Genomic DNA, 106,685 nt, shown 5'->3' on the forward strand with positions numbered 1-106,685 from the left:
ATAGGAAGAAACACTCACGATCATTAGCCATTAACCAAACAACAATGAGATATACTCTCACTGCAGCAATAATACCAAAGTTCAACAGGACAGAAAACAACAAACGCTGGCGAGGGTGTGGAGAGATTGGACCTCTCATACATGGTGGTGGGACTGTAAAATGGTACAACCGCTGTGGAAAATGGTATGGTGCTTCCTTAAAAAGTTGGAAATGGAAATATCATTTGATCCAGCAATCCCATTAGCAGGAATATATCCTAAAGAAGTGAGACCTGTGGCATGAATAGATATATGCACACCCATGTTCATTGCAGAGCTATTCACAATAGCAAAGAGATGGAAACACTCTAAATCCTATCAACAGATGAATGGATAACTAAACTATGGTATATGCACACAATCGAATACTATGCAGCATTAAAGAATAATGAAGAATCAGTGAATCACCTCATAATGCAGAGAACATTATGCTGAGTGAAATAAGTCAATCACAGAAGGACAAATCATTGTATAAGTCCATTTTGATAAAAAGTCAAGGAAAGGAAATTTTCTTTGCTGGTTACTAGGGATAGAAGGGGTGGGGAGGGGAGGGAAAATAGATGGATAATTAAAAGTCAGGTTTGATACGAGTGAAAGGATTTAAAAAAAAATCCATTGGCCATAGATGTATGGATATGATAACCATCTTTTTTGTTTTAATTTTTCTTGTGATATGAGTGAAAATTTACAGACCAAATTCATTTTCCATACAGCAATTTATACACATTTTGTTTTATGACACTGACTGCAATTCCCCACAATGTAACAGCTCTTCCCACTTCCTCCCTGTAGTTACCTCTTCCCTGTGCCCTTCTTTCCTATGCATCCCTGCCCCTGAGCTCTCTCCTTGTGCAAATACTGCCCTTCTGTTCTCCCATGATTGATCGCTCCAAGGAATGTATCTACCTGATGTAAATGTTCACCCCATATGCCTGTCTGTTGTTTGGCTGGAAGTCACAGGAATGAGTTCAATTTCAGACCTGAAGGATAACTAGGGGCAATAGTCTCAGGGGTCTCACAAGGTTCTATGAGACCAGTAAACCTGGTCTTTTTCTTTTTTATGGTTTTGAGTTTTGTTCCACATTTTTTCTCCCACTCTATCCAGAATCTCCTGCAGATAACCATCTTTTGTAAGTGATGTATAATTATTTAAAAATACATTAAAAGATATTAACTCATTGGTTGTCATATGTATGCAAACATTTCCTCCAATGCCATTTGCCTTTTAATTTGATTTATGGTGATTTTTAATTTTTTGTGGGCCAGTAATTTTTTCTTCCCATTGTGATGTTCTCATTGCCTTCTATCACTTTCCTTTTCAGAGCTAAGGTAAAATATTCACTCATAATTTCTTTTGGATATCTTATGGGGCAATCTACTTCCGTAGTGATACTGCCTCGGAAACCCAAGGAGGGGTTGCTATGAGTCGGGTCCGACTCGATGGCACATAACAACAACAACAACAACAATGGTTTCATTAAGAAGCTCTGGTGGCATAGTGCCTAAGGCGTTTGACTGCTAACCAGAGGCTGGTGGTTAGAACCCACCAGCCACTCCACGGAAGGAAGACTGGAAAACCTACTTCTGTAAAGATTTCCTGCCTCAGAAACCCAACGGGGGTTGCTATGAGTCAGAATTGACTCGATGGCAGTAAGTGAGTGAGTGTGAGATGGTTTAATTAAAAATAATTCTTCAATCCTTCTACTATTTGTTTAGTTGTAAGAGGTCAGTTAATTATTTGGGCTCTCAATAATTTATCAAGTGTTTCAGCATCATTTATTGAGTCACAGTTCCTAAGACCACAAGTTTTGCTGCCACTCTTAGCCTGTATCAGAGTTTTATGAGTGTCTGGGCTGGTTTCTGAGCTCTCTCTCTCTTCCACTGCTCTGTGTATTTAATGTTTGTATCATTGTGAGGTCTGGTAGCATAGTGCCTAAGGCACTTGACTGCTCACCAGAAGGCTGGCGGTTCAAACCCACCAGCCACTCCTCGGAAGGAAGGTTGGCAATCCTACTTCCGTAGTGATACTGCCTCGGAAACCCAAGGAGGGGTCGCTATGAGTCGGGGCTGACTCCAACGGCAAACAACAACAACATCATTGTGACATACCATGCTTGAATGTGATTGGCTAAGCCTCTCTTAATCTTGTTTTATTTAAAATGGTCTTGATTGTTTTTGCTCATTTTCTAGTTAAATGGAACTTGTTCTGTTATTCATAAGCTTGCTATGCATCAGAGCTGACCTGACAGCACCTAACAGCAGCAGCAAAAATATGATTTATTACCCCCCTAGTCTTCCTATTCATTTCCCAATGCCCAACTGAATAACTTTAGAATGCAAGAAGACCTGGGTTCTTGTCCTAGCCCCATCACTTTCTAGCTGTGTGACCTTTTGACAGTTACCGAACGTCTCTCTGACACTTCTCTTCTCTGTAAAATGGTGAGAGTCATACATATCCCATAAGCTTGTTGTGAGGTTCAAATGGAATAATATATGCCAAGACACTTGATAAACAATAGAGCAAGGCTCAGAGGAGCATCAGGACCTACCTAAGGTTGCTACCAAGTTAATATATGAATGTGTGCAGAAGAAAAACCTTGGCCTGTGTCCCAAGGCCCTTCCACTGGGCTCTGTTACTTCCAGTCCTGGATGCTTTCCGACGAGCCTGCGTGATGGTCTTGGTGTAAGCATTCTTCTGTATTGTCTCCTATAGGTCGTTGATGGCCAGACCATTTCCCTGACTCCCCCCAGGCTTTTGATTACCTGGAGGGGCCATCAGGAGAGTGTGGCAGACATCCTGTATGTGGACAGCCTCCAGCTGGTTATCAGTGCTGGCAGGGACTGGAACGTCAAGGCATGGAAACTCTATGGTGATGCTGTTGGTATGGGTCCCACTGAAGCTCAGCCATGCCCCGTGGCCTTTCCTGGCTCTGCCCCTGTTAAAACATAAAATAGCATAAATTTTATACCTTGTGGGGAGGGGAATTCAGACCATGGCAGCTGTCATTACTCAAAAAGTATTACAGGATGTAAGTCTATCTAGTTGTTCATTCAGCAGCCTGCCCATTCATCCATTCAGCTATCCATTACCCTTTCACCCATCCACCTAACATCATTTGCCGTTGTATATTTGCAAATCATAGATCTGATAAGATATATTCTTTACTATTTTTTTTAAGAAATATAATTGTTGCAGTGTAACATACTTAAAGAAAAGTACATAAATCAGAAGTGTACATATAGCTTGGTGAATTTTCAGAAAGTAAGCATAGACCCATACAGCCACCATCCATGTCAAGACATGATCTTACCAGTAGGGGCTCCCCTCATGTTCTCCCTCCATCACTGCCTACCCCTCTGCAAAAGTACCATTATCTTCACTTCCGAACACACAGATTGGTTTTGTCTGTTTTTGAACTTTGAAGAGATGGAATCATACAACAGGTTCTTGTTTGTGTTTGTCTTTTTCTCAACACTGCTGCCCACCATTATGCTTGCGAAATCCATCCATTTGTTGAGTGAAGTAGTTCATTCATTCTCTTTGCTGAATTGTATTCTATTATGTGATATACCATCATTTATTTATTTATGCTACTACTGTTGGTGGGCATTGGGATTGTTTGTGGTTTGGGGCTATAAAAAATAACACTATGAACATTGTTATACATATCTTTTAGTAAAAAAGAAAAGCATTAATTTCTTTTAGGTATGTATCTAGGAATTGCATATGAATCGTAGCATATGATATGTTTCATCTCAGTAGATATTGCCAAACAATATTTCAAAGTGGCTGCCATTTTGCACTCTTTTACTGGTAGTATACAAGAGCTCCTATTGTCCCATAATTTTGCCTACACTTGGTGTTGTCAGTGTTGTTAATTTTAACCTATACCTATTTATCTGTTAACGCCAGTGCCTGAATCATCCGCGGATCTGCTTTTAATGCCTATTTCTTTTCTTTTCTTTTTTCTTTTATTGTGATTTGGGTGAAGATTTACAGAGCAAATTCACTTTCCATACAGCTGTTCACATATACTTTGTCTCATGTCATTGACCACAGTTTACCACAATGCAACAGCTCCCCTCCCACTTCCTCCCCATAGTTACCACTTCCCAGTGTCCATCCCTCCATACTCTCCTGCCCCCTGAGCTGTCTCCCTGTGCATAAGCAGCCCTTCCTTCTCCCATGATTGTTCTCTCCAGGGCATGTGTCTATTTGAGGTAAATGTTTAACTCACATGCCTGTACTTTGTTTGGCTGGAAACCACAGGTGTGGGTTCAATTCCAGCCCTGAAGGGCAACTAGGGGCCATAGTCTCAGTGGTTCCACCAGGCTCTATTGGACCAGCAAACCTGGTCCCAACCATCTTTTTTTTTTTTTTCCCTCCAAATGATTTTGAGTTTTGTTCCCCATTGTTCTCCCTCTCTATCCAGGATCTCCTACATCCCTTCCAAGTGGATGACAGTGGTAGCCGGGCACCATCTAGTTCTTCTGGTCTTAATGCCTATTTCTTCTGTTATTGGTTCCATTTCCTTGCCTTTTCACATATCTGATACTTAAAAAAGGAGTCTCTGGGTGGAACAAATGGTTAAATGCTTGGCTACTGACTGAAAGGCTGAAGGTTCAAATCCCCCTAGAGGCACCTTGGAAGAAAGTTCTCGTGACCTGCTTCTGAAAAGTGACAGCCTTAAAAACCCTGTGGAGTGCAGTTCTCCTCTGCAGCACATAGAGTCGCCGTGAGTCAGAATCAACATGAACGCAACTGGTTTGATTTTTTCATACTTAATTTTTTTTTTCTTCAGACTTTGTATATAAAAGATTTATAGAGATGGAAGTTGATGGATGCTATTTCTCCTTAGAGCATTTTCTCTTTCCTCTGTATACCTCACTACAATCAGGACTTGAATTGGGTCAGGGCTGGATTGCAGCTTTAGGTGGAGTCAGTTCACCTCTTTCTTGAGATGTTGCAGGGTAAAATCTCATGTTTGTTGCAGGCTTCTCCCTCTAATGGGACTCTGTCTCCCAGTGACCTCACTCTGCCTTTCCAGTCCAACCCCCAGCCTCCCAGTCTCCTCTCTGCGTTCAGAACTCCATGAGATTGAATCCATCATGGCAGACAGCATGGATGTCAGAGGCTCTGCTGGTTTCTCTTCCTTCCAGTGGATTCCTTCTCCCTAAGCCAAGCCTGATTCTCACTCAGCCTGTGCTGAGGTTCAGGAAATTACCCCTGTGAAGAAAACACCTCCCAATCTCAGCCCATCTTGGAAGGACTCTTCCCTCTCTAATTTTGGTTCACCTAGTTCTCCTTGCTTCTACAGCTCTCCATTGACTTAAAAATTTTGATTTTGTAGCGTATCTTTTTCTTTTTTTAAAATAAATTAGCAGCAGGAACATAGCCTACCGCTACTCACTACACCCTGCCTGGAAGTAGGACTCCTGTTTTTCTATTCTCACTACCTACCTTCTACTCCAGCAACCTCCCTATAACACAAAACAAATCAAAAAACCTCACATCTAATGGATGTCAGGTCATTTCATGCCATTGTCATTTTATACAGGAGCTATGAGTTGGGTCCGACTTGATGGCAAATAACAACAACAACTTAAAGTTTAACAGGGGGTCATTCGGATGCCACCATAGTTACTCTCCCCATATGATCCTGCACTCAAGGCAGGATGCTTTAGGCCTATGCTCCAAGTATCTCCTGGGCGTGGTGTCTGATTCCTCTCGATATTTATTGAGTACCCAGTGTAATGCCTGGCATATGGTGGACATTCAATATTTGGATGGATATGGGGGCTGGGGCTGGGGCTGGTTGTAAGAGGTCCCTGGCTGACTCATGTGCTTGGAGGAGGGGCAGAAGGCAGAGGAGGGGGTATGCCAGTTCTTTTTACTAAGCATGTTCTGGTTAAATCTCAGGGACGTTTGGTCTGAGTATTTGGAACAGACTGCAGGATGCTCAGCTGGATGGTGACAGTAAGCAGGAGGAGAGGGCTGACTCTCTGGATGCCACTCCAAAGGTCTTCCAGGAAGAGTTTCGGTGAGTTATCACAGCTTACCTGGTCTCCTCTGGCCTGAAGAGGAGGATGCTGAGAGTTTTGCCAGATCCCAGGAAGCCTGCACCTGGGTTGAGTAGTCCTGAACATGGTGGATGAAGGCCCTCAAAAGGCCAGAGACTTGGGGCTTGTGGGTAACTTTAACTCACAGATGGCATCTATGGCCTGAGGCCCTGAGGCCTGATACTACCCCAGCTCAATTGAAAGATGGAGCAGCAAAAGGGAGGAAAATAAAAAAACTCAAGTTCTTATATTGGGTCCTGCTTCAGAGCCAGACTCAGATTCACCAGGGAAGGCTTCCCTGCAGAGACCATTTCTGAGTAGCCAGAGGCCCCTTCCGATGCTCCAGTTCCAAGCAAATACTCATGCTATTTCCCTGATCATGCAGAAGGGGAGGCTGCTTGCTACTTGCTCCTTCCCCTACAAGTTCCTCCCCAACCTACACACCACCCTCATTCCTGACCAAGTCTCAAATAAACTTGGTTCATTCAAAAATATTTATTCAGGTCCTGCTGATTGCCAGACCCTGTGCTAGGTTCTAGAGATCTAATATAATCCATACACTGGTCCTGCCTCAGAGAGCTCACAGTCCACTTGGAGAGACAGATTTCCAAACTCATGACTGCAGTTCTGTGTGATAAGTGATGAGAGTATTAAGAACATGGATAACTCAGACGACAATCTACCAGATTGGGTGTATCAAGTAAGGAAGGCTTCATAGAAGAAGAGATTATTCTGGGTTTTGATGTATAAGTAGAAGTTTCCTAGGCACCCATAGAATCTTTGTGGCTTCTGTGGCCCTGATATCAAGGGATATCCCTTGACAGTTGTGTGGAGGGATAACAAACAGGTTGGAGGTAGGGTTTCATAGGAGGGAGAGGGTGTTGAAATATTCCACAAGATAAGGTCCAGGTAAGGCCAAAATGGTGTGGGCAGATGGAAGGGGTGTCGGGCCTTCATGAAGGAGAGCTCAGGGTACAGTGGGAGTGGTTGCAGGACTTGCTGGGGGCTAGCTTAATGGGGCCTTTGCTAACAGTAGTTGAATACTTGCTCTATGATGGACCTTGGGCAGTATGGCCTTGAGGGAAGGATGAAAAGGTTGGAAAGAATCAGGCTTAGGAGAGGGAGACCTTCTTGGGGTTCCTTTGAGGGCCACCTGCCTCCCCAGGGGAAGGATATCTTGTGAAGGAAACTCTCTCATAGCAGGGAGGAGCAGGATCTTGCTGAGGCCCTGGCCTACCAGCGGCAGGAGCAGGTGTTACTGATGGACTTCCTCCATGGGAAAGAGGAAACAGAGGCTGAGGCTTGGGCCAAGCTGCAGAAGATGGCCCCGATGTCACCATGGGCTGGAGAATACTCCCCAGAAGACATCGAGAGCAGCTGGCGTAACTGGGAGTCTAAGGATAAGCAGGTTAGGCTGGGTGGGAGATGGGGGGGCATGGATTGAGGGCCCCAAATTTCAACCCCGAGTCTTCACTCTGGCCTGTGACTCCTGCAGGTGAGCAAGGTCTTGGGAGCAGCATATAAACCCAAGGAACGGTCACGGACTCCGGAACTTCTCTTCACTGATGTGCAGTATGGCTGCATGAAGCAGCAGGTGAGGTGGGGTAGTGGCTCCCCAAGATGCTGGGGTTGTAGCCATCTCCACCAATGGCCACCCTCGTGACCACGTGGTCCCTGAATAGGACCTATCCTTTAACAGGATTCTGGGCTATAGGTAGTTCTGCCATATAGCTGGTCTGGCTGGCTGATTTGACAAGGCCCTCATTTAGGGCACAAAGATAGGTTTTGTTTTTAAGGATAAATCTCATTGGGCCTATGGGAGTAGGTCCTCTTAATCATAGTCTGTGGCTGTTCATTTGCTTATTCTAGTATTATTCTAATAGTCTGTGGCTATTCGTTTGTATTAACTGCTCATGTTCCCACTACTGTGGGCTACTCAAGAGCAGACACAGGGTCTGCTGGTGCCAGGCACACAACAAGTAAATGATGAGTGGTTGGAAGAAGGGTGGTTCTCCTTGGGGTCTGAAAGAGGGAACAGGGGGCTTTGGAAGGACCAATTTGGAGTCCCACCTTGACTCTTGCTTGGGCAGATCCCAACTTCTCCTAGTCCTGTTTTCTTCATGTTTCAATGAGGGGATTATGGGAGCACCCCATACTCCTCTAGTGATGAGTACTAGAAATAATTGAGATAATGCCAAAGGCCACTTCCTCTTAGGACTCTCAGTCTGGGCATGGAGGGGGTGGTAGAGAGAGGTTGCTCGCTGAGCATCCCTTCCCCTTTCCTGGAGGTGGGCCTCAAGCCCAGCTTGGCAATGTTCATAGAGAGGAAGGAGGATGTTGGGGAACTCCGTGTCCCTTAGCCCCGCTCAGAGTCTCAGAGTCCAGCTTGAGGCCTTGTTCTAAGATGAGAACCATCCTGGTGCTGACCTCATGGGTTTTGTGAGCACCAGATGATCATGTGAGAGAAGGGGCTGAGGGTGGGCCAGGCACGAGTGGGCTGGCAGGTCCTGCAGGCTGCTTTGTTAGCAGTAACCTGGTATCTGGAGATGACTTCTTTTGCTTGGAGAGACCTCAGGGTCTTGTTGAAGAGAAAGGACTTGCCTTGGGCCCTCCACCCTGTGAACCTCTGGTCCTGGGTGCCCTCAGTTCTGATAGGCCACCCCCACCCCATATTACCCTGCTCTGTCCCCCACAGATCTCACCTCCAATCTACCAAAATCTTCACTTCAATGACCTGATGCCCACCAAGCAGCCTGACTTCTCCACAGTATTTAAGGTTGGAGACCAGCCAGGCCAGCGCATCTTTACAATGCCCTACCACCTTGAGAAGAGCCTGGAGCCTGACAGGGAGCAGACTGAGCCCAACCCCAGCACCAGGATGCCTGCGGCCACCTCACCCGCCTCTGTGTCACTCTTCCCTTCAGCCTCGTCCAGCTTCCTAAGGCTCCAGTCGTCCGGTTCCTCACCGAGGCCCTGGTCAGCCTCCACGGCCCAGTCCACTTCCTCAAACCTGACCCAGGAGTCAGAGTCCATGTTGCAAAGGTCTGCCTCTGGTCTCCAGTATCACTCAGAGCCTCTGAGGGCCAGCCTTGTGTTGCCCATGAAGAGGGGCTTCCACGTGAGGTTCTGAGGTTCCCCCTTCTCTCCAGTCCTGAAGCAGGATGACCAGGTCCACGGGATCCTGCTTTCGCTGGGACACCCTGCCAGGCCCAGGAGGGGGTGGGACTTCCCTCACTGTCCCTCTCCACCTCTCTATGATGCTGACCTATCCTCTTTCTGGCTCCTTGCCAGAATCCAAGAAAAAAAATAATAAATTTTCTCAGATGTTGGAGTCCCATAGGCTATGAAATTTGGTTGTGTATCCCGGTCAGAGAGCCCACATCTCAGAGACCAGGCCACATTCTCCAGGCAAGGCCTTGGGCAGAGAGAACAGTCCCTCCTCCAGAAAATCTTGGTGAACCATTTGCAAGAGACATCTGCAGCTCTAGGGCAGGGGCTTCGGAGTCCCATGCTGATGTGGGAGGTGGGCCGTGCTGCTTGGTTTGGTCTTGAAGCAATCATGAAGCCTAACAGCTGTTCAGTACTGGTGCTGTTTGTTTCTTGCTCTTGGTATCTGTCTGTGTTACGTTGCTGTCAGGCATCCTGTGTGTACACACTGTTCTGGTCCTTGTGCAAAGGAGTCCTGGATCCATGGTCAAGAACTCATCCTCTCTGGGCTCATGGCTCCCCCCCTGGCCCAGAGCTACCCTGCCCAGCCCTCTGTTAGCCACCAGCCCTCTCAGCACCTCAACATCCTGTTTCTGAGAATGGCAGCTTTGCAATGGTGGGGTCTGTCAGTTTTGGTGGTCTCTTCCTTGGCAGAGGTATCAAAGCCAGATGGCAGAGCCATGACCCACACAGCCCAATCCTCAGGCCATTGTTCAGTCACAACTATTGGAGGCAGTCACGTAAAGAAGACCCTCTGCCATGCCCCCATTAGGCCTGCCATTGGGAAGGGGCTTCTGCCTTTGGGAGTCCCAGGATGAGCACTAGGAGGGCCCCAGGGTTCAGCTCCTCTAACTGGCTTATGTGTTTGTTTTTTTAATGGGAAGCTAAGGCTCAGAGAGGGTCCTCATGTGGTCACACAGCAAATTAGTGACAGATATGGGACTTGAGCCAAGTCTTAGAAGCCTAAGATACTATCCCCCCTCCCTCTAGCTCAATAGTATAATTATCAGTAGGTCCTACTTGCCAAGGGCTTGGAGACATTGACTGCCATTCAGGGTTGCAGGGCGTGGGGTGTCTCTGCCAGAGCCTCATTGGCTGCCTCCAGGAAGTTGCCTCATTTAACTGGGGTGCTCAATAGGCAGTGCCTAAGGCATTTGACTGCTAACCAGAAAGTTGGTGGTTCAAATCCACCAGCTGCTCCATGGGAGGAAGATGGGGACAGACTACTTCCATAAAGATTTACTGCCTTGGACTCATCTCTAGAATTTATAGAGCACTCCAACACCTCAATAACAAAAAGACAAACAATCCAATTAAAAAATGGGCAGAAGACGTGAGTAGACACTTCACCAAGGAGGATATTCAGGCAGCCAGCAAACATAAGAAGAAATGCTCATGATCGTTAGCTATTACAGAGATGAAAATCAAAACAACAAGATACCATCTTGCTCCAGCACTAGCAGCAAAGTTCAACAAGACAGAAAATAACAAATGCTTGCTAGGATGTGGAGAGATTGGGACTCTCATACACTGCTGGTGGGACTATAAAATGGTACAACCACTGTGGAAAGCAGTATGGCGATTCCTTCAAAAGTTGGAATTTGAAATACCATTAGACCGAGCCATTCCATTACTAGGTATATATCCTAAAGAAGTGAGAGCCATGATAAGAACAGACTTATGCACACCCATGTTCATTGCAGCACTATTTATAATAGCCAAAAGAGGAAACAACCTATCAACTGAGGAATGGATAACTAAACTATGGTATATACACACAATGGAATACTATGCAACACTAAAGAATAGTGTAGAATCTGCAACACACTGCATAATGTGGATGAACTTGGAGGACACTATGCTGAGTGAAATAAGTCAATCACAAAAGGACAAATACTGTATTAGTCCATTATTGCAAAACTCAAGGAAAGGTTTATCTATGGAAGGAAATTTTCTTTGTTGGTTACCAGGGGTGGGAGGGTAGGGTAGGGAACACTGTTAGATAGGTAGAGATAGGTATTGATTTTGGGGAAGAGAAGGGCAATGTACCAAATGTGAGTGATCAATATGGTGGCATTGAGGAAGAGAAAGACATAGAGAGGTACATGGGAGGTACAGATAACAAAGATGAACCCTTTTGCACATACAGTACTGCATTGTCAGTAAAGGCAAACATGGGTATATAGGTGGATAGATGGGTGGACAGACTGAACTAGTAGGTATGTCTATGAAGCAGAGAGTGTACCCAAGACCATGTATAGGGTTGGCAGACAATGGTCCTATAAGTTTATTTGTATGATCTGAATTCCCAGGTGTATAGGAGAGCCGACAATGGGCAAGGTTGTAGTCACTTCTTGGTCACAGCCAGCTATCCAGAGGGACCGAGTAGTTGAACCTGTGGGCTTGGGACCATAGTCGCAGGGGACATCAAGCTCAATTGGCATAACATACTACACAAAACATTGTTCCACCTCCTACTTTGGCGAGTAGCGACTGGGATCTTAAAAGCTTGCAAGCAGCCATCTAGATGCAACAATGGGTCTCTCCTTGTCCAGAGCAAAGAAGAATGAAGAAAACCAAAAATTCATGGAAACAATTAATCCTAGCAGCTGGTACAGCATCCGATCTGCAGCCATACAACTATGGGACCAGAAGAACTAGATGGTGCCTGGCTACCACTGTCAACCACTTGGAAGGGGATCTGTGTAGGAGATCCTTGATAGAGAGGGAGAACAATGTAGAACAAAACTCAAATTCATTTGGAGAAAAAAAAAAGGTGGTGGGGGACCAGGTTTGCTGGTCTGGTAGAGCCTGGTGGAACCACTGAGATTGTGGCCCCTAGCTGCCCTACAGGGCTCGAATTGAACCCACGCCTGTGGCTTCCAGTCAACAATAGGCAGGTATATGAGTTGAACATTTACCTGAGGTAGATACACTCCTAGAATAATCATGGGAGATAGAAGGGTTATTTATGCACAGGGAGACAGCTCAGGGGGCAGGAGGGCATGGAGGGATAGACACAGGGAAGAGGTAACTATTGGGAGGAAGTAGGAGGGTAGCTGCTCCATTGTGGTAAATTGTGGTCAAGGTCATGAGACAAAATGTATATGAACTGCTGTATGGAAAGTGAATTTGCTCTTTAAAATTTAACCCAAATCACAATAATAATAATAATAAAAAAGATTTACTGCCTTAGAAACCCAATTGGATTTGCTATGAATTGAATCAACTTGATGGCAGTGGGTTTGGTTTGGTTTTTAGAGTTAAAGGAGCCTTGGTGGTGTCATGATTAATGTTCTAAGCTGCTAACTGAAAGGTCAGCAGTTCAAACCCACAGGGCGCTCCACGGGAGAAAGATGTGGCTGTCTGCTTCTGTAAGATTTACAGCCTGGGAAACTCCATAGGGGCAGTTCTACTCGTTCTATAGGGTTGCTGTGAGTCAGAATTGAATCCAGGGCAATCGATTTGGTTTTTGGTTAGAGATTTAGAGGAGCCCTGGTGGCACAGTGGTTAAGAGCTTGGCTGCTGACCCAAAGGTTGGCAGTTCGAACCCACTAGCTGCTCTGCTCTGCGGAAGAAAGATGTGGCAGTCTGCTTCAGTAATGACTTACAGCTTTGGGGACTCTATGCAGCAGCTCTGCTCTGTTCTACAAGGTCACTATGAGTTGGAATAGACCCGACGGCAGTGGGTTTGCTTTTGATTTCAGAGAGGCAGGTCCTGCTTAGGTGCCATCTGGCTGGACATGGAACAGGGCAACCTTGGAGAAGCTTCCGCCTGACTTTGAGACGCTGTGAACCCTCGTTCCTTGAGCCAGCCCCAGCTACCAATACCTCTACTGACATTTGTCCACACACCTTAGATTTTGGCACCTTGTAAGCGCTTAAGTGCGGCAACAGGATTGGAGGAAGACTCATTAACAACCTGTGATATGCAGATGACCAACCTTGCTTGCTGAAAGTGAAGATGACTTGAAGCATTTACTGATGAAGATTAAAGACTACGGTCTATAGTATGGATTACACCTAAGCGTAAAGAAAACAAAAATCCTCACAACTGGACCAATAAGCTGCATGATGATAAGTGGAGAAAAGACTGAAGTTGTCAAAGATTTCATATTACTTGTTTCCACAATCAACACCCATGGAAGGAGCAGTCACGAAATCAGATGATGTATCACAGTGGGCAAATCTGCTGCAAAAGACCTCTTTAAAGTGCTGAAGAGCAAAGATGTCTCTTGGAAGACTAAGGTGTGCCTAACCCAAGCCATGGTGTTTTCAATCACTTCATATGCATGTAGGAGCTGGACAATGAATAAGGAAGACCAAAGAAGAGTTGATGCTTTTGAGTTGTGGTGTTGGCAAAGAATACTGAAGGTACCATGGACTGCTAAAGAACCAACAAATCTGTCCTGGAAGAAGTGTAGCTGGAAGCAAGAATGGCCAGACTTCGTCTTACCTACTTTGGTCATATCAGAAGGAACCATTTCCTGGAGAAGGATATCATGCTTGATAAAGTGGAGAGTTAATGAAAAAGGGGAAGGCCCTCAACAAGATGGATTGACACAGTGGCTGCAATGATGAGCTCAGGTGTAGCAGGGATTGTGAGGCTGGTGCAGGACTGGGCAGTGTTTCATTTGCTATGGTGTAGTGCCTAAGGCACTTGACTGCTAACCAGAAGACTGGCAGTTCAAACCCACCAGGCACTCCTCGGAAGGAAGGTTGGGTAATCTAATTCTGTAGTGATACTGCCTTGGAAACCCAAGGAGGTGTCGCTGTGAGTTGGATGTGACTCGACAGCAGTGAGTTAATTTCTTTTTCTTTTTTTTTTTTAACAACAGCCTAACAAGCACTTAATAAAATAGTAACTAATGAGAAGCTGTTTCCATAATGGTGACCAGAGCTCACAGGTGGCCCCTCCATGCAGCAGGAACCCATGATGCAACTAATTTACAGTTGGGGCAATCCCAGGATCCCTACAAAAGATGAGATGAGCTCAGCCAGCAGTAATGGAGGGACCCTCTGTGTAACCTGCTGCCCATGACCAGCCCCTCCTGGCCCAGACCCCACCTAGATCATCAGGCAGATAATTCCAGAGTGTCAGGGGAAGAAGGTGCTTAGAACACAGACCGAGGGAAATTGAGGCCAGTGTCCCACATGGAGTCAGTATGTGAGAGAGAGGGGTTGGAGTCCATGGTCCATAATCTTCCCCGGGGCCCCCAGCCCCACATTCCCTGCTTTGAGCCCCCATTCTCTCCTCTCCTAGACCCTGTCTTCTCCTCTCCATCTGTTCTCTGACTTTCACACCAAACGCAAAACCAAATCCACTGCCTTCGAGTTGATTCCAATTCATAGCGACCCCCATAGGGTTTCCAAGGCTGTAAATCTTTATGGAAGTGATTGGCTTTCTCTTCCTCCTGGAGAGAAGCTGGTGGGTTTGAACCACTGACCTGGTTAGCAGCCAAATGTCTTACCCACTGTGCCACCAGAGCACCTTCCTTTTGTACTGGTGGCCTTAAAAAACTGTGTAGATTTAGCTCTTTTCTGATTCCAAAGCACAGGTTGGGTGTAGAAAATTAGGAAAACACAGAAAAGCATAAAAACCAATGAAACACACCTGATTTGATCACCCAGAGATCAGTTTGGCACATTTTCTCCCAGACACTTTTCTGTGGCCTTATGTGAGCTTGTGCATGGGCACATACACTCATTCTCGCTCATATCTTCACAGATACACACATTATCTCGCATCCACACACATGCACTCATGCACTCATACACGTTCATGCACTCACACCCTTGCCCTCATACCCACATACTCACTCATATACTTACACACACACACACTCACCTTGAATAGCTGCACTCAGCCTCTCCCTGGGTCATCTTCTCCAGGATCTAGAGCTGCTGCCAAGTGGCTATTAAAAGGAGCAGGAAGATGCCTGCCTCCTGTTTGCCCCTAACAATGTACTGCGGACAGTCAGATAAAGGAGCAAACAGCCATTTATCTCCAGTGGAGCAGAAACACTTTCCTGGACTGGGTTGGGCTGAGAGGTCATGACCCCCGGCTGGCAGACCGAGGGTGGATGTCCCTCCACCAGGAGATAGGGCATGAGGGCACCACGGGGCGTATGGGGACAGCTCTGTCCTCAGAAGCCATCATTGGCCTCATTTAGCACTGATTCCCAAATTGTGCATTTGTTCAACATTTACTGAGCGCCTGCTGTATGTCTGGCACCATCTGGCACTGGGGACACTGCAGTGAAGAAGATCGAGCCCTTTCCTGTTGGGGAAATGAATCATTCCTCTAGAGTGTGGAAACATCTTCACGTTAGTTTACTGAACAGATTACCTTTTTTGGGTCTATACTCTGGGCCAAGCTTTGGACATCCGGGAGTGAGGCAGGCAGGTCTCACGGGAGAGTATGAAGATGCAGTGGGGACCAGGAGAAACAATCTGGACGGCTTCCTGGACGAGGGGGCCTTTAAGCCCAGAGTGAGCCAGGACCTTTGTGTTGGCTGGTTGCTTAGCCTGAAAAGGTTTTCCCCTACATCGAATGGCCTCTCCTTCATGCTCTGCTCAAATATCCCCTTAAATAGCTGGTCACCCCTACACCTTCTAGCCATTTGCCCTGCTTTCTTCTTACTTATTTGCCTATCTGTTTACCATTAGGAGCTCTGGTGGTGTAGTGGATAAGGTATTTGGCTGCTAACCAGAAGATCAGCCGTTCAAACCCACCAGCCACTCCACAGAAGGGGTGATCTATTTCTGTAAAGATTTATAGCCTTGGAACCCCAGTGGGGGTCGCTATGAGTTGGAATCAACTCCATGACAGTGAGTTTGGTCTTTTTTTGAGTATCGTTAGTGCCTTCCTCCCCCAACATGTCAGCTCCCTGAGGACAGGACCAAGTCCATCTGGTTCAGTGTTCATATGTCTGGCACAGTGCTTGGCACATAGCAGGTACTGATAACTGTCCATGATGACTGTTAGCTCAGATCTTCTGAGACCCATTCCACCTGGTTTGAGTCAGCTTGAGTCTTCCCTCTGAGCCTGTGTGTCCTCTTGTCACTGGCCCTGGCTAGATTTTGTATTTGTCCCTCCCCAGTGGGCAGGGGTTGAGGGGCACAGACTGTGTCTCTAAGCTCTGTGTCTGATGGGGCTGAGGGATAAGGGACAGCAGACTGAGGTCACCTGTGGCTCTGGGTATCTAGGCTTCTTTCCAGATTTTGTGCTAGGTGGGTCCTGAGCTGGGCTCTGGAAGGGTGATTGGATTGGCAGGTGACAAGGAATGAGGGACACACAGGTAAGAAGGGTTCACAGCATCCCAGAGTTGAGTAGAAGCTTCTCCAAGGTTGCCCTGTTCCGTGTCCTGCCACATGGCACCTAAGCAGGACCTGCCTCTCTGAAACCAAAACCAAACCCACTGCCATTGGGTCTATTACAACTCATAGTGGCTCTTTGGGACAGAGCAGAACTGCTGCATAGGGTCCCCAAGGCTGTAAGTCTTTACAGAAGCAGACTGCCACAGCCTGCTTCCAGGCAAGAAGGACTGAAGGTACAAGGGCCTGGGTGTGAGACAGTGGGGAAGGCCAAGAAGGCGATATCCCCTGGGTGTCTCTGCCCCTAGCTGGTCTTTGGTCTGGAAGTCAGCTTGGGGCTCGTTATTTCTCTGAGGGCCTGACTGGCAAGCAGGGCTCCTGAAAGGAGCTGTGGAGCCCAAAAGGTGGCAGTGGCGGCTGGGTGTTCTGTGTGGCTGTGGCCCGCTGAGCCTCATTAGAACCAGGCAGAGATCCAGAATGGTGAGTGCCCTTCCTCCCGCCCCCAGGACACGCCCACATCCCCCTTCTTGGCTGTCATTTCCCTTGGGCCCCTGAAGCCGCAGCCCTGGGCTCAGAGAGGGTAGTTGGCTGCCAATGGTCACTAGACCCCCTTTGGTATGACCAGTGGTGCATGGGCTTTGTGACAACTGTTTCTAGACTATTGGTGGTAAGTCTTAGGGGGCAGTAGGGAGGAGACCACCTGGGAGGGGGAACAGCCAGAGCAGAAGCCCCCAAGGTGGAAATGTGCTTGGTGTTTGTTTGGAGAACAGTGCAGAGGTCTGTGTGGCTCAGCAGAGTGAACAGAGGGAGGGAGGGGAGATAGTCTGAGATGTCCCGAGGGGCGGGGTCCTGCGGGGCTTTCACTGTGAGCCTCTTTGCTGAGAACAGTGGGAAGCCAGTGGGCATTTTAATAAAAGGTGCAATCTCATTGGCATCTTGGAAAACTGTGCCTCTGGTTGCTGATGGGGGTGGATTATGGAGGCAGGAGTGTCCTGGGAGACCTGGAGGAGGCCGCTTGGGTGGCTAGGGCCTGAGGGCAGTGGGGCCCTGATGGCTGGGGGATGGCGTGGTGGTCTCTGAGCTGCACAGGAGAGAGGCTTAGGGCCTACAATGGATTCCTCTTCCTCTAATTATTATTATTATTTTTAAAATTTCAAGAATTAAGTGTGGGTTTGGACTGCATATATATAATCCAAACCAAACTCACAGCCATCAAGTCAATTCTAACTCTTAGTGACCCCAAGGCTATAAGTCTTTATGGAAGCAAATTGCCCCATCTTTCTTCTGCGAAGTGGCTGGTGAGTTCGAACCACTGACCTTCCGGTTAGCAACCAAATGTCTTAACCACAACCCCACCAGCGCTATGTATATCCATCGTCATACCTACATCTATATCATATAATCTATATCTGTATAGCTCTCTATAACCAAGAAAACCAAATTCATTGCTGTCAAGTCGATTCTGACTCAGCGACCCCCTTTGGGTTTCTGAGGTGGTAAAGCTTTACAGAAGTAGATTGCCCAGTCTTTGTGCAGAGTGGCTGGTGGGTTTGAACTGCCAACCTTCTGGTTAGCAGTCAGATATCTTAGGCACTATGCCACCAGAGCTCCTTATCTCTAGCTCTGTGTCTGTCTATATGTCTCTACTCTATCTGTATCTCTATCATCTAATTTCCTCAATTCCAAGATATATATTTTGCAAAGTTTTTTTTTTTTTTAAAGGCTTAGGAAATTGGGCCTCTCACAATTGATGTGCACATTCAATTCAATGGAACCGTCCCCCCCCCCCCATACTTTTGTTGTGCTGAGTCAGAGCCAACTCGTCAGCACGTAACAACAGCCCTTACTTCCTAGAATGGAAACAAGGTAGGTAGGGGGATCCGGCTGGGGCACAGCAACCCCTCGTGGAAGGAGGCTCCGTCACAGTCCCAGGTCTCCTTCAAAGAGGTGGAAGAGGGTATTCCTTCCCTGGAATAGGAGGTGGGCTTGCAGGGGTGTAGTGCAGTCTGTCACTGGTTGGGCTGCTCCTGGGGTGATGAGTCCTGCCACATGGTGGCACAGTTGGGCAATGCACGCGTTGGTGGCCAGAGAAAGGCCCCAGGCAGGAAAGCAATGAGCACTGCAGTTGAGAGAATGGACGGATGCAGTGGTACCACAGGCAGGCAGCCTCCCTTCAGTGGGCTTTGTGATGGCTCCTCCTAGTCCCCGGAGACCTCTGCTTCTGACCATGGGCCTCTATCAGCGTGGAGATGCCAGGAATCTTGCTCTAAATGGACCTCTACTGCCTTAAGGTCTTTAAAACGAAGGGTCTGTTCCAGGTTGGGGGGCAGCATCCCAGGGACCCCTGTCCCTCCTCCTCCAGCCCACTGTCCCTTGGCCCTGAGTATTCACCGGGGGCATGTGAGACTCCCCCCTCCCCTGCCCTGCCCCTGGGGTGAGTGACTCAGGTGGGTAGTGGGCCTCTTGGTCACCAAGGTCTTAGTGCTCCATCCTGAGGTACTCAGCCTGGCTCTCCCTTCCCAGTCAGCAGGGACCGGATGGTGGAGAGCAGGGCCCTGGAGAGGCAGCTGAAAGGTGTGCACCTGCCCCACATGGGCAAGATGGCGGAGTCCTTGGAGAACCTGATTCCCATCACCCACTGAATTGCCCCTATGCCCTGGGGCCAGGTTGGTCTTCCTGGGTTCAGCCCTAACAGCCCAGGCTCTAGGACCTGGAGTGGCCAGCCTAAGGCCACCCTGCTGGACTAGTGCCAGGATTTACACTTAGTCTTTTGCCCTCAGCCCCTCCCTTGCTTTCTTCGCATCACATCTCCCACTCCAGTGGCTTCCCCTCAGGGGCTGGCTTGTTTCCTACCTCCTCCAGGAAGCCTTCCTTGACCATCTGGGTCCCCAGTCCTGGCCACCCAGGCTCCTCCCTTGCAAGCTCCTTCTGATGTCCTATAGAACTTGTCCTGCTTCCACCCACCCCCACCCTAGCCCCAGCCAGGATCTGTCTACTCCTACTTTGTCCCCTACCCACCCTGGGCCTAGACACTGTCATGAGATGCTCACTTGGTAATATTTGTCACTTTTATTATTTTTTTTAAATTAAAATAACTTTTATTTCTTTATAACAAAATCATTTAATGCTTAGTCTAAAAAAATTAGGATCTCAATAAACGAAAGCATGACAGTAAAAATGGCCACAATCTCATCATTGTTCATTGAGGGCTGCTGTATACCAGGAGCTCTGGCTGCTAATCAAAAGGTCAGTTGTTCAAACTCACCTGAACCCACCAGCTGATCTGTGGAAGAAGGATGAGACAGTCTGCTTCCATAAAGATATATAGCCTTGGAAACCCAATGGGGTCACTAGGAATTGGAATTGACTTGACAACAACGATGACAGTGATGGCGGGGAGTTTGGGTTTTGGATTTTTTTTTTTTTCATGTGCCAGGTACTGCCTCTACTGGATTGCATTTGCTCCACAGCCTACAGGGTGGGTCCAGCTGATCATGGCCCTTTTAGTGAAACACACTAGGCCCAGAGAGGCCCAGAGAGGGATGTGGTTTTCCCACTGTCACACAGCAAAAATTCAAAACAGCTCCTGCCTTTGCTCCTTATTTAGTGCTCTGTCTTCTGCTTCTGGATGGTGTGGTGAATGGGTGGGTGAGGAGGAGGAGGAATATAGAGAATCAAATTGTAGCCGGCTTTGAACACCACACTGGGAAGTGCCCTAAGGGCCGTGGCAGCTGGCTCCAGGCCAACCCCCAGAAGGACCTCTTGCACCAGGAGGGAGGGCTTGAGCATGGGCAGCCCTTTCTTTGCAGCCGATGGTGACTGGGCTGCTGTCTCATTGCAGCCCTAGATCTTCCACCCAACCTTCACAGCCAGCCACCCGCAAACACCCCACCCGTTAGGACTCAGCCTTGCTGCAGCCCCAGCCTTCTAGACTTGGGCTTGGGTTATGGAGTCAATCAGCATGGCCTTTGAGTCCCCCAAGATTTTTCAGGCATGACTTAGGGGGAGACATGTTTCAAGTCTTCACTCGGTGATAATTTGCTTAAACTTTCCACGGAGTTCTACCCATCTTGGATATGGATTTTCCAAACTCAAGAGCACATTAGGCTGGTGCCATAATATAGCTGTTAAGGAGCATGGACTCACAGGGCCTGAGTTTGAATTCTGACTCTCCCCGTGGGCAAGCTATTTCTCCAAGTCTTAGTTTCCTCATCTGTAAAATGGGTTCAATAACACTACCTACCTCATGATGTGCTATGAGGATTCAATGAGCTCTTCCTAGTGACTGGCATGGAAAAGTCATGCTTTTTATTGAGTAGTAATTCTGTACCAGGAATGACCATATTCAGTCCTAATAATCATAGGGCTCAGAGAGGTTAGTTAACTCATCTGAGGTCACACAGCCAGCCTCCTGACCAGCCCTGCAGCTCGGTGGGCGAAGGGATTAACAGATCCTTCATGTGGCTAGAGGAACTACATCCTTCTTGGAAAGAATTTCATCAAGATAGAACAAACAGATGCTTGGTACCCATGAATGCAGGAAATTGATGTGGGGGACATAGCCATGAAGTAGTGTCTGCCGATGCCCCTTCAACTTCTACTTGAGAACTTGGTGCCTCTTCATACAGCCCAGGGAGTGACGTGGGTTAAAGGTGCCAGGCTGAGCAGCTGTCTTTTGCAGGCAAGACCCAACTGTGCTTACTTACAGGAGCCCCATGCCTCCTGCTTCGTCCTCCCTGGGGAGCCACAGCTGCAGGTCTCCATTTCTACCAGCTCTTCCTTTCCTAGAATCCCCACCAGCAGCAACCCCAGAACTAGACAGGCTGGCTTAAAGTTCCAGCTCTGGGAGCTGTGTGGCCACATGCAGGCTACCTCCTCTTCTGAGCCACATGTCCCCTGGTTGTACCTCCCTGGCAGGGCTGCTGGAAGGAGTGGACATAGGGATGCACGGTGGTGAAGGATGCTTGTGATGTGTTATTTTTAGTACTCACCCCCTTTGTACGGACCAGGCTCTAAGTGCCTCTGGGACGATGCTGGGTGGGTCTGGGAGAGTTGAGAAGGGTGTTAGAAGTGAGGGGCTGCTGGGATCTCTGCTTTCTAAGCCCTGAAGGGTGGATGGGGCCCCCTCCCCCTCCTTCTCACTGCAGCTCCCTGTCAAGCTTGACTGTTCAGTGGCCTCAAGGCAGTGTGGGGAGCAGAGGCAGCCCAGGCCTCGCCTTCCCCAGGTCACTCCCTTCCTGGAGCCCCAGTCCCAGGGAACTGTCCTAGAGTGAGTGTCTGAGAGTTTAACAGAGAAGGAGGTTATTTACTGGCCACTGGGGGGCGGGGCAGGTGCAGCCCTAGTGGGGAACACCCTGAGGTCCCAGCATCTGGGCCAGTTTCCAGGCCACCTGGAGCTTCCCATAAGCCCCTGGGCCCCACGGTCAAGAGATGGTGTGGATGGGGGTCCTCAAGCCTGGGTTCCCCAACTGGGACCATGACAGAGAAGTGACTAGCAGCCTCAGCCCTCCTCAGCATTGAATCATCCCCAGATCTCTGGGCAGGGGACAGAGACCTGGAAAATGACTGCTGTGGGAACTGCCGGTTGGCCTGGGTGCATGGGGGCCTGGAGTCAGATTTGATTTAGAGAAATAAAGAACATGACACTTCCCTCGTCTTGTGTGAAAAGCAGTTCATAATATTATCTCAGTCAACAAGGCCTTCCGATGGGGTGTTGGTCCTGAGGCCCAATGGCTCTCTCAAGTTCCACAGGGAGGGAGCACCTGGCCTTCATGGCCCTCACTGTGGGGCCTGACTGCTGCTGTTTGTTCATGGGTCTCTGGGCCTGGAGCCCAGAGCAATGAAGGCCCTGACTGACCATCCCAACTGGGGCCGGCTTAGAGTCTGGGGATTTAGGGAGATTAGGATTTGAGCTGGGTTTATCAGAGGCGCCACTCTGGGGCCCTTGGGGGTGGTTTGGCACTGGGTACCTCCGGCTATGTTCTGGTCACCTCAGAGAGCTGACTCTAGTCCTGGCTGGCTGCCCACTCCTCTGCTCAGTCCAGTGGGTGGTCTGAGGGGTTGGCAGGCAGTCAGCCTTGTGCATTTTGGACCTGGAACAGGGTGGGAGGGAGCAAGGACCAGGGGCAACCTTTGTTCTCCTGCAGATGCTGCCCCAGAAATGAGTTTCTCCTTGGCCAGAGCAAGCCTTGCTGATGCTGGGTGGAGCCAGCATTCTGTTGTGGGACTTGAGTAAGACACATGAACTGTAATGCTCAAACCACTGACCTTGGAGGATAGGAGTGTGTGTGGAGGTGCAGGTAGGAGGAGGAGGAGGAGAAAATGATGGTGAGGAAAGGGGAATTGGGTGGGTTGGGCAGGAGGCTGAGCTTCAGATAAGGATGCTCTTTACGTGAATAGCAAGTTTCCATTGTTTGGGTGCCTAGTAGGCTCTGGAGTGGGGGCTGTTCATGGGGTAGCTGGGTTAGAACCCAGGCATCCTGCACCTGCACTCAGTTGCACATAATCAATCCATCCAGACCCCTATTAGAATCCGAATGACTGAGAAAGTGTGGAGTGGAAAGAACAAGGGCTTTGGGGACTGGTGGGCTCTTGGCTCCACCATGACTCCCTGTGTGACCTTGGGAAGTCACTCCACCTATCTGGGCCTCAGTTTCCTCCAGTCTGTGGGGACACTTTGTCCCTGTTGGGAGGATGAGATGAGGTGATGGGTGTGAATACACCTGTGGATTCAGTAACACTGCAGATGATGTGAATGTTCACCTAGAATATCCGGGAGAATTATTAGCCTGAACCTTCAAGTTGATGGGATCACAGAAGGGTGAGTGTCACACGGCAGGAATTTCCTCCATGGCAGCCCAAAGAAATGCAATGAAGAGGGAAAGATGCCATTTATAGTAGCCTGAAAACCAGGAAAATATCCAGGATTAAATGTGACAAGAAAAGGATATGAAGAAAGCAATGGAGCTGTACTAAAGGATATGGAAAGAAAACCTGAAGACATGGAGAGAAGATTCCTGTCCTAGGAAGAGAAGAGCTGATGTGGCTAAGAAGCCAAGTCTCTGAACAGAAATCCATAAAACTAGTGCAAGTCCAGCAGTGTTTTAAAAATGCACTTGACAAGCAGATTGTAAAGTGAAAAAGAAACTATGTGAGAACAGCCAAGATTTTGAAACAGAGAACTAAAGAAGGAATACTCCCCGTAGTGCAAACCAAAACCAAAGCTACAGTAACTGGAAGAGTGTGATGCCAATGCAGGAGAAGACAGAGGGCTCAGTGAAATGGAAAAGAGACTGGAAACTGCGTCAAGAGTGTTTCCAAGCTACAGGGAAGAGTATTTCCAAGCTATTTGGGTAGTAATCTAGCAAAAAAGAAATTAGATCCCTACCTCACACCATGCAAAACAAAAAAAGAAACAAACAAAAAAACACTGGGATTCATTCAAGAGCTTATATACATCTAGATCTTTTGTGCATGTATACATTAAACAAAAAACCCAAACCAAACCGGTTGCCATTGAGTCAGTGTTGACTCATAGCAACCTCATGTGTTTCAGGGTAGAACTATGTTCTGTGAGGTTTGCAGCGGCTGTAGGGCTCTGGAATTAGATCTCCAGGTCTTCCTTCTGGATCATAGTTAAGCACCTGGCTATTAACCCAAAGGTTGGTGGTTCAACACACACACAAGATCTAGAATTGGTTCAACTCCACCAATTCCACCAATTGGGTTAATAGCTTGAACTGTTTGTGGTGCCCAGGGAGTCCACATGTATGCATTAAAGAGTATATATGTTTAGTGTGTGTATAGAAAACCAAACTCACTGCCATTGAGTTGATTCCAACTCATAGTGACCCCCACTGGGTTTCCAAGGAGGTAAGTCTTTATGGAAGTAGATTGCTCCATCTTCCTTCCATGGAGTGGCTGGTGGGTTTGAACTGGCAATCTTCTGGTTAGCAGTCAAATGCCTTAGGCACTGCACCGCCAGAGCTCCGTGTGTGTATGTATATATAGGTAGTTCATTGAGTTGATTCTGACTCATGGGGATCCCATGTGTGTCAGAGAAAAACTGTGCTCCATGTTACTTAATCCAATGGCTGATTTTTCACAAGTAGATTGCCAGGCATTTCTTCTAAGGTAACGCTGGGTAGACTTGAACCCCCACCTTTCAATGTGCAACTAAGTGAGTTAAGTATTCGTACCATCCAGGGGCTCTGTTTAATGTGTAGGCATCTGTATTATAAAAGCAGTGGAAGAAAATATAGGAGTATGTTCTAGATACTTGGGACCAGGGATGTCCTTCCTGGACAATGCATAAAACTTCAAAGCTTTAAGGGAGGAGATTGGTTTGACTACATAAAATTTTCAAAATATCTGTTGCACAGAAGACAATTGTAACAAAGTTGAAAGACCAGTGCCTGGGAGAAAATGCCTGCAACATATATTACAGTTAGAGTGAGACTGAGAGGGGGCTTTGGGAAAAGAGGCAGGGTGTCCGTGGGTTTGCTTTTCAACAAATAACCACCTCAGTATTGTTTGGCATTTTAATAACAAGTATGGTTCACAAAAGGAGCCCTGATTCAAAACTACCAGCACCTCTGCAGGAGGAAAGACCTGACTATCTGCTCCTGTGAGGATTACAGCCTAGGGAACCTATGGGACAATTCTCTCTGTTGTATATGGTTGCCGTGAGTTGGAATCAACTCAGTAGCACAGAACAACAACGTCGTTTACATAAAAGTTTGGAAATAACACCAGACTGGGCATGTGTGGTCCAGGGCCACTGACTGCTGGGAGGGAGCAGAAGTGTGAGGTGATTGTGGAGACCATGTTAGAGCAGGCCCTGGCGCTGGCTGATGGAGGAACCCTGAGGCTGGCATGGAGGCCTGGCAGATGGCCAGAAGGGCAGGTTCTGCATTAACAGGGGTACATGCCTGGCCAGCCCTCCTGGAAGACTAGTGGATTTCTGATTTATCCGCCCTTCTAATGCTCAGCTGACCCTTGTCAATGTCTCCACCTCCCTGCTGTTTCCTAGGAGTTCCCTCCCCTGCAGGCTCCAGGCCCTGTGCCCATTCCACCTTGGCTAGTCCTGCCTCACCCTGGGGCCTCCCATCGCCTGCCTGGGCTCCGCAGTTGACAGTAAGCTCAGCGATCATTTCCCAACACCTCCCACATGCCTCTCAGTTTCGTGCTGCGGGATTGGTAGCCTTGTTTTACGGAAAGTCCCTGCAGATGCTGGCATATCTATAGCAACCTGCAGGCTCTCGGGTAAATGCTGGACTCGGCTCTGGCAAAGATCAGCCTGACGAAATAAGGATGTGAAACTTCGGGGTACGGAAACTTTGACATCTGAAAAATGCCGAGGTTCAGAGAGGGCACGTGTCTTGTCTAATATCATACAATAAGCTGTCTTTATGATGTTGAAGGACCTCTGGTAGCCTAGTGCCTAAAGGCACTTGACTGCTAACTTCAAACTCACCAGCCACTCCTCAGAAGGAAGATGGGGCCGTAGAGATACTGCCTCGGAAACCCAAGGAGGGGTCGCTATGAGTCAGGTCCAACTCGACGGCCCATGACAACAACAACAACATGATGTTGAAACATTGCAATGGGCAGAGGTGGGACTTCTCATCCACCACCTCATCTGATGTTCATTGCAGCCACAGTCCAGTCCCCATTGCACAGACGGGAATACTGAGGCCCCAAGAAGGCAGGTCTTGCCCAAGAGCACATGGGCATCAGGGGCAGAGCCCAACTTGAAGCCAGGGAGACATCCTGCATGCAGTCAGTCAGCCTGGTTTGAATCCTGGCTCCATGAGCTCTGGCCAATTTTGTCACTAAGAGTCTTCACTGTGAAGTGCAGCCTTGTGGGGTTGTGGTGCCTAACCAAAGGACACTCGGCTGGGGGTGAAGAATAAACTTTAATCTCTCTGGGATAAGGGCTCTAGCTGGGCTCATCTCTGGGTGGGGCCACAGAGCCGTGGATGCGCACACGGTACAGGCATGTGAAGCGTGGGCTCCCCCAGTTGCTTGAGATCTTCACCTTGACCGCACCAAAGGGTCGGGCGGGCTGGTTCTGCAAGGGAGAGTTGCAGACATGGGCACAACTGGCCAGAGGGGTGTTTGTGAGTGGAAGGGGCTCTCCTATTTCACAGGGGCCCAGAGAGGGGAATGGACTGTTCAAGGTCACAGAGCATGTTGATACTCAGTGACTGGAACGGGAGATGCCAAGGTGGGGAGAACAGGTGCCCTGTGGTTGGGAATATGTCCCAGCCTTAAGGGCCTGCCATGCACGTGCTGTGAGTTTGTGGCCAAACCATTACCCTTCTCTGGGCCTCAGTTTTCCTTTCTATGAGATGGGAATAGTAGTATCTACTTTCCGGGGTAGTAGTGAGCATGAGACGAGCTCTTGGTCTAGGTGACCTACCGGCACGTGTCGCAGAATCGAGGCTCTGCATGCAGCCGCTCCCCTTTCTGCCCCTTGGGAGGAGGCTGAGCCTGTGTTTCCTACACAGCCCCTGGGCTGTGAGATCTTACTGAATGTTCTAACCTCCCAGGGAACTACAGAAGGGAAAACTAAGGCCCCAAGAAGAAAGGGATGGCCCAAGATCACACAGAATTTGCGGTTGGGCTGGAATTGGTTGGCCTGATTTCCAACCCTGGAATTCACCCTGTCAAGCTGCCCGGGGCCATTCCAGAGCCTCCCCTCTGATCCCACTTCTCTCCCTTCCCTCCAAACCTCATTTTCCCACATGTCATTGCAGTTGGATTAGGTACTGATTCTGAAGCATCCCAGGACTGAGACTGTTTGGAGCCACAGCCCCAACTCCAAGGGACCCCTCCTGTTCATCATCTGCTGTCCCTAGGAGGGGACGCAATGAGGGGGCTCCTGGGCAGAGCAGGGAAAATGGGGGGCCGCCAGAGGCTGGATAGCTCTCTCTGAGTCCATGTCTCTGAGCCTCAATTTCTTTGTCAGATGAGTTAGTAACCATTGTGCCCCTCCCGGCACTATTAGGGGGTGAAGTGAGGACCCTGGGTAAAGGCCAGAATAGACTGTGCATTCAGTGGGTGCTCAGTATGGGAGACTTTTCCCAGGTACCTGGAGAGGGAACATCTGAATGGTATTTTCTGGCTGGAACTGGAATGCACCCAGGAACACCTCCTCCCTGGGGTTGCCCTCCATGCCCTGTGGAGTGAGACCAAGGAGAAGGGGTCAGATGCAGGCAGGGCCTTCAGAGACTGTCTCCCCTTTGCAGTCAAGACTTGCACACCTCCCAGGATGAGGTGCTTCCTACCTATTTGGGTTCTGTTTCACTGAGGCACCGAGTGTTGTTGTTATGTGCCGTCGAGTCGGATCTGACTCATAGCGACCCCTCGTTGGGTTTCCGAGGCAGTATCATTACAGAAGTAGACTGCCCCATCTTCCTTCCGAGTGGCTGGTGGGTTTGAACTGCCAGCCTTCTGGTTAGCAGTCAAGTGCCTTAGGCACTATGCTACCAGAGCAACAGTAGTAGGTAAGAAAGAGCATGGGACTGAGAATTAGAAGGCTGAGGACCTATTTCTAACTTTACCATTGACTTGTGGGATTTGGGTGTTTCCCTGACCTGTCTCTGGACCTTAGCTTTCTTATCAGTAAAATGGGGGCTTAATGGTTAGGAGCTCCCGTGGTATAGTGCCTAAGGCATCTGACTGCTAACCAGAAGGTTGGTGGGTTCCACCAACCACTCTGTGGAAGGAAGATGGGGAAATCCACTTCTGTAAAGATTTATTGCCTTGGAAACCCAATGGGGGTCCCTATGAGTCAGAATGACTCAATGGTAGTGAGGTTTTTTTTTTTTTTTATTTTTTTTTAATGGCCTCTGAAGACTCTTACGCTGATAAAGCTTGGGTTGAAGCAGAGTAGCTGTTTGTTCCCTATCCTTAGAGGCTGAAATCTGGCCCCAACCCTGGCCATTCCCAGCCTTCACAAAGCCTCAGCCACCTCCTCTAGGCTGCGTGAGCTGTGCAGATACTGCTCAGCCCCCTCCCTCTGCCTAGAATGCCACCATGATGAGGCTGTGCCTTTAGTGCAAAATTACACCCTGCTGGGCATGCTCACATAGACGACGAAGTCCTTGGGGGCCGTGTCCAGGCTGCCCGACAAGGAGATGGTCTTGGGGATATGCTGCAGTGTGAGGTTGGACAGGTAGATCTTCTGTGCCAGGCGAATGGTTACTTGGCCGCGGTCACCTGAGAAGGCCCAGCAGTTGCCAGGTGTCACGTTGGGCTGGAAGGGCAGGGGCAGTGAGGGCCATGCTGGGTGGGTGAGGGAGTGTCATTCACCCACCCTGGCTCCCCTACACCTCCCTGGGTCTCCTGGTTGAGCTGGAGACAAAACTTAGCTTGAGCGACAGCTCCTCTAAGAGATTTCTCTGTCTGCGGCAAGGATGAGTCTTCCCCCAGGCCAGTGCAGTGAGGCTGGGGCCTGCTTCGGCCTTCTAGTCTCCAGCCTCTCCCCATTGGTCCCTATTCATTCATTCATATATTCATTCATCCCTCCTATCATTCGTTCTTTAGATGGTCTCACAATCACCCTGAAGTATAGGCACCATTGTACCACCATTTTACAGATGAGGAAACTGAGAAACGGTAGGGTAGTGACTTATCCAGAGCTGTGCGGAGCTGGGAGTGTGACCCAGGCAATCTGACCCCAAGCTGCCTATGAATCACCGTAATCTCCTGCCCTGAAAAGGGGAAACGGAGGTGCAGAGAGGGGAAGAGGTTTGGCTGAAACCACAGCAAGCGTGTTCATTCAGCAGGTTCTGAGCACCTCGGAGCATAGATGGTCCTCATCTAGAATAGAAGGTGCTAGATGAGGAGCCCAGGGGCCTGGGGCATCAGAGAGGGGCCAAGACCAAGAGAGAGGAGGGGTCAGCTGGGAAGGCAGGACAGGGAAGGGTATTCCAAACAGGGAACAGCATGTTTAAGACCCAACGCTGAGTTGGGCCTGATGATATGGGAGCTGAAGGGAACTTGATCAGGCTGGAGGGTGGAGATAGGCTAAGGGACAGAGTCCTGCTGGGCTGGCCCTCCTCTCAGCTCCAAACCTGACCAAAGCCAGCACTCTGCTCCCAGTCCTGGCCCCACCCCTGGCCTGGCTCTACTCCCAGCACACCCATTGCCATGCCACTCAACCTTCACCCGCTGTTCCTGTGCCCAGCAGAGGCCCCTCCTCCCTGTCTGTAACTCCTGCTGTCTTTGGCCACCTCCACCAGGAAACTTTCTTTGTCCAGCTGGACAATGCTGCTCTAGCCTCTGACCTCGAGTGCTGGGCTCTTGGTGCTCCCAGAGGGTGGGGCCCACAGACAAGTCGCTTGTAGCCTCGGTGTTGTCCAGGATGGGTCATTAAGTCACTCAGTGGTGTTTGCTGAATGAAGGTCCTCATTCTATGACCAGGACAAACCCCTTACTCTCTCTGGGTCTCACTTTCCTCATCTGTGAGGCAGGATTCCAAAGGAATGAAGAGCTCAGGTTTGAATCCTGGCTCTGTCACTACCTGTGACCAGCTGCAGACAAGCGTAGCAAGGGCAGGGCATGCTTGTGCCTTGCAGCTTTCAGTCTTCCCCCCCTGACCCCCTCTTTGGTCCTCAGTCTCCTCTGTAAAATGGGGACATCAGGGCTCATCCTCCAGGGTGATTCTGAGAGTTCTCCAACCCTTAAGTCTCAGGAGTTGGGAAATGGGGCCCCTTCCCGTGCATACTTCAGGCTGCCCCTCAATCCACCCTCTCCCCTTACAACAGCATCTGTCCTCTGTTCCCACCTCCTGCCTCCGCCCTGATCCTGGAGCCCTGCCCTTGCCTCCTGACTTCTCCCTGCCCCCACCTTGTCAATTGCCCCCTCCTTTTGCCCCCTGCCCGTGGTCCATCTCTGTCTCCTTGCTCTTACCCCACCCCACCTCATCCCATCCCACCCCTCTCCAGGTCCCTGGCCACCTGTCCCAACCTCTGCTTTCAGTTCCTGTCCCCAGACTGCGCCTGACCACATCCTCACCCCGTCCCAGCCTCCTGCCCCTCTCCCCTTGGCCCCTGCCACTGCCCCTGCCTCGAGGATCACGTCTGGGGGCTGTGCATAGTTCCATAGTCGGATCCAGTTCCAGTAGGAGCGAGCCTTGTCGTGGTTGTATGTGGCTGACGTGTGCTCAAAGTCGATGGTGGCCCCTGCGTGGGAGATGTTGGGGGTGGGTGAGGGTGGTCCTCAGTGAGCAGCTCCCATCCTCAGTTCTCCTCCAGCTTCTGCCCAGTGGAGGAGAGCCTCATTGATGGAACGCTCCCAATGTTCCAGGCAAGGGATGAATCTCTGACCCTCTCTGGGCCTCAGTGTTCTCCTCTGGGAAATATTTACAACAATAAAAGTGATGATAGCATCCACTTCAGAGGGCAGTTGTGACGCTGAACAGAGTAGATACAACAAAACGCTCTTCCAGCAGAGCCTGACACAGAGTAAGCACTCGCTGTATGTCAGTCTCATTCCTGCCATGGTTGTGATTATGCCCATTTTACAGAGGAGGAAACTACAGCCCTGAAGGGTTAAGTGAGGCCCAAGGTTACTCAGGAGTTGGGCTGATGCCCTCTGACCCCACATATCAGGGAGCCGGTGGGTGCTCGGGTTAATGGTGCCAGCTGGCTGGGGTGCCCCTCTCTCCAGCCTGGTCAACCCACTTCACCCTCTCTCATGCCTCCCCTCCAGTGCTCTTGTGGTGCCTCACACAGGTCTCTTTACCATCTACTCCTTCTGTGTGGAGTGCTTTTCCCTCCTCAGCCATCAAGTCTCATCCCAAATGTCTCCTACCGGGAAGCTTCTCTCTCCTCAGGGCCTGTCTACCTCAGCCACCTGCTTTAATTTTCCCGACAGTGATTCCTAGCGTAATTTGGCCTGTGTTGATTTGGTTATTTGATCAGCCTCCTCTGTCCCTAAGGGCAGGAACGGCTCTGTTCTGCTCACTTCTGTGTCCCCAGCACCCACCACAAAGTGCCTGGCTAGGTTTGGAGAAAGAGTGCATCGGTGAAGGGCTGGGCAGAGAGGCAAGGGCAGTGTTGAGGGCGTGGTAACTGGTGCTTCCTTGTCCCCCTTCCCCAAGCCCCATCGTAGAAAACAGAAAACTGGCAAGAAAGCCAGATGGGCAGAAGAGGTTACCTCTGAGGATGCACTTCTCAGCAAAAGTGGGAGTCTGTGAGAGGCACCAGACCAGAACTGAAATACACCTTCTAAAGAGTTTCTGAGAAAAATTTGAGGTGGGCGGACAGGGGTCACTTACCTATAGACTTCAGGGCAAAGTCCGGCTTTTCAGTGTAATCTCCTTGTATCATCTTCATAATTTTCTGGGCCATTCTTTGCTGAGAAGGCAGAAAACATAAGTTGTGCACTGCTGTGTTCTTATACATCACAACCCATATGTGTATGTTCATACTAGATGATAGGTGGATGACAAGACAACCTCTCCTCTCTAACTTCTTACCCCGGCCTGTGGAAGCCCATGGGCTGGCTCACACAGGAGACTACCCAGTAGCCATACTGTGAGGAAGCCTAGGCCACGCAGAGCCATTGACTGTTCTACTCCATAACCAGCAGGTTTATGTGGTGGGCTTTTACCTCCACCATCAAATGGTGTCATGGGCTCTGGAGTCCACAGACCTTTACTGCTATGGGGCCTTGGGCAAGTTATTGCTCTCTCTGAGTCTTGGTTTTCTTGTCTGTAAAATGAGGGTGATAATGTCTACCTCCCAGGGCTCTTGTGAAGATGAGCACTAAGTCTTTTAAAACCTGTATTATGTGCCAGGATTGTGATCAGATTCACATATGTGTACTTTTATTCCCTCACAGCAATCCTAGGAGGTGTTGTTATTGTTGTTATGTGCCGTTGAGTTGGCCTGACTCACAGCACCCCCTCCTTGGGTTTCCAAGGCGGTATGTCTTTGGAAGTAGATTGTCCAATCTTTCTTCCAAGGAGTGGCTGGTGGGTCTGAACCACCAGCCTTCTGGTTAGCAGTCAAATGACTTAGGCACTATGCTATCAGAGTACTATTATTATCTTTATTTAAAAGGTAAGAATACTGAGGCACAAACAGGTAACTTGTCCAGGGTGACACAGCTGGTAAGAGATAGAGCCAGACAGTTTGGTTCCAGAGTTTAGGCTCTTAAACACTACACCCTACTACCAGATAAAGACTACAAAGTCCTTAGCACTGTGTCTATAAGTAGTAGGCACTCAATAAATACTATACCTGTTACTTTTTGCCATTAAATTGATTCCAATGCATAGTGACCCTATGTAGAGTCGAACTGCCCCTAGGGTTTCCAAGGCTATACTCTTTATGGAAAAAAAGAGCTTCTTATGCATATCAGGGGGAGTTCTGGTGGCACAGTGCCTAAGGCACTTGACTGCTCACCAGAAGGCTGGTGGTTCAAATCCACCAGGCACTCCTCGGAAGGAAGTTTAGGCAATCTACTTCTGTAGGGATACTGCCTTGGAAACCCAAGGAGGGGTTGCTATGAGTTGGGTCCGACTCAATGGCAGTAAGGTTTTTTGTTGTTGTTGTTGTTGGTTTATGCATATCAGGAGCCTTGGTGGCACAGTGGTTAAGCTCTCAGCTGCTAACCAAAAGGTGGACAGCTGTGAACCCACCAGCTGCTCCACAAGAGAAAGGTGAGACAATCTGCTTCTGTAAAGATTTACAGCTTTGGAAACCCTGCAGGGAAGTTCTACTCTGTCCTAGAGTGCTGCTGTGAGTTGAAATCATCTTGGTGAAAGTGGGCTTGGTTTTGGTTTTTAATCTTATGGAAGCAATAAATGCTAGATGTTTTTATTAGACTTTTCACAGCTGTGACAAGATTTCAGCCAACCCAAGATGGCTAAAACAAGATCTTCCATTCCTCATACTCTTCTTTCAATGTGATGTTGACATTCTTTCCCCAAAGTGGTGAGATTCTAAGTTCCTGCCCTCTAAACCTGGTTGGACCTATGACTGTTATGGACGTGATGCTATGTGAAGTCTGAGGCTAAGTCATAAAAAGTGATCCAGCACTGCCAGGTTCTCCCGGGGTACTCACTGTTGGAACTCAGCTGCTATATTGTGAGGAAACTCAGGCCACATGGAGAGGCCACATATAGGTGCTGTGGTCAATAGCCCTAACTGATCTACTTCAAAAGGAAACACTGAAAAATTACTAGACGTGAAGAAGAAGATCATATGATTCATAACTAAGTGAAAAAACTGACAATAGAAAAAGACCATGGATGATCCAGATATTGGAGTTGTTAGACAGGGATTTTAAGCTAACTATGATTAATGTGTTAAATAAAATAAATAAAATGATTGACAAAAAAATGAAATGATGGAGAATTTTATCATAGAATTGAAATCTATGAATAAGAATCAAATGCATATCCTAGAACTAAACAATGCAATATCTGAAATTAGGAACTAAATGGATGAGTTTAGCAGTAGATTGGACAGTGAAGAATACAGGCTTATGAGTGAAACTGAAGAAAGGTCAATAGAAAACATAAAAACTTAAGCACATACAGAAAAAACTCAAACAATAGCATAGAAATCATGTGGAGCACAAGCAAAAGCTCTAATATACGTATAATTGGGGTTCCAGAGGGGGAGGAGAGAGATAATGGGAAAGAAGCAATATTTTAAGAGATAATAGTTGTGAAATGTCCCAAACTATTGAAAGACATCAACCCACAGATTCAGTAAGCATTATACCTCCAGACAGGTTAAGAATGGAACAGTGGAGATAAAAAGAATTTTCTACAAGCTTCCAAAGGTTAAAATAACAGATCACACTCAAAGAATTAATAAGAGTGGCATTAGAATTCTAAATAGCAACAGCAGAAACTTGAATATGATGTGCACTTCCCTAAAAAGTCTGAGAGAAAACTATTTCCTACCTAGAATTCTATGCCCAGGCAAAATATCAATCAAGTGCAAGGGTAAAATAAAGATATTTTCAAACATACACTTTTAAAAAATATACATACATACCATCTCTTTAACTCTTTTCCAGGAAGTGATTGGGGGATGTTCTCCATCAAAATGAGGGAAGAAACCAAGAAAAAGATGACTTTGGGTTTTAGAAACAGAGAATCAAACAAAAGGAGAAGTTAGGTGCTTGGGCCATCATCTCACCTCATCTGACATGGCTTCCATCTCCTGGAGTTTGGCAATGAGCTGGTTCATGCTACCTCGGAGGTCCTGGATTTCTCCAGTGTGATGTCGCACCTTCTCCTGATATATCCTTCTCCGGAAGGAGTGAGAACATGGACTGAATGAGTTGTGTTACTATTATTATCACCCTCAGTTTTGCCATTTGCCAGTCAGCTCTCAAAGAACTAGCATTATATTTTTCCACTCTCTTGGGCTCATCCTTGGACCCACCCAGCAGATTTTTTTCTCCAAAACATTATTCATTTTCTTTCTTGCACCTCATATATCTTTAAGCCCAGCTCATTACTTCCAAATTTTCACATTTTGTCTGCAATTAAGGATGCTTCCACCAAGTGGTGTCTTATTGATTGAAATTTCTCTCCAGCTATCATTTTCTGAGCACTGACTATGCAGCAAGAACTTTTCAAACATTTTGCATCTTCTTTAAAGCCTGTAATTACCCAGAGCAAAGTGAATGTAATGCCCCATCTAATAAATGAGTCTAAGGCCCAGAGAGGTGAAGTGACTTGCATAAAGTCAGTCAGGTAGAAATGAACTGGGGAATGAGCTGGGAAATGAATCAGGTTGGACTGGCCCTAGAGCCTACATTCTTAGCCAATACATCTCAGATCCTTACTCTAGCTCCAGTTTTTACTCTACCTCTAGTAACAGGACCACTCAGCAGATTCCTCTTACCTCAAGTTTTGCAGTGGACCATTTATATTTTCATCCTGGTGGGGTGTTGAGAAAAGCAAGGAAACTCCTTCAGATGGCCTAATCTGGGCCCAGTAAAGCTTCCTCCATCTATAAATCCTTCTATCCACTCACCTTATCATGTGCTCTCTTATCCATCCATCCATTCATCCATCCATGTAGCCTTGCATCCATCCATCCAGCAATCCATCACCGATCCATCCATCCATTTATCCTATCATCCATTCATTCTCATTCATCTATTCATCCTCCATCCACTCATCCATCTATCATTCATCCACATACACACCCTCCCCCATCCATTTACCCTACTATGTATTCATTCTTCCCCATCCATCCATTCTCTCATCCAATCATCTACCCTCTCATTAATTCACTTCCTCATGCATCCACACTCCTATTCATTCATCCATCAATCAATTTTCCATCCATTTCCTCTGTCCCTCTATCCATCACATCCCCTCTCCCATTCCAACCATCCACCCACCCATCCATCCTCCCTACATTCACAGTTTTATCTGGCCATAGTCATTCACCATGGGTCAATGAAAACTCTGTGCCTGGCCCTCAGCTGGACATTCCTGGGACAAATTAGATTTGGTGCCTACTTTCAAGGAACTGCCAGACTAGTTGGGGACAGTCATTATTACAGAAAATTGCATTCATGATTAGAAGAAGTTGTGGGAGGAGTGAGGGGGATGTGACCACCTCTTCCTGGGTGCTTTTGGAAAAATGACATTTTAGCTGGCTTTGAAGGATGTAAAGGAATTCATCAGTAGAGAAAAGGAGAGGAGGGACAGGTCCTCCAGATTGTCTTTCCCTATAATCTCCCAAGACTTTTTGCTGTTCTCAGACAGGGAACTCTGGCCACTGAGTTTCTCCTCCTTTCTTTCCAGAAATCACAATGCCTATGGTTTCATATTATTTGAAATATGTTCCTTGTCCTCATCATCCTAATTAGGTGAGGAACTTGGGAAAGGAGAAATGGGTCAGCTCCGGGGGTGGGGGACAGAAAAGGCATCTAGTCCTTAACATTTATTTATTTATTTATTTTCACAGAAGCGATGAGCCTCTAGGGTGGGTGACTTGGCCAAAGTGGAGGTTTGGAGCAGGGGTCAGATGTGAGAATGAGGAGAGCCATAGAGGTGACATTGACTGTTTGGGTTGGAACCAGTCAGCAATGGGGCCTGAACAAGACATACACTCACCTGCCAGATTTCCATTTTTGTTGGTAAATGTATAGAAAACACCCAGAATCCTGTGAGATCATGAGAATGAGAATGAGCTATTTAATGTGGAAAGTTAAGGCATTTGAGTTCAAATCCCAGCTTTGCCACTTACTTGAATTGTGCAAATTTGGGGAATTTATTTAATTCTCTACACCTCAGTTTCCACCTCTGTAAAATGGTAATAACAGTAGTATCCACTTCATTATTTAATGAGGCCTTATATAATAAACATCTCACATAAACCAAACTAAGAAGATCTCCCTTCTACTCACCTATGCTATCCTAATCATCTCCTTGCATTTCACGTGCAGGAGCTCTGATGACGCCAAGCCTGAGGCATTTGACTACTAACTAGAAGGTTGGTGGTTCAAACCCACCAGCTGCTCTGCAGAAGGGACTTGCGGTAATCTACTTCTGTAAAGATTTAACACCTTAGAAACCCAATGGGGGTCACTGTGAATTGGAATTGACTCGATGGCAGTGGGTTTGGTTTTGATGCGTGGTAGCTGAAATTCCTCTATTCAAATCACTGTTTAACAACTTCTAAAACTTATTTTTTGTTTGTGATAAAAACAGTAAACAAACTAGAAATAGAAGGGAACTTCTTCAACCTGATAAAGGTCATCTACCAAAAAACCCACAACCCACATCATACTTAAGCATTCAGTGAATGCTTTCTCCAAAGACCAGGAACAAGACAAGGCTTTGTTCTTTACCATTTTCTATTTAATATTGTACTGAAGGTCTTGGTTTTGTTATTAGGTTCTGTCAAGTTCAGTTTTGACTCATAGCACCTCTATGTGACAGAGTAAAGTTGCCCCATAAGGTTTTCAAGGCCGTAATCTTTATAGGAATAGATCACCAAGTCTTTCTCCTAGGGAGGCGCTGAATGGATTTGAACCACTAACCTCACATCAGCTGAACTCTTAACCTTTGCATCACCATGGTGCCTTCTGGAGGTCCTAGCCAGATTGGGTTGCATTTGTTGGCTTAAAGCAGAAATAAATGCATTCAGATTGGACAGGAAGGAATGAAACCATTTCTATTTGCAGATTATATGATCTTGTATTTATAATCCAAAGATGTCTATACACACATGCACACACATACACACTCAGAAACTAAACATTAGACTGATAATTAAGTTCAGCAAGATTGTAGCATATACGATCAATATGCAATAAACAACTGTGTTTCTATATGCTAGCAATAATCAATCTGAAAATGAAATAAAAAAAAATTCCATTTACCATAGCATAAAAAAAAATACTTAGGAACAAATTCAACAAAATAAGTAAAAAGCTTTTACTCTGAAAACTACAAAATCTTTGAAAGAAATTAATGAAGACATACAGAGAGTTATAAATAAAGGAAACACATCCATGTTTAGGAACTGGAAGACTTAATATTGTTTAGATGACAATGCTCTCTTACTTGCCCTACAGATTCAATGCAATCTCTATAAAAAATCCTAGCTGTTCTCTTTGCAGAAACTGACAGCAAAACTTATAGGGAAATACAAGGGACCTACTATAGCCAAAACAATCTTGGAAAAGAATAAATTTGGAAGACTTACACTTTTCAGTTCCAAAATTGCTGCAAAGCTACTGTTTTGTAATCAAAACAGTAGTTTCAGCATAAAATTTGACAGGTAGATGAATGGAATAGGACAAATTCCAGAAATAAACCAAAATATCTATCAACTGATTTTTGACAACAATTCAATTGGGGAAATAATAGTCTTTCCAACAAATAGTGGTGGGACAACTGGATAGCCACATGCAAAAGAATGAACTTGAGCCCTACCTCACATCATTCATGAAAACTTACTCACAATGGATCATAAACCTAAACATAAAAGCCAAAACTATAAAGCTCTAGAAGAAGGCATAAGGCTAAATCTTTGTGACCTTAGACTAGGCAATGATTTCTTGGATAAGTGTGTGCGCATGTGCATGTGCGTGCACACACGCAAACATAGATAAAGTGGATTTCACCAACATTAAAAACTTTTGTGCTTCAAAGGACACCTCAAGAAAGTGAAAAGATAACCCATAGAATGGGAGAAAATATTAGCAAATTGTATCTCTGATAAGGAATTTGCGTCCCAAATAAGAACTCTTACAACTCAGCAGTAATAAATAAAATAGTAACAAAAAGACATATATCTCAATCAAAAATGGACAAATGATCTGAATAGAGCTTTCTCCAAAGATATACAAATGAGCATTAAGCATACGAAAAGATGCTCAGCATCACTAATCACTAGGGAAATGCAAATCAAAATCACAATAAGATACTCTTTCATACCTGTGAGAATGGCTATAATAAAAAGGATAATGACAAGTGTTGGTGAGGTTGTGGAGAAACTAGAACCCTCCTGCATTGCTGGTAGGACTGTAAAAATGGTGCAGCCACTTTGAAAAAGTTTGGCAAGTCCTCAACTAGTGAAACCCAGAATTACCATATGACCCAGAGATTTTACTCCTAGTTATGTATCCATGAGAATTGAAAATGTTTGTCCACATAAAAAAACATACACAGGAGTTTCATAGCAGCATTATTCATAATAGCTAAAAAGTGGACATGCTCAAATATCTATCAATTGATAAACAGATAACAAAACGTGGCACAGCCATAAAATGGAATGCTTTTGCTACAAAAATTAATGAAGGACTGATACAAGCTATGGCATGGACGAACTTTGAAAACATTATGCTAAGTAAAAGAGGCCAAGAACAAAAGACTACATTGTTTTGTTCCATTTTTTAAAAAATGTTCAGAATAGGCACATCTATAGCTCTGGGGGCATAATGCCTAAGGCACTTGACTGCTAACCAGAAGGCTGACAGTTCAAACCCACCAGCCACTCCTCAGAAGGAAGACTGGGCGATCCAGTTCCGTAGAGACATGGCCTCAGAAGCCCAAGGAGGAGTCATTATGAGTTGGATTCGACTCAATGGTAGTGAGTTGTTTTTTTTTGTTGTTGTTGTTGGGTCAAAGCATAAAAGTTTGCTGGACTCATTGTTCATTATCCTATGTGGAGCAGATCTGTCTCCCCCCACCCTCAGGCCAGGATACTTGAATGGAGGTGGAAGGAGATTCCTTTGCTTGAGAGAGAAAAGCTGTGAGGTGGGAGGTGGTAATGGTATTTAGAAAGAGGCCACGGGAAACTCAGAAAGTGAGGGTGATAATTATCATAACGTGGCGTGGGGAGAGCTTTACAGTTTCCAAAGCACTTTTTCGTTTTCAGGAAATGTTCTTGGTCATCATCACATTTAATCTGCAAAGCAACACCCATTAGACAGATGGGGAAACTGAGGCTCATAGAGGGGCAGTGTCTTGCAGAGTGTCACATAACTAGCCAGTGCTAGGGCTCTTGCCCTCCTTGCACTGGGCTTGAACCCAAGGGTACCTTCCTCAGTCATTGACTTGGGAATGGGCAGGCCCTGGGTACTCACCGAACACGCAGAGGAACAGAATGCCTGTCTTCTCCATGAGCTTCTGGAAGACAAGCTTGCACCTGGAAAACAAAGAAACTGCAGTCAAGAGGAGGCAGGGTTTTACATAGGCTGGCAAGACTTGGCCTGGTCCTTGCCCCTTTCTCAGACTGGGGGACAGGTCCCTATTTGGGCAGCCACACCCTCTCCAAGATGCTGACCACATTCCATGGCTCCCTAGTGCCCCAGAGGAAAGAAAGCTCATACTCCAGCATTTTAAGCCATCACAGCTGAACTCGCGATGTTTGCTCTCTTCTTCACACCCTTTCTCCATCTATGTGCTACTTGTCTCCTTCCCTTCTTCTCTCTGTGAAATCATCTTTTAGGGTTCAGTTCTACTGCCCTTCCTCCTAGCACTGTGAGTTTTGGCATCTCCTCTCCCACCCAACTGGGAGGTCATGAGTAGTGGGGGCCATGGCTGGGCCCAAGGCAGGCATTCAGGAAACAGTTAAATTTTAAACTTTAAGAATGAATGAAGTGGACAACTCTGCAGGAATTCAGAAGGATTTACATGGGCAGGAAGGATAAAGAGAAGGGATGGAATGGGCATTCTGGGGAGGAAGAATGTGTGCAAAGGTGTGGGCAGTGGGATGGTGTATCCAGTGGGTCCACCCAAGGGTAGGAGGGGAAGAGTGGGGCACAGAAAGCTGCAAGCTAAGGAGCTGGAGCAATGGGAGCTGAGTTGGTGGAACCTGATGAAAGGCAACAAAACAAAACAAAACCCACTGCCATCAAGTCTACTGTGACTCAGAGAGATGAAAGCCAAGGGGAGGTCTAAAGCAATGGGAGCCGCCATGTCCCTACTGTCTGTTCCCAGCCCCCATCACCCTCCTTCACCTGCCCTTACTTACCTGCAGGTGTTGAACAGCACGCGGTAGGCCCGAGTCCTCAGGAAACAGGCCAGGCAGGTGATCCAGGCTGCTGAGGAGACAGGAGAGCAGTGAGCAGGCACCTTCTCATCCTTATCCCTGTACAAGAACTCACTAACTGTCCTGGGCCGGGGGGATATCCTAGAGTTGGGAGACCCTCTGCACTTGCTGGTTGAGCCTGGGACAGTCCTTAGCTCTGCTTATGGGTAGGTGCCAGTGTGGAATGAGAACAGGTCCTGTAGATGAGCAATGTTTCCAGTTCACAGTTAATAGGTAATTAATAATGACTCAGGAGCATGAAAGTCTGGGCTGTACAATGCCCATTCCCTCAGATACTAGGAGCTTCTCAAGGGTGGGATCCTTATCTGATTCATCCTTGGGTGCACAGAATTGCTCAGCACGGGGCCAGACAAAGATAAGCATTCAGAATTATTTGTTGAAAGTATGAATAGATGAAAGAAAGATTGGCTGTAGGAATGGATAGGGTGTGGATGGATGGATGGGTAGGTGAGAGAATGCATGGATGGATGGCAGAATGGATGAGAGAATGGCTGGATGGCTGATTTGGAAGATGGATGAATAGGAGAATGAATGAAGGGATGGGAGAATGAGAGGATGGATGGGTGGATAAAGGAAAGGTTGAGTTGATGCCTGGATGGATTAACAAATAAATGTATGAGTGAATTGATGGATGACTCCATGGATGGATGGGTGAGCAAACGGGATACATGGACATTACTACAAAAGGAGAGTTGGATAAATGACTGAGTGGATGAGTAAGTGAATGGGTGGGAAGTGAGTGTGTAAGTAGTTGAACAGATCTCTGAAGTGAGGATGAGTTGCATCCAACCATCCCCATGACTTCACCTTTGCATGCTGTCCCAATGGCCAGGATGGAGGCACAGTAGGGAGGGCTGGCAATGAACTCCTCCTTTAATCAGCCAATCTCCCTCCTATTCCCTCTGTCCAACTGCCAAAGAGATCCTAGCTGGAATGGCACTTCTGATGGGGAGACCCTCAGAGGCCAACTGTCTCTACTACTACCCCAGCATAGACCTTACCCCCTGGGTCAGCTGGCCTGAGGCTGGACCCTCCCCACAGGCCCAAGTGGGTGACCAAGGTGGCTCTTCAGAATATACGTACACATAAATCCTAGCATGCATTGAGACAGGCCTGGAGCACTGATGTGGGCAGGTAACAGGAAGGATTCAGGATCTGTGGAGATCACAGGGGCTTTCATGTCACTGCTCTGTGGAGACCACAGGGGCTTTCATGTTACTATAAGCTTCTGGGACTTGGTGCTTGGTGCCCAGATCTTGGTGTGCACCCCTTCCCCTCTGCTCCCCCTTTGTTGGGTGGCCTCAGGTTGCCTGTTTGAATCTCTGAGCCCCAGCCTCTTAGCTGCCCATGAAGACCCCAGGGCTCCCCTCCCCCTCCCTGCTTACTCATGCTTGGCAAGGGCTCTTCTGTCATCCTGCAGGGATTCCGACCTCGTTGGTTGGTCCTGGGGGTGATAAGATGTGCAATCACATTTTACAAGTTATAAGGAAAGTGGGTTGGTGTCCCCACATTTCAGATGGAAAGACTGACTTGCAGAGGGATTTGTCTAAGACCACTAGTTTGTGGGTGGTCAGAACCAGAGAGAGACTCAGGTCTGGTTGACCTTAAATCCATGTCTCTTTTGAAGAAAGAGCACAGTCATCTGACTCAGTTTACTGTGACAGTCGCAGGTGGTTGTCACCCCAAATGCCACCATCTCCTCTTGCTGGCAGAAGCCTGATTCTGTTGCCTTGTCCAATCCTACCCAATGTGATTCTAGACAATCATGACTGGTCTAAGTTTACTGTAGTACTCCAAAAGATGGAACATGGGGAAAAGTTTTCTCATTGTTAAAAAGACATGTATGAGAAGTAACGTCCACTCTCCTTCCACTCTATGCAGTCATGTTTCAATATGGCACCTGAGTCTGCGGTAGCCCGCTTGTGACCATGAGAGGAGGCATAATAAAAAGAGCAAGAGAATGGCAGGAAACGGGTCATGGATGGCATTGAAGAACAATAGAAACCACATGCTCTGGAGCCAAATACATCTTGGGACCTCTTGGTATGTGGGATAACTTTTCTTGATTTCTCCACTTTTTATAATACCTCACTGCCGTAGAGTCAAAACCGATTCATAGCAACCCTGTAGGACAGAGTAGACCTGCCTCATAGTGTTTTCCAAGACTGTAATATTTATGGAAGTTGACTGCCACATCTTCCTCCTGAGGAATGGCTAGTGGGTTCAAACCACCGACTTTTTGTTAGCAACTGAGTGCCCTGACCACTGTGCCACTAGGGCTTATTACTTTTTATTATGCCCTCAATGTATTTATGTTTATTTTAAAGAATTATATATGCCCCATTGTGATAATATATCATTTACCCTTCTCTAATGTATAAATTTATTTGTACATTCCCAAGAAATATACATTAAAAAAGAGGATGAGCTAGAAAGATATACATTGAATTTCTAATAATGTTTTCCCTTGTCCCAGTGTATTGTTTTGTACACTCCTTGGGATATACACCTTCTTTTTGGGGCCCAGAGGTAGGCATCAATTTAAATTAGAATCTCTGTCACTTGCAACCAGAGACCTTCTGACAGATACCGATGGCAATTGAGTGTCTGTCTCCCTCACTAGAGTGTGAGCTCCATGAGTTCCATGAGCATGTCCATGTACTCTGAGCACGGCCTGGCACATAGTAGGTGCTCAACAAACACATGCTGGAAGCATGACTACTCTGCTGCTTTTTAGCTGGGAGACTTTGAGACAGTTACTGCCAGACCTCTGTGACCTCAGTTGCTGCATCTGTAAAATGCAATTGATGGTGCCAGCTCACCTCCAAGGAGAGGACAGAGAGGCAGCATTATTGTAGACTGTAAAGCATTGGGAAAATGGAGGGGCTGCTGTCCTCACCTCCTGGGCCTGGCATCCCTGGCACCGTGGGTGAGGTCTTCGGGTAAGGCACCCGAGTCCCTGGGATTCCTTGGGGACCGTGGCATTGATTTCCTTCTCTAGGATTGAGGAATGGAGGTGGAGGTTCTCTGGGAGTAGGCAAGGAGGAAGTGGCTGCTGCTGCCGCCTCCAAGGCTTCTCTGGAAGATGCCATGGGGCGTCTGCCTGGGGTGTGTGGTGCTGCCAGCACTGTGACCTCACAGAGCAGGTGGGTGGGGACCACAGACCAGCCTCCAGCTTGGCCAGAACCTTTCCTTGGAAAAAGCCTTTGTGACAATATAAAATCTGCCAATTTGACATTTAGTATACCCCGCATCCAGTAAACAGTCACTCCCCATTCCCCCTCTCCCCCGCCCCTATCCAGTGCCAGGAAGTTGATTCTGACTCATGTGACCCCATGTGTGTCATGGTAGAACTGTGCTCCGTAGGGTTTTTGGATTTTTCACAAGGAGATAGATCACCAGGCCTGTCTTCTGAGGTATTTCTGGGTGGGCTTGAACCAGCAACCTCCTGCTAGCAGAGTGTATATTAACTGTTTGCAACACTCAGGGACTCCATTAGTCATTAAAGCAAGCAGTTTGCAATGGGCTGCTTCCTAGAAGTTGGCAGATCGAGCCCACCTAGCAGCTCTATGGGAGAAAGGTCTGCTGAACTGCTTCCATAAGGAACACAGTCAAGAAAGCCCTATGGCAGGTCTACTCATGTTGTATTTGCCGTGAGTCAAAATCTGCACGACAGCAGTGGGCTGGTCTTTTTAGGTTGCACGTGAACTCATTTTGGGATGCAGAGCTGCTGCTGCTTTTTTTTTTTTTTTTCTTCCAATTTTCTTTTATTGTGGCGCAAATACATGAGAAGGAGCATACACTGTCTCAATAATTTCTATGTGGACAATTCAGTCACCTTGAATAATCCTTCAAGTTATGCAGCCATTCTGGTTGTCCTTTTCCAAACTCTTCCACCACCATTAATGTACAATCAACGTCCTCTAAGATGCTGAGCTTCTTATAAACTGGTGCCCTGTTTTGCATAAAATGGAATAATGTTCACACATTGTTGTTTGAATCAAGAGTTTTACTTTTTTGCCTAGGAAAAATAAAAGCAGAAACAGAGTGGAAATGTCCAGCTAAGTTTTTTTTTCTGTTAGCCTTACTTTGTTATTTGGATTGTGAAGCTAAAACAGTCACTTTTGTCTCCTGGTGGCAGTTGTCCAAATTGCAGGCTAAGTACCTGTGTTGTTGTTGTTGTTGTTAGGTGCTGTTGAGTCGTTTCCGACTCATAACGACCCCATGCACAGCAGAATGAAACACCGCCTGATCCTGCATCCTGTGGCAGGCAGAGTAATGGCCTCCTAAAGAGGTCCACGTACTAACCCCTGGAACATGTGACTATGTTAGGTTACATGGCAAGGGGAAATAAAGATTGCAGATGGAACTAAGGCTGATAATCAGCTCACCTTAAAATAGGGAGATTGTTCTATTGGATACATACATTGGGTGGGCCCAATGTAATCACAAAGCTCCTTATAAGTGGAAAAGGGGGGCAGAAGACAGAATGTCAGAGAGATGGCAGCATGAAAAGGATTTGGCCAAATGTTGCTGGCTTTGAAGACGGAGGAGTGAGGCCACAAGGTAAGGAATGTGAGCGGCCACTAAGAGCTAGAAGAGTCAAGGAAATGAATTCTCCCTTAGAGCCTCCAGGAAGGAATGCAACTCTATGACACCTGGATTTTAATCCACTGAGAACCTTTTCAGACGTCTGAGCCCCAAAATTGTAAGATAATAAGTTGCTGTTGGTGGTAAGTGTGTGGTAATTTGTTACAGCAGCAATAGAAAACTAATGTAGTATTTTAGTACCTGAAATGCTGCTGCTGTGATTGTTACAAGGGCCTTTCAATTGTGCATTTATTCGCTCAACAAATATTTATTAGGCACCTGATATTTCCAGGCCACCAATTGTCTGTCTGTCATACGGTGCTGGCTTGCGTGCTGTTGTGATGCTGAAAGCTATGCTGCCAGTATTTAGAATTCCAGCAGGGTCACCCATGATGGACAGCTCTCAGCAGAGCTTCCAGACCAAAACAGGGTAGAAAGAAGACCTGGTGACTACCTCTGAAAAATTGGCCAGTGAAAATCTTACAAGTGGCAGTGGAACATTGATCAAACACGCAATCAAGATGCATTGTGTCCATCCCACTAATGTCCTTCCCAAAGAAAGGAGAATCCAGAGATTATTGAATAATATCATTAACATCACATACAAGTGAGTTTTGCTGAAGGTAATTCAAAAATGGTTGCAGCAATGTATTGACAGAGAACTGCCAGGAATTCAAGTCAGATTCAGAAGAGGATGTGGAATGAGGGATATCATTGCAGATGTTAGCTGGATCTTGGCTGAGAATACCAGAAAGATGTTGTTTACCTTTGCTTTATTGACCATGCAAAGGTGTTTGTGTGGATCTAATAAGTTACATGTGACATTGAGAAGAATGAGAATTCCAGAGCACTTCACTGTGCTCATGAGGAACTGTACATAGACAAAGAGGCAGTTGTTTGAACAAAACAGGGAGATACAGTGTGGTTTAAAATAAGGAAAGTGTGCATAAGAGTTGTATCTTTTCACCATGCTTATTCAATCTGTATGCTGGGCAAATACTCAGAGAAGCTGGAGGAAGATTCATTAACAACCTGCGATATGCAGATGACACAGCCTTGCTTGCTGAAAGTGAAGAGGACTTGAAGTACTTACCGATGAAGATAAAGACTACAGCCTTCAGTATAGACTACACCTCAACATAAAGAAAACAAAAGTCCTCTCAGCTGGACCAACAAGCAACATCATGATAAATGGAGAAAAGATTGAAGTTATCAAGGATTTCGTCTTACTTGGATCCATAGTCAACACCCATGGAAGCAGCAGTCAAGAAATCAAACAACATAGTGCATTGGGCAAATCTGCTCTTTAAAGTGTTAAAAAGCAAAGATGTCACTTTGAGAACTAAGGTGCATCTGACCCAAGCTATGGTATTTTCCAGGGCTTTACACTAGCTCTGGTGGTGTAGTGCCTAAGGCATTTGACTGCTAACCAGAAGGCTGGCAGTTCAAACCCACCAGCCACTCCTAGGAAGGAAGTTTGGGCAATCTATTTCCGTAATGATACCCAAGGAGGGATCACTGTGAGTCGAACATGACTCAACAGCAGTGAGTTTTACACTAGTTTGGGTTTGGGTTTTATACTAGTTTTAACCAGGTCAATCATGGCCAACGAAAAAAAATCAGAACAGGCTCGTTTTTAAAATTTGAGTTCTGATAGCCAGAATGTGAAAAATTATAGGGTGAAGCCCTGGAATGGGAGACGCAGAGGAGGCATAGTGAGGCCTTTAAGAGCCTAACGTGGGAGGCTTTATTATTGACAGGGTTTGGAGAGTGTAACACATTCAAAGCAGTGCAGTTAACCACCATCTTTGAGAGGACACCATTTCTTCCAACTCTGTTGGTCAAGAGACTTGGTTGCTATGCGATCTGCACATTGCCTTTGTTTTCTAACAGAGAGATTAAGTTTCTAAGAGGGCATCAACCCATAATTTTTGCTTTTCCAGTATTGTTCTGATTCACCTACATTTTACAAATTTGCTTCCATTCTGATTTCACTTCATCAGCCATGACTGAACCAGGAAGAACCAATTTGAAGCATTGGTATTTTCAATTGTCTCATATGTATACAAAAGCTGGACAATGAATAAGGAAGACTGAAGAAGAATTGATGCATTTGTATTACAGTGTTGGCAAAGAATATTGCTTATACCATGGACTGGCAGAAGAACAAAAAAGTCTGTCTTGGAAGAAATACAGTCAGTGTGCTCCTTAGAAGTGAGGATGGTGAGACTTCGTCTCATGTACTTTGGACATGTTATTAGGAAAGATCAGTCCCTGGACAAAGACATCATGCGTGGTAAAGCAGCTGTAGAGCAAAAAAGAGGAAGACCTTCAACAAAACAGGTTGACACATTGGCTGTGACAATGAACTCAAACATAGCAATGATTGTGAGGACCAGGCAGTGTTTCAGTCTGTTATACATACAGGGTCACTGTGAGTTGGAACCAATGTGATGGCACCTAGCAACAGGTTTTGAATACAGGGGTGAGCAGAGCCATCACCCTCTCTTGGGGATGGGGTCAAGTGGCTGGCAGAGTGTCTCACATAGAACAGGGCCTTGTCAAATGATTTTTGATGTCACTGTAGAGAGGTTGCTGAGCTCTGGGAACCAGCTGGCGAGAATCTCCCTGCTTTGTGACTATTGGCTGTGCTGGTAACTTGGAGGAAGAGAAAGTGATCATACCACTAGCAAGCACTGTGTGCGACTTTGTTCAATATTTGCAACTCTCTCCACTGAGTCTGCTGTTTGCCTCAGCTATGGTGAAAAGGCAGGAAGGCCTGGTCTTATGTGTTGATGGACAAACCGAGGCTGAAACTAGAATGGATAGGGATGCACAGCTGGTCTTTCTCATTCCTTTTTGCTGTAGAATAAGGGGCAGGGAAGCCCTGACTGGGAAGCAGGGCTGGTCCAGGTGAGTGTTTGATGGGGTCTTTAATCCCTACCAGCTCTGTGGGCACTAATGGGGACCCATCAGAAGATTGACTAAGGGTCTGGGGCTGGTATTTGGGCTGGTGTGGAGTCAGTGGGAGCCACATAGGGCTCTGGAGTGGGGGAAGACCCCTGTATCCCAGGCCAGTCATGAAAAGGAATGGAGTAGATTTTCTCCTGGCTATTCTATCACTCCTTGTGTGTGTGTGTATATATATATATATATATATATATATATATATATATACACTCACAAACATGTACACACACACTAATATCCAGGAAACAGCACATTATACCCACATATATATATTCACCTAACACCATGCACACACAGACACACAAATGCACTCAGTACATCAAGCCCATACATACATCATTGTTGTTAGTTGCCATTGAATTGCCTCTGACTGATGGTGACCTTACGTATAACCATGAAACATTGTCTGGTTCTGTGCCATCTTCATGATCATTGGTACGTTTGGGTCCATTGTCACAGCCTTTGAGGGTTTCCCTCATTTTCACTACTTTATCAAACATGATGTCCTTTTTTAGTGGTTGGTCTTTCTTGAAGATGTGTCCAAAGTAAGTGACCTGAAGTCTCATCACCCTCACTTCTAAGGGGCATTCTGGTTGCATGTCTTCTGAGGTTGATTGTTCATTCTTCTGGCAGTCCACAGTACATTCAATATTCTTTGCCAACCCCACAATTCACACGGATCAGTTCTTCTCCTGTCTTACTTTTTACATGTTGTTGTTAGGTGCCATCATGTTGATTCTGACTCACAGTGACACCTGTGACAGAGTAGAACAACCCCATAGTGTTGTCTATGGCTGTGTATTTATGGGAGCAGATCACTAGGTCTTTCTCCCACAGAGCTGCTGGGTGGGTTTGAACAGCCAACCTTTTAGTTAGCAGTCAAGCGCTTAATTGTTTGTGCCACCAGGGCTCCTTATGTAAAACTCCCCACATCTGGATTCATGTTAGTTTGCATGAACAGGTATGTAACACTATGTACATCAAGTTGTCAACGTGCCCAGTTCTTGTACACTCATACACATGAACACACATTTTCTTCTGCTGCCATAATATGACCTACATACAAGTGTATACATGAATATGCATGCACACCATGCATGTATGTAAATGCATGCATAACCTTTATACACATATACCTGCATATATGAACTGTTTCATGTGCACACATAGTTTCTTGGGCACTATATAGCTCAGGTGGACTCTAGAGTTTGTAGTATGACAGGAGATGATGGGCTCAATATACTGTGAGTGGGCTGTGTGTTTGGAGAGAGGATGAGTTTTAAGCAGTGGAGACTGGCTACCTTGGGTCATCCACATTCTCTTGCTTGTTCTCCTTAAGGATCAATCTGTGTCCAGGGCTAGGAGTCAACCTATGATCAAAATAAGAACTTATCCTATGGCAAAGTACAGGCCTTAATGTGTGACTAGGGTTAGGATTCAGTCTTTTTCTAGGATTAGGATCAAGGCCCAATCAATGACTGGGGTTGGGACTCAAGTAACCTCCTGTCTCCTCTAACAAAGTCATGTTCGGGCAGATCTTGGGGGTACCAGGCCTGAGAGGTCATTGCAGCCCTCCCCTGCCTCTGGGTGCCCTCTTCCTCCTGGGCCTTTGGCTGGGCTGGTCTGTAGTAACAAGGGGACCGTACTGGACACAATCTTCCTTCCAGGGATATCCTGGCCCTTGAGACCCCAAAGCTGCCTAACCCCAGGCTCCTGCAGTGTCTGCCAGCTGGGCCTGGCTACGTGGCAGCCCCACCACACATGTGGGATGAGATACTTTGGCAAAGGCCATGTTTGCAGGGAAAACACTCTCAACCACAAGCAAACCTGCTCCTCCTGGGTCTCTTCCCAGTGGGGCCTGTATCCTGGGGAGCCTCATAAAGGAGCCTCCATACCTGCCCGGGGCAGAGGAGGGCTTGGCTGGGGCAAGGACCATCTGCCTCAGGAATTGTTTGAGGTAAGAATGGGGATGGGGCTGGCACCCCTCCCCAGAGGGGGCCCCGACTGCTCCATCTGATTAGTGGGGAGACTACCACCTTCTATGAAGGGCCCGTCCCTCCAGTGTCTGCTCTTGCTGTGGGACTTTGGGTAAGTGCACCTTTCTGTCCCTTAGTCAGCCCATCTCAGCAGTGGACCCTCATTTCTGCCTGGCTCCCTCTCCCTGGGTTAGACACAGGAGAGCTGCCCACTTGGCTGGGTTGAGTCGGAAGGGGCTGCAGAGCCATGTGAGAGGTTCGCTTTCTGGGACATTTCTCACCCGGCACAGGGTGAGATGGGGATAGGGGCCATTCTATGTCCTCCCCTGGCTGGGGTCGGATAGCTGGGCACCAGCCTGGGCTGTCACACTGGGCCAGGCTCCTCACACCAGGTGACACAGCTCTGGGGCTCGGGGTGGTAGGCCTGGGCTCTCTCCTTGGGACATGAAGTTGCCCTCACCTCCCCACCTGGAAGTCTCTTCATCCTCCTCTGACATGGCTTGGGTTCTTCACCCGGCCCCAGTGTGCTACGTGGTCTTAGACAAGGTCATTTTCAGCCAGATCCCTTGGGGTTCCTGATGAAACAGGGGAGGATGATTAGTCCCAATGCAGAGATGAAAAACTGATTGCCAGGGGGCCTGGGGCAGAGCTGAGACCACCACTTAGGGCTTTCAACCTCCAGGCTGGGGTGACTTTCAAGCATCTGGGGTAGGCCATGCTGGACAAAGTCCATAATGCTTGTCCCCACCCCAGTCCACAGGTCTTCGGGGCAGTGGTCAGAGCAGTCATGGCTCAGGTGTGTGGACTGGGCCTGCCACTGGTGCTGCTGGTGCTGCCCATGGTTGGCACCTCTATGCCGGGCACTGTGGTCAGACTCAACAAGGCTGCACTGAGCTACGGTAAGAGCTGCGCCCCACGCCTCTGTTCTGCATTTGCAAGGACATGCTGTGTGTGTCTGTACATGTGTGTACCATCATAACTGTGCATGTGTATCTATGAACTCAAAAGCTCCACGAGGACAGGGATTTTTGTTTCATCTGCCACCCTGGCATCCAGGCAGTGCCTGACACACAGTACTGCTTGACAAATATTTTGTTGAATGAATGGATGGATGAATGGTTAGATGGTTGAGTGGATGAATGAATGAGTATATGCCATATGTTCAAGGTACACTCACAGTTGTGTTCATGTGTTTTAGTGATGTGGGCATAGGTCAGTAGGAATGGTTATTTTGGCTTGTGTATGTCTGGTTATGGATTTGAAAATTCACAGATATGTGCCTGCCTCTGTGTGAAGAATGGTGGAGAAGGACACGCGCATCTGTGTGCATATGAACGTACGTGGCTGTGTGTAATCACAGGCAGGTGTGTGAATGTCCATGGGTGCATGCCTGGATGCGTGTGCACAGGTGTGACGGTGTACCCTGCATATACAGTGAGCACTTGTCACACAGTAGATGAGAGGGATTCAGGTCAGACAGTAAAAGTGACTTCCGATGGCCCCAGACACCATGAATGAGACAGGGACTCAGGGAAGCAACACAGTCCTCTCCTGGACACACACAACCTTCCAGGACCTCACATCTGGGCAGGTGGGCAGCAATGAAAGGGGCCAGTGATCCTTGCCAGAGCATGAGTGGCACATGGAGCCACGCACGGTTGCCTGCAGGTGGAGAAGACATGGGGGCCTGGCTGCCCCTGGCAGGGCTGCCTGCCACCTGCCTGCCGGCTGCCCATCCCATGTGAGCCTCCTTTGTCCCCACAGAGCCCTCCAGGGCAGGCCTGCCTGTGTTTGTTCTGAGCGGAAATCCGGCAGGATGCCCCTGCCACACGCACCACTTGCAAGGCTGGGTCAAGTGGCTTCTTACCACGTCCTCCCCACCCCACAGGTTGAAGCTCTGTGTCAGAGGAGCACTGTAAAGAGAGTTCAGGGGCCTGAGTGTGAGTTTGAGCACAACTACAGATAGGACAGACAGGGACATTGGGAGCAAGACCACTATCTCTATACTACAATGTCTGGGGAAACTGAGGCCCAGAGAGGGGGAGGGACTTCCCAACATCCCACACTGAGTCTGGGCAGAGTTTGGGTCTCGTGACTCCTAATTCAGTGCTCCCTTCCCGGTACCATGACCTTCCCTTTAAGTTTAATTAGCATCTCCCTGGGGTGCAGCAGCACAGACAAGAGAATGTGTGGACTCTAGAGCCAGGTGCCTTGGTCCAGACCCCACTTTCCCTTGCTGGATTTCTCCACCTCCCTGGAAATTGGGCATTAGTACCTAAGGAGCTCTGCTGGTGCAGTGCCTAAGGCATTTGACTGCTAAACAGAAGGTTGGTGGTTCAAACCCACCAGCCTCTCATCGGCAGGAAGATGGGGCAATCTACTACCATAAAGATTTACAGCCTTGGAAACCCAGTAGGTTTTTCTACATCATAGAATTGTTGTGAGTCAAACGCTCAGTTTAAGGCCTGGTACAAGAGGATAAATGGCAGCCATTCTTATCACAAATATCAATAGCAACAATCATGAAAGACATTTATTGGGTGTTGAGTCTTTATAACGGCCCAATAGGATGGGTACCATTAGCATCATGGCAAATTGACAGATATTTATTTCCTAGGCCTGCCGTAACACAGTACCACTAACTAGATAGTTTAAAACAATAGAAATTTATTCTCTCATAGCTGTGGAGGCCGGAAGTCTGAAATCAAGGAGTTGGCAGGGCCCCACCCCCTCTAAGGCTCTAGGGGAAGATCCTGCTCACCTCTTCCTGCTTCTGGCGCTTGGGGCCATCCCTGGCTTGTAGTTGCACTACCCTGATTTCTGTCCGTCTTCCTATGGCTGTCTTTTCTCTGGATGTCTCTGTCTAAATTTCCCTCTTTTATGGATATCAGTCATTGGATTTAGGGAGCTCTGGTAGCACAGCGCCTAAGGCATCTGACTGCTAACCAGAAAGGTTGGTGGTTCAAACCCACCAGCCACTCTGCGGAAGCAAGACTGAGCAATCTACTTCTGTAAAGATTTACTGCCTTGGAAACCCAATGGGGGTTGCTGCGAGTCAAAATTGACTGGAAGGCAGTGGATTTTTCTAATCCACTATGACCTCATCTGGACTTAATTAATGACATCTGCAGTCCCTATTTCCAAATAAGGTCACCTTCACAGGCTTCTGGGGTTAGGACTTGCACATATCATTTTTGGACACAATTCCACCTGGTACAATGGGGGAGGGTGAGGCATGGAGCAGCCATACCAGCGAGTGGCAGAGTTGGGATTTGCACTCTAGGTGAGGCTGCCCTCCAAGAAGGTGCCTCTGTAGCTGACCAGGCGTGGTTGAGAAATGCTCCTTCTGCTTAGGGACTTCGGGAAGACAGGGGAGGTGGCATCTGATTGGAGCCTTGTAAGAGGGGAAAGGATTTTCTTCTTTTTGAGGCATGGGGCCAGGAAGAAGGATTTTGAGAGGCAGACTTGAGGAAGAAAGGGCCACCTTGCAGAGTGTAAGGGCTGTGAGGAGTCCTCTCTTGTCCCAAGGTGTGGCGCAGAGGGTGGGAGGGTGTGGTCTTGCTTGGTGGCTCCCTAGGGCAGCCTAACCTCACCCTGTTCTGGCCCCACAGTGTCTGAAATCGGGAAAGCTCCTCTCCAGCGGGCCCTGAAGGTCACTCTCCCGTATTTCCTGGACAGGAGTGGAGAGGTGCTCCAGCCCATCAGGTGAGTGGTCCTAACTGCTTGGTGAGTAGTCTTCCTCTCTCTCCCCAGCAACTAGATGAGTGTTCCCCACCAAGTCAGATGCTTCCATCCACCAAGAGAGTGGTCACAAGAGAATTCAAGAGGTGGGGACCCAGGTAGAGAGACATGGATCCGGGTGCCCTGGAATGAGTGTTTCCATCCCCCCACCTCACCCCAGGGCCAAGACTGGATCTTCTGAGGCTCCAGGGCTAGCAGGAGTTGGGACTATTTCCTCCAAAACCTAGAGGCTGAATTTAGGCACAAGTTAGAACTTTTACCCACACATACCCTATAATGCAGAGACTCAAAGGCATCAGTAGGTGATGGTGGGGGAGCATCTCTCATTAATTAATTGGCTCAAGGCCGCAACACAGACTTACTCTTGCTGGATTCAGAGATTTCACAAGAAGCTATACTGCTTAAAATTTAAAACCTACCAAAATTTGAATGATGACAACTAATTAAAACACATTTGAAATCCTGGGTGGGTCAAAAAATTTGTCTGGGAGCTGCAGGTGGCTCAAGGTTCCCCTTAGGTAGGGGCCGGATGATGCTCATAGCATAGCTGATAATGGTGGACAACTGGGAACAGTATGAACACTCAGTGACTGAGGATCTGAAGTGACTCTCTGAGTACACAGCAGGCATCACGTGGCTGATGAAAGCTGGCGCCAACGGTCCCTGTTTGTAGACACACATCGAGGGCTGAAAAGAAGCAGGTTCTAGGCCAGCCTGTGTCCGAGGGGAGTCATGGAAGACGGTCACCAGGTGCTAACAGTACAGCTTGAGGGTGGCCTTGATGTTTTGATTTTAAACTCGATACCATTTTGTAGTATCTGAATTTTTTTTTCTCCAACTGCTATGCAGGGAAGAAAAAAAAAGAGTTTCATTTAGAAAATGAAATCCTAGCTGGAGAGGGCTTAGCAATCAGAACAGGCAGAATTTGAAGGGAGTGAGTTCCTGGTGCTAGGGCATGACAAGCCAAGACTGCTAACTAGAATGCTATGGAGGGGCTTTCTGCCCTCTGTGGACCCCGAGGCCTTCTCTTTTCTGCCTTCCCAGACCCTTTCTTGGATCAGAAACTAAAACTTCCCCACTCCAAGACCTGAGCAACCATCTCACCCAAATCCTGCCCAATGCTGGCTTCCCCTCTGCATCTCTTCCCTAACCAGCTGTTTGTCCAACCTTGGCTCACCTGCCCCCTGTGATGGAGAACTCAGTACCACTCCATCACCTTGTGGTTCCAATAATTAGAAAATCTTTGCAGCATCCACCATGTGGGTATGGCACAGAGCTGGTTCCATGGTTTAATGGGAGCAACATTATAACCTCAGTCCTCCCTCTGCCCCCAACCTCCCTCAGGATCCAGATTCTGAATGTCCACGTACTTCACTTCCATCTGAAATTCATTGCTGATTTTGGGGTACGCTTACTGGGAGCATCCAAATTTGATTTCAAGGTCTTTCGGTAAGTGCGTCTTCTTGTTGGTGGCAAAGGGGAGGAGCTTCAGGGATGCTCTGAGGACCAGAGTGATGGGACAGGGTTCATCAACTCTTCTAGGACCTGCACCCACATCTTTTGACAATTTGTCTAGTGTTCCCCCAACTCCCACCATCACCCTTTGAAGGGAAGTGAGATAATGAGAGAGTTTCTGAGAATCTGGACACTGCTCAACAGTTGTGCAACTGAGTGGAATCACTTCACTTCTCTAAGTCTCAGTTCCCTCATCTGTAAAATGGGACGCCATCTTGCCAGGTGGCTAAGAAGGTTGTAGTGAATGGATTCATTGCTGTAGTCATAATTATTGTCTCTCTTTTTACAGTGCAAATAACACAGTAGGTACTCAATACCTGTAGTAATTAGAATTATTTCTGTGCATGAAACACTTCATATGTTAATGGCTTTTGTGATGTACCAAAAATGAAAGTCACTGCCATAGAGTCGGTCCCGACTCTTAGTGACCCCTCCTTGGGTTTCTGAAGTGGTAGATTGCCTAATCTTCCTTTTAAGGAGTGGCTGGAGGTTTGAACCCCCAGCCTTCTGGTTAGCAGTCAAATGCCTTAAGCACTATGCCACCAATATTATAGGGCTCTATTGATCAGAATGACCAATCACACCACTCACTGGTGTGGTCGCAGGCTTTTATTGCCTCCAGTAACCAGGATGATGATAAATGGAGCAGGGTTTCTCAAGAGCCATGTTCTCTCACAAGGCTCCTATCCCAGGGTGAGATGCTTTGTTACTTCCATGCATGCCCCTCAATGTGCCATGGGTAAGAGAACAGAGAGGAACTTGAACTTGGGCCTTGGGCTCATGTAGATAAACCAGGGGGTGTACATGCTGGGCTTCACGGAAGCAAGAGGAAGGAGGGAATGAGAGGAAGGTGCCGTTGTTTAGGTGCAGGTAGCATAACATTCCCATGACCAGGAAGGAACTTTGTTCAAGAGCAAACAATGTGGCCATCCTGGGACCAGTTTCCCCATTAGCTGGACGGTTAATTCTGTATAATCAGGTAGTTATAGGTAGTCATAGAGACAGAGAAAGTCAATGTAAACTCAGAACACGGTTCCGACAAGGAGAAGAAACTGGACGAGTGAGACCCAATGCCTGTCCTCCTTATCAGAGAAAGCTCTGAGTCCAAGGCCTCAGCTTAGGCAGCGTAGACGGAAAGTATAAAGGCAGAGTGCCTCCTAGCAGCATTTAATCTTCAGACTATGAGCTGGCCATTTTAATTGTGACTTAGGTGAAAGTTTACAGAGCAAATTTGCTTTCCATACAGCAGCTCACACACACCTTGTCTCATGACATTGACTGCAATTTCCCATAATGCAACAGTTCTCCTCCTACTTCTTCCCCATAGTTACCTCTTCCCTGTGTCCCTCCCTCCCATGCACTCCTGCCCCCCTGAGCTGTCTCCCTGTGCATACACAGCCCTTCTATTCTCCCATGATTGATCTCTTCAAGAAGTGTATCTACTTAATGTAAATGTTCAGCTCATATGCCTGTCCTCTGCCTGGCTGGAAGCCACAGGAATGGGTTCAATTCCAGACCTGAAGGGCAGCCAGGGGCCATAGTCCTAGGCAGAGAAGTCTCTTATCGTAACTGCTCTGTCCTGATGCTAAAAGGAGCTCCAGTGGTATGGTGGTTAAGGTATTTGGCTGTTAACCTAAAGGTCAGTAGTTCAAACCCACCAGCTGGTGCGTGGTAGGACAATAAGACAGCTTGCTTCTGTAAAGATTTACAGCCTTGGTAACCCAATGGGAGTTGCTCTGAGTTAGAACTGACCGATGGCAGTGAGTTTGGTTTGGCCCTGACACTATTGTTTTATAAGAGCTTACTGTGACCAGGCTCTGACCTGGGTATTTTTACATGACTATCTCACTGAAAACTCAGCATAGCCTTATCAGATAGGTGCTACCAATCTTATGGCCATTTTACAGAAGAGGAGAAACTAAGGCTGAGAGGAATGACAGACCCAGGGTCTCACAGTGAGACTGTGGGGAGATGCAGCTCATACCAGTCTGCTGCAGTGTCTTGGCCCTGAGTGGAGTTAGGAGGCCCTGGACCTGCCCAGAGGGAGTTCTGGTGGTGCAGTGCCTAAGGCATTTGCCTGCTAACCAGAGGGTTGGCGATTCAAACCCACCAGCCACCCTGCAGAAGGAAATCCGTAAAGATTTACCGCCTTGGAAACCCAGTGAAGGTTGCAATGAGTCGGAATTAACTCAACGGCAGTGAGTTTGGTGGTTTTTTTTGTTTGTTTGTTTTTGTTTTTTGGACCTGTCCTAGGTGGGGCCATCTCATGCTGAGTGGGGATCTATATCAAGAAGAGAGTAGGTCTGAGGGGATTTGCAGGATCTTGTGACAGCCAGGTGGGGTGATGTCTAAGGGGCTGAGGACTGGCTTCCCTGCAGGGTCCCAGAGCCCTTGGAACTGACAATGCCCGTGGTACTGCTGGCTGATGTGCGTGTGGCCCAGGGTCCCATCCAGACCCCCATGGTCAGCATCTCTGCTTGCTCCTCATTTTTTGGCAATATCAGCACACTTGATGGCAGCAACAGGTGGGTGCCTATGGAGGGCTGGGCTGTGGGCTCCTGGTTGGTGGTTTGCACTCAAGACTTCATTCAACAGGCCTCAGAGACCCCCACTATTGTGGCTGTTTTATGGCTGAGGACACTGAGACTCAGAGCATGGAAGGGACTAGACCAAGGTCATACAGTGAACAAGCTGCCAGAGCCCGTATTCTCTCCACCACCCCACACCATGTGACAATGTGCTCTCATCCACTGACAGTACACTTTGAACTGAGGGATTCTGGTAGACTGGACCAGGCTGGCTGTTAGGGACCTCAAAGGGCTCTGCCTCCTGCTGGCCAAGATGGGGAATCTGAAGCCAGGGAGTGGGGTCTGGCCAAGCTCTCACAGGGAGTCTCCTAGCCATTCATGGCCTCTTCTAATGCTGAAAGCAACTCCCACTTCCAGAGTGCCTGCTGGGTGCTAGACCCTTTACACAGATCCTCTCATTTCATCCTCACACTAGTCCTACTGGGCAGATAGGATTATTCCCCCTTTTTGTAGAAGAACAGGCTGAGTCACAGAGAAGTTCAGTCCTGGTGGAGCCAGGATTCAAACCTCGACAAACTGCCTAATCCCATTGCTTGCCAACACCCCTATATTAGGTTACACCTTCCTGATTACGGGATGGGGAGTGGACACTGTAAGTAAGGTGGGCGAGCATTTAGGAGGCTTAAAAGAATTCAAAGTTTGCACAAAGACTGCACTTGTTCCCCATCAAGGGTTGTCTGGGTTTAAGTCCATTCAAGTTTGTGCCTGGTGATCATGCTGTTCAACTCAGGACCCTCATGGTCCTCATGGGAGCCTGCTCATGGGAGCCTGCTTGAAGCCATTCCCTCCCTTCCCCCAGGAGTTGATTCCATGAGTCTGGGCTGTGGTTAGGATCAGCACTTTAGCAAACCAAGATTCAGAGGGTTCCTATGGGCTGCTATTGAGAAACACAGGCTTAGACCCATCTCTCGTTCAGAGGGAAAACTGAGGCCCAGAGAGGGGGAGGGACTTTGCTATGAATGTCACAGAGACTTGGAGCCCAGGCTGGAAGCAGGCCCCCAGGTCTCATCTCCACCAACTACTTCACTGGGTTCAGAGTGACCATGACACCAGCCGGCAGAGGACAGGGCTGAGGCAGATGTTAGCAGCACTCTCACTGCTTCCTTCCAAGCCTGGCCTCATGTACCACATTCTTGGCTCCTTGCAAAACCTTGGGGCAAATGATCTTCTTCATGGGGACTTGGTTTCCTCATCTGCGAGATGAGACATGCATGATGTTGGCACCATGTCTGACACAAGGCTGGGTATCAAATGCGGATCACTGGTTTCTGGCTGGGGGTAGAGACTTTTCTCCCAGACTTGTGTCTTTCCTGAGGGACAGGACTTGATGCCTGTGACCCTGGGGACTCAGGAACCCTTTCTATGTCTCTTCCCTAGCTCCTCCCCTGCACTGCTGGTCCTCTTGCAGAAGCACATTAAAGATGTCTTGAGGAACAAGGTAAAGAACTTCTTGGTATGGCGTCTCTGGAGGGAGGGCCCAGAACACAAGGTGAATGTTTGGTGGGATTTTAGGTGGGGGTGGGGAGGCTTTTTTTTTTTTTTTAAGTAGAGTGTCCTTTTGGGGGTCTTCTTCAATGCCCCCATGAGGACAGTGGGGAGGTTGGTGCAATGGTCCAGAGGTTTGATGGAGGGACCCAAACAGGGGCTGTGCCTGTGGGACTGGAGGGGAGGTCCAGCTCCCAATTCTATGCCAGAGGGAAAAGAGGGGAGAGTCCTTTCAGGGCCCGTGTGCCTTGTGGAAAGGGGACAAAATACGAAATAAGAACAGGCAAAGGCAAGGCGCTGGAGCCAGATGTGGCCTGATTTTGAATCCTGATTCTCCTCCTTTCCAGCTGTGTATTTTGGACAAGTTACTTTACCTCTCTGTGCCTTTGATTCCACAGTACCTCCCTCGTGGGATTGGTGCAGGGATTAAATAAACAAATACTTATGAAGAGTTTAGAACTGTGTTTGATGGAGTGAGTGCTGTTGTTCTTATTATTTTAGCACTTGTCATTATCTGGGTCCTACTGCCTAAGGTGCTCCATTCTTCCTCCCTGCCACCCAATCCCACCCCCATTTCCCTTTAAGGGGCAGTAACAGAGGCCAAATCAAGCCACTGTGTGCCATCCTACAGTACCTGTGTGCATCCTGTGTGTGTCTGGGGGTGGGGGCTCAGAATTCCCATCTTGCAGATGAGCAAGCTGAGGCTTGGAGGGGGAAGGTGGGTCTAGAGAGTCCTACAGGTGGCCCAAGGGCCCATTGCCCCTGCCTGTTGGCTTGCTATGCCATCTCCCTGCTCCCTTCACACCAACCTCTTATGGTTAAGGGGCTGCAGGGCAGCTCTGCAGGAGGGGAGGCCTGCCCTCTGCTCTGCCTCCTGGCCTCACCTCGCCCAGCCTCATCAGCTCTTGCTGCACCAGACTGTGACTGTCCTCCCGCCTTTTTGTATCTCCTCTGTCCCCCGGCCTTTTGGCATCTCCTCTGCCCCCATCTCCCATCATGCTGATTACGTGGCTACCCAAGCTTAATAGTCTTCTCTACTGTTCACTGTGCCCGGGAGGACCTCCATCAGAAGCCCGGCCTCTCTGGCCTTGTTGACCACACCCACCATGGGCACTACCCTTTCAGCAGCTGACCCTCTGGGTCCTGAAGCAGCAAGCTCACTGCTTCATCCCCTGGGCCCCAGCTCATGGTTACTGCTGCTGTGCTTCACAGCCCCGTTCTTTCCTCAACAACCAGGGCCACCTTATCTCACTGGCGTTTGGGCTGCTTCTTCTCTGTCTCTTCAGTGTCCTTAGTAGGTGCCGGGAGATGCCCCCAGAGTGGGAGGAGAAGGAAGGGATTCCAGGCCATTGTGTGTGTGTGTGTGTGTATGTGTGAGGTTTCCAGACAGGGATCCTGGGCCTCCTCCAGCCCCAAGCAGCCTAACCTCAGGCTTTTTCTCTCTTTCTTGTCCAGCTGTGCCTGAGCATCTCCAACCTGGTGCAGGCCCTCAATGTCCACTTGGGCACTTTAATTGGTAAGAGCTGGGAGGCCAATGGGAGGGAGGTCAAAGACTCTGGGAGCTCGACAGCACAATGACTGAATTAGGTGGGCTCCTAAAACTACACAATTTGTCATGGAATATGGGAATCTCCAAATTCTGAAATCTTCAAGTCTGTATATCTTAGACCAAGTAATCTGAAAAGCAAAACGAAACAAAACAAAATCTTCAAGCTTTGACTCTTGGAGAATCTTGTTGCTGCTGTTAAGTGCTGTTGAGTTGCCTCTGACCCCCAGTGACTCCATGGACATCAGAATGAAACACTGCCCTGTTCTGTGCCATCCCCACAATCTTTGCTATGCTTAAGTTGATCGCTGCACCCACTGTATCAATCCATTACACGGAGAGTCTTCCCATTTTTTGCTGACCTTGTACTTCACCAAAGGAGTTCTGGTAGCACAGTGCCTAAGGCATTTGACTCCTAACCAGAAGGTTGGTGATTTAACCCACCAGCCATTCCGTAGAAGGAAGACTGGGCAATCTACCTCTATAAAGATTTACTGCCTCAGAAACCCAAAGGGGGTTGCTATGAATCAGAATTGACTTGATGGCAGTGAGTTTGGTTTGGTTGGAGTTTTGCACTTCACCAAGCATGATATCATTCTCCAGGGAGTGGTCCATTCTGACAACATGACCAAAGTACATGACATGAAGTCTGGCCATTTTTGCTTCTGTGGAGCATTCCAGCTATATTTATTCTAGCTTTGTTGTTGTTGTTATTGTTACATGCCATCGAGTCAGACCCAACTCATAGTGACCCTTCCTCGGGTTTCCGAGGCATTATCACTACGGAAGTAGATTGCCCCATCTTCCTTCCGAGGAGTGGCTGGTGGGTTTGAACCGCCAGCCTTCTGGTTAGCAGTCAAGTGCCTTAGCCACTATGCTACCAGAGCTCCCATTTCTTCTAGCAGTCCATAGTATTTTCAGTATTCTTCAACACCACCACAATTCAGATGCACCAATTCTTCTTCAGTCTTCTTTATTCATTGTTCAGCTTTCACATGCTTGTGATGCTATTGAAAAGATCATGGCTTGGGTCAGGCACACCTCAGTCTTCAAAGTGACATCTTTGTTCTTTAAACACTTTAAAAAGGTCTTTCGCAACAGCTTTGCCCAGTGCAATATGATGTCTGATTTCTTGACAGATGCTTCCATGGGTGATGATTGTGGGTCCAAGTAAAATGAAATTCTTGACAATGTCAATCTTTTTTCTCTATTGATTGTGATGTTGCTTTTTGGTCCAGTAGTGAGGATTTTGTTTTCTTTATGTTGAAGTGTGATCCATACTGAAGGCTGTAGTCTTTGATCTTCATCAGTAAGTGCTTCAAGTCATCAGCAAGCAAGGTTGTATCATCTGCATATTGCAGGTTGTTAATGAGTCTTCCTCCCATCCTGATGCCATGTTCTTCTTCACATAGTCCAGTTTCTTGGATTATTTGCTCAGCTCACAGATTGAATAAGTAAGGTGAAAGGATACAACCCTGACGCACACCTTTCCTGATTTTAAACTATCCCTTTGTTCTGTTTGAACCACTACCTCTTGGTCTATATACAGGTTCCTCATGAATACAATTAAGTATTCTGGAATTCCTATTTTTTGCAATATTATCCATAATTTGTTTCAATCTACACAGTTGAGTGCCTTTGTATAGTCAATAAAACACAGGTAAACATTTTTCTGGTATCCTTTGCTTTCAGCCAAATCCATCTGACATTAGCAATGATATCCCTTTTTCTCTTCTGAATCTGGCTTGAATTTCTGGCTGTTCCCTGTCAATTTACTGCTGCAATGTTTTAGAATTATTTTCAACAAAATTCTACTTGTGTGTGATATTAATGATATTGTTGATACCTTCCACATTCTGTTGGATCATCTTTCTTTGGAATGAGCACTAATATGGATCTCTTTCAGTCGGTTGGCTAGGTAGCTTTCTTCTAAATTTCTTGCATAAACGAGCACCTTGAGTGCTGCATCAGTTTATTGAAACATCTCCCTGAATATTCTGTCAATTCCTGGAACCTTCCCCACCCCCAATTCCTTTAGTGTATCTTGAACTTCTTCCTTCAATACCATTGGTTCTTCATCATAGGCTGCCTCCTGAAATGGCTGAACATCAACCAATTCTTTTTGGTACAGTAACTCTGTATATTTCTTACCTCTTCTTCTTATTCTTTTTTTTTCTTCTTATTTATTTATTTTATTGTGATTTGGGTGAAATTTACAGAGCAAATTCACTTTCCATACAGCAGTTCACATACAATTTGTCTCATGACATTGACCACACTTTACCACAATGCAACAGCTCCCCCTCCACTTCCTCCCGATAGTTACCTCTTCCCTGTGTCCATCCCTCCATGCACTCCGCCCCCTGAGCTGTCTCCCTGTGTATAAGCAGCCCTTCTTTCTCCCATGATTGTTCTCTCCAAGGAGTGTATCTACCTCAGGTAAATGTTCAACTCATATGCCTGTCTTTTGTTTGGCTGGAAGCCACAGGTGTGGGTTCAATTCCAGACCTGAAGGGCAGCTAGGGGCCATAGTCTCAGTGTTCCACCAGGCTCTGTTGGACCAGCAAATCTAGTCCCCCCCCCCTTTTTTTCCTCCAAATGATTTTGAGTTTTGTTTCACATTGTTCTCCCTCTCTACCCAGAATCTCCTACATAGATCCCCTTCCAAGTGGTTGACAGTGGTAGCTGGGCACCATCTAGCTCTTCTGGTCTCATAGTCATGTAGGCTGCAGACTGGATAGTGTACCATTTGCTAAGACTAATTGTTTCCATGAATTTTTGGTTTTCTTCATTCTTCTTTGTTCTGGATGAGAAGAGACCCATCATTGCATATAGATCCTTACATCTTCTTTTGATGTTTCCTGCATTGTTCAGTATTTTGCCTAGATACTTTGAAATTAAAATCCGAGGCCTGATTTTTTTTTGTTCAGTTTTTTAAGCTTGAGAAATGCCAAGCACATTTTCCCTTTTTGTTTTCTAATTCCAAGTCTTTGCACATTTTATTATAACACTTTACTTTGTCTTCTTGAGCTGCCCTTTGAAATCTTCTGTTCCGTTCTTTTATTTCATGATTTCTTCCCTTCGTTTTAGCTACTCTCCAATCAAGAGGATGTTTTGGAGTCTCTTCTGACATCCATTTTGGTCTTTCCTTCTTTCCCTGTTTTTTTTAATGATGTTTTGCTTTCTTATGTATGATGTTCTGCTTTCTTATGTATGATGTTCTTGATGTCATCTCACAACTCATCTGGCCTTTGGTCATTGTTGTTCAGTGCATCAAATCTATTCTTCAGGTGGTCTCTAAATTCAGGTGGGATACAAGGTTGTATTTTGGCTCTCATGGACTTATTTTAATTATTTTCAGCTTCATCTTGAACTTGCATATGAGCGATTGATGATCTGTTCCACAGTCAGCTCCTGGCCTTGTTCTCAATATCTCAATGATATTGAGCTTCTCCATTGCCTCTTTCCACAGATGTAGTCAATTTGATTTCTGTGTATTCCATCTGGTGAGGTCCATGTATACAGTTGCCATTTGTGTTGTTGAAAAAGGTATTTGCAATGAATAAGTCATTCATCTTGATCATGCAATCTCCAATGTCATTTCTTTCACCAAGGTGTATTTTCCAACTACCAATGCTTCTTCTTTGTTTCCAACTTTCTTGTTCCGATCATCATTAACTATTAATCCATCTTGATTGCATGTTCAGTCAAGTGGAGAATCTTAGTGCCATTAAACCTGAGACTCTAGTAACATTCTCATATTCGTATTGTGGGATTTTAGAAACCAGTTTCTCACAGTTGGAAAGGACCCTATAGTTGTCTTAACTGAACCCTTACAATTCTTTGTGTACTATCCCTTTTCCTCCCCCGCCACTTTCAGGTCTAGAGTTTCCTCTCTGAGGCTCAGGCCCTCACATTCCGTTTCCTCCTGGACACCTCCTCCTGGAAGTTCTACAGGCTCCCTCACTCAACATCTCAGAGCTGAAGCTCTTTTGCTCCTAAGTGCCCCTCCACTTGTTGCCCTTCTCAGGGGTTGCACTCCATTTAGGCTGAGGTCAAGTCAAGGCCTCCCTCTCTGTATCATTTCCAGTTGGGCTCATTCTACCTCTGACTTTTCCATGGGTCTTCACTACTCAGGGGTGACTGATGTTAGGAGTAGGTAACTGTCTTAGGCTAATGTCCCTAGAAGTAGACCCTGAGATGAGGATTTTTGTGTACATTGTTTTTGTGAAAACCACCAGAGGAGGTGGAGCAGTGAAAAGAAGGGGAAGGGAAAGTGTGCCAATGAGCAAGTTACTGCTATGTGCACTTGAGGCTCAAGTTCTTCGGGGAGCTCTTGGAGACTGAGTAGAATATGCCCAAGTGTTGTCCTACCTGAAGGGCAAGGAGCTGAGGTATTTATCCACTAACACCCATCAGCACTCTCTGCTGTCCCCCACACTTGGCTCTGCTCCTGTGAAGAGCCCTGAATGCTTGCAGCCACTTCCAGAAAACCCACTTAAAACAGTAGCCAAAATGGTGGCCTAAACAAGACTCCAGCTTATAATACAAAAGTGAAAAGTCTGAAAATAGGTTGACTTCATCTTTTTTAAATCACTATTTAGCAATATTTAAGAACTATAATTACTACCCATGTGGTCGCTTTGAAGACTAAGGCCTAATGTAAGCCATGATATATTTAATCGCCTCGTATGCATGTGAACTCGATGGCACATAACAACAACAACAACATGCATGTGAAAGCTGAACAATGAATAAGGAAGACTGAAGAAAAGTTGATGCCTATGAATTGTGGTGTTGGTGAAGAGTACTGAAAGTATCATGGACTGCCCGAAGAACGAACAGATCTGTCCTTGAAGAAGTGCAGTCTGAATGCTCCTCAGAAGCAAGAATGTCCAGATGTCGTCTCATGTACTTTGGTCATGTACATGTTGTGAGAAGGGAAGGGTCCCTGGAGAAGGATGTCATGCTTGGTAAAGTGGAGGGTCTGTGAAAAGGGGGAAGGCTCTCAACAGGATGGATTGATACAGTGGCTGTAATGATGGGCTCAAGTATAGCAAGGGTTGTGAGGCTGGTGCACAACTGGGCAGTGTTTTGTTCTGTTGTACACTGAATCTCTATGAGTCAGAGCTGACTTGGTGGCACCTAACAACAACAACAACAAGAGCTATAGTGGTGACCACCTCTATCCCTCCATAGGCTGATCAGAGACCACAACAACTGTTGATTTTGGAGTGTGATATTTCCTAGTGAGCTCAGCACAGCCTCTCTCGCGGTGTGTAGCCTGAGCATAATCAATGGCTTCATTGGCTTTTTTCACAAGCCTGCCTTGAAGCTGCTTCTGTTTGGAGTACACCTTGGTCACTTCCTTCCTAACACCTGGGGTCTCTGTTCCTGCCACTTCAATTGTTAACTGTTGGCAGCTGTACTTTGCAGTGGGTTGGCCTTGCTTTTGAGGCAGGGGTTTAGCTCTAACCCTCACCCAGACTGGGGATATCTATGCTGGCATGAGGGGGCTGGGATGCCAGTGCTAGGCTGGGAGGGATATGTGGTAGTGCTCTATGGTTATCTGTGGTTGGTTCTTTAGTGAATATTTTCATGTCATGTACTTTTGGTTATCTTGTGCAAACTTGTAACAATGGTCCTGGGAGGTGGCATCGTTGCCCTCAATTTATAGGCAGGGAGTCTGAGGCTCCAAGTCTAAAATCCACAGTGCGGTGCTCAGAGCCCTGCATGAACTGCCTCACCCTGGTTTTCCCTCCACACGTCCACCCACTGCTCTGGCCACATTTTATGGCCCAGCTCAAAGTCACTTTGTCTGCAGAATTTTCCTTGATTCCCTCACTTCCCCTACTGTCCCAACCCCCATATTACTTTTATATGAGAATTCAGAGACTGAGGCATCAAAGGACCTAGGTTTGATTCTTACTCTGTTGCTCACTTGCTGTGTGACCTTAGGGAAGTCACTCAGTCTCTCTGAGCCAAATCATTCCGTCCAAAAAAATGAGGATCAAAATTCCAACTTCTGGGAGGTACAGAGAACAAAGATGAACCCTTTTGCACATATAGTACTGAGTTATCAGTGAAGGCAAACATGGGTATACAGGTGAATAGATGGGTGGACAGGCTGAACTATTAGGTATGTCTATGAAGTGGGGAGTGTACTCAAGACCATGTATAGGGTTGGCAGACAATGGTCTTATAAGGGTATTTGTATGATCCGAATTCCCAGGTGTATTTTGGAGCTGGCAAGGGGCAAGATTGTAGTCACTTCTTGGTCACAGCCAGCTAGCCAGAGGGACTGAGTTGTTAAACCTGTGGGCTCGGGACCATAGTCACAGGGGACATCAAGCTCAACTGGCATAATATACTACACAAAACATGTTCCACCTCCTACTTTGGCAAGTAGCAACTGGGATCTTAAAAGCTTGCAAGCAGCCATCTAGATGCAACAATGGGTCTCTCCTCGTCCAGAGCAAAGAAGAATGAAGAAAACCAAAGATTCATGGAAACAATTAGTCCTAGCAACTGGCACATGATGCGATACACAGCCAGAAGAACTAGATGGTGCCCGGCTACAACTGTCAACCACTCAGAGGGGGATCTATGTAGGAGATCCTGGATAGAGAGGGAGAACAATGTAGAACAAAACTCAAAATCATTTGGAAAAAGGAAAAAGTGTGTGTGGGGGGACCAGGTTTGCTGGGTCTGACAGAGCCTGGTGGAATCACTGAGACTATGGCCCCTAGCTGCCCTTCAGGTCTGGAATTGAACCCACACCTGTGACTTCCAGCCAAACAAAAGACAGGCATATGAGTTGAACATTTACTTGAGGTAGATACCTTCCTTGGAGAGAACAATCATGGGAGAAAGAAGGGCTGTGTATCCACAGGGAGACAGCTCAGGGGGCAGGAGTGCATGGAAGGATGGATACAGGGAAGAGGTAACTACAGGAGGAAGTGGAAGGAGAGCTGTTGCATTGTGGGAAATTGTAGTCAATGTCATGAGACAAAGTGTACGTGAACTGCTGTATGGAAAGTGAATTTGCTCTGTAAATTTTCATCCAAATCATAAAAAAAAAAAAAAATCCAACTTTTTGAATATGTTGCTACAAGACAGCACAGATGAAGTACCTGGCATATTATAGGCTTACTAAAAGTTGGTCATTCTCTTCTTCCTCACTAGGGTTATCTCAGTCAAGATGCATGATAGCTGGGTTCTTACCAAAGACCAGCTCTTGCCCTTGTCTTTGAAGAATTAAGACATGAGGTAAAGGAAATCTAAGTGTCCAGCACTAGGGATCAGTCTACTGCATCAAGTACACCTAGAGCATGGAGTGATAGATACCACGACAAATCATATATTTCCAAAGAGTGTTTAATCATCTGGTAACATACCTGGCAAAGTACTCACAATATACTAAGTGAACATTTACTGTAGCATCATTACAGGTAATGTATGTAGCGTGTTTACAGATGAAGAACCAGACCGCCTGCCCCTCGAGCCTGTGCTCTTCATTTAAGCTATAATGAGATGCTGTTAAGGAAAAGAGAAAGATCCAAACTTAATGTGCAGTTCCAGTCCAGTTTTACCCAGAGAGAAGGAAAAGGCAGGAGAGTTACCAGGTTATCTCTGCAAAAGAAATTTAAGAAGGAAATGTGAGATTCTGGGTTATATATATATTTTTTTGTATTTTCTAAATGTCATATTTTCTAAATACATATACATTATGTATTTATAATACATAATGAATATATATTAGTATCTTACAATTTTGATGTTTTTATTTACTTTTCTAATGTAAAGTAACATTCTCCCTTTTTAGTGTTCAATTCTCCAAATTTTGACAAATGCATACAGTCATGCAACCACCTTCATCCTGAAAATACAGAACAGTCCATCCTCCCCCAATTTCTCTTCTTCTTGCCCAGTCCTTGGCAGCCATTGATCTCTTTTCTAGTCTTATGATTTTGCCTTTTCCAGGACGTCATAGAAATGGAATCATGCTGTATTTCTTTCACAATCCTAAAAATTATAAAATATTATTGAAAATAAAATTAAATCCAGGAGAAATTAACAGAAAACCAGACAGAAATCTGAATGGATATATTCGGTAACACTAAATCCTCAGTTTTCCAGTGCCATTGGGGAGAAGCTGTTGCTAAGAGCTGGCTTTTCCTGGCAGTTGGGGTTCAGCCGTTGCCAGCCACTTCTAACACTCTAGCCCCATCCAGGTATGCAGTTCCCATAAGCCTTTTCCCCTCTGCTACTTACCCAGCCCAAATATTCTGATCTTTGAGTAAACTCACCTTAGAGGAATTGGGACTTCTGTTCTGCTTCCCTGAAGGACTCTCAGCCCAGGTGCTATGTGGTTCTGGGTGTGTGCTCCTTTTGAGCTCCTGTAGGAGGCAGTGTGACTAGGGGGAGAGAGTGTAGCTTTGGAGTCAGACTGACCTGGGGACACAATCTCGTGTGTGTGTGTGTGTGTGTGTGTGTGTGTGTGTGAAATGGACTAATAACCTTATAGGGTTGTGGTGAAGACTAAATGAGACCATGTTGGCCAAATGTGTGGGCCTTGATAAATGTGACTCCTTTCTTTTTCTATGGTTCCTTCTTGCTTTTGTCAGGGGGTGCTTCTGCCTAGAATGACACTTTGCCCTTCTAATTTGGAGTCTCTAGCCTTTCACTGAAGTCCCTGGGTCATGCAAGTTGTTAACTCACTCGGCTGTTAACCCAAGTGTTGGAGGTTCAAGTCTACCCAGGAGTGCCTTGGAGAAAAGGCCTGGAGATCTACTCACAACCCTATGGAACACAGTCCTCTCTGATGCATGGGGTCGCCATGATTTGGGGAATTGACTCAGCGGCAACTCAGAAGAAATTGAACCTGTTAGAGTAATGTGTGAACTGAGAGTAAATAGGTTGTGAATGGCTGGGTCTTAGGTGTATGGACTTTGCCACTTAAATGTGCTTACTCAGAGGTCTTTGTAACCTCCTTGTTTCTTGGCCTGGTTCACCACCTAGTTGAGATAATCATGTAATTGAATTTTTTTTGATAGGCGGATAATGCTAAATATGCTATCTCTTTTTCCCGGGTTCGTTTAGGTCTCAACCCTGTGGGCCCTGAGTCTCAGATTCGCTATTCCATGGTCAGTGTGCCCACCATCACTAATGACTACATTTCCCTGGATATCAACGTAAGTGCCCCCTTGGCAACCCAGATCTGGGGACTTGTTGCCTCTGGAGACCCTGGTGTCCTGAGGATTCCTACAGGACCAGGGAGCTTAGGGAGCAAGAAGCTGGAAGGGCATTCAAGGTGGGAACATGGTCCAGAAGACTTGTGGTGTCTTGGTGGAGTGGCATCCAAGAGCTACTTCTTCTCCCCTTCCATAGGCTGTGCTCTTCCTGCTGGGAAAGCCCATCATCCTACCTGTGGACACCACTCCCTTCATGTTGCCATACCATGTGGGCACCAAGGGCACCATGGCAACTGTGGGCCTCTCCCAGGACCTGTTTGACTCTGCCCTCCTGCTGCTGCAGAAGGCTGGGTCCCTCAACCTGGACATCACAGGGCAGCTGGTGAGGACTGGACCCACTACCTGGGGTGGGTGGCATAGAAGTGCCCTGTGGCCCGGTCTGGGAGGCCCCACAGAGGCCAGCTTTTGGGTGGGAGAGCTGGAGTTTTGGGGCCACAAGATGACTGTTAGAAGGGTCAAATGTGGGCTGTCATCTGTTCTGTCTGTAAGGGGAAAGGTGTGGTCTAGCTTGGGGTGTGGCTGCCCTAACACCTGTCATTGGTGGGGGGCTGATTTCAGGACTCAGATGACAACCCACTGAATACTTCTGCACTGGGCCAGCTTATCCCAGAGGTTGGTGACATTTCTGGTCATGCCAGGGTCTGAGACACAGGGTTTGGGGGGACTGCGGGTTGTAGGATCTCTGCTGGTTTGTCAGGTGGGGTTCAGCATGTGCCCTTCATATCTGCTCCTCCTCCATCTGAGATGACCCCTCTTTCTGCCCAGACATCACACTATTTTCCCTTCACTCTGCCTTTGCCCAAGTAGTGCCCTTTGTCAGCTATAACTTTTCTCCTTCCCTTCCCTTATCCATCTTCAAGACCAAGGTTTGGGATCACCTCTTGGAAAGCCTGAACCCCAAGTCTGATCCAGGTACCTCCTCTGAACCCCTGGACCCTGAACTGCTCTCCCTTCTAGCACAGATCATGCTGGCCATGCCTGTCTACATGCCCACCACCTCCATCAGGTGGGCGTCCCTGAGGGCAGAGTCTTTGCAATGACCAAATGGAGAGCCCACCTGCCTTAGTCTTAGTGAGGTCCTCTTTTGTCTCTCTGTCTCCATTCCCCAGGTGGCCCATCAGTTTCCTGAGTCCATGCCTGTGGTGCTCAAAGTGCGGCTGGGTGCTACGCCCATAGTCACACTCCATACCAACAATGCCACACTGCGGCTGCAGCCCTTCATCGAAGTTCTGGCTGCAGCCTCCAACTCGGCCTTCCAGTCCCTCTTCTCCCTGGATGTGGTGAGTGAGCTGGGCCTACAGGGCTGGGCAACTCTCTGGGAGACCTCATTTCCTTCTGCATGCTCCTCACTTGCTTTAACTCTAGCCACACTGGCTTCCCTGCTGTTCCTTGAGCGTGTCAGGAATGATCCATTTCAGGACCTTTGCATGTGCTGTATCTTCTGCCTAGAACACTTTTTCTATGGTTCTTGGCTTACTGGCTCCTACTCATCTTTCAAGTCTCAATTTAAATGTCACCTCCTAAGGACATCAACCCTCTCCACACCATCACCCTGCCTTTGTGGCACCCATCACTCTCTAAAAGGATCCCATCTGGTCACTTTGGCTTTTGTTCACCTGTCCCACTGGCCTGTGGAGGTTTCCAAGGGCAGGGACAGTGTTTGTCTTGCTCACATTTGTGTTCCCAGGGCCTGGAGCATGACATATGCTCAACAAACACTTGATGCCTGAATGATCGGAGGAATGGGTAGAAGGCTGGGGGAGCTGGTGGCTCTGTGTCCTCTGACCCTGTCTTCTCATGTGCCCAGGTAGTGAACCTGAGCCTCCAGCTTTTTGTGTCTAAGGTGAAGCTTCAGGGGACCACATCTGTGCTGGGGTAAGGAAGACCTCCTGGATCCAGCAGCCTCAGCATGTTTTTCTGTGCATTGGGCCCACAATCACCCTGGTCCACTGAACTGAGTCCTTGGCAATCAGAGTAGCCTGAGATGCAGTGGAGGGTGGCTCTAGTGTGGGGAGGCACAAAGCCCAGTGTGAACCCTCCTGTTTCTCTTCTAGGGATGTCCAGCTCACTGTGGCCTCCTCCAATGTGGGCTCCATTGATGTGAGTCTGGGGTCCCTAGAGAAACCGTTAGTACTTGGGGCAGGCCTTGAGCTCGGGAAGGGGTGTATGTATATGTCTCTGTATGTACCACCATAACCTGGGCTTCTTCTCAGGGTTGGGGACAATGGTGAACCAGTTGGCCCACCTCTCTGGCAGTCTGTCTTCTCAAGGGCTGTCTGTCTGCTAGCCATCCAGTTAGCCCTTGAGCAGCCTCAGCCTTTCAATGGGTTCACTCAGCAGCCTGCTTGTCATTGATGACACCCAGCCTTCAGCCCGAGAGTTACCAAGTCCACAAGTCTGTTGTATATGTCAGTGTCAGGCAAAGTGCTGGCTCCCCTCAGTCACCATGGGCCACTATCAGTCAGTATGCCTCATCAGGCTGTCCACCTGTCAGATAGACTGTCCATGAGTCAGCATCAGCAGTCAATTAGTCATCTGGCATCAGGTGGACCGTCCATCTGGAAGTCAACTGGAGAGTGTTCACCAGCTAGTCTGTTGGTCAGTGTCTGTCCATTGTCAACCTGCTGGTAACACAGTGAGTAAGTGGGAGTCAATCAATCAGGCTTCCCATCTGTCACTTGATGTCAGGGTCCCTGATGCCTAGAGGCTGGTACAGTTCTAGGGGTGTAGCTGGGTTCTGCTTGAACCCAAGGCATGAGTGATCTGCTCTCCCCCTCAGCCCATTTCACTGCCATCTGTCTGTCTGTTTTTGTGTTCACATGTGTATCTAACTGTCCCTCTCTCTGGGCCTTCGGCTGGGATGGGCCCATGGCCCTCATCTCCCTGACTCTGCGGCGGTAGATGGATCAAGTGCACACCCTGATGGGTGCCGTGTTTGAGAAGCCCCTGCTAGACCACCTCAATGGTGAGCCTCAGCCTCCACCCCAGTGTGGCTCCCTGCCTCCTCCTGCCCTGCAACCCCACATCCCTCTCCACCTCCAAGGCTTAGTGGTTAGGAGGAGTCCTGCTTCTTGTGTTCATGTCTGCTCAGCTGTGATCTTGGCTAAGTTACTTCTCTTCTCCAGGCCTCAGTTTTCCCTTCTGTAAAGTGGGTCTAATAATAGCACTCCACCTCCTGGGGTTGTGGTCTCACCTCTTGGGTGGCTGTGAGGATGCAGTGAGGACCTCAGCACAGGTCTGCCTGTGGGAGGTGCTCCTTTACCAACTCCTGGGTGACTCAATTTCTCCTTTCCTCCTGCAGCTCTCCTGGGCCTGGGGATTGCCCTCCCCAATTTAGTCAACCTCCACTATGCTTCCCCCAAGGTCTTTGTCTATGAGGTGAGAGCTGCTGACGGACGGGGGCTTCCTGGGGCAGGGATCATCTCCCTCCCTGCTAGTGCAAATGGTGGCTGGGGGTGTCTTGTCCCTGCCAAGATCGAGCTGTGAATCCTTAGCTGCAGTGAGAAGAGACATCTCAGGACTTCATGAAACAGGAGTGCAAGGACTTCACCTTCCTTTTGTCGTTGTTGTTGTTATGTGCTGTCGAGTCGGACCCGACTCATAGTGACCCCTCCTTGGGTTTCCGAGGCAGTATCACTACAGAAATAGATTGCCCAACCTTCCTTCTGAGGAGTGGCTGGTGGGTTTGAACCGCCAGCCTTCTGATTAGCAGTCAAGTGCCTTAGGCACTATGCTACCAGAGCTCCTCACCTTCCTTTTAGTTCCCATCAAATATTACACCAGGTCACATGGGGGAGTCAGCCCTTCAATTGTGCCATAAATCTGTGTCTTGAGTTGGACATGACCCCTCAATGTCTGGCTCATATAACAGAGGGGTTCCTTAAAGCTCATAGCCAAACCTCTGCATGCAGGGTAGGTAAAGGGGGCTTCCTGTTCCTTCTAAGATCACATTCTTTGGATCAAGAATTGTGGGCTCAACATGAAATTCAATCACAATCACTGCTCAGGATGAGACTCTACAACATTGTTCTGCTTCACTTGGAATAGTGTTGCTGTTGTGTGCCGTCAAGGTGATTCTGACTCATAGCGACCCTATGAGACAGAGTAGAACTGTGCCATGGGGTTTCCTAGGCTGTAATTTTTATAGGAGCAGGTCTTCAGGTCTTTTCTCCTATGGAGCACCTGGTGGGTTTGAACTGCTGACCTTTCTGTTAACAGTCATGCACTTGAGCCATTGTCCCACCAGAACTCCCTACCTATAGTATAAAAGAATATTCTTCCTAATTTATTCAACAAGATATGCATAGCATAGGAGCTCTGGTAGTGTAGTGCCTAAGGCATTTGACTGCTAACCAGAAGGCTGGGGGTTCAAACCCACCAGCCACTCCTCGGAAGGAAGGTTGGACAATCTACCTCCATAGTGATACTGCCTCGGAAACCCAAGGAGGGGTCACTGTGAGTCCGATCTGACTTGATGGCAGTGAGTTTTTAGTATGCATAGCATAAAGCTTAACTCAAACCCAACTTCTGCTCCCTCTGAGTGTGACCTGCCAATGTCTTTCCAGGCAGGGTGCCCTCCCTTCAACCCCAAGGTGTCTGTCTGATCCATCCCTCTTAGAAGGGAATCAGGGCTATCAGTGGGAAGTTCCCCAAGACTCTCCCAAGTGGAATATGGTCAGTGGCTGGCCTAGCTTGACACATCCAGTCAATTGGATCAAGACTCAATGGTTCCTAGACCAGCTCTGTCCAATAGGACTTTCTGGATGGGGGAAAATCTGTACTGTCCAAAACAGTAGCCACTGTCAGATACTAGGTACTTGTGGCTACTGAACACTGAAATGTGGCTAGTGTAACTGAGGAGCTGAATTTTAAATTTTATTTAATTTTAACTAATTTAAATTTAGTTAACCATATGTGGCTAATGGCTACCATATTGGGCCATGTAGTCCTAGACTAAGAGCCACATGTGGACAAGGACTGGTTCTGGCTCATTCTCTGCTAGGTCCTCAGCACATGGCAGAGAGCTTGACTTATACTACAGGCTAAATGAAGATTTGTTGAATGAATGAACGAATGTTCAACAGGCCCCAGATCAGAACATTTCTGTGGTGTGGTAAAGAGTAGGGAGGTGTTGATGAAGGGTGGCTGGCCCTGCTGGTGAGTCCTGGTGAGAAGATTGAGAGTTCTGGACTCCTGGTCATAGCAATGACACTGCCCATGCCTGGAGCCTGCCCTGAATGTCAGCCCCAGATGCTTTTCCCGCATGGTCTTGCGGATACTGTGAGGATCACAGTAGCCTTGTGTGTGCGTGTGTGGGTGCTATTACCACCCCTGAGTGACAGAGCAGGAAATTGAAGCCCAGAGAGAAAAAGGACTTTCCCCAGTCACACAGCAAGAGTGTGGAGCATGGATTCAGAGGTGGTGCTACTGGGCAGCTGGGAGCCCTGCCTGTTCTCATGTGACCTCTGATCTGGTCTCCCTGTTTTTCTTTGACCTTCAGGGCTACGTCGTGGTATCCAGTGGACTGTCCTACCAGCACTGAGGCAGGAACATAGGGAGGCTGGAGGTGGGCCAGTTCCCTGTTCAGGGACCCTCTTACCTCAAGCCCTTCTGGGGGACAAAGCTACACCATCACCAGCAAGTGGGACACCCTGCTGGGCTGTGTAATCTTCACTGAGTGATTTGGGTTCCCCTTCTTCCCACCTTCTTCCCCTACCCTTCCTCCTTCTACCTCCATTTACCTCTGTGTGGGGAGCAGATCGCCCCGCTATAGGCTGTACAGACCTGTCCCTTCTTGCATTAAACATCTCTTGAGCTGCAACTTCCAGCCAGATCCAGCAAACTCTCTGTATACATGAGACCACTTCCCTGCATGAAGTCCCTGGTCCTGTCTGCCCCCGGAACCACCAAAGCGGCCTGGGACAAGGAGAAGAAATGACATCTTTATTGACTACATCTGCTAATTCTGTCACCTCTTTGCCCAGAAGCCTCACATTTTGAAAGAGGACCCTGGAGAACAACTTGAATGAACTGAAATCATGAGCACCATGATGGCACTTTAGGCACTGTGCTCCTGCCTGGTGGCATGTGCCATACCTTTTCCCCTGTACAGTTGTGCCTATGTTATGTCTGATCTTGTTACTTGTTGTTGTTGTTGTTATGTGCCGTCAAGTCGGCCCGACTCATAGCAACCCCTCCTTGGGTTTCCGAGGCAGTATCACTACGGAAGTAGGATTGCCCAACCTTCCTTCCGAGGAGTAGCTGGTGGGTTTGAACCACCAGGCGTCTGGTTAGCAGGCAAGTGTCTTAGCCACTATGCTACCAGAGCTCCCGATCTTGTTACTAGAACCTTATAAGAGCCCTGTGAGTCAGGAGGTTCTGAGGCTCTATTTTCAGAGACAGAGTTCTACATTCAGACATAGAGGCTCAGCAAGGAGAAGAATGAACCCAAGTTCCCAAGTTGGTTGGTGGCAGGTCCCAAGGACTGTGACCCTCCTAGAATCCAGAAATAAGATGTTATCCAGTTCATTCATCAGCATCCCCACCTGGGGTTTTTCCTTGGGCCACAAACTCACAGGACAGGGAACTCATTTATCCAGGCAGCATCTCCATCTTTGGTTTATTTTGTTCTAAGGAGACTGGACTTGCATCCTAGGCATCAGCTTCTCTGGCTTCAATAACCAAGTCTAGTTCCCTTTCCTTCTTCAAGCTTTTCAAGCCCAATGGATCTCACACATCAAGATGGCCTTGGAAAGACCAAGGGATGCAAACACTGGCAACCTAGAGCTGTGTTTTCTCTCCTGATAAACTCATCTCTTAGTGTTCCCTCCCTGTCTAGATACACAGGCTTCATGTTTTGTTTATGTTTCCTCTGATGAGTAAAAGGTGTCTGCGTTTCCACCATCAGTGAACAAAGATTTTGGTACAGTGTGATGCTAGCCTCTCTACCTATAAGGATTACATGTTCAATCCCCCAGTCTCAGTGTGACTGACTGAGGCAACTGGAGTGAGTACAGGGACTCGATGATGGGAAGAAGGTAGAGGTAGTGCTGAAAGAGTGGAAAGGGGCAGACTATAAAATCCAACCTCATGATTTTGCTCAGGATAGCAAAGTAATTAACCTAGAAAAATATCATGAGCCCAGAATATGGAATGCATCCATGAAGTTTTAAGTCCATTGAACCATCCACCCACCCTCTTATCCATCCACTCACCCTCCCGTCCATCCTTCCATCTTTCCACCCATCCACCCACCCATCCATCCCACCCCTCATCTATTCATGTTTCCATCTGTCCATACTTTCACCCTCCCATCTGCCTATCTGTCCATCCATTCATCCACCTGTTCACTTGTCCATACATTCATTCATCCATATGTCTATCGATTCTTTAATCCATCCATCCACCCACCCACACATCCATCCATTCATTCAAACTTGCCTTTTCCTGACTAGCCAGGCTTTTTTTTTTTTGCTATCCACGATGTGCCAGGTTCTGTGATACATGCTATTTTAAGAGAAGAGGCAGAAAGACACCTGAATCAAGCTCCCTGCCCATGGTCTGCCCCAAAGGAGCTGGTCCAATCTGTTCAGCTGTTCACTGTGATGCCTGCCGAGTGCTGGCTGCTGAGAGGGACAAGTAGATGTTCAGTCTCAGCCCAATCAGAAGATACAAACCACATAGTAGCTTAAATAGGGGAAGTTTAGTATGAAGAATTATTAACCATGATCAAAGAGTAACTCTAAGATATAAGGAAACTCTAGATAGTATTGTTACGGCAGAGGGGGAATACAGAGGAAGGACAAACATGCCTAGGGCTTCAGATCTTGCTGGAGACAATGTGGTTCAGCCCACCCAGATGCAGAGAAGTGCCCTGGTTAGGCTCAACCAGAGCTGACTGGAGCTGCTGGACAAACAATAGGCCACTCTTTGCAGTGTAGGAGGGGGAGCCGGAGGCCTGCAAATAGGCAACTGGGCTTGCAGTGCAGGCACAGCGGGGGCGGAAGGTCTTCAGAACCTGTGTACAGGCCTCACATGGGGGCTGCTGCCTGCAGGCTTCACGGGGCACTTGCAGAGGGACACTGGTGCTGATGCAGACAGGAGGCCTTCAGAGTGGATGGGCCAGGGGTTGAGGGTTGAGTGGGATGCTCTGGTTTTGGTTTGCAGCAGTCTGTGGAAAGGCTGTCTGCAGGTTCAGGCTGCAGGCTTTCAAGATGGCATTCTGTGGCCAAGCCTGGGACAAGCTTCACTGGGTGTTCTCACGACCCTACTACCCATCCTGCACGATGCTGCGAATCACAGGCAGCCCCTTCCTCTTGCAATGTCCTTCCAGAGCCTTCTATTGAGAAAGGTTGACATTGTGCTCACTGTAAAGGAGAAATGCTTAAATGAATTCTGCTGTTATCACAGAACATAGAAGGGGCAAGTGGAGCTGAGAGGCAATAGGCCTAGTGGGGCAGGAAGGGAAGGCTCACGTCATCTCATATCTAGTTCCCCTCAGATACCTTCCTTGGACACCTTAACCCTGAACATATGTGCCACATGTTTCCTCTGTAGGCCTTGCTGTTTGCTTTCCCTGGAATGCCTTTACCTGAACCTGTTTGGCCATCATTAACCAGCTCAAGGCAATCTTCCCTGACCATGGGCTAACACTCTCTCTTTTCAACTCCCCAAATCCCTTGGTTTGTTTCTTCCCTTGTGACCCTGATACCCTGTGATCTTATACCAAGGTTGCTTGTTTCCGTGGCTCCCCTCCCCACCAGACCTCCTGTGACCAGCCTCTGATTCTCCTCTCTGACACTTCCCAGAGCCCAGCACACACAGTGCATAATACAGGGTGGTGAGTGAGTTGTGTGCACACATTTATGCTGAAGTTTTATCCCAGGCTTGCTCTAGCCCTGAGCCCTGCACAGGCCACATGGGGAGCCTGATTCCCAGCAGCAGATGGGGGCTGTGAACTCGAGTCACCCTTGCTGGGTCCCCAGAGAGTCCCCTTCATAGAAGGGAAGAGATAATACTGTATTTTAGGACTGGCCCTATTGTCAGTGTCTGAGGTGGGGTGGGGGAAGGAAAAGGTGGTTAGGGAAGGCTCCTCGAAGAAGAACCCTCAAGCTGGCCTGGAAGGATGGCTGAATTTGGAGCCCGTAGCAGGGAGGGTATAGTAAGGGGACAAGGCAGGGTGGTTCTGGGGACTGGGGGAAGTGGAGGTCAGAGAGGTGGGCAGGAGTCTGAGTAGGTGTTCCTTAGAAGTCTTGGTCTGGGCTCTGGAGCTCCTTGGATCCAGATTCAACCTGGATTGCACTACATACTTGCTGGATGACCTCAGGAAAGTTGCTTGACCTATCTGAGCCTCAGTTTCCCTGTCTGTAAAATGGAGGAACATGCAAAAGTATCTACTTCATAGGATGGTGGTAGTTAGGTGCCATTGAGTCCATTTCTGACTCATAGTGATCCCATTTGACAGAGTAGAACTGCCTCATACGGTTTTCTTGGCACTAATCCTTATGAAAGGTGTCCTGGTGGTACAGTGATTAAGCAGTTGGTTGTTAACCAAAAGGTCGGGGGTTCGAACCCACCAGCTGCTCTGTGGAAGGAAGATGTGGCAGTCTGCTTCTGTAAAGACTACAACCCTTGGAAACCCAATGGGGCAGTTCTACTCTGTCCTGTAGGGTTGCTATGAGTTGGAACTGACTCAACAGCAATGGCTTAGTCTTTATGGAAGCAGAGTGTCAGGTGTCTCTCACAGAGATGCTGGGGGGGTTTGAACTGCACATCTTTCAGTTAGCATCTGAACACTTAACTATTGCACCACCAGCACTCTTTCCTACCAGGGTAGTTGTGAGGATTCTGTGGGCTGGTGCATAGCTAACACTTACATGATGCCTGGCACAGGTGAAGGGCGTCAGCATCATGGAGGCCCACCTCTCCTCTCCCCTGCAAACATAAAAAGGATAAAACAGTTATCCAGGTGGTTTGAGGGAGTTGCCCAAGACCACACAGCTTATGAGGGTAGTAACTGGAATTGGGACCCAGGTCCCAGGACCCATTCAAGGGGTGCTTCTCCAACCCCCTCCTGCCCCATGTCTTTCCTGCTTCATGCCCCCACCCCATACTCAAGGTGGCCCTGGGGGAGGGCAAGGAGGGCCAGCGGACCAGAGCCAGAGACACACTGGGGCAGGTTGCCAGGTGTGAGGAGGGTATGAGGCCTGCCTGTCAGTCTGTCTGTTGGGGGCGGGCCAGCAGGGATCAAACGATGTTATCTGTAGTGCTGCCTGGGGACTGGCTTCTCCAGCTCAGGCCCAGATCAGGATGGAGACAGCTGGGCTCACCCGGTCCTGCTCTCACCCTGGCCCTCCCTGGCCTCAGCCACACTGGGTGATCTCAGGAGGTTCTTCTCCTCCCCCGGCCTCAGTGGCCCCTGTGCACAATGGGCACAGTAGCTTACGTGATGTTTGAGACCAGTGGGTCCCCCGTTGGGTGGATGAAGAAACCCTAGATCACCAACGCTCTCTTCCCCTGGGACTATCCATCAAGAGTGAGTGAAGGCCCTCAAGGTGTCCCCAAGCCAAGCCTCACTGAGGGCTCATGAGGGCAGAGCAAAGACTGGGCGCCTTAGGCCCGGACTCTGCCTCAGCTCTGGGGCTGCTTCTCCACGTGATCTGAGCTCACCTCTGCCTTCATTGACCTGCAGGATTGAGCCTTGAGAGAAAGCCCCTACCTGGCACTTTCCACTCCTCCCAGTTTCTCCCCCAGTAGGGTGCATCCCTTGGCCACTAGCTCCCATGAACCCTACGGTGAGTCCTAGAGGAGCACAAATCCCCGTCAGTCTGGCCAGGGTCACCCAGGCCTTTGCCACTGGTTCTCCACCCCTGCACCACAAAACCCCTTTTCATCCTTGCACAGCTGGCTTCTTCTCCAGCCTCTGGCATCAGTTCCGGCATCTGCTGCTCAGAGGGTCCTTTGGGCTGATGATGCATTGGTCCCTACCCTCTCCATCTCATCCCTCTGCTTTGTTGGCTTCCTCTGCCTTTGTCCCCCTCAAAACAGGGACTGTGATTATTGATCTGTTTTGTGCTGTCTCCCTGTTTGGGTTCCTTCCCCAGGGCAGGAATCCTGGCTGCCTGGGTCACTGCTTCATCCTCTGTGGCCTGTATAGGCCTGGCACATAGTAGGTGCTCATTAAATGCTTGTTGAAGGAATGAGTGAGTGCCTACTGTGTGCCCAGCCCTGTGGGAGGTACTGAGCCCAAGATGCTGCTCAGGCCTGGCATCCCCTCCCCAGCACCCACCCTCATGCAGATACCCAGTCTCCCCAGCCACCCTCGTCGTCTGTGCTATTTACGTTGGAACAGATTGACATGTCATGTGACCTGTTCTTGGGGCCTCTAGATAATTATCTGGACCTTATTAAACCCTTAATTATCCAAGCAGCTAATCAGTCTCCTGAATATAAGGGCTTCCTCGTTCCAGGGTCAGGAGGCAGGGGTCGGTCAGCTTCAGGACTTCCCGGGCTCGGAAGGTAAGGACAGGCCTCGCAGACAGTGCCATATCCAGCCCTATCATTTTACAGATAAGAAAACTGAAGCTCAGAGAGGGGATGGGACTTGCTAAGTTACACAGCAAATGGTGGCAAGGCCAGGGCCCAGACCCATGTCCTGACTGTAGCCCAGTGCTCCCTGCTCACGGGTAGCCACTGGACATGCAATTTTCAGATACGTAACACCTGGCTACAGGACTTAGGAAAGCTCAAGGAGATAGCAGATTCAACGGACCTCCTTGAGCTCCTTCCTAGACCAAAGGGAGATGCAGTAGGGAAATGTCCCAGGCCCTGCTTTGCAGGAGCTCAGAGCTAAGCTGAGACCACCAGGACTTGGGCATCTAGAAGCATTTGTCAGGTGGAGAGGGAGAGCAAGGGACTCCAGGTGGAGGAAAAAGTGTGAGAAAGGATGGAGGTGAGGCAGCAGGAAATACTCCTCAAGATACAGATGGAATTTACGTAAGGACACACTCAAACTGGAATCTTTAAGGTGGGGTGGCGGGTGGCAAGAGACTGGAGGTTGAGAGAAGGCTTTCTGGTAGAGGAGGCAAGAGCTAAAATGAGCAGGTGATGGGTGGGTGGAGGTCGAGCATTCTAGGAGGGAGGTAAAGCTTGGGCAAAAGCACAATCTAAAGCCAAACCCTGGCATTTACCATCTGTCCCAGAAAGAAATACCTGTACAACCATGCTACCCTGAGCCTTTATTGTTCCAAGAGGGCAAAAAACCCTGCTCCAAGCGACCTTCACACCTGGCACAGTTCTGGCCTGGAAGTGGGGAGACCAGGTGGCCTTCGGTCTCTGGGGCTTAGTTGCCTCATCTGTGAGATGGGGCTGGGGCTTCTGGGCACCTTCACCAGCCCCTGTAGCTCTGGTACCCTGGCACAGACATTCACTGTCCCTCTGGGATGAATTTCAAAGATGGGTACATGGGTGCCTGGCACCTGCCATGGCCCATGAGAGTGTGTTCATAGAGACAGACGAAGTGCCAGGTTGATGCTTTTCAAGTCCAGAAGGATATTTAAAACTTGAGTGAGATGAGAGAGAGAGAGATGAAGCTTTGATTAGTGAATATTGATTTTGGGCTGACACATACTCCCCTGGCTCTTTGTACGCTGGCTTCTTCTCACACTTTAAGTGTCAGCTTAAAGATCTCCTGAGAGAGGCCTTTCCTGGCAATGCGCATGCCCTGCCTTCACTCTATCCCATTTTATTGCTTCATCTGCCACTGCCTCCAGAGTCTACGAGTCAGGAGGGGTAAGACAATCTTGGCCATGTGCACCTGGTAGCCTGGTCTGCCTGGCATATAAAACCCCTGGCACATGTTGTTGTTGTTATGTGCCGTGGAGTCGGATCCTACTCATAGCGACCCCTCCTTGGGTTTCCAAGGTGGTATCACTACGGAAGTAGATTGCCCAACCTTCCTTCCGAGGAGTGGATGGTTCTGAACCACCAGCCTTCTGATTAGCAGTCAAGTGCCTTAGGCACTACGCTACCAGAGCTCCTGTCCTGGCACATAGTACCTGGAAAAAAAAAAAAAAATCCACTGCCATGGAGTTGATTGCAACTCATAGTGACCTTATAGGACAGGGTAGGACTGCCCCATAGGGTTTGCAAGGGTATAATCGTTATGGAAGCAGACTGCCTCATCTTTCTCCTGCACAGTAGCTAGGGGTTTCAACCACTGACCTTTTGGTTAACAGCCAAGTGCTAACCCATCCTCTAGGCCTTCTTTGGCACATAGTAGGCACTCAATAAAGGAGCTCTGATAGCACATTGCCTAAGACATTTGACTGATAACCAGAGGTTGGTGGTTTAAACCCACCAGCCACCTCATGGAAGGAAGCCAGGGCAATCTACCTCCGTAAAGATTTACTGCTATGGAAACCCAATGGGGTCATTATGATTCAGAATTGACTCAATGGCAGTGAGTTTGGTTTGGTTCAGGCACTCAATAAACACAAGATGAATGAGTAAATGAATGCAGACCTAGGCTTGGGTCTGGAGAGGTGAGCCCACAGTAGTGGCCCATCTCAGTCTGTGCACCAGTGGGACCCTCAGTGGCCAAGTTTGTTGTCAACAAGTGTTCCGCTGGGTTACCCCCCTTCTTGGGCCTGGCACAGGCTGGCCTCCATGGGCTCCTCCTTGATTCGTTGCCTTTTTAGCCAAAGCTTAAACCTGAAATCAGCACTTGGCTTCTGGTTGGGAGAATTCCAGGCCTTGGTAAGTAGAAGGGAGGAATTTCTGGGGGATAGGGTGGGGTGAGGCTTTCCTGGGAACCCTGAGAGGTTTGAGGTGGGAGGTCCTTGTTTAGTTCTGCTACTCAATACCTATGAGACCATGGGTATGTGCCTCGGTTTCCCTGTTGGTGAGGCAATGTCTAAACAAACCTTAGGGCAAACAACAGCCCCTTAGGGCTGTATGTTGAGATTTCTGGGCTCCTTGGAAGGAATATTGGGAAATCTACTTTCATAGAGATACCGCCTCGGAAACCCAAGGAGAGGTCACTATGAGTCTGGATTGACTTGACGACAGTGAGTTTTTTTTTTTTTTAAATGTGGAAAATGAGGCTGGGCTGGAGGAGGTGGGGACATTGTGGGGTGCAGGGTCAGGGAAGCAGAGGGCTCCCTCATTCCCACATGCAGTGGGAGCTTCCTGAGCCAGAGGTGTGGGATCTCCTCTGTAGCCCCGGCATTTTCTGGTGCTGAGGTCCACTTGCACCCACAAATAACCACAGTTGAGCTTCTCACCAACCCCCTAATGCAGGCTGGTCAGAGTGTATCATACCCGTTCCACAGATGAAGAAACTGAGGTTTAGAGAGGGAAGTAACCTGCCTGAGGAGACTTCAGAGGCTCCATGTTTAATCTCGGAGCTCTGGCAGCGTAGTACCTAAGGCACTTGACTGCTAACCAGAAGGCTGGCTGTTCAAACCCACCAGCCACTTCTCAGAAGGAAGGTTGGGAAATCTACTTCTGTAGTGATACCATCTCGGAAACCCAAGGAGGGGTTGCTATGAGTCGGGTCTGACTTGACGGTGCATAACAACAACAACAACAACATCACGTTGAATCTGGATGCACCTTGACCCCATGAGAAGGCAGTCATGTTTACCGAGCTAGTTAGAGTCCAAATCCTGGCCTCCCAAGATCCCCAGGGGCCTGGTCTGCTTTGGGGTATAGGAGCTTGGTTCCCAGGGGCAGCAGGGTGGCAGCCAGTTCAGGCCCCTCTGCACAGGTGGAGCCATGCTGCGGATCCTGTTCCTGGCACTCTGCGGGCTGCTGACAGGCACGCGAGCTGACCCTGGGGCCCTGCTGCGCCTGGGCATGGACCTCATGAACCGCGGTGAGGGTGCAGGCCAGGCGTGGGGGGTGGGGTGGGCAGCAACAGCTCGTGTTGGCATGCCTGGAGCATCCTGTGATCCTCAAAATGAACCCAAGAGCAATGCGTTATTATTTTCCCATTTTTACGAAGGGGGAAAACTGAGGCACAGAGATGAGGTGGCTTGTCCAAGGTTCCCTCAAAGAAGAAAATCCTGTTCCCTTGGGGCTTCTTGTTGGCCCTCATGGCCGAGTTTGGTGGCCACAGAGGCTGTGGGGGTTATAGACCTGGCTTCAAATCCCAGTCTGCCCACAACTTGCTGTGTGACTTCAGGCTAATCACCTGCTCTCTCTGTGCTGCTGATTGCTCACCTGTAAATGTAAAATGGAGAGAAATGTATAATGGGGTGGTCAGTTCTTCCCCATCAGGATTGAATGAAATGTGTAAAATCACCTGTGGGGTGAGGTGAGGAGTCCTTAGTAAAATTTAGTTTCTATCCCCAGCTCCTTGACCCTAAGGTAAATGGAGTCACAGATGCAAAGGGCTAATGACAATTCTATCAGCTCAGTGCTTGTCTCCTCTCTGGGAATCAGCCTGTGACCATACTGGCAGTGTTTCTGCCAGGATGTCATTTGGGGTTGGGGTCTCCAGGCCTGGGGACTCAGAGTCTCTAGGGTTCAGGCCTAGAATCTGCATTTTCTCACGCTCCCAGGCACGTCCCTGAATCGCCTAGATCTGGGCATGGCAGGCCCATCAGATAAGGTGGCAGGCAAGGGCTCGTGATATGTCCTTTGCTAACAGCTCCAGCTCCTCTGGCGTGTTTTTGCTGTCTTCCTCCAGCCACAATGAATTTTCACTCTTCCCTTTCTTTCCCTCCCCTTCCCCGCCTTTGCCCTTTCTGTGCTCATGCAGGAGTGGCCCCCTTTGTATCTCTTTGCTACCTGGTAAATTCCTATTCCTCCTTCAGAGACCAAGCAATATGTCACCTCCTCCTGGAAGCCTTCCCCAACTCTTCCCTTCCTGGCTTGGGACTCATGTGGTTCCTACAGATCCTATGCTCACCCTATTATAGTTTTGGTCACTTGTTACTGCTGTCAAGAGTGGTTCTGTCTCCCCCATTAGGCTGGAGAAGACTGGGGCTGGACATGGTTCATCTCTAGGTCCCCAGCCTTTCCTAGCCAAGGGTTGGGACACAGTGATTCTGGGGACACAGGGTGGCACGACCTATGAGTGGTGTGGGCTTGGGAGACCCAAGAGATTGGCCCAAGCAGCCAGGAGAGCAGTGGGGAGCCCAGCTGAGTGTCCTTCCGGGCCCCCTTTCCAGAGGTCCAGAGTGCCATGGATGAGAGTCACATTCTGGAGAAGATGGCAGCGGAGGCGGGCAAGAAACGGCCGGGGATGAAACCCATCAAGGGCATCACTAAGTGAGGGGGGCCTCTGGGGGCTGCAGTTGGAGCAGAGGGTGGAATGGGGACCTGAGAAAGCTGGTGTGGGGCTTGGGCCTCTTCCTGCCTCTTCACTGCCTTGCTGAGTGATCTTGGGCAGATCACTGCTTCCACTTGGACCTCAGCCTCCTCAGCTATCCACTGGGAACTATTCCTGCCCTGCCTATGAGCCAGGTTATTAGGAGGTAGAAGTGAGGTGGGCAAGTCAATCTCCAACTGCTTGTACACAGCAGGGACTCACTGAGTTCACGTCAAATTGAATGAAAATCCTTAAATGGCAGAGAAGGAAAGGTATCAATAGTCAACTAACGACAGGGGCAAGTCCGTTCCATTGCACTTGTTGTCAGGGATTGATTGGAAGGGATTGCCTGAAAGACGTCCTGGGAAGAATTCTGGGGCACTAAAGGAGCTCTGGTGGCATAGTGCCTAAGGCATTTGACTGCTAACCAGAAGGCTGGTGGTTCAAACCCACCAGCCACTCCTCAGAAAGAAGATTGTGCAATCTACTTCCATAGTGATACTCCCTTGGAAACCCAAGGAGGGATTGCTACAAGTCGGATCTGACTCAACAGCAGTGAGTTTGGTTTTGGTTTTGGTATCGGGGCTTAGTAGGAAGTAGGACTGTGATCACTTAGTATTGCCTGCCAAGAGCTCAAGATGGGCAGGTGGATACCACGTCTTTGCTACCCTGGATCCAGACTGATGGTTCTCAACTAGGGGTGATTTTCCCCCCAGGGAACAATGGCAATGTCTGGAGACATTGGGATGGTGGATTCAGATGCTACTGGCACCTAGTGGGTAGAGACACTGCTAAACATCCTACAATGCACAGACAGCCCCATAACCAAGAATTTTCTGGCCCCCAAATGTCAATAGTAGCACTATTGGTACACCTTGATCTTGGCAAAACTTCCCATTCTCCCAGTGGGAAACTGAGGCCCATAGAAGGGAAGGGAGAAGTCCAAGATCATACAAAGTATCAGCCAGGCATTCTACCTCACACATGGTGAGTGCTTTCTGTGTACAAATTGGTTTATGACCAGCCTTTTGTTTGGGTTCCATTGCAACTCTATGGGAAGGCTTATCCTAGCAGCACAGGATGAGGAAATTTCCCTAAGACTTCCTAGCAAGGTGGTGGAGGAACAAGTCTAGGGCTCCGGTCTCATCTTCCCAGTTCTCATTCCTGTGGATGCCTATCCCCTCCCAGTCTAAAGGTGAAGGATGTCCAGCTGCCTGTCATCACACTGAGCTTCGTACCTGGGGTGGGCATCTTTCAGTGCGTGTCCACTGGCATGACCATCACTGGCAAAAGGTGAGTATCAGGCTGGCAATTGGAGGAGGATGACCTCTCTGTCTCACTCCTTGATGCATGTTTATTGAGCACCTACTGTGTGCCACCTGAATACTGTGGTCTAAGATGATGCAGACTTGGTTCTTACTTTTTCATGGGCAATAAAAGACTGAAGAGTTGGTCTAGAATAAAGGCAGCTTTGGGGGTAAGGAATCAAGAAAGAAAGTGGTCATTGACTTCTAGGAAGTGGTGACAGCTAAGCAGAGTTTTGAAGGATGTGTAGGAGTTCACTAAGGCAAGATGGAGGGGAAAGGCTAGATGTATGACTGCGGGCAGGTCCTATCCCCTTCTCTGTCCTATCAGGTGGTTTTTCTCCCAGAGCTGCTAAGATTGTGGACAGAGAGAGGGCAAGGGTAGTGGCTTCAGTGACAGAGATGCCTATGATGCCCACCTGTCCCTTCCTCCAGCTTCATGGGTGGAAACATGGAGATCATTGTGGTCCTGAATATCACAGCCACCAACCGGCTTCTGCAGGATGAGGAGACGGGCCTCCCCACATTCAAGAGCGAGGGCTGTGAGATCATCCTGGTCAGTGTGAAGACCAACCTGCCTAGCAAGTAAGAAGCTCTGCAGCTGGAGCCCATTCAGGCTGGGAAGGAAGGCTGATCCTATGTCAATGCAGTCCCCAGCATCCCACTCCCTCAGCCATTGTACTTCTTGGTTTTGTTCCTTCATGCCTTGTTCTTAAATTCCTGACATTTGTGCATCTGTTTACCCCTCCCTCTGTGCTTGTGTCTAGTATGCTACCCAAAGTGGTCAACAAGTTCCTAGACAGCACCCTACACAAAGTTCTCCCTGGCCTGGTGAGTGGCCCAAAGAAAGTGTGCACCCCTCACTCCCGGGCTTACTTAGACAATGGCTGACAAATCCATCTTTTCTTGGGTGCTGACTCTGATCGATTGATAATGACTGAATGGCATGCTGGTGAGAAAGACTCGGAGACTGTGGATGGCTCAGTGTGAGAAGGTTCCATGATCACCTAGTGATGTCTGCCATGAGCATAGGAGGAAGAAGTGACAGGCTGTATATCATATCTTTCCAATCTTGCTTAGATTACCATTCTCTGTGGAATGAGTGCCCCCTGACTTTGCAGGCTGTAGTCAGGAGATCTGGGTTCTAGTCCAGGCTCTACCATTACTGTGTGTGTGACTTGGGGTCTCAGTGTTCCCACCAGTCCCTGCCAGGACTCTTGGTACTCCTCCTCATGGAGTACCATTTAGCTGTGAGGAGTGTGGTCCTCCATGCAGGGTCCCTCAGCCAAGAGTATTTTCCAATTCCAGATGTGTCCAGCCATTGACGCAGTCCTGGTGTATGTGAACAAAAAGTGGGCCAACCTGAGTGGTGAGTGTAACTCCAGCCACACCACGTCCCCATATGGGGAAATTAGGATGACTGGACTTTGATGCCCCACTTCCCATTCCAGTACCTGCCCCCAGCCTGGCCTGGGAACTAGAGGAGGTCTGATTGTCCATTGCCCCCCATTGTCCAGATGGGAAGCCTAAAGCCCTGAGGGACTCTGGGGTCCTTGCTTCTCATCCCTCCGTCCAGTGTTCCATCCATCCTCCTGGGACTCCAAGCACAGCAGCCATTCTGGGCTCATCTACAAGCCTTACCTGGAATAGTAATCCTGATTGTGGTGATACCTGACTCTCCTTGTCAAGGGAATCTGCTACCTCTATCACCTTGGGGTCCACAGAACTCCTGGTCTTCAGAAGAGGAAAGCACAACCGCTGGGACTATAGGAGTTTGGTCAGTGGTGTGGCCTAGGATAAGTCACTTCACTCCTCTGAGCCTCAGTTTGCTTCTCTGTAAAATGGAGCTGATCATCTTGACCTTACTGTTGTGAGATCCAGCCGCAATAGCCTTTAGGGAACGCTCAAACTATGGGCTCTCAGAGTGACATGACGAGGGTGATGTTCCAGGCTAGGCACTGTCACCTCCATCGTATAGATGAAGTTACTGAGGCCCAGAGATGCTAAGGAATTTGTGTTGGAACACAGAGGGCCTGGTTTCCTCACCCAGGCCAGTTTGAGTGGCCTTCTCTGGGCTACCTCTGGGGCTGATACCTTTCTGAGTGGAATCTTCCTCCTCCCACAGCTCCTATGCCTGTGGGGCAGGTGGGCACTGTCAAATATGTCCTGGCATCCACACCAACTACCACAGCCAGCTACATCCAAGTGGACTTAAGTGTAAGCAGCTGGGCAACTCTCAGGCTCACTGACTGGGGTGGGAGAAGCTTGCACCAGGGCAGGAGGGTGAGGGGCCCCCTCAGCCCTGGTTGACCCAGACCCACCGTGAGACTAAACCCTGCCACTGGGGCCTTCTTCTTTCTTCCCTAACCATGAGCCCTGGATTCCCTGAGTTGATTTCTGGGACTGCTAACTTCATACCTTCTCCCAAGGCTGTTTGCTTCTCCCAATGAGTGACTCACCCAATCATACCCCACCATTGTACAGACAGAAATACTGAGGTCCAGGGAAGAGGCAGGACTTGGCTAGGGTTCCACAGTGAGTTGGAGGCAGAGGTGGGCCCCACTCAGGTCTCCAGAGCCCCAAGTGACTAGGACAGACACATCTTCCAGGAATGGAAAGAAGTATTCTAAGATGTCATGTCCTTGTGAAGTCTCTCTTTATGTGGTTCTTACATGCCCTGTGTTGCTTTCTGCTTATCTTTGTCTCCTAAGAATAAAACTGGAAACACATTCTGTACAAATGAGGACCCCAAACAGTGAGCTTCGGGTTAACTGAGGTTACCAAAGCAGGCTTAGATGGAACTGCCTGCGGTCTAGTGACTGATTCCCTTATCTTCACAGGCCTCAGTCTGCCTAGCTGTACACTGGGAGGGCTGGACCACTGTAGCCTGCTCTGGCTCTAACATTTAATGACTTGATGATTTGGCTTGAGCCTCCTGAACATGGGGGATTGAGACGTACCCCAGCCACACTTCCTCACGGCTAAGGCTGAGTGTCTTCCTCCTGCTGTCCCACAGCCTGTGGTGCAGCAGGAAGGGGGAGAGACGATCGAGCTTCCTGATGCCAGGGAGGACCTTGAAGTCCCCGAGAACTACGCCGAAGGGTCGTCACAGGTAGAGCTCTCAGCCGCCTTCCTCACAGCCGAGCTCACCCTGCTGCAGAAGTCCTTCGATGTGAAAATCCAGGACATGAAAGTGAGCTGCCCATGGGTCCCCATTCTCCAGTCTGCTTCCATCACCTGTAATGAGAGTCAATGCCTGGCTTGTACATCCAGGAATTATCCTGGAGTTGTGGGCTACACTAGGACTGGGAGATGCCAGGGCTGATTGGGGTCCCTATCGTCAGTTCATCCCACCATCCACCATCCCTCTGTCCATGTAACTATCATCTACAACTAGCTAACTATTCATCAACATGTATCTCTCATGCATAGGCCACTCATCCACTTTCTTTTTATCCAATCATCATCCACCCATCCACATCTCTTTCTGTATTCAAGCCTTAGGCTATATCCTTCCAACTGTCATCTGTCCATCCTTTTATATCATCCAAACAACACTTAGTACAGAGCCTTATACTGTTGAAAGACTGAATCTATGCATCTTCTATCTTCCATCTAAACACCCATCTACCCACATAACTCTCTCTTATTCATCCTCATGTTCATCCACTCAGTTAGCTATTCATCCATTCTCCTATCCATTTATCATTCCACCCATCTATTTGCCTACCCATTCATCCACTCACCCTTCAATGAACCATTCATTCATCCCTTCCTCCTTCCCTCCATCCATTTATCATTCCATTCCACCATCTTCCCATCCACCCATTCTGCCATCTATCTGCGCACTTATTCATTCAACATTTTCCCAGCATTTGACCATATGCTAAGGTCTGTGGGTACAGGGATATGTAAACCACAGTCTTGGTTATCCAGGAGGTCATTATCTAGTTAAGCACAGACCTAAGCATGAGTAATAAGTGTTGTGACGAAAGGAACCTCAAAGGCTGTATCTTTTTGAATTAAAGATGTTTATTAGAATAGTCAGTAATCCTAACCTTGATTTTTATTTTGTAGATTGGTAATATGCCCCCACAAACCACCAAGACTCTGGCTGGCTTCATCCCTGAAGTGAGTGCCTCAACCACCCATGGTTGCCACAACCTGTCCTGTCCTGTTCTCCTACACTTGAAGGGACAAGGGACTTCAGATGCATAATTTCAATGCCACATCACGAAAGTATCCTGACTTCTCTATAAAGTACTTTTGGGATTTGGCACAGACACAACAGAAATATCTCAGCTTTTTCTGTGTCCAATACAGAAATAGCCATCTTGTGAGTTTTGTCCCTTCTGTTTCCTGATGGACACATCCCAGCCTTTGCATGTCATACCTCTTGTGTCCAAGGCAGAAATTGTCTATTTCATGAGACTCCTTGTTTCAACTGAAGCCACCAGAGTGAGGGCTGGCCCTGAGGGGACTTTCCTGGTTTCTATAGGTCGCTGAAGCCTATCCCAAGCCAAAGCCCTTGGTGATGGAGATCAAGATAAACAAGCCCCCCAAGGTCACCATGAAGACAGGCAAAAGTCGGCTTCACCTCCATGGCACCATAGAGATGTTGGCTGCTAGACGGAAGAGCAAGGCTCCTGTGTCCCTATTCCTCCTGGAAGTCGTGAGTGTGGAATTGATCCCCCTTAGTCCCACCCTCATCGACATCAAGGCTGGAGGGAGAGATTTTAGTTGATAGCTGAGTAATGAATTGGAGGGCTCTTGATTAATCCCAACTGTGTAACCCTAACCTCCCAGGCACTGTCACCTGAAGTCTGAGCCATAGATTTGCCATTAAACTTTTGAATGGCTTGGAAGACCAACAAACTGAGGGCCAATTGTTTAGTTCTTCCTTTCTCCCCCCTCTCTCCCTCCCTCCTTCTTGTCTCTCTCCCTTCCTCACTCTCTCCAGCATTCATTAGCACCTATGTGGGCAGTGCAGGATTTACCTAGGGAACCATGGGAGCCCACAGAGGCCCTAAATCCAGTTTAGAGAAATCACAGTGGACTTTCCAGAGGAGGTGATGCCTGAGCTATGTTTTGAAGGATGAGCAGAGTCTGGCTAGGGAAGGGGGTTGATGCTGGGGAGGTTGGGGCTGCAGAGAACGCTAGGCAGAGGATGTGGCATGTGTAAAGGCCTGCAGCTATGATGCATATATGCAGGGACCTCCAAACGGTGCCAGTTATTTTGAGGGTACTGTCCTGGACTGGGTAAGGCTGGGATAAGGAGCCCGGGCTTGGGGCATGAGAAGACTGTGGGTTCAGTCCCTGAGACTGGGGTGGGCAGATGAGGATTCACACCAGAGTTCCATCTGACACCTGCTCTGTCTCGGCAGTGGTGGTGGTGCTGGGAAGGTAGTAAAGCCCCCAGCTTCACCAGCTCTGACTAGGGAACTCATTGCCTTTCCCCCTGCCACCCATGTCCCCAGCACTTCAACCTGAAAATCCAGTACTCAGTGCATGGCAACAGGCTGAAGATGGCCACATCTCTGTACAGGTAAGAGCATGCTGCCCCACACTGGCATCCTGTGCCCCTGTATAGGCATTACCCACCCTGGTTCCTGCTCCAGGCTCTCCCCCTGATCCATTCATCACAGCCACACTACCAGGCTGCTCTAGTCACTATCCCTGACCTAGAACTTTCAATGGCTCCCTATTTACTGTCCATATGATCTTTTCTCAAATCTTAGCCGGGCACGCAAGCCTTTCTCAAATTCTCCCACCTCTGTGCTCACTATTCCACCAGGCTCTTGTACAGTTTGTTTGCCCATGAATCCATGTCTCCTTTTCCATCCATGGGCCTGTCAGTCAGGGCCCAGCTCAAATGACATGTCTTCCAAGAAACCTTTTCTTATACTAATGACAGCTGACATTTATAGAGCTCACTGACATGCCAGGCATTGGCTATGCACATTATATTCATTATCCCACTTCATCCTTACATTCTGGGAGGAGGACCCTATTAATATCCTAGCTTTATATTCACTTGCTCATTAATCTTGCATTTGCCTAGATCTTTGATCTAACTTGTATCGGGCCATGATTCCTTAATTTGCAAAAAAACATAATTCCAACTTTGATTTACTTAAGCCTAAAAGGATATCATTTGCTTTATATAATTGAAAACTCTACAAGTAGGTCTGCCTTCAGGCATGGCTGGATCTAGGTACATAAGCAAAGACCTCAAAAGTCTGTCTCCCTGCTCCCCTTTCCTCTGATGTCCACTTTTTTGGCTGAATTCTCAGGTAATATTTTTCTCACAAAAAACAAAAACAAACTCACTGCAATCGAGTTGATTCCGACTCATAGTGACCCCCATTTTGATTCCTGAGATGGAAAATCTTTGCAGAAGTAGATTGCCCTATCTTCCTTCTGTGGAGTAGCTGGTGGGTTTGAATCTTTTTTTACATCATGATAAAAATGGCGCCAGCAATGAGAGGGCTCTTGTCCAATTGTTCTAACAAAATTATCAAGATCTTGTTGGTTTAACTTAAGTCACATGCCCAACCCTAAACCAATCACCATGACTGGGAGATGTATGTTCTGATTAGCCAGGCCTGGCTCATTCACTCTGGGGTTTCTTGGTTTAGTTCTACCTGAAAGCCTTGGAATGATAGCAGAAAATGGAAGATCTGTTACTGGATTTGAAAACAGATATGAGTCATTGGAAGATCATTGTCACAGAGTCTGTTCTGGTGCCAACATGTGCTAGTTTCTACTAGAGCTTATGCAGGAGAAGGAGTGAGGTGAGAGGCCCGACTCTATTGCCTGCAAGGATCTGGGCCTGACCACCAGTTGGACTGCAAACTTTTGCACACTTGGCCTGGGGCAGGAGCAGTAGACATGGTCAGGAGTCCCAGAGGGAAGAGTCAGGACAATAAGAGGAGTTACAGGAGAACTGTGGGAAACAGAATAGGTTGTAATGAAAGGTGGTGAGTGCCCCATCAGGGGTAGCATGTAAGCAGAGGCTTATGAGCACCTGGTCTAGAGGTTGTACTATTGCATCAGGGAGGCCTTAGGGTACTTGGGACTCTCTCCAAGGCCAGGGGCCTTGGCTCTGATCACTCTTTCCCCCTTTTCCCCCTGTCCTGCCTTCCACAGATTACTGAGTCTGTCCCGGGAGTCCTCATCAATTGGCCCATTTGATGTAAGTGTTCTGAGGGCTTCTGCCTGGTCTGGCTGTAGCACAAGACTGGGCCTAGTCTACCTTGGGGCTGCAGGAAAGGGGTTCAGAACTAGACAGAGGGTGAATAGAGCAAGGTCATTGTGGGCCCTGGGACTCTGATTTCTGTGTGACCTTGGGAAAACCTTGGCTTCTCTGAATCTCTGTTTCCTTTTCTAGATAGAAACTGGATTGATTTTGAAAACATTGCTATGTGTAGTGGCAGCTTAGGTTGGCCTTCGTTGGCCAAGCTGTTATTTTTATTAGTCTCTCTGGTCTCAGGACCCAACACAGACCGTGAGTTCACCAGGTGCTAAAAACAACAACAGCGGCAGCAGCAACAGCACTTAATGAGTTTTTACTCTGTGCTATTGTTTTATATAATCTCATTTAATTCTCATGGAAGCCCTGTGAGTAGGTACTATTCTATTCTGCTTTTACAGATGGAGAAACTGAGGTGCACAGAGGTGGTGAATGAATGACTGAAAGTAGAATTTTCTGTTGGAGCAAGAGTGGGTTCCACAGGGCCCTACTGCCTCTCTGAATTCCCCTATCCTGACACTGTGACCCAAAGCCACAGGCATCACCTGAAGGGACACAATGGTGGTGAAGAGCACAGGCCTGCCTCTGAGGCCCAGTGTTGACAATGGCTGGGCAAATTATTTGCTGTCTCTAATATTCACTCCTGTTCCCCTCCCCACCAGCCCAGCCAGAGTAGGGGTTGAAAAAAATTGTTGAAGTGAATGAAATTGAATTGAATTCGATGGTAGAATGTGGGTATTTTCTCTTTTTCTTTCTCTCTCTTTCCCCCAGGAGCAGGAATTGACTGGCTTCATCACCAATTATCTCCAAGAGGCTTACATCCCAGTTGTCAATGGTGAGGGCTCTAACAGGCTTTGATTTTTCTGGGGCCAAGAAGCACTTTCAGCAGGAAGGGATGCCACTTGGGTGTTGTCAAAGTCCCACCAGGAGTTCTGGGGTGGGGAGGGAGAGCTAAAAGGGAATGGATGGTCATTGCTGAATCTCTGAGATCAGTGCAGTCTTATTGTCCCCTGCCTGGGGACAAAGTCCCCTCCCACTATTTGGACTCTGATCTTGACCCCAGACCATCAGTCAGATCTCCACCCAGACATGGTACAGTAAATACATGGCGATCAGGCTTATGCTTTCTCTGCATGTGCAGCTGGCAGACATCATAAATCAACCAATGCACTATTTCCCACTAGTCTGTGCCAGGCAGCCACTCCTTAATCAACTGCAGAGCAAGTAAGCTGAGATGACTCTTACTGTATTTCTCAGATGTGCTCCAGGTTGGGCTCCCGCTCCCGGACTTTCTGGGCATGAATTACAACCAGGCTGACCTGAACACAGTAGAGGTGAGGGGAGAGGCTGGGAGGGCATATCAATCAACACATTCAGCAAATGGGTGATGAGCAAGAGCCCCTCACAAACTTGAAGGAAAGGTAGGAAGGGGAAAAGCCATCAGTATAATGCTGCCAATCTGAAGAGCAAGATCTTGTCCAGCAGAACCTAGGCCCATCCTGGCCAGGGCTTCCCAGGAAGAGACTTGAGCTCTGCTAATATCTTGTCTGCCCCCTTGGGCAAATTATTTTACCTCTCCATGCCTCCATTTTTCTGTACATAAACGAATAATAGTAATGGTGATTTGGGTACTGACCTCAAAGGCTGTCCTGATGATTCATTGAGACAATTCACCTAAAGGTATACAGTAAGTGCTCAGCACTGCCCTTGGAGTGTTAAATGAGCATTTAGTCATTCTATCCCTCCAAGTCACCTAAAGGTATACAGTAAGTGCACAGTAAACACCAGCTTTCCATTGCATGCCAAGCACTGCCCTTGGAGTGTTAAACAACCATTTTGTCATTCTATTCCGTACTCTAGGAGGTAGGGGGCTGGTCCCCACTTGAGAAAACAGGCACAGATTGGTGAGGGGACCTCCCCAGGGTCACATGGCGAGTCTAGTCCAACCTCTGCCCTTTAACACCACACTGGTTTCCATTTCCTGGCAACATAGCTGTTCCATCCCACCTCCAAGCCTGGGTGGGCCTGTCATTGCTCCTCCCCCACGCTGGCCCTTTGCTTCCTGCCAGAACGCTCTGGTACTGAATTTGAAGTTGGAATGACCGTGGCAGAACTCACCCGCCAGCTGCCCATACACCACCAACTGACTGTGCCCCATGAAGGGGGTCCCCTGATTGGAGCCGAGTGGGCCTGGCTGCTTCCTTTGCTGAAGAGTGAGTGGAACAGGCTTGAGTTGGGGCCTTGGCAATAAACAGGTGAAAGGCCCTTACAAACACCTGCTGCTTTAGCCTCTTTATTTATGGCAAACGGACGTGTGGCTTTTCTTCTCCTTCAGAAGGTTTTGGGTCTAAGAGCAGCTCAGGCTTGGAGGGCAGCCAGTTATAGCTTTGGGGGCAGGCTTGAGCACATATTGAGCACCAGCTGAATACCAGACTCAGAGCTTTACTGGGATCATTACATTTAATTCACACAATGACCTGATGTGGAGAGGGCAACATCCCTACTTTACAGGTCAGGAAATTGAGGCACAGGGAGGTTAGCTTCTTTGCCCAAAGTCACAGATTTAGCCAGGGCAACACTCATCCCACCCACTTTAACTGGCTCCCACCTGCTTCCAACCTGGGTAACTTGAGGATGGCCCCACTCACAGGGAACCTGCAGAGGGCCCCCGGTACTTCAGGAGCTCCCCTGTGTCACCTCCTTTAATCCTCACAACAGCTGAGGCAGGTAGGGACTGTCCCCATTTCACAGATGAGGAGATTGAGACTCGGACGGATGGAGTGACTGGCATGGGACCAACTCGCAAGGTGGGGGACAGAGCTGGGTTTGGAATCTGGGCTCCAGAGCCACCCTGCTTGGATTTAAATCCTGCCCCTGCCTCCTTGCTGCTCTGTGCCCTGGGCAAGGTGCTTCACCTCTCTGAGCCTTAGTTTCCTCACCTATAAGATAGGAATGCCAACCTCAGCAGGGTTGTTGTGAGGAGTCAGTGGGTCATGTCGTGGAAGTACTTACCTCAGTGCCTGACACACATGTGCTTAATCAATGTTAGCCACAGGTGGGTTTCTGAGGCCAAGAGATGTGAGCTGGTGTTCTGTGTTGAGGTGTGGGTGGTGACTGCATGGCTATGTGCCAGCGGTTATGTGCATTGGTGCTGTATCCTAATGGGCCAGGGATGAGGGTGGCCTGCTAAGGAATATGCATCTCCAGGGTTGGTGGCTTGTGTGTGGTGTGTGAATCTGCCTGTATCTGTGTGTCTTGGGTCCACTTGTCTGTGGTCTGTGTCCAAGGGTGTCTCAGGGTCTCTTAGAGGACACCGGTGCGAGGATCACCTCCCTGACATTTGCCATATCTTCTCCATCACCTCTCCTAGGACTTATACTAATATCATTCTTTAAATTGATTCCCTTGAAAAATACATTATATATTATAAATAGACTCTGAAAATCAACATCATTTGCTAGAATATTAAAACAAAATCTATAATGGAAATAAACGTATGTTGGGGTGCATCTGTGATCAGTTGGTGTTCCAGCCTTGGAAGCTTTTTGGGTTGGCGGCCATGTGTCTGTGTGTCAGCATGTGTACCTGTCAGTATGTCTGTGTCTCCATGGGGGTGAGTCTTTGTACATTGTGCATGGAGCGGGGGGGCTGGTGGGTCTCTTCATATAGGTGGGTCTGTATCTGGACACCTATGTGTATTTCTGTAGGTGGCATGGGGGCCGGGAATCCAGGACTCCCAGAACCTGGGGAGCCCTGGCAGGTCAGCCCCATTCCAGCCTGGCCCTAGACTCATGCCACAGAAGAGGGAGGGCCCTTCCTCGCGTTGGCCTGGATGCCAGGGCCATCCCCTTGTCTCTCACTATTGGCCCTAATCCTGTCACCCATCATCTCCTTAGGCTCTGGGACAATGGGAGCCTTGACACAAGATTGGCGCCTGGGTAATCCATGGGTGGCTGGCGCCCGACACTAGGCATGCCAGAGACGCCCCCTTCCCCGCTCTGCCCTTAGGTATTCACACAGCACCCTCATGGCTATCTAAAGCCTCACCAGGCCTAGTGTGCATATGGGGAAACCAAGGCACAGCTATTTGCACAAAGAGGCTTTGGATTCTTGTACTGGCTCAGCTAGGGCCACACTTGTGGCCTGGCACAAGTCACAGCGCCTCTCTGAACCTCATCTGTACAGTGGGAGACGGGTTGGGTGTTCTGACCTCTAATCTGATTCTTTGAATCATCAGTTACTCTCCATTTAGCCTCGACTCGTTGAATAATGGATAATGGCAGCTAGGCCAGTGTGCACCAGCCACTCCTCGGGAGGGAGACTGGGCAATCTACTTCCGTAGAGATACCACCTCAGAAACCCAAGGAGGGGTTGCTATGAGTTGGATCCAACTTGACGGCAGTGAGTTTGGTTTTGGCTTGGTTTAGGCCAGTGTGGGGAGCACTATGTTGTGACCCCACTCCCTGGGAAGCAGCAATGAAGATTCTGTTTCACCGAGTCCCTGTGTGCACTGTCCACCTTCAAGACTCCCACAGCCTAGATGAAGAAGCAGAGGCTCAGAGAGATGGCTTTGTCACCTGGGCTCACTGTGAGTCTGAGGGCACGTGGTGTGTATGCTTAAGATGTTAAGTGCTAGAGTCAGCCAGCCTGGCTGTGCTTGCTCCTGTGTGCCCTCAGGCAAGCCACTTCCTCTTGCTGAGTCTGGGCCCTTAGACTGTATTTTGGGGAAATAATAGTATTGACCTCACCAGCTTGCTGTGATGACTGGATGGATTATCATATGCTAGGTGCCTCGTAAGGAGCTCTGGTGGCACAGTGCTTAAGGCATTTGACTGCTAACCAAAAAGTTGGCAGTTCAAACCTACCAGCTGCTCCATGGAAGGAAGATAGGGCAATCTATTTCCATAAAGGTTTACCACCTTGGAAACCCCATGGGGGTTGTTATGAGTCGGAATTGACTCAATGGCTGTGAGGTTTTTTTTTTTTTTTTTTTGCAATGTCTTGTACACAATAAGTGCTCCATAAATACTCGGAGTCAGTTTTCCTTCCTGTTCTCTCAAGCAAATGTCTTAAAAATATTGGCAGTACCAAGTACTGGGAAGGATATGGATTAGCGGTAGCTCTCATGTACTGCTGGTGGGCGTGTCTAGTGGCCCAGGCACTTTGGGGAACTGAGCCAGCAATAGAGCTAAACGTGTGATTCTTTACCCAAGAGAAAGGAAAGATAAAAACATATTTTCCCAAACAGACTGGACAGGAATATTCATAGCAGCTTCATTCCTAACAGCCAACAGCTGGAGCTGGAAACAACCCAGGTGTCTCTACATAGGAGAATGGATCACAAGCTGGGGTGTATCACATAATGGAGTAGTATACAGCAAAGAAAAAGGACAGGCCATTACCTCACATTCAAAATGGATGAATAGGAGCCCTGGTGATACAAACTGTTAAGCACTCAACTGTTCACTTAAAATCTGGTGGTTCAAATTCACCCAGTGGTCCTCCCTTGGAGAAATACCTGGTGATCTGTTTCAGTAAAGATTAGAGCCAAGAAAACCCTTTTGGGCAATTCTACTCTGTCACATAGGGTCGCTATGAGTCAGAATTGACTCAACATCATCCCAAACAGCAACAGTGTGTGAAAGTAGGGCAGTGGGGGATCAGTGGTAGACTTCTTGACTTCCATGTGGGAGACCCGGGTTCAATTCCCAGCCAGGGCACCTCAGACACAACCACCTCCCATCTGTCTGTGGAGGCTTGCACGGTGCTATGATGCTGAACTGGTTTCAGCAGAGCTTCCAGACTAAAAAAGACTAGGAAGAAAGAAAGACCTGGCAATCTATTTCCAAAAAGTCAGCCAATGAAAATTTTGTGGGTCACAACAGTCTGATCCTGTTGTGCACGGGGTTGCCGTGAGTCAGGAGCCAACTGGATGCTAGCTAACGACAACGACAGCAACAGGTGAAAGAAGCCACATTCACAAGAGCACACACACTCTGTGTGAGTCCATCTACGTAAACTGCAAGAACATACTGACCTTACCCACTTTGTCTGAGATCAGATAGTGGCTATCTTGGGGGCAGTGACTTCAAGGGAACACATTGTGGGAGTGGGGTGGGGCTTCTGGAGTGTTCAAGTTATAAAAATGTATTGAGCTGTGCCCTTTTCTGTAATATTTTATACAATAAAACTTAAAAATATAAAAAATATTTACAAAACAGTTTGGTTTGGTTGAGTAACACTTAGGATGCACCCTGTAGGGTTAGGGGTTTGGAAGTTATTGGGGTGAATGAGACAAATGCCTCCTCCTGCCCCCACAATTGCCATCTTAACCACTGTCCAGCACAGCTTCTTAGAAGGCAGGAAAACGCTACTCAGTTTCTGGCCCATCTCATCTCCCTGCAGGAGACAGGCCCACAAACAAACACACCGATACACAGCTATCACCCAGCATGTCGCAAACTCCAAGAGAGTTAACTTCAAGGAGCTGTAGGGGGCAAGGTGGTACCTCACCCAATTTGGGGTTAGGGAAGGCTTCCCGGAGGAGATGTTGCCTAGACCAGTACTTGCAGAAGAATTGTAAACAACAGCCTAGGTCCTTATAGTAACCTGCAGGGCCCCTCACCTTGGCCACATCTCCCCCACTGCCTCTTGCCTACTCCCCTCCAGCCACACTGGCCTTCCTGCTGTTTCTGGAACACCCACCCCACTTTAGGACCTTTGTAGTGGGGTTCCTCTGCCTGAAAGGCTTTTCCCCAGACTGCACCTGGTTCTCTCCCTTGCCTGATCTGGGCCAACAGCACCCCTGCTTGTATACGAGGCCTCTCCTGACAACACTATTGAAAGCTGCACCCCCTACACACACCCCTCCCATGCTTTTCTGTCTCATCAGCTCTGACCTGCTGTACAATGTGTTTGCTCCATCCTGAGCTGCACTGTCCCATACGACAGCCTGTTGCCATGTGAGGCTAGTGAGCACTGGGAATGTGGTGAGTGCAAGTGAAGGTGTGGTGGACGTGCATTTGCAGACTTGCTTTGGACAAAGAATACAACATAGCTCACTAATAACCTTATATTGATTACATGCTAAATGATACAATTTTGGATCCATTGGGTTAAATAAAGGAGCTTTGGTGGCACTGTGGTAAGGCATCTGGCTGCTAACCATAAGATTGGCAGTTCGAACCCACCAGCTGCTCTGTGGGAAAAAGATGAGGCAGTTTGCTTCCGTAAAGATTTACAGCCTTGGATAACCCTATGGGGGTTGCTATGAATTGGAATCAATTTGATGGCAGGGTTTTTTTTTTTTTTTTTTTGGGGGGGGGGAGAGGGTTAAATAAAATATTCTATCAAAATTAATTTTGCCTATTTCTTTCTTTCTTCTTCTTTTTTTAATGTAGCTACTAGAAAATTTTTAATTGCATTGTATTTCTACCAGTCAGCTCCTTGAGAACTGGGCATTTGTCACCTGTTCAGTGCTGCACTTAGCAAACAGTGAATGTTCCTTAAGTATCTGCTGTAAAATGAATCTTGGAAGGTGGGGATGGAGTGGGTGGCCCTCCCCACTCAGCTGAGAAGCCTCTCTCCAGGTCCCAGGGCTGTCACCTTGCCAGGCCTGAACAGCCCCTCAGTTGGGGGCAGGGAGAAGAAGCAGGTTGGATTCTGTGCCATTTGGGTGGCTCTTGGGGAGTCCTGGAGGGAGACCATCCAGGTACGGCTGACGGGCACGTGGCAGAGCCCCACCCCTGCCCCCAGCTCTGGACACTGAGCTCAGCCCCCTTACGCCCCTGCCACTCTTCCCCGAGAAGGAAGGCTTAGCCGCAGCCCACAGGGAAAACCGCAATTTGCTTCTGACATGACACATTGACGGATTTCTGGCGGCCAGGCCCCCTTTGTGTCCCTAGAGCCTCTGTGGGCATATAAGGGCAGCCCCTGAGCCCGGGGGGGTGGAGGAGCCAACAGGAGGTTGGGAGCCCCCCACCCCACCCCTCGTGGAGCTGTAGGAGCTGGTAAGGCAGCCTGAAGTAGCCTGGCCTTGTCCCTCTTCCCAACTGTTGACCTTGTGACCTTCCTGCTGCCCCACCTGAATAATGAACACAAAAAGAATTCATCTCTCATAGGGAATTGTGTGACAGGAGGGGACAGAAAAAAAACAAAAACCATACAGATGGAAAAACTGAGGCCCAGAGAGAGGCCCAAGCAGTTCTACAAGGTCATGGCAGCAGTGGATGGGTTGGGTATAGAGTCTATGACAGGGCTCCAGGGGTGCCCGTTTCTCTCTCAGCCCTGGAAGCCGACTGATCGCCCATTGTAAGTACATTTTCTTCTGTGAGAGACCTGGAGGCTACACGGAGCCACTGTGGGAAGAGGCTGGTGAAACAAAACAGACACGGCCAAGGTTGCTGCTGACTCAGACAGTGCTCGTAAGGCAACTGTGTGCGAACCAGGAGAAGGTGCCCTCTCTGGGCAGACAAAGCTTGCGCCAGGGCAAATGGTCGGGGAGAGCAAAGTGCAGCGAGATTCCATCCTCACTCGCCTCCTTGGAGGCTTCCTGGGTGGCACAAACAGTTAAGTGCTCGACTGGTAGCTGAAAGGTTGGCAGTTTGAACCCATCAAGAGGGCCTCGGGAGATAAGCCTGGCTATTTGCTTCCAAACGTCACAGCCTTGAAAACCCTATGGAGCAGTTCTCTGCACACACGAGGGTGGAAATGACTCCATGGCAACTAACAAGAACAAAGCCCCCTACGCAGGCTCCCCCTGCAGCACACAGAATCCAAGACCGTGCAGGGGGCCCTAGTCCCTATCCTCGGGGAGCTTACAGAATGATACACAAGGCATCATTGCAAACTGTGATAAGTGTCTTAGAGGAAATACTCTGGGTGATGTTTGGTGAAGACAGGCTTCTTTAGAAGTGGTGAAAGAGGGAGTTATCTCTGAGAAGGTGGCATTCATTTGGAACCCAAAGGATGAGGAGTCAGGGGAATAGCCTTCTTAACAGAAGGAACAGTACATGCAAAGGTCCTGAGGTAGGAAAGCACTTTGCACATTTAAGGAAAAGTAAAGATGTCAAAGAGGCATTATGCCATTATGGATAATGGCAAGGAGCCTGGGTTTTATCCCAAGAGCAGTGAGGAGCCATTGGAAGGTTTAAGCAGGAAGATGCGAAGAGATGCATGGATACGTGATTGGGTGGGCAGATACGGATTCCATGAAGAAAAGTCCCATTCTATGAAACTAGTAAGTTAGCTATGCTTTTTTGGCTTAAATAGTCTCTTGCCTCTCATCCCATCCTCTTCTTCCACAACATTGGAGTTGGAGGTGGGAGTGGAAGAGAGAGAGAGAGAGACAGGACACGTTAAGTCTAAGTGTTGGGTGTCCTCAATCAGCCACGCCTTCTGAAATGGGCTCGTGAGCCAAAAGGGAAGCAGATCCAAGAAATAAAGCTCCTGGCCTGACGTTCTGGAAAGGACAGCCCCTCTGTAGCTCTCCGTCCAGCGAGCAGCCCAGGTTCACCAGTTCCACAGAGGATGGAGGCTCACAAGTCAGAAGGACTCGGGTTCTAATTCTCACCCTGTTACTGATCAGCTCTGTGGCCTTGGTGGAGTCCTCACCTCTTTCTCTGCCTCAGCTTTCCAATCTATAAAATGGGATGCAATGATGGAGAGCCTTGGGAAGTGCCTTGTAGACTGCAGAGCGCTTTGGAAACTGTACCGTGCTGCGCATGTTAGCGTGGCTTGCATTCCGATGCAGAGGGCTTTCCTGGGAGTGAAGCTGGACTTGGGCTGTGCCAGGTGGGACAGAGGGCCCCAGGTTGGGGATGAGGAAGGGAAAAGGCTTAGGCATGAGAGCTCCTGTTTCTGCTCCTTTATAGGTGTGCGGCCGACGATGTTGGGTACATGGTCCCTGCTTCTCCTCTGGGGTCTAGTGACTCCGAGCCAGGGGCTCCTCGAAACAGTGGGCACGCTAGCTAGGATCGACCAAGATGAGCTCGGCAAAGGTGAGCCCAAGGCGCACAGTTTGTGAGGGGTCTGGCTGGAATAGATTGGCTTAAAGGATCTGCTTAAAACAGATGGGAACAGGTTGATATTCTCAAGTGCTTAGAGAAGATTTCTTCCTGGGACACTGGAAGTAGCTGAGTTTCTTCAGGTGGTTTAAGGTTTGTTTTGCAGACTGGATTGGGTGATTCACTCATTTTCTTCTAAGCTGTGAGCTGGGTGGACATGGACAACGGCTGTGTGAGGGCTGTGCCTGGCTCTGTGTTGGGGAGAGTAATATTGAGGAGGCCAAGGGGAGCTGGCTGGATGGGCCAGTGCCTTTGTTCCACATTTCTAGGGTGGGGGAACTCTATCCGGCATTTGGTATTTTAGGGCCTAACAGCTCAGGGTGACAGTCTCAGGAAGGAGTAGGGAGTAGGGCAGTCATGAACTGGAAATGCATCAGGGACACCACCTTGACCTGCCTCAAGTCCCCATGTCCATGGAGAGGTCCCTTCCACTTTGTCCTTCTCATGAGCCTCACAGAGCCAGGTCTAGTGTTCCCCCACAGAGCAGGGATCCCCTCTTCCCTCTTAATCATGCCCCTGGTGGCCGCTGCATTCCCTCTTCTTTGGTTCTGCCCTTCCTTCTGGTGTTGTAGGGCAGTTGGGTCAGGAGTCCTAGTCATACTTGATTAGCTGTGTGACTCTGGGCAAGTCCCTGCCCCTCTCTGGACCTCCGTTTCCCTATCTGTACCATGACAGGATTGTCACGGGATTCATTCATTCAAATACTTCCTGGGTACCTTCCACATGTCAGGCAGGGTGGGTGGCCGCCTGCCCTGCTGTTTAGGCTCGGTGGGCTCCATCAATCAAATGTAACCTCTGGGTAAGTTCTATTTAAAAAAATGGGGTCTGACTGGAGCTCAGAGGAACAGGGTGGCTGCTGTGGTCCTGGAGGTGGGCTAAGAGTTTCCAGTACCTTCCTACCC

The 106,685-nt window shown here is 48.2% G+C and overlaps 5 protein-coding genes across 5 annotated transcripts in view; 4 read left to right on the forward strand and 1 right to left on the reverse strand.

Moving 5' to 3' along the window:
• Positions 1-9,229, forward strand: part of EFCAB8 (EF-hand calcium binding domain 8) — a 127,272-nt gene extending 118,043 nt beyond the window's left edge. The window contains exons 22-26 of the mRNA XM_007934719.2: positions 2,753-2,921; positions 5,960-6,080; positions 7,303-7,507; positions 7,595-7,693; positions 8,795-9,229. Coding sequence (XP_007932910.2) covers positions 2,753-2,921; positions 5,960-6,080; positions 7,303-7,507; positions 7,595-7,693; positions 8,795-9,229 — 1,029 coding nt within the window. The remainder of the gene's footprint in view (positions 1-2,752; positions 2,922-5,959; positions 6,081-7,302; positions 7,508-7,594; positions 7,694-8,794) is intronic.
• A 17,334-nt stretch (positions 9,230-26,563) lies between these two features.
• Positions 26,564-44,168, reverse strand: SUN5 (Sad1 and UNC84 domain containing 5). The gene is made up of 13 exons (XM_007934561.1): positions 44,083-44,168; positions 42,569-42,627; positions 42,267-42,338; positions 41,106-41,172; positions 40,216-40,277; positions 36,734-36,783; positions 35,508-35,542; positions 34,794-34,902; positions 31,913-31,991; positions 30,700-30,815; positions 28,718-28,885; positions 27,719-27,805; positions 26,564-26,695 (listed from the first exon to the last, which is right to left on the reverse strand). Exons 1-13 carry the CDS (start codon positions 44,166-44,168, stop codon positions 26,564-26,566), a joined length of 1,122 nt encoding a protein of 373 aa, XP_007932752.1.
• A 7,338-nt stretch (positions 44,169-51,506) lies between these two features.
• On the forward strand, positions 51,507-76,390 carry BPIFB2 (BPI fold containing family B member 2). The gene is made up of 15 exons (XM_007934720.1): positions 51,507-51,618; positions 54,331-54,424; positions 55,805-55,909; positions 58,354-58,500; positions 59,941-60,001; positions 61,504-61,564; positions 70,697-70,788; positions 70,985-71,170; positions 71,407-71,460; positions 71,958-72,128; positions 72,656-72,723; positions 72,903-72,948; positions 73,750-73,813; positions 74,150-74,226; positions 76,349-76,390. The coding sequence occupies exons 1-15, from the start codon at positions 51,507-51,509 to the stop codon at positions 76,388-76,390; spliced, it is 1,380 nt and encodes a 459-aa protein (XP_007932911.1).
• Positions 76,391-85,623: 9,233 nt separating this feature from the next.
• Positions 85,624-97,821, forward strand: BPIFB6 (BPI fold containing family B member 6). The gene is made up of 15 exons (XM_007934562.1): positions 85,624-85,723; positions 87,024-87,123; positions 88,352-88,456; positions 88,903-89,052; positions 89,235-89,298; positions 89,776-89,836; positions 90,593-90,684; positions 91,484-91,660; positions 92,545-92,598; positions 92,966-93,139; positions 93,945-94,012; positions 95,617-95,662; positions 96,491-96,554; positions 96,977-97,053; positions 97,789-97,821. The coding sequence occupies exons 1-15, from the start codon at positions 85,624-85,626 to the stop codon at positions 97,819-97,821; spliced, it is 1,365 nt and encodes a 454-aa protein (XP_007932753.1).
• A 7,784-nt stretch (positions 97,822-105,605) lies between these two features.
• The window catches only part of BPIFB3 (BPI fold containing family B member 3), an 18,035-nt gene continuing 16,955 nt past the window's right edge, over positions 105,606-106,685 (forward strand). The window contains exon 1 of the mRNA XM_007934721.1: positions 105,606-105,717. Within this exon, the coding sequence (XP_007932912.1) occupies positions 105,606-105,717 (112 nt within the window). The remainder of the gene's footprint in view (positions 105,718-106,685) is intronic.

The sequence above is a fragment of the Orycteropus afer genome, unplaced genomic scaffold, assembly GCF_000298275.1.
Source record: "Orycteropus afer afer isolate SDZICR_OR568_19922 unplaced genomic scaffold, OryAfe1.0 scaffold00020, whole genome shotgun sequence".
In the NCBI taxonomy this organism is placed as follows: Eukaryota; Metazoa; Chordata; class Mammalia; order Tubulidentata; family Orycteropodidae; genus Orycteropus; species Orycteropus afer.

What these genes read in the sequence shown, in the direction of transcription:
- SUN5 (XM_007934561.1), bottom strand. Translation starts at nt 44,168, where the DNA reads ATGCCACGGTCCCCAAGGAATCCCAGGGACTCGGGTGCCTTACCCGAA. An exon ending in GTGCTGTTCAACACCTGCAG is followed by an intron (nt 40,278 to 41,105) that starts GTAAGTAAGGGC and finishes TTTGTTTTCCAG; the next exon opens with GTGCAAGCTTGTCTTCCAGA. An exon ending in CAAAAATGGAAATCTGGCAG is followed by an intron (nt 35,543 to 36,733) that starts GTGAGTGTATGT and finishes ACACCCCACCAG; the next exon opens with GATGAAAATATAAATGGTCC.
- BPIFB2 (XM_007934720.1), top strand. Translation starts at nt 51,507, where the DNA reads ATGGCTCAGGTGTGTGGACTGGGCCTGCCACTGGTGCTGCTGGTGCTG. An exon ending in ACACTTGATGGCAGCAACAG is followed by an intron (nt 58,501 to 59,940) that starts GTGGGTGCCTAT and finishes TCTCTTCCCTAG; the next exon opens with CTCCTCCCCTGCACTGCTGG. An exon ending in TGGGCCAGCTTATCCCAGAG is followed by an intron (nt 71,461 to 71,957) that starts GTTGGTGACATT and finishes TCCATTCCCCAG; the next exon opens with GTGGCCCATCAGTTTCCTGA.
- BPIFB6 (XM_007934562.1), top strand. Translation starts at nt 85,624, where the DNA reads ATGCTGCGGATCCTGTTCCTGGCACTCTGCGGGCTGCTGACAGGCACG. An exon ending in TGAAAATCCAGGACATGAAA is followed by an intron (nt 91,661 to 92,544) that starts GTGAGCTGCCCA and finishes TTTATTTTGTAG; the next exon opens with ATTGGTAATATGCCCCCACA. An exon ending in TGGCTGGCTTCATCCCTGAA is followed by an intron (nt 92,599 to 92,965) that starts GTGAGTGCCTCA and finishes TGGTTTCTATAG; the next exon opens with GTCGCTGAAGCCTATCCCAA.